The 102,845-nt window shown below is 38.9% G+C and overlaps 4 protein-coding genes, 1 long non-coding RNA gene and 2 pseudogenes across 7 annotated transcripts; 3 read left to right on the forward strand and 4 right to left on the reverse strand.

Moving 5' to 3' along the window:
• Positions 1–6,482: 6,482 nt before the first annotated feature.
• LOC144649281 (uncharacterized) lies at positions 6,483–21,173 on the forward strand. Its single transcript, XM_078508753.1, has 7 exons — positions 6,483–7,036; positions 7,543–7,605; positions 15,869–15,927; positions 16,016–16,105; positions 16,882–17,073; positions 18,946–19,475; positions 20,976–21,173. The coding sequence occupies exons 1-6, from the start codon at positions 6,813–6,815 to the stop codon at positions 19,419–19,421; spliced, it is 1,104 nt and encodes a 367-aa protein (XP_078364879.1). The 5' UTR covers positions 6,483–6,812; the 3' UTR covers positions 19,422–19,475; positions 20,976–21,173.
• A 17,450-nt stretch (positions 21,174–38,623) lies between these two features.
• On the forward strand, positions 38,624–45,118 carry LOC144649285 (uncharacterized). The gene is made up of 5 exons (XM_078508758.1): positions 38,624–38,915; positions 40,584–40,642; positions 41,009–41,080; positions 43,660–43,851; positions 44,352–45,118. The coding sequence occupies exons 1-5, from the start codon at positions 38,692–38,694 to the stop codon at positions 44,825–44,827; spliced, it is 1,023 nt and encodes a 340-aa protein (XP_078364884.1). The 5' UTR covers positions 38,624–38,691; the 3' UTR covers positions 44,828–45,118.
• A 2,027-nt stretch (positions 45,119–47,145) lies between these two features.
• Positions 47,146–51,106, forward strand: LOC144649295 (uncharacterized). The gene is made up of 5 exons (XM_078508770.1): positions 47,146–47,891; positions 48,307–48,365; positions 49,026–49,088; positions 50,035–50,178; positions 50,587–51,106. The coding sequence occupies exons 1-5, from the start codon at positions 47,650–47,652 to the stop codon at positions 51,066–51,068; spliced, it is 990 nt and encodes a 329-aa protein (XP_078364896.1). The 5' UTR covers positions 47,146–47,649; the 3' UTR covers positions 51,069–51,106.
• Positions 51,107–55,056: 3,950 nt separating this feature from the next.
• Positions 55,057–72,239, reverse strand: LOC144649277 (uncharacterized; annotated as a pseudogene). Its single transcript, XR_013569875.1, has 5 exons — positions 71,831–72,239; positions 71,131–71,204; positions 70,886–71,020; positions 69,370–69,576; positions 55,057–55,704 (listed from the first exon to the last, which is right to left on the reverse strand). The product of XR_013569875.1 is annotated as an uncharacterized LOC144649277 (transcript).
• Positions 72,240–75,028: 2,789 nt separating this feature from the next.
• LOC144649279 (uncharacterized) lies at positions 75,029–80,037 on the reverse strand (annotated as a pseudogene). The gene is made up of 5 exons (XR_013569876.1): positions 79,745–80,037; positions 79,072–79,145; positions 78,826–78,960; positions 76,383–76,589; positions 75,029–75,614 (listed from the first exon to the last, which is right to left on the reverse strand). The product of XR_013569876.1 is annotated as an uncharacterized LOC144649279 (transcript).
• Positions 80,038–85,605: 5,568 nt separating this feature from the next.
• Positions 85,606–87,581, reverse strand: LOC144649273 (uncharacterized). Its single transcript, XR_013569872.1, has 2 exons — positions 87,089–87,581; positions 85,606–86,427 (listed from the first exon to the last, which is right to left on the reverse strand). It is a non-coding gene; the product is annotated as an uncharacterized LOC144649273 (long non-coding RNA).
• A 4,956-nt stretch (positions 87,582–92,537) lies between these two features.
• LOC144649278 (uncharacterized) lies at positions 92,538–100,298 on the reverse strand. The gene is made up of 5 exons (XM_078508751.1): positions 99,521–100,298; positions 98,700–98,773; positions 98,487–98,585; positions 93,437–93,643; positions 92,538–93,115 (listed from the first exon to the last, which is right to left on the reverse strand). Exons 1-5 carry the CDS (start codon positions 99,847–99,849, stop codon positions 92,640–92,642), a joined length of 1,185 nt encoding a protein of 394 aa, XP_078364877.1. The 5' UTR covers positions 99,850–100,298; the 3' UTR covers positions 92,538–92,639.
• Positions 100,299–102,845: the final 2,547 nt, after the last annotated feature.

The raw sequence follows: 102,845 nt of genomic DNA on the forward strand, positions 1-102,845 counted from the left end.
CCCCGTACAAAACCACTTCTTTACTTGAAAGAGTTGACCACGCAGCAAGACAATCTTTGTAAAACTCGGGTAAAAATATGGGCAATTTTGGGCAATCAAAATGACACTGCAAAATGAACTTTCCGCCTAGTTTTTTCAAATAGTGGTTTAAGAAGATCTTCCAGGGACTAACATAGTCCTCAATATACTTCTTCACGCACATTATTCTTTGCGCTAGAACCATAGATTCTATATCCAGCATCTTAAGCCCTCCATTTTCAATGCAATTAATCAAAGCTAACCGTTTAACCTTATCCTTTCCTTTCCAAATAAAGCTGTAAAGTTCTTTATTGACTGCCTGTATGAGATCTTTAGACACATGAATAAGCGACGCTTTCGACATAAATTTCGGAATAGCAAAAGATTTAACGATTTGTATCTTTCCTATAAGTGTGAGTCCCCTCCATTTCCACATGCCTAATGTTTTTTTAATAGACTCTATAATTGCCTCGAAATTATCCTTTTTCCTAGAAAGTTGATCATAATCAAAGTGTACGCCTAAAATCTTAATTGAGCGTTTAAATTCATAGGAAGGTGATTTAGACAAATTTTGGACCCCTAAACAAAAAAATTCTGTTTTTTCCTCATTTAATTTTAAACCTGAGAATCTCGAAAACAGATCTAAATTAACAATCAGGTTCTCATACGAAGACTTATTCCTCAAAAAACATGTCATGTCATCCGCGAAAAGAGAGATTTTCACAACTTCATCCTCAATTTTGATCCCTTGAATCTTGTCATTTTGTCGAATACTGCAAGCTAGAACTTCTAAACTAAGAATGAACAAGAGAGGGGATAACGGATCCCCTTGTCTCACACCACGGTCAACATTAAAGTAACTTGTCGCAAATCCATTATTTATTACGCAACTAGACACGTTTGAGTAAAAGGTGCGAATCCACTGAATAAAAGATGGTCCGAAATTGAATGTGCGAAGGACCTTCAATAAGAATCTATGGTCCAAAGAATCGAACGCTTTCTCAAAATCAATTGTTACAAGGATACCCGACTGATCACTACATTTTGTATATTCTAATACATCATCAATGGTCCTGACGGCGTCAAATATTGATCTTCCTTTCACATAAGCGTTTTGGTTGTAATGAATCAAGTCAGGAAGTATATTCTCTAATCGTTTAGCTAGCGCTTTGGAGGCTATTTTGGTGTCCACATTAATTAAGGAAATCGGTTTCCAATTTTTGATCAGCCTTTTATCTTTTCCTTTCTTTTCTAATAAAGTGATCACCGCTTGTTTCTGAGAGTTAGATAACTCTCCGTGATTATGTGCATAATTGAGACAAGCTACCAAATGTTTTCCAAGAATAGGCCAAAAGGCTAAGTAAAATTCCGTTGTAAGGCCGTCGTTACCAGGTGTTTTGTTCTTTTGAAAACCATTCAAGATGTTGAAACATTCACCGATAGTCAATTCTACCTCACACTTCTCTTTCTGTATTTCAGACAGTGTGGGTAAGGATACGCTGTTAAGAAATGCGTCTAATGAGGCTTCACTTTCTCCAGTAGAGTTCACTTGGTAAAGATTTGAGTAGAAACTTCTAAGTTCGGCCATTATTTCTTTGGGATTCGTTGTCAGAGATTGATCCTCCTTAAGAATCTTTCGGATTGTGCTCTTTTTACCCCTAGAGCTCTCCAAGTTCAAAAAATACTTGTTGCTTTTCTCTCCTTGCTCGTACCATCTTGCCCTTGAACGGATTATAGCGCCTTGTGCAATGTATTCATATTGAAGGTCATACTCGGTTTTCAAAATCTCTAGCCTATTCAGATTATCCGTAGATGGATCCTGGTCACAAAGCTCTTGAAGGATTGTCAATTTTTCCTCTAGAGATGTCAATTTCGCCTTCCTTTCCCTCGCTTTGCGTTTACTGTATGAAATTGTCTCCTGTCTAATTTTGAATTTAATGAGATCCCAAAGCAATCTGGGATCTTGTATATCCCTAAATTCGTCAACCCAAACCTGGTATCTATCGTTTATTAGAGCTACATAGTCATTGTCATCTAATAAACTTGCATTGAACTTCCAGAAGGAAGGACCGTGTGATTTTTCTTCTATTCCATTAACTGACAACAGAATGGCTGAGTGATCAGACTTTATGGAAGGAATAATGCTCACCTGATCGATCTCCTCCTGCAAGGCATTATCGGTTAACCAAAAATCAAGCCTCCTTTGGATCACAGGAGTTTTCTGTGTCCAAGTAAAACGTCTTATTCCTGGGTTCCTAAGTCGCCAAATGTCTACTAGATCGTACAGTAAGCAAATATTCTCAATCTGCTTAGCTGATTCCTTTAATTTTGGTTTGCCCCCACAACCATCAAGGTTGGGGTCTAAAATAACATTAAAATCTCCCCCAATGATTATTCTACAGTCGTCATCTATATCAATGTTATCCAATTCCTCCTTGATTTTGTCGAAAAAGTAAGTTTGCTCACTCGTTTTGTTTGGAGCATAGATGTTTACTAATAAAAACTTTTGATCTTGCACCAGCGCCTCGAGAAAAATAAAACGACCCTCTTTGTCCTGCCGCATGGACTTGATTTGGAATTCCAAATTATTTTTAATTAAAACAAGCACGCCTCTGCTATGTACAGAACCATGCGAGAAATACATCTTACCCTTCCACTGCTTTTTCCAAACATTTTCAACTTCCTTAGTACTATAGGTTTCCTGAATAAAGCAAATGTCGACTTGTTGTCTCATTACCCATCCAAATACTGCTTTCCGTTTTTCAAAAGAACGAATCCCACGAGCATTTAAGGATAATAGTTTAAATGCAAAGTTGCTTGCTGTCATGATTTTACCACAACTTTTAGAATTTGTAAAAGGCCACCAATGCAGCTGTCAATGGAATAACAAAAAGCGTTACCTGAATTCATTTCCATACAACAGTTGTGAAGAAAAATATTGCGTAAAGCAGGCGTTTGTTTGCGGAAAAAAAAAATTAACACTCTCCCTTATTGCATTTGCAATTAACACCCTACAAGACACTAACGAATAACGAAAACGACAGAACATAAAAGGTGACCAGAAACACTGTTGTGCCACCGTAGAACGACTCGAGGAAATTGATTGAAACAAAAAACAACATAAAAATAAACACAAACTAAATACGAAAACTAAGCGGAGAGGGGAAATGATGATTACAACGGTTATTTGTTCCCCATAACTTCGTCTATTAAATCATAATAAGGAGAAAGCAAGGCCATTTACGACTGAGGCAAGCTTATCTAGTTACAAATTCGCGTTCAATATAAGTTCAAGCTGTGCCTAAATATAGGCATCAAACAATCCAAACAAAAAAGTAAACGTCAATAATTAAAGTGGGTTTAAGTGTCCATCGATATACAATTTATCAGGTTCAGCGCGGCTGAAATGCGCGATCTTACCCGCTTTTCTTGCATCGACCAGCTTCTTCGACTGGAGCTTCCTTCGGTTAACTATTTCTTTTGGCAGGTCTGCAGCGATCCTATACCCGGAATCTTTCAACGACTTTCCTTTTGAGAAAACTGCTTCTCTGTCGCTATATCTAAGAAACCGAGCGATTATTGCTCTAGGGCTTCCATCATCATGAGGCTTTCCGATCCTGTGGACCCTTTGAAATTCGATACCCATTGTTTGGACACCACATTGCTGTTCCAGGAAAGAATTAAGCACCATGCGACAGTCTCCGCCTTCTTCTTCCTCGCTAATGCCGTAGAAACGCAAATTTTCTCGCCTTTGATATACTTCAGCATACAACAGTTTGTTTTCCAATTCTTTGTACCTGTTCTCACAGAACTCGCTCGCCTTTTCTCGGGCCGCTGTCGCTTCGTTGACTTGCGTATTGAATTCCTGGAGGCCATTTTGTAACTCTTGTACGGCCGTCCTCGTGGTCGAATGAGCATCTTCTAATTTTTCCACTCTGCCTTCTAATGAGTTGAATTTGGTCTCCAGGTTGGACACCTTAGTGTTTATCTCCTCAAGTTTATTGTCCATGATCTCTAATCTTTTTAAGATAAGATCTAATTTCGTCTCCAAGGCGTCCGCCGACATTTCGAAGACCTCAGTAGATCGCTCGGGCGAGGTACCCGAGTTAAACTCTCTTGCTCGTTTTTCCACGGGCGATGCACCAGACGCGCTCGAATTACTGCTTTCTCTAGTTCGCTTGGGATTCATAAGAGTTTAAGGCCTAAAAACATCATTAATTGACGAAGTTACGCGGAGCAGTTTGAAACACGTCTACAGCCTCCGCATGCCTCGACCCAGTCCCCTCAAAATATGGTACTTAGCAAAATTAATATTCAAACGCTGTGTGCACGCGTTACACGTTTCAACCCTTATGGGTTTCTGGTGTAATCATTTTAAGCCAACGGCGGCCTTGTTCGTTATTCCTGGATATCATTTCAGTTCTCTAAACAATAAATTCCAGTTATTTTATATCAATTATATTTAGTCCACACTGCGTCGTAACCTTCGAGGTTAAGAAATGTATCACACAGCAAGCTAAAGGGTGAACAAATTTGTATGAATTTATGGTGTTTATAATCCATGTGGTTAAAATGTTCTTTTATTTATTTTTCTTTATAAACTAAAACTGCTCCAAATTAAGTGTTTTGTCTACCAAAATCAAAACATAAAGGTGATAATTAATATGACAAAGACACGCCACAAATAATTATCGAAACAAAAAACACGGAGTTAGCATCAATAAATTAGCGCTGAAATTCACTAATATTCACTCGCTTTTGAAAACCAAAACGTTTTGGCACTGTAGTTCACTTTTCGTGAATATTACTTTTTGTACATGAATTGATATTCAGGGACGGTTAACAAAAATAAAAATATTCCCATTCACACCAAACGTTTTGTCTACAAATATAATAATTTGGCTAACCGTGATTAAACATTGCTTCGATGAATGTGTCAAAGCCACAACCCATTTTATATTTATAATAATAATAATAATAATTACAAATTTGTTGTGCGCAAATTCCATACATAAATGTTCAAATGCGCATTACAAAAAATGAACGTTACACGCTAGAAGTTAAAATTACAGCTTAAAAACTAAAATTCTTAAAAAACTAAGTTATAGGTTAAAAATTACAAGCGTTTAAGTACAATTTATACCTAACTAAAATCTAAAATTCTAAGAAATTACAATTCTATTCGGATTTTAATAAAAACGCTTTAGAAAACAAATATGTTTTAAGTTTGCCTTTAAAATCGGTAACAGTGTTCACAGATCTGATGGCTAAAGGAAGAGCATTCCAAAGTTTTGGGGCAGCATATGTAAAGGAGCGATCACCCAGTGTTACCTTGGATAACGGCTTCGGATAACTAAGGAGAAGGCTGTCATTAGAGCTTCTAAGGTCATACCGTGAAGTTGATTTGATACTAATTAATGAATCTATATAGGTAGGTGCCAAACCCTTAAGAGCCTTAAATGTAATTAAAAGAATTTTGAACTCAATACGAAACTTCACTGGGAGCCAATGTAAATCAAAAAGGAGCGGTGTAATATGGCAAAATCTGCTTTGCTGGCAGATCAGCCTAGCGGCAGCATTCTGTATTCTTTGTAGCTTGTTTATACGGTAGTCGGGAAGTCCATACAAAAGGCTGTTACAATAATCAATCCTAGCAGTAATAAACGCATGCACAAGAGTCTCAGTACACCGCCTTGAGAGATATTTCCGTATACGCCGAATATTGTAGAGATAATAAAAGGAAGAACTGGACAACTTTGTAATATGAGAAGAGTCATTAATAAACTCAGCAATGGATGATCAAGTCGATTCTCTGAAATGCACTGATATTCTCTGAGTATGGACGCTTTGTATGCATGCATGTGTAATGATATCAAGTCAGTAAAATTTCAGTAAGTAAGTCAAATGTTGTTGATATACAGTCGTTATGTCGCCTGTTTGCAATTTACTGTTCTCAATTAATTATGATCATATACTATGATACCCTCAAAGCGTGCCTATGCATTATGATAATAACTGTAGCGAGTCTCATGTTTTGAGTAATCCTCTCTCAAATTCAAATTTGAGACAACAGTATTTTTAAAACGACCAGGAACGTAGACCCGGGCGTAGACTATACTACGAGAAGTCCGGCCTGCTTTCCCTTTAACTGAGGTTTTCTATCAAGAAATGAATAAAAACAGCACGAAAAAGTAAAGCCGCGCAACCATTTTTCCCTCTCGCTTCCCACTCGCTAGTTTAATTACCAATTTTTTTGCGTGAAAGCGCCTCGCTCTGTTTGATAAATAAAACACGACAGCATGAATAATTCAATTTGCCAATTGTCCTCAGGCGGTTTAATCGATCCTTTTTTGAATAATTATATCTCTTGTCTAATGTAAACCTTAATTACTTCCGCTTCATAACTGAGGGGTTTTTATTGACTGTTGCGTACTCAACTTCGTTTTTTCTTATCCGTAAACTAGCAATTATACTTGCACTTATTTTCTACCAGGACAAAAAGCATACTATGAGCATCGGTGTTTTAAGTTAAATTTAAATAATAGTTACAGTTTATTTTTTATGGTAATTAAAATGGTGCAGCAAACGCGAAAATTTTCTCGCCGATGACTCAATCACTTGATATATTATTCCTAACTCTGATCAGAACTTTTCAAATTTCGGTCATCATTGTACGCAAGAAAGGCTTTTATCTCGATTACTCGATTACAGCTTTCTTGTTGTAGTGAGAAGGTTAATATTTTTCTGCAAGGGATACCGGAATTAATACTTCAAAGTCTATCTGATAGTCCGCAATGAAATTGTCCGCATTTCGCGTCAGCCTGCGTTTTCTGGCTATGATTGTGATATGCTGTGTCGTTCATTTAAGCATCTCTACTTCGGAAGGATTGCATCATGAAGATGAAGTGGCTGAAAAACATCCTCTGCCACCGGGTGTACGAGAGAAGAGATCCAATAAAAATAATGCGACTCCCAACATGCCGGATATTCTTAAACGACTGCAAGCCTTGGAGGAAAAGTAAGAAAAGTTTTGTATTTTTGTAGTTAACCGACTCCGACAAAATCAAAGCCCCAAATAAAACAACATGAAAATTAACAGTTTTATAGAACTAGCTGTTAGAATTACGCGCTTCGGTTTTATCCCGCAGTTATACATGAAGTTATTGAACCGAAAAAGACCATGATTAGCAATGAAACTGATTAATACAGCACTTGGGAAGGGCTAAATAATTATTATAATAAACAAGTTGTGTTGCACTGGAGTCCAAATTACGCGCAACTCGCTACCAGCTAACTAATGAAAGCTAAGGAATCTATTAATACGCCACAATTGATACGACAGCGTGTTTCTTTCAAATCGAGTTTTAAAACTATGTTTCTGAGAAAATGACTCGATAACTAGATTAAACTTTGAATGTATGGTAAATTAACCTTCTATTCCTCAACGAAATTGGAAATATCTGTCTAAGGAACTTATTTGAAATCATTGGAAAAAGTTACAAATTCCAATATTTTTCTTTACAGGCACGACGAAACTTTGAAAAGCGCAAACTTGACGACGCAACGCTTGCAAGAACTGGAGAAAAGGTTCGAAAAAACATTATTATACATTAATTAGGAACCTACTACTTTGTTCGTAAGTACAGTGACTGTTCGTTAAATTTTTGGTCATTTGATTTTCCCTCGTAACTACGTATACCTGTTTGTCGAGAAAACTAAATTTACCAGTCTACCATAAGCGCATTTAAATTTACTTCGTGTTTTCGGTTACTGCTTCTGAAGTAAATTCAATTCAGTTCAAGTAGTTAGGATTATGTCAGTTGTTGTAGCTATATCTTTTGAATTTGCTGTGTTTTGTGTGGCTGCGCTGGATTCTGTAACTGCTGTAGTTGGTGCAGTACCTGTAGTTGGCGTCAGTTACTGCAGTACTTTCTGTATTAAGTGTTGTGTCAGTTGTTGTAGCTAGTTTGTGTACGTAGTTGCTGTACTTTGTGTAATTCGGATCGTTTGTGTAGTTGCTGAAGTTTATGCAGTTCATGTATTGTGTGTAGTTGTAGCTCCGGTGTGGTGATGGCCGATAAACACGCTGATTTAACACGGATTAAACTTTTGAAAAACTCTTTTTAATTCACTGCACAACACGCCATGCTTTCACAACCCGAGTTCCTCTTCCAACCTATAGTACATCACGTATACTATTATGATAACGATATGTCTCAACAGCAATATTAGCTAAACACTACATTCCCTTCCTTTGTAGTAGAATGAAAGTAGAATGTCTTTGTAACGAACAACAACAATACCAAATACTCTTAAACTAATATAATGGTTCGAACTGCAAACTGTTCTTAACAAAATAATGTTCAGTTTAAGTCCGAAAAGTCCAAACAAGCCAGTTCATTTGTCCAGAACAAAGTCTTTAAATCTTCCAGGCAATTTTCTCGGGTTGGTCTGTTTCTTGTCTCTGCTGCACTTGAGCTTGTGCTAGACTCAGGCATTGCTGGAGCTGGGCTTGAGGTTTTTGCTTCTCTGGAGCTTTGTTATGGTGAAGAAGACTCTGGCTCTCCAGGAGTTTTGTACAGTTTGACAAAAGAGCTGTTTCTCCTATACACTGTGCCATTGTCAGCTTTCAAGGTAATTTCTTGTCCTTCCTTGGTCTGGACTGTGCATGGCTGAGGTTCAAAATTTGGAGTCAGCTTATCAGATGATTTAGTGCCTTTAAGCAGGCAATTTTGTTTTAAGCTCTCTTCCAAACATTAGAGATGCTGGGGTTATCACAGTGGTAGAGTGAGGAGTGGTTCGGTATTCCAACAGGAACTTGTTCAATTCATCTTTTCACCTCTTTCCTTCTACTTGGGCTATTTTGAGCACTTTAAGCAAAGTTCGGTTTTGTCGTTCAACCTCACATTGGCTTGGGGCCAAAACGGAGGAGATTTTCGATGTTCAATGTCATTCTTGGACAGAAACTCTTCGAATTCTTCCGATACAAACTGGGCTGCATTGTCACACTTGAGGCGAAATGGATAGCCGCAACGCACAAAGATCGAAGTTAGTGCTTCTATCATATTCTGCGATGTGGTTGACTGCGACTTTGATACTTCAAAGAAACGGCTGTAGTAGTCTACTTCTACGAGTAAGCTCTCTCCAGAAGGAAGTAGACTTAATTCATCAATAGCTACATCTTGCCATGGTCCTGTTAGTGGTTCTACCCTCTGCATTGGTTCAGGTGCACAGAATCCAATGTCCATTTTAGGCCACCAAACTTTGGTTCTGAGCCGGCTTTTCATCTTGACTATGCCTTGATGACCTTCATGAGCTAAATAAGCACACAAAGTTCATTCTTCACACACATGAAATGGGGCATTTTGCACACTGGTTTTTCAGGATCTTCTTCTGATGTACGTACTTCTTTCGCTGTTAACACCATAGGTGTGCTCTCTTCTGCAATCATTTTCACTGCATCTGTTTCCTCTCCACTCCTGTCTTTTTGGGTCAGGAAGCTAAGTCTTGAAAGGGCATCTGCAATGTTTTTCCCGGACGGTACACTACTTGGAAGTTGCAATTGTAGCTTTGCAGGCGGAGCACCCACCGCTCGATTCTTGCAGACGGCTTGGATGATCTCTTGTAAATGCATTCGAAAGGTTAGGGGTCAGTTTGAAGTTCAAAGTCACGACCATAAGCATACAGATTAAATCTTTCATAGGCCTACACTTAACCAAGCGCCTCTTTCACGGTTTGAGAATTAGATTCCTGGATGCATAGGAGATCACTCTCCAGACACCATCTTGGAATTGTGTGGGAACTGCTCCAATCCCAGTAGGACCTGCATCTTGCAACAATAGGGTTTTACAATCATTCTTGAAGTATGCCAGTGTTTCTGCTGGTGTGATGAGGTACTTCAGCTTCTCAAAAGACTGTTTTTGAGCTTCTTCCCATATGAATGGTTTCGTCTTTTCTTGTCAGCTGTCTGATAGGCTCAGACAGCTGACAAGACAGGAATTTGGCACAGTACTGTACAAGACCCAGGAATGATCTGACTTCAGCTACAGTCTTTGAAGGTTTCGCATTCTGAACTGCTGCCACATTTTCTTCGCTGGGTGTAACTCCATTCTTGCTCAGATCATGTCCAAAGAAGGTCAACTTGGGAAGTCTGAACTTGCACTTGCTTGCATTCAGGGTTAGTCCACTCTGTCTGAGGCGATCGAGAACAGCTAGCAAATTCTTGTCATGCTGCTCAATTCCACATCCATGTACAATCACATCATCTGCAAAGTTTGCGACACCTTCACACCCTTGCAGAGCATCACTCACAATCTTCTGATATTTCTCTAGGGCTGACGTAATGCCGAACATTAGTCTCTTGTATCTGTAGAGGCCTCTGCATGCATATGCCTCACAAACTTAGTAATTTGACAGGACTCTTCATTAATTAAGCTCGATTTGGTGAAATCCCCAGGGCAAGTCTAGTTTGCTGAACACAGTTGAACCATATAGGTCATGGAGAACTTCTTCTCTGGTAAGAATAGGATGCCTCTCTCTTTCGATGGCTTCATTTGCTCTTCGTATGTCCACGCAAATACGAATACTCCATCTGGTTTTGGCCCGAACACAAGAGGTGATGTCCACTCTGTAAGACCACATGGTACTTCGTCTATGATGTCTTCTTGCAGCAACTCATCCAATTTCTTGTCTACTTTGCCTCTTAGACCAAAGGGTAGTCATCTTACTGGCTGTGCCACAGGCTCGACATTCTTGTTAAAGTGCAACTTGAATTGGAAGTCTTTGAGTTTTCCAACACCTTGGAATATGTAAGAAAAGTCCTTTAAAACATCTCCACCAAATCATCGCCTTCGCTGGTGATGATAGTACATGCCAGTGGGTTACTAGGAGGTCCGACTCTCAATACATTCAGTATCTCTGTAGTGAATTTTCCAAGCAAAGTTTTTCCAGGACCTTTAACAACAGCTCATCATCTCACCTTCAAATGTTCCTAGTACTTCAATTGGTTCAGTTTGACCATAGGCAAACAGCTTTTTGCTGCACTCTAAAATGTACACTTCACTCCTTTCTGCTTAAAACTTTCCCACGTAGTTTTGTCCACTATGTTGCATGATGCTCCAGAGTCAATTAGTACATCCTTCAACTCTACACCTCCCAGTTGCAAATGTATAATGCCCCTTGCTTTGTTACCATCATTCACGGCAAAGGCATAACCATCTCTTTGATGCGAGTCTTCTTTTACTTGATACACACCATTTGGACTAGGTTTGCCACTTGGAGGGCGTTTAGGATTCTTTATCTTACAACAAACAGTCAGATGACCAGTTAAATCACACTTGTTGCATGTTTTGTTTAGGGCAGGGCAACTGCAGGCAAAATGACCGGACTTCATTGCATCTGTAGCACTTCTGATGCTCCCCTGGCTTTACATCTTTCTTATCAGGTTTTCTCTTCTTTTTCATTTGTTTTCCTCCATTTGGGGTCGACAGGTCGCACTGCATTCACCTGATCGTTACTCGAAGTCTCCAATGACTGCATTTGAAGTTTGACAGATTCATGAACTCATGTAACATCTTGAAGGACAGTAAGGGTTCCATCCTGCGCTTCTTCTGTAAATTTTCGTCGGAGCCAGTTCCGGTTCTTTACACTTCTCACTTCTACACTTCTTCTAGTTGTGCCATTTGTCGGAATCTGTCTCAAAAGGTGCGTTCACTTTTGACGTAAAATAGTTGTCGAGGACGGTTAAACAACTGTCAAAGTTGTTCTGAGCTTCGTCTTCTGGTGCAAGCGTGTAGAACATTTCTTGCAGTTCCATCCCACCTGAGTGCAGTAATACAGCTACTTTTTGCGCTTGATTGGTTACGCCTTTCGATGTCACTTAATTACAAGTGAAAAGCACGTTTCCATCGCTTCCATTGAACGGAAAGAGTAGTCGGTTCTCCCTTGGCGTCGAAGCAAGGAAGACCACGAAACTTGGTTGCGTGTCGCTGGTTGCACTGCTCCCGGTTTCAAGTAGCCTGTGTACAGCCGTCCCGCTCCCCTCAAAAAAATCGGGGAGAGAACGTCTGTGTTATGGCGTCCTTAATCGTGTTCCGCGGCGGGTGGTTTCCCCGGAATGTGTGGGAAATGATCTGATTGGTCTTTACACAAAAACCATTCATAATTGCATTTAATTTATGCGGGTGATGGCTTGTGGCGTTCCAAATTATTTCAGCGTGCGGCGAGCATTCGAACTTTACAACCTTTTGCGTCTCGCGCCGTGTTTCTGAAGGGCACAATATGCAGTATTTGTAAAGACAGGACAAGCTGTAGTCTGAAATGGACGAGAGGACGGCTGACATTTCAGACTTAACAAGTTGGAAAGAGCCGTAGTTCGGTGAAGACCGTGGTCTCGAAAATTTCTGCGCTGAAGTTTGATTTTGAAACCTCTAAAATTTGCCACATTTTTCGTTAGTGCGTTTGTTGTGCCTCACTTCGATTTAAAATGTTTGGTTTGAAAGGACAAGCTTTGGAATTTATGCGTGAAGGCGAATGACTTCTTCGATTTAATAATTGTGATTCCGGGCCCGGCAGTTAACTAATACTCTTGCACAATGTATTGTACGAATAACAGTGTCTGGCTTTGCCGAAAACTGAACATTGTAGCTTTACTTGGAGAACGAAGAAGGTTGGTGATTAGATTTTCTGCTGTAAACGTTATTCTCCTTGCATTTTATTGATCTAGCGCTTTGTTTCTTGAGCTCGATGATGTTTTATTTCCCGTGTTTGTTGTGTTATATTTGGATCCGCATGATTCCAATTTGGTCAACCGGATATCCGATATAATAATTTATGTGAAATTTAAATCGATAACAGCAGGATACTGGAACACGATTAAGGACGCCATAACACAGACGTCCCCTCACCGATTTTTTTGAGGGGAGCGGGACGGCTGTACACAGGCTAGGTTTCAAGCATGTTGCGAAATTCAACTGAAATATCCAGAAGAACCTTTATCCTGGTCGCCAAATGTGGTGATGGCCGATAAACACTCTGATTTAATACGGATTAAAATCTCCAAAAACTATTTTAGTTTGGATAATAGACCATTTTACAGTTGCCTTCTCAGTGACCTAGCCTTTGAATGGAAGCGAGGCGGGAGGTGACCTTGTTTTGATACAGTCCTTTTCATTTACATGATAAAGCAAATAGGTTTGTATCAATGCAAGGTCACCTCCAGCCTCACTACCATTCAAAGGCCAGGTCACCTGGCAGGCAACTGAAAAATGGACTATTCGTTTATGTCGGCATTTTATGCTGAAGCTTGTTTCAGTTAGTAATCACAATATCGGCTTAGCATAAGCAAAATTCGCCATCTCACATTTTCATGTTTGGTAACTCACACATTTTCATGTTTGGTACCTCAAGGTGACTTTAGTAGGACTATTTTACCTTTAAAGTAAACGGAGTTGAATTTGTACCCGATTTGAGTGTGTTGATATAAAGTTGGAAGCTCGTGATATTCTATTTATGAAATAACTACTTTTTATTTTTTCTCACCGCGCGAGCGGGTACGATGAACTGAATCGTGCAATCTGATTGGTTCCGGGAGCGGGCGGAATTTTCCGATCTTGACCGCGGTCAACGGAACGGGCGGGATGCAGTTTTGCCAGAGAGCTTACCGCGCGAGCTTATTCAGTTTTTAGCGGTGAAAGTTTTGCTCTCCAAAAAATCGAAACAGCTGCTCACCAACCGTTGTTAATGTAAGATCTGAAGGCTAGTATTCATGTCCTTTATCGGCAAAATCGAGTGTTAGTTTACCGTTCGTAGTTTGCCGTTGTTTGTGCATTTCGCAATGGTTTTTACGCCACTTCGGTAAACTACGCCAGTTCTCAGACTCCATTTACGAGTTAAACTGCCTTGTTTATCAGTCACTTTTTGCCAAAGCCGCAAAACGCTATTTTCCATTATTCAAGAAAATGAGATTCTTTAATTGAAAACGGTCAAATTAATTATCACAATGTTGTGCCGTACGTAGACGACCGAGCTACGCATTTCATTCAGTTTCACTTTCGCACTGTTTATCAGAATACAATTTCGCTGGGAATCAACGCAGAAATTATGCTTGTTTAACAAACTGTGTGGCTTGAGAAACAGCTTTTGAGAGGAAATAGCTAGGCTTACACCCGGCGAACAGGGAATTTTTATCGGAAAGCCGAAATCGATTTAAAAGCGTTTAAATTTGTGCTACATTTGTGCTATATTTATTAATTCATTTGCTTTTCGTGACCCTCTGCAGTGTAAATTAAATATGTCGAACCTTTTCTGAATACTGTTGATTTTTTTAGCAAACCTATTTTATTCTGAATTAAATAGCAAACAGCATTCTTCACTCTTGCTTACCCGTCGATCGACTCACTAATTGAAAGTTAATGCGCGCGTATACAAACGAAAATTTTGCCACACATTTTTTCTAAATTAACGTAGGAAAAAAATAAAAACGTTATTTGCCGGCCAAGGTCGGTCCGTATAGGGAATTATTTTTTTCTTTGTTCGTGAGCGGGCGGTATTCTACAAATCCTGCGATCTGATTGGTTCCGGGAGCGGGCGGTATTCTCCCATCCGGCCCGCTCACAGCGGGCGGTATCTGTTGCGAGATGAATCGTCGAGTGAATTTTCCGCGCGAAATTATTTTGCAGTCTTGTACGAACGAACACATGAAAGATTTGCTCTACAAAACCGAAATAGCTGCTCACCAACCGTTGTAAATGTGAAAAGACAAAATAGAAGTGGAATTAAAAGCCTCGAAGTTCTTCTAAAGGCGAGTATTCATTTCTTTATCGACAAAATCGAGTTCTAGTTTCGTAGTTTGTTGTTGTTTGTCATTTCGCAATCATTTTCACGCCATTACGGTAAGCTGCACCAGTTTTTAACTTCAATTTTGAGTAAAAACTGCCTTTTTATCAGCCACTTTTTGCCAAAACAAAACTTTAGTTGCTATCATTCAAGAAAATGAGATTCTTAATTACAAAACAGTCAAAATAATTCTCGCAATAATGATATTGTGCCGTACGTCCAAACTACGCATTTCATTCAGTTTCACTTTCGCACTGTTTATCACAAAGAAATTCTGCTGGGAATCAACGCAGAGATTATTAATTCTTTAAAAAAAGTATGTATAGCTGTACCGAAACTGCCTTTCAGTCAGATAATATTTTTAGTTCGAGAATTACTATCCTACGAACACAATTTCTTTCAAAACATTCATCGGAAAGCCGAAATCGATTTAAAAGTGTTCAGTTTTGTCAATGATATAAATGCTTTGGCTCGATTTTACATTTATGCCATATTAACTACTTCAATTTCTTTTATTGAATCTCTTCAGTGTCAATTTAATATGCTAAACCTTTCTGTTAGTTCGGTTCAATTTATTTAAGCGAGGCTATTTAATTCCGAATTAAATAACAAACAGGCAGCATTTTACACTCTTGCTAATCCGTCGATCGACACAACATTGAAATGACGCGCGTATACAAACAAAGATTTTGTGACACAATCTTTCTAGGTTTCTTTTAAAAACAAATAAAGTAGGAAAAAAAATAAAAACGTTATTCACCAGCCTTGGTCGGTCCGTATTGGGAAAAACTGTGCCCGAGGTCTTGGATACCAAGTCTTGGGTTCCAAGACCGAGGGCGGACCTCCCGGCTGGTGAATAACCTATATAAACTGTACCCTCGGCCTACGGCCTCGGGCCGTACTCAAGACCTCGGGTACAGTTCTTCCCTATACGGACCTCCCGGCCGGCAAATAACATATATAAATCTTCATAGGTTAACTGACCCTGAATTTACACTGTTTTTCTCATCTATAGGATTGAAGCACTTCTGAAACCCAAAACAATCGACTCGTGGTTCTTGGGCTACCTTCTAGGTACGTACATAAATACATATCTACTAGCAGACTTTCATCATTTCTAGTGGGTTTTTTTTATTTTACTGAATATATGTATACATTTCAGGGCGGTATGGCCGGAATAACGGAAAAGGTTTTGTCGGACCTCCTGGACCCCCTGGAAAACCTGGGATCCCTGGACAAACCGGGCCAAAAGGTACACAATAGAAGTAGTTAAAACGTAACGTCAGTATAACAACATATAGCAGAATAAACAAACATGGTCTAAATTACCATTTTAACCGGTGCAATGGTAAAACTGTGGTAAACAAAGGAAAAATTCTATACACCATGCCCATGTCGTACCTTTTGGTTCCTCGATAGTTGAACAAGTTCGATTGCGCGTATGTTTTGCAAGCTTTTTAGCTAAGTAAAGGACTGTAATTGATTGAGATAATGACTCGGGATCACAAACTGATCTGATGGAAATTTTTCATAATTAACAATCACATATCCTAAATCGCGCGGAATATCGCCTGATATACTGAGCCGACGAGGCTAAAATGAGACGATATTCTGCAAGATTTAGCAGGATAATTGTTTTTTTATTCAACAAATATAATTTTCAACGAAACAAAAGAAAAGCTGTAATTGTGCAGCGCTTTACAAGATTTCGGACGAATCTTCGCAACCTACGTATATCGCAGGATATCTTTTATGTACGGATGACAAATAACGTTAACATTTTTGCCATATATGGGGAGCGCGCAAGCATGTATGTATCAAACAAGGATGTATGTATCAAGCAAGCATGTATGTATCAAGCATGACTTATCAGGCTTTAACTTCAATGCAAAAATATTAACATGGTTACTCTGATTTCTAGAAAGTTTTGGTCTATTTAGAGAGAAGGTAATGGAAAAACGGAAGAAAAAACACTGTTTAAGTAAATAAATACGGTTAAGCTTTATACAGCTCTTTTATATATTGCAGGAGAGTCAGGAAAGCCTGGTACCAGCATTTCTTCCCCAGGCCCTCCTGGTCCAAAAGGAGATCGTGGAGCTGTTGGGCAGACTGGAACACGGGGAGCTAAAGGTGACAAGGGCCAAGACGGGAAGTCTGGGGTGCAGTATGTTCGCTGGGGAAGAACCACGTGTCCTAGTGGTGCTGACATTGTTTACAAAGGTACATTAGGAATAAGCTAATGAGTAGACTTACAAATACCCCAATCACTCAAGCAAAACATGTTTAGCTAAACCAGTTTAACAAATTTTAAACCAGCAACAAAAAACTATGAGACCGATTTTTTCATAGGAGGATTCATGAAGCTGTAACTTGTACTTTAATTATATTTAAAGTCAACAAAGATTAGTTTGCGCTGCAACTTTAATGGCAAAAAAAGATGTTAAACAGAGTTTTAAAAATAAACAGCATTTAAACGTGTCTTAGGAAAGAGGAATTATCTGTTCAGGGATATATAGGAATAATTCGCGGTGACAATGATGCTCACATTGAAGCTAATAGAGACTCTTGTTCAAACAATCCAAAGTATGACATGTACAGAGATCCGCTGTAGGGGTGTCAGGTTATCTGCGTTTATGAAGTTTAATTAAATTGATTAACAACTGAAAAAAGCTTGGCAACGGTGGAAGTCCAATAAAATCTTCCCGATTATTTACATAAAAGATGGAGCGGATATGAACATGTAAATTAAATTTTGAGATAGGTGATTATCTTGAGCTATTGCCAAGGAAAGCGCTTTAATAAGGCAATTTCAATATGCTTGCTTGCTATTTTTTCAGAAGCTTTGTATATGACCACGCAAAAAGTCAGGGGCGTATCTAGCCTATAGGCCCGTAGGCCCGGGCCTACAAATTTTTTAGCCCACTCGTATTTTTAAAATGTGCTATCAAGAGAATAGTTGTGGCTGAAGCACTTTCAAGATGAAATAGAAAGCAATATGCATTATAAATATCGCAACTACCCTTTCTCGATTGATCAAGTCTCTAGCAAGTAGAAATTCTTGGCTGCGTGACACTTGTACTTTAAAGCATAAAAAGGTAAAAATAAAGTTCTTGTGTTCGAGTATAAAGTGCCAATTTAACAAAATAGCGTTCCAAACGTTTCGGGCTTTTTTTTAATAGTACGACGTCTTAGTTCACACCACCGACAGTAGCCAGTCGGGTCTTTACGTGGGAACTTTTCCATGCACGCACGCTTGGTGCCGCACCTGTGATCAAATTCTCTTGACCCCGCCCTGCAGGATATCAAATGCTTTATCGTTATCAAGGATGCTTTCACCTGCGAAACAATGTATGGCATCTCTCGCCGCCGTTGTTCTGCGATCTACATCGCCGAAACTGGCCGCACACTACAGCAACGTTTCGTTGAGCGCCTCTGCAGCATCGAGAAAAAACCGCCAGGCTTTCCTGTCGCAAAGCATTTCAATACAAATGGCCACACTATTCAAGATGTACAAGTCCGTAGCATCATGTTCTGCGTTAGGAACAAACAACGAAAACGTCAGGAAAAGCGACTCATCTTCAATCTGTGAACAAGTCAGCCACACTGACTGAATGTTAGTCGTCGCGTGCTCATCGCGCGCGCAGCTTGCATTGGAACTTTTGATCTTTTTTCTTGGCCTTAGCAAATTTCTTTACGAAACAGCAACTTGACTTCCACTGATAAAGGGCTAAGCTCGAAACGTATGGAAGGATATATTGTTAAATTGGCACTTTATACTTGAACTTGAGAACTTTATTTTACAAAGTGATAGGTATGTGTCGTTAAAGACAAGTGCGTTTATATATTTAACAATGAGTGAAAATTGCCGAACTATTCTCGGCAATGAAATGTCAAAATTTAGGTGCTTCCGGATTGTACTTTTGAGGGCCTTTATCTGGAGCATAACCCCGAACCCCCCCTCCCCCTCTCCCTCTAGAAGCGGCCAGGCCTACAACTCTTCAGAAAGCTGGCTACGCCCCTGAAAGTGGAACGTTACAATAAAAACTGCTTGCGAAATTTTTGAGGATAACGATTGTTATTTTGTATTGTTAGGAATAATGGGTGGTGATCATTACAATCACCAAGGCGGTGGAGTTAATTATCTGTGTCTACCACACAATCCAAAGTATGACAGATACAAAGACGGACGGCAGAACTCGGGGTACGTGTATGGCACTGAGTATCAGGTCAACGATATCAACATCTTTAAGACGAACCTCCATGACCATGATGCCCCTTGCGCTGTTTGCTTCGCCAAGTCACGTGGTTCAATGCTTATGATGCCCGCACGGAATGACTGTCCATCTGGCTGGACCGAGGAGTATCATGGGTACCTGATGACTGAATACAACGGTCACAACAAACAACGCGACTACATCTGTGTTGACGAGGATGCAGAGTATGTTCCCGGTAGCCATGCCAACAAGGACGGGGCGTTACTGTACCCCGTGCAAGGATATTGTGGCTCACTCCCTTGTCTTCCATATGTCAATTACCGCGAGTTGACATGCGCTGTGTGTACCAAGTAACAGATGACTGCAGTTGCATTGGTTATCAGCAAGCTACAAAGAAAACGTCACTGACTCTCCTGATTTGTATACGTAATTGGACTACATGCTGTCCAATTTGGAAATAATTTGATGAAAAAAATTCCGAGGGATGTAGCATGTAGTCCGGTTACATATTAATTATATAGCTTGTAGTCAGTCAATCCAGGGCATTAAACAATAAACATATTCCAGAACGGGAAAAGCATTCAACATTACAATAGTAGGCATAACACAGCACATGCAACTCAGACTCAAAGCATTGTCTTCACAAATAAAACTTAAACAAAACAGTGCAATTTTATTCACCTGAGTTTGCGAAGCTTGCTACAAAGTGAGTGAAAACACTGCATCAATCAGTGAAAGTCGTAAACAAAGTGTTCGAAGAGCTTTACAACTTCTTGAATCTGACATACTCCTTTCCACTATCTCGTTCGTACTTCATCGCCGTCTTTTCTCTTCGAATTTCAGCAAAAAACGACCAAGAATTGCATCTAGCTCATGGCGATGAATATCTGTGTTCTTGCTTCGCTTCGCTGCACTTACGTTCACCCAAGTTTTGTACTATTAGAGGTGTGTTGCTCTTGGTTTTTGCATCTTAGTGTAGCTAGCTCCTCTTCTGACAACGTAGGAAATTTCTCTTTGTTGTTACTATTGCTGAAAAGCTCAAAAGGAATGGAAAAACGAAGCAAACTTGCCTTATAAAATTCCGCCATTGTCGACTAACAATGCCACAAGTTTACAGGGCTGACGCTACGATTTGTGCTTATTGGCTAATATCCGTCACGTGTTGTTTTTTCTTGGATTTGATTGGCTGAGACAAAACTGTCCAATTTTTCTTAAATTGGACAGTTTGTGCATTTTACCTGAAAGTCCTAATTGAATTTATCCAAATTTAATCTCAAATTGGACAGTTCTCAGAAATTAAGGAAAAATAACTGCGCTGATAATATAGGATTTACTGACAGCTATATAATTAACCCTCGAACGTACAAGCAAACTCACACCCCCACCATCGTACAAGGGGGAGGGGGGTGGATGGAACCCCTCCCCGGAGTTTACGCTATATTAAGGCGTAGCAAAATTATTTTGCACTGAGAAGAAAGCCCTTAGCTTACTCTACAAGATGACATAATTTTAATTGGCTGTGACGTCATTAGAGCCGCCATCTTGGATCCGCCATCTTGGATTTCATCATTTTCTTAGAAAGTCCCAAATTAACGTAAATTGATGCAAAATCAAGCCAGAATGCTTATGGAATGTGAAAATAAACAAATTTTGCACTTCTGTTTCAAAAAACTGGAAAAATAAAAAAAGTTAAAAATTACGATTTTTGGCGAGACCTGCTTGTATTTGTAACGTTGCCATGGCAACGTCAAATATCATGGACACATGGTTGACATATCAAAATTTTCACAAAGGATGAATAAACAGCTACTGAAAGTTTCAGCAGTGTTGAGTAATTGCTTTTTTCAAAATTTGGAAAAAACCTTATGGGGGGGGGGGGGGGTGGGTGGCATCCACCCCCCCTTGTACGTCCGAGGGTTAAAAGTAATATTAAACTAAAAATGAACTAGTTATTTTAGGCAAAGAAGTAAACCATGATGCAGTTCGCTATTTTAATGTACCGAGTAATCGAAATTGCCGAACTGATGATATTCATGGAAATGGTGTAGAGTGGGTAAAAACTAAGACAATAAACTTAAAATAATTTTATGTATCTGTTCCTTTTAAGAATGCCGGTCTCTAAGAATCAGACAATTTCTCAATTTCGCGGCAAGAGGATGGAACTTCGATTTCTTTCATACTTTTATGTTAGATAGGCTAGGGTATAACTTAAATCACAGTATAGTTCTTTCGATTGAATATCCTTTTATTTTAAAGAAAAATGCAAATAACAAAAATCCGTTAAAATCGTCATTTGAGGCGCTAAATTATTCATGATTTTTGCACGAGTTTGAGAGCCTCGCGTGCAAAAACAAATCACTCTACCGTCTTTTAAACACTCAAACCATAGTTAGCAATCTCTAAACATCTACTGAAATGATTTTGGGAAATATTACGTTGTTCTTTGTAGACAAAATAATTTTATTTCGAAGGCATACAATTCACTGCCGTAAAAGTACTTGGTAAATAAAATTAATTTTCACCATGTGCGAAACCTTCAAATCGTTTAAGCTTCTGGTGGTTGAATGTTAGAAGAATGGTGTATATATCCCTGTAAAAATTTCTCCGGGCAAATGATTAAAAGCGACGTGAGATCTTTTCGAATTCGGTTAAATATGCAAATATTTGACCTTCCGCGGTCAACTTTGAAGTTACGGGTCAGAAATAATTTTTGTTCCGTGTTCCAAGTCCTAACCCATTTAAGACCAAATTAAGCATATAAAAAAATATGTCATTTTCTAACCTTTATCTGCTGTAAAAGGTAGGTTCGAAGGCCATTTTAGCATGATTACGGCTCTTAATTATCATTTGTCGCATCTGAGCTTCGTTTTCCTTCCGCGGTCAACTTTGAAGTTACGGGTCAGACATGAATGACATGAATATTTCAATCCGTGCACAAGTCTTTACCCATTTTGGGTCAAAATAATCACACACAAAAACATTATGAAATATTCTAACCTTAATCTGCTGTAAAAAGCAGGTCCGAAGGCCTTTTAAGCACGATTCCGGCTCTAAGCATCCGTAGTAATTTGAGCTTCGTTTGTGTAAGTATGTCGTATTTAGTGGTCGAAATCCAATCTGTGATCAACTTTCGGCGCTTCTTGTCACCACTGCATCTTCTTCGACGGCATACGCCGATTGTTATTATTGCCTCGTTAATAGTACACAAAAAAATAACATCTGATCGCTAAACGGCATGATGTCGGCGCTTACAGTCCCATCTTGCAATGGGCCGTCTGTTCGTCACGCAATACTGTGTCATGGACATTTTTTTAGGGGGTGGTAGGCGGGTGTGGGAAAGGTTGAATATGCGGAAATGCTTGATTTAATACTTTATGACAAGTACGTACTCGAGCCAGCAGCAACAACAACAACAACAACAAGTACAGTGATATCTTTTGGCAGACAAGATAAAGCACACGTACTGTCAGTTGATAAGCGTTTGGTACAGTGTAATGCAATGCAACTGTTCGCGAATTCGGTTGCTCGCGCGGGGTTGGTTGTAATACCGGGAGTGGAAGGAGGATATAAATCTTTACTAAACAAGTAGAGTTTTTAAGTAGTTATTCCCTTTTTTACTGTAGAACCGAAAACGAAGAGAAAAACTCGCGTCTATGTTGTATTTTTATTTTTTTTTTTGGGGGGGGGGGGGGTGAGGGAGTGGGGGCCGGGGGGTTCTTGGTTGGTTGGTTAGCAAAGTTTTTTTTTTTTTCACAAAGATACCTAACCAAATATCGCGTGTCCTGTATAAATGGTTAATGATAGAAGTAACGATAAGTTTTGATTTTTTTTTCGTGATCGAGTGGCAACTTAATAAAAACATTGCATCGCAATCTTTTTTCGCCCTACGGTAAATCTGGGTGACCTGTGGCTTCGGGTGGTCATTCGTCAACCTAAAACTCTTTGCTAAAAAGGATCAGCAAATTGCTATGGCAATTCGGCGTGGGAAAAAATCGCCAAATTTAATTTAGTGGCTTCCTAAGTAAACAAAACCTTGGTCGTGCTAGTTATTGGCACCGTCTGTTTGCTTAAAGGCTGCGCGTGAACAATTTTTTCAAAGTTCAGTTTATTTCACTGGAAATGGAAGGTTGTTGTTCTTTTAAGGCCCTTGTTCGTGGAGTTTGCGGTTTTGATTCTAAAGATCGAAAGCGTCACACTGAAATCGTTCCTCTACTGTCGTGTGAGAAGGACATCAGCAGTCACAAGTCCCAGTATTAATTTAGTTAACTCTAACATGACTCTTTCCCGTGAAAAACCAAACTTCAGAAGCTAGCTATTTGTTTGGTGTTTTCAAGGCAGCTCTTGAAAACTTCGTTAAGGCCCAAAACCGAAAAATAACAATCTATTCAAGGGGAGGAAAAGCGTTCCTTGCCGACACAAATAACGGCTAACCGCACACGGCAAAACACAAATCTTTATAAAATCGCTTTACTAATACTTGAACAAAAAGTTCAGTTTTGAGATACCTTTTTTTCGTTTAGATCGGCGTTTATTTTAGCTGATAGAATTTAGGTACCATATCTAAGGATCACACCCGGAACACATTGCCAAAATGATACCCTACTTATGGATCGAGAACCTCAAGAAATATTCCCTATCCCGGAGTTTTCATAACCTGCGATCAGGAGTTATTTTTCTCGCGGCGGAGAAAGCCTGATCGCAGGTTAGAGTTTTCAGAGCAACTCTCACCCGGACGATCACACTTTACGACCTGATACTGGGTTCAAACCATTTACTTCTTTACTATATTAAGACTGTATAACGAAGTTTTCAAGAGCTGCCTTATAAACTTATGAAGTTTGGTTTTTCACGGGAAGGAGTCATGTTAGAGTTAACTAAATTAATACTGGGACTTGTGACTGCTGATGTCCTTCTCACACGACAGTAGAGGAGCGATTTCAGTGTGACGCTTTCGATCTTTAGAATCAAAACCGCAAACTCCACGAACAAGGGCCTTAAAAGAACAACAACCTTCCATTTCCAGTGAAATAAACTGAACTTTGAAAAAATTGTTCACGCGCAGCCTTTAAGCAAACAGACGGTGCCAATAACTAGCACGACCAAGGTTTTGTTTACTTAGGAAGCCACTAAATTAAATTTGGCGATTTTTTCACACGCCGAATTGCCATAGCAAATTGCTGATCCTTTTTAGCAAAGAGTTTTAGCACTGAGTTTTTTTAACATGTTTTAATTTCGTTTAAACTTCAAATTAGTTATTGTTGAATTTAGACATCATGAATTCGACAGTATGTTCAAAACGGCACCCCAAGAAAGTACTTTGTTACAGGTTGACGAATGACCACCCGAAGCCACAGGTCACCCAGATTTACCGTAGGGCGAAAAGAAATTGCGATGCAATGTTTTTATTAAGTTGCCACTCGATCACGAAAAAAAAAATCAAAACTTATCGTTACTTCTATCATTAACCATTTATACAGGACATGCGATATTTGGTTAGGTATCTTTGTAAAAAAAAAAATAAACTTTGCTAACCAACCAACCAAGAACCCCCCGGCCCCCACTCCCTCACCCCCCAAAAAACATAGACGCGAGCCCGGTTTTCTCTTCGTTTTCGGTTTTACAGTAAAAAAGGGAATAACTACTTAAAAACTCTACTTGTTTAGTAAAGATTTATATCCTCCTTCCACTCCCGGTATTACAACCAACCCCGCGCGAGCAACCGAATTCGCGAACAGTTGCATTGCATTACACTGTACCAAACGCTTATCAACTGACAGTACGTGTGCTTTATCTTGTCTGCCAAAAGATATCACTGTACTTTTTGTTGTTGTTGTTGTTGTTGCTGGCTCGAGTACGTACTTGTCATAAAGTATTAAATCAAGCATTTCCGCATATTCAACCTTTCCCACACCCGCCTACCACCCCCTAAAAAAATGTCCATGACACAGTATTGCGTGACGAACAGACGGCCCATTGCAAGATGGGACTGTAAGCTACTGTAAGCGCCGACATCATGCCGTTTAGCGATCAGATGTTATTTTTTGTGTACTATTAACGAGGCAATAATAACAATCGGCGTATGCCGTCGAAGAAGATGCAGTGGTGACAAGAAGCGCCGAAAGTTGATCACAGATTGGATTTCGACCACTAAATACGACATACTTGCACAAACGAAGCTCAAATTACTACGGATGCTTAGAGCCGAATCGTGCTTAAAAGGCCTTCGGACCTGCTTTTTACAGCAGATTAAGGTTAGAATATTTCATAATGTTTTTGTGTGTGATTATTTTGACCCAAAATGGGTTAAGACTTGTGCACGGATTGAAATATTCATGTCATTCATGTCTGACCCGTAACTTCAAAGTTGACCGCGGAAGGAAAACGAAGCTCAGAAGCGACGAATGATAAGAGCCGTAATCATGCTAAAATGGCCTTCGAACCTACCTTTTACAGCAGATAAAGGTTAGAAAATGACATATTTTTTTCATATGCTTAATTTGGTCTTAAATGGGTTAGGACTTGGAACACGGAACAAAAATTATTTCTGACCCGTAACTTCAAAGTTGACCGCGGAAGGTCAAATATTTGCATATTTGACCGAATTCGAAAAGATCTCACGTCGCTTTTAATCATTTGCCCGGAGAAATTTTTACAGGGATATATACACCATTCTTCTAACATTCAACCACCAGAAGCTTAAACGATTTGAAGGTTTCGCACATGGTGAAAATTAATTTTATTTACCAAGTACTTTTACGGCAGTGAATTGTATGCCTTCGAAATAAAATTATTTTGTCTACAAAGAACAACGTAATATTTCCCAAAATCATTTCAGTAGATGTTTAAAGATTGCTAACTATGGTTTGAGTGTTTAAAAGACGGTAGAGTGATTTGGTTTTGCACGCGAGGCTCTCAAACTCGTGCAAAAGTCATGAATAATTTAGCGCCTCAAATGACGATTTTAACGGATTTTTGTTATTTGTATTTTTCTTTAAAATAAAAGGATATTCAATCGAAAGAACTATACAGTGATTTAAGTTATACCCTAGCCTATCTAACATAAAAGTATGAAAGAAATCGAAGTTCCATCCTCTTGTCACAAAATGTTGGATTCTAAGCGACCGGCATTCTTAAACAAAAAACCGCGCATATAATTATATATAAGAGTGTGTGTGTTGCCTTGGCAGAGCTCTATTTGCAGGGATAATATAAAGCACAAGACTACTATAAACGGCCATGCACAGGTGCCGTTTATTTTTAAATATATATTTTTTTTCAAGGATAGAAAGCTCAAATAAGAAAACTTAAAGTATCATCCCAGCAAAGGTGAGGGAGAACCAGCAAACCAAGGGTAACCACAACAGAAAGGGGGACCGGAGGATGGGGAACCCTACGCCCAGGTACGCCAAAAAGCCTAGATTTTGCTTCAAGTAGTGCTGAATGCTCAGGTCAGTCTTTACGACTTTGCAGGCAGGCTAGATTAAGCGGCCTAACATGACATGCAACTGGCAACAGTCCAAAACGTGAGCTAGGTGGTGTATGTGCGCATTTGGATGGGAGCAGCCGTGCCGGCCGGGGAACACAAATGTGATACATCTTTTTGGGTCAAAATGGGCCTAAAATCGAGTATTTTGCTTGCAATTAGCGCAAACTACGCACTGCATGCTCCGGCCTGTCTTGGTGACCTTGTAGGAAAGCTAGAACACCCAAACTTGATATGCGGTCGTCCGAAGAAGTGGACGAGGTTGTCATACTTCGGGTTTCAGCCATGAGGCCAGGAAAACGTCAATTTCCTACCTCGTTTTGGGCCAATAAAGGGCCAAAATTCCGGAATTTTTTCTTGTTTTAGCGCAAAGTAGGCGTTTTATACTCCGGTTGGTCTTGACGGCCTTGTAGGCAAGCTGGAGCGGCCAAACTTTGCTTGAAGCTGTTTGAAGGAGTGGGAAAGGTGGTGCATTTGCGCATTTGCGGTATATCCCCAAATATTTAGGAAACAGGTTCTCTCGGGATCAAGCAAACACAAACGACCCATTGCATGTAATATAGCCAAGGAATATTACTTAGCTTCACACTAGAGCTCGTAGGTATAATCCAAGTGCACTTGGAACCTAATTTGAGTGTGAAAGGTAAATCGTACTTACTTCAACTTTACTTGGTGACCATGGAAACTTTGAATTCGTTGTTCAAAGAAGCCGATGTGCGCCGCCAAGTATGGCCTACACCACACTTGAGAACGTACATGACCAGTAGGAAATGGAAGCCAAATGAAAGCGGCGTGCTGCGTTGTCACGATTGACTGCTTGACAGTCTGTACCTAAAGTAATATACTTTGTCATCAAGCTAAGTGTGAAGCCAGATTTTGTAAAATGCGACTTAAGTTTTCAAGTGCACTTTAGTCAAGTGCTTACTTGAAACTAACTTGGAAGCAATTGTACATTTTTGATCAGGTTGTTATTTTTTCAACAGCACGAGAAACCCGTTCAGCAATCTGGTGCGCATTCGGAAATTTGAAACAAATTTTTAAATGTCATTAAAGATGTGAATATTGTTCATCGTGATGTAAGATAGGTAATGAACGTTTATTCGTTTGTCTCACGATAGAATCGCTTTGAGATGTTGATCGCGACGTTTCGACTGCAATACTGCTAGTCTTCATCAGGCGATGAGGTCGATTGTTTATGCGTCGCTATTTATGCACGTTGGTTCGCTGTGATTGGTGCATTTCGATCCTCATTATTATTCCGACTAACAGATGATGTTCCCTCAGAGGTCCGCTTTGTAGTTGAACGGCTGTTATGCTTTCAGATCGTAGGTATCCATGCTTCAGGAATTTCAATTCCGCTATCTCTATTGATGTTATTAGAATGAAGTCTTATTTGGATAGCCTCTTTGACCCTGCGTGTCTATCGGTGAGGGTCACGATCGATAAACTTGACTTGATTCCATAAAGGAATATGCCCCGTTTCGTTTGCGTGCTCCGAAACTGCGGAGGTTTGTGTATGAGCAAGCCTTATCTCTCTGTCGTGTTCTTTTATCCTGTCTTGCATCGCTCTCTCTGTTTCCCCTATATATACTTTGCCGCATTCACATGGAATTTTGTATACAACACCATCTTGTTTGCCTGGTTCTAGGGCGTCTTTCGGTCGTACTAAGTAAGACCGAAGATCAATCAATCAATCAATAAAATTTATTTACCCTCGGAGCTGACGGGGACTGGCTAGGCCCCTAGCAAAACATATGCTAATATGCCGAGAAAATAAATTACAAATGTAAAAATATATACAGAACGAAAAATTCATTAATAAATAAGTATTAAATTAATTTTAAAATTAAAAAGGGACTATCTAGCTGCGCACAGCATTACGAAAGGCCTGTAGTGTAGCAATTGTTCTTACTCGGTCTGGCAGTTGATTCCAGGCGTTCGCCGCCCAGTATCTTACAGACTTCAGTCCATACTTGGTCGTATTGACCTTAGGTAAGACAATCTTATTAATGCCTCTCAAGTTCTTGATATTGTCCCTGACACAGAAGAGGTCCTTAAGATACACAGGTGCTAAGTTGTTAAGGCATTTGAATATTATAATAAGTGTATCTTGAATGCGACGTTCACTTAATGTGTAGCCTATGCGGCTGCACAGAGAAGCGGAGCTAGAAGACCTGCCCTTATAGATGTAACGTAGGGCTCTTTCGTGAAGTTTCTCTAGTTTATCGCTGTCTGATTTTGGACAATTATGCCATATCGAAGAGCAATAAGTAAAATAAGACATCACAAAGGAATTATACAGGCATAGCTTGGAAGAGGAAGACAAAACATTTCGTAATCTACAAATAACGTCAAGTTGTTTTCCTGCTTTCTTAATAATTTTAGAAACGTGCGTGCTAAAGTTTAACGCGTCGTCTATAACGACTCCTAACAGCTCAACCTCATACACACGAGGAATAATTTCTCCGTCTGCATATAAAGATATGTGAGCACGATTGTTGCTAGAGAGAACAAGCGCCTTGCACTTCTCAGGGTTGAGAGTCATCTTGTTATCTCTGAACCACTTACAGGCTACGGCAAGTTCTTTGTTAAGGACGTATTCGACCTTAGCTGGGTCAACATCAGAGTAGTAGATCTGGTTATCGTCGGCGTAATTCGATAGTTCTGCCTCCTCGATGAAGTAGAAAAAGTCATTAAGAAAAATGTTAAATAGTAGGGGCCCTAAGACGGACCCCTGTGGAACTCCCCTTGATATTACTGACACATCCGATGTAACATTTCCAATCCGGACACGCTGCCTGCGATCGTGTAAGTAGCTCCTCAGTACGTTTAAGCTGTGAGGAGAAATTCCATAGGCTGCAAGCTTTGCTAATAGTAGATCGTGAGGGATAATATCGAATGCCTTACTCAGATCCATTACTACAGTCCCCACCACGCACTTCTTGTCCAGCGCCCGTCTCCAGTCTTCAACAAGTCGCAGTAATACGCACTCACAACTGTATCCCTTTCTGTAAGCTGAAAGGAATTTTGAAAGGATACCTGAGAAGTGCTGAACTAGCTGTCTATTCAAACATCTCTCAAATACTTTATCGAGTAGCACTAGGATGGACACAGGCCTGTACTTGGACTTATCAAACTCGTCGTCTTTCTTGAAGATTGGCGAAATTTCAGCTAATTTCCATTCCGTAGGAACGCAAGCACTATCAATGATGGAGTTAATAAGAGTAGCTAAAGGTTGCGCTAATGCAGAGGCACAGTCACGCAGGGCTCTTGCAGGGACAGAATCATGGCCGGTGGCCTTGTTTACGTTAAGAGACTTAAGAATGGTCTCCAGCTCAGCGGAGTTAACATGACTGAAGTGAAACTGATCGGTCACAGGGCAGTTAGCCATTATAGCTCTGATGCTGGGGTGGTCACGAAAATCCTCCACTGTTGTAGTTGGGACGTCAGACACGTTCTGAACAAGGGAATAGTAATGATTGAAGATCTCAGCAACCTCTTTGTTATCCCTAACCAAAGACCCGTTTTCTTTAAGTTGAATTGCTTCATTGCTGGTGTTGCGCCTACTGTGCATGAAGGGCTTGATTGTACGCCAGAATTGTTTGGGATCTCCTTGTGCATCGCTTGCTTTTGTTCGTAGATAACTCGATATGAGTTTACGTCGTAAGGAGGAAGTGGCGTTGCGCTGGACTTTATAATTCTCGAGATCACCAGAATCGCGGGTCGCGAAGTAACGCCGCCTCAGTTTATTCCTTTTGCGTATAGCAGCAAGTAGCTCTGGTGTCATAAATGGAACATGTTCGCGCCTGATCTTGGTCGTCTTGATCGGCGCATGCGCATCTAAGACACCTTCCAAAAGTTTTCCCCACGCCCAACTCACGTCTTCCGGGTCATCAAAAAGATGAGCAATGTGAAATAGGACCATGTTGACGTCAGCTGCGAATAATTCCGGGTCATAATGCTTGAAACGTCGAGCGGTGACAATTCTGGGGGACGATCGAGGGGAATAGGTCCTCATTACCGTGTAAATGAGGTGGTGATCGCTGAAGAGTTGTGTCAGATTTAAAGACGGTGCGAACGCCTTGTTCTTGTAGGCAGCGGCGAAGAACCTCTGATACACCTTTGATATAGGGTAAAACCGCAGTAGATTTAAATTCCTGCGTGGGTTCGTTGCTGGCTGTTGGTCTTGTGGTCTTAGTAAGTTTTCGTATGAACGAAGAAGGATAACCGTTAGAAACAAGTACCGACGATAAATGTTTCTTTTCTTGAGAGATAACTGATGGTTTTGTTATGAGGTGTTTGGCTCGGTCATATAGACACTTAACAATACCACGCTTCACTGACTGAGGATGGTGTGAGTCATAGGCTAAGTACTGATCATGATCGGTGTGTGTGGGCTTTCTACGACTAACTCAAAGAGCTAAGGGAGATGCGAAACGAGAAACTGAATCCACTGCCGAGGGAATAACAGCCACCCTTACGGCAAACGAAGCCAGTGAGATACTTGAAAAGATCAGAGTTAATACCCAAAGAGTATTTAATGCCACCAAAGATCGACAACAACGCAAGTTCTTAAAACTTGTACAGGAGAAACAGGCCTCTATTTCACCACATATTGACCCAACACCGCGAGTCGACAAAAACAAATGGGTGATTAACTTATCATCACGGCCTCTTAGTGATGCTCAGAGGTATCATTAATAGAGAAAGGGTTAAATTTCGCAGTAACACCAACCACTATTCCAGCCACTGAAATAGTTGCTAAAGTTGAAACAGCCATAAGAGCGCTTGACTCAGAACAAGCTGACACAATAAGGAGAACCGTTAATAGCGTCCTTCAACAGGCTGAACCACCTAAGCCTAACATCACGAAGGAAATGCATGAAGCCCTTAACAACTTAAAACAAGACGATTCTATTATGATACTACCAGCCGACAAAGGTCGCGCAAGTGTAGTTCTAGACACTTACACCTACCATGATAAAATGAAGACATTAATCGAAACGGGTCCATATCTGAACTTCTTAATAAAGACCCCACGGATCGACTCAGCCGTAAACTCACTGAGAAGCTTCTCAGCTTAAAACGAAGTGGACATCTATCAGAAACTATCTACAACAAGATCAGGCCCAAGCACAAACAGCCGCCTAGGATCTACGGTCAGCCTAAGATATACAAACCAAATACACCATTGAGACCTATTGTATCGTGTATAAACACCTTTGCTTATGACTTATCGGCTCATTTAGCTGACATCCTGTCCCCACTAGCAGGCAAATCAGAGTACGCAGTTACCAACTCTACTCATTTCGTGAATACCATCAACCGTGAAAGAATACAAGAAAAGGAAATCATGGTATCATTTGACGTAGAATCTTTATTTACGAACGTGCCAATCGAAGACGCCGTAAAGGCCGCAGTTCGCAAACTAGAAAACTATCCCGGTCTTGCCGACCGCACAAACCTAACACCTACACAAATTGCCGACCTATTAAGAGGCTGTGTCTGTAATACTGGTCTGCCCGATCTGGCTTGTTAAATAGATTTCGCTCTTTTCTAGTGTGTTGCAAGACTTTCATGTACTTATACTAAAAACACAATTCACATGACCGGATCATTAATTTTTTTCGAGATTTTAAGGATTTTCGGTTCACCCGAACGAGCACTTGTAACGACCACTGTCAAGGATTAAATTTACCACAACTTTGAAAATTAATTAAAAAAGAACTAACAACTTCTGTACCAAACAAACACTACAGCCTGTTAAATTATGTCTTTTTAATTTATCACACCAACTTTCACGAACATTGAGCTCGAATCAAGCTAGCTGCAAAACATTAACGACACCCCTATCATACACCTTGATGAAACACTTGAAAACGGCTCAGATTCAAACTTTATTTTTGAAAAAGTGAGGCGGTCTACTTCAAACCAACGCAGCCGAAAAGAAGATGTAATAGAAAATGTTCCTACAGAAAAAAACCTTCTGGTATCGTCTTAATGAAATATTTACAGCTGTGTAAACTTGCCCAATTTCGAAGATCTTCATGTTTGCAACCATTTTGAGGGACTCGTCAGAAACAGGCGTTTCATCAACTGGCCTCGCAGACATACCTCACACCTTCAGAAATAAACAAAGAATAGATATAAATGCAGTGCAGTTCAACTAAAAGAGAATAAATCTTGTTTAAAAATGGAAGCTCGACTTGCATTTTGACTGTTACGGACGTACGGTTGTTACTATTGGAATTTCGCTCGATGATTCCACTAGAAATAACAATATTTGACATACAAACTTCGACTTAATGTAGCCTATGAATCAGCTCAAGGCAGTAACTTCGTGCTTTTCCTTCCTTACTGGCGTACAACAAAGATTTTCCATCGCAAAACGTTGAACGTCGAAGAAACAGCTGAAGAAACGGCCTGTCGGTCACTACTTCATGTATGAGGCACTATACGGTACACATACGGTACACAACGGTACTCCATACATGAAGTATATAACCGACCAATCGATAAACATGTCAGTTTGGTCTTCTTTACCTGATGCTTGCTGTTTTGTCGTGAAAACAACTTCGCTGTACGCCGGTAAAGAAGGGAAAGCACGAGGTTACTACCTTTAACTGATTCAAACGCTACATTCAGTCAAAGTCTGCGTATCAAATATTGTTATTTGTTGTGAAATCATCAAGCGAAATTCGAACAAGAATAACCTTACGTCCGTAGAAATCGTTGAAATGTAAGTCGAGCTTCCATTTTTAAACAAGATTTATTCTCTTTTAGTTGAACTGCAATGCATTTATATCTAATCTTTGTTTATTTCTGATGGTGTTAGGTATGTCTGCGAGGCAAAAACTCCTCGTCCTGACGAGTCCCTCAAAATGGCTGCAAACATGAAGATCTTCGAAATTGGGCAAGTTTACACAGCTGTAAATATTTCATTAAGACGATACCAGAAGGTTTTTCTCGATAGGAACGTTTTCTATTACATCTACTTTTCGGCTGCGTTGGTTTGATTGAAGTAGACCGCCTCACTTTTTCAAAAACAAAGTTTGAATCTGAGCCGTTTTCAAGTGTTTCATCAAGGTGTGTGATAGGGGTGTCGTTAATGTTTTGCTGCTAGCTTGATTCGAGCTCAATGTTCGTGAAAGTTGGTGTGATAAATTAAACAGACATAATTTAACAGGCTGTGGAGTTTGTTTGGTACAGAAGTTGTTAGTTCTTTTTTAATTAATTTTCAAAGTTGTGGTAAATTTAAGCCTTGACAGTGGTCGTTACAAGTGCTCGTTCGGGTGAACCGAAAATCCTTAAAAACTCGAAAAAAATTAATGATCCGGTCATGTGAATTGTGTTTTTAGTATAAGTACATGAAAGTCTTGCAACACACTAGAAAAAAGCGAAATTTATTTAACAAGCCAGATCGGGCAGACCAGTATTACAGACACAGCCTCTTAAACTTTGTTTTACGATCCACGTATTTCCAATACAATGGATCAATTTACGAACAAAAGGACGGAGCCGCTATGGGGAGCCCTGTCTCCGCGGTTATAGCCAACATCTTCATGGAAGATTTTGAGGAGCGTGCGATAGCAAGTGCGATCTACAAACCTAAGATCTGGAAGCGATATGTAGATGACACTTTCACTATATTAGATCGAGACCAAGTCGACGGCGTTTTACAACATCTTAATAACCAACAGCCCACTATTCGTTTTACCATGGAAACCGAGAAAGATAACAGCATTCCCTTTCTCGACACGTCAGTTATAAGGGACTCAAACGGCCTTCTTACTACCAGTGTATATAGAAAGCCCACACACACCGATCAGTACTTAGCCTATGACTCACACCATCCTCAGTCAGTGAAGCGTGGTATTGTTAAGTGTCTATATGACCGAGCCAAACACCTCATAACAAAACCATCAGTTATCTTCAAGAAAAGAAACATTTATCGTCGGTACTTGTTTCTAACGGTTATCCTTCTTCGTTCATACGAAAACTTACTAAGACCACAAGACCAACAGCCAGCAACGAACCCACGCAGGAATTTAAATCTACTGCGGTTTTACCCTATATCAAAGGTGTATCAGAGGTTCTTCGCCGCTGCCTACAAGAACAAGGCGTTCGCACCGTCTTTAAATCTGACACAACTCTTCGGTCTTACTTAGTACGACCGAAAGACGCCCTAGAACCAGGCAAACAAGATGGTGTTGTATACAAAATTCCATGTGAATGCGGCAAAGTATATATAGGGGAAACAGAGAGAGCGATGCAAGACAGGATAAAAGAACACGACAGAGAGATAAGGCTTGCTCATACACAAACCTCCGCAGTTTCGGAGCACGCAAACGAAACGGGGCATATTCCTTTATGGAATCAAGTCAAGTTTATCGATCGTGACCCTCACCGATAGACACGCAGGGTCAAAGAGGCTATCCAAATAAGACTTCATTCTAATAACATCAATAGAGATAGCGGAATTGAAATTCCTGAAGCATGGATATCTACGATCAGAAAGCATAACAGCCGTTCAACTACAAAGCGGACCTCTGAGGGAACATCATCTGTTAGTCGGAATAATAATGAGGATCGAAATGCACCAATCACAGCGAACCAACGTGCATAAATAGCGACGCAGAAACAATCGACCTCATCGCCTGATGAAGACTAGCAGTATTGCAGTCGAAACGTCGCGATCAACATCTCAAAGCGATTCTATCGTGAGACAAACGAATAAACGTTCATTACCTAAATTTTTAAATGGCACAAGACTGGCTTTGTATATTTTTTCTCTAAGATTTAGGGGGACGATTACTTCGAGCACGCGCCTGCTGCTCTTTAACGCGTTTTGAATATGTCTTCTGCCTCATTTGAAGCTCACTAAAAACGCGATCGAATTCCATCTAAAGAACCACGATGCATGCTAATGTGGGAATTTAAAATTCAACATCCTGTAAGTGTCATCAAAAGTATGCATTGGCCAAATCTAATATACGACAAACAACTTTATCGGTGTATATCGACAGTCGCCACTAAGGCTAGTGATTTGTTCAAAACTAAGAGGACAGGTATAGCAGGAATAAAAATTGCGGGGAAATCCGATGTTAACTGGTGCGAAGATTTGATAAACCATCTAGCAGTCGTCTAAGCAATTTAAGGCTTCGGGCGAGTTCAACGAGTTTGCGAGGCCGAGATTCAGGACGAAGTTTCGTCAGAAAATGAACAAATATAATACCTTACCACTGTTAATTTATATGTGTTGTTGTACTAAAAGTATACAAAGGACCATCTGTAAATATTTTGCGAGACTGTGTGCAGTTCAAGCGCCATTGCCTTCTGTTGTAAAGAGTTCTTTTTAAACAAGTAACTCAGCTCTCCAATACTTGTTCTAGTTCACGTCTCCTTATCATTGCTAAAGATATCTTCTAGAAGTCTCAAGGCTTTGATTAAAGCGTCACCTCATTAAGCTTACAGTTTTTCAAAAAGGTCATTTCAACTCCTTCAAGGAACTCGTTTGTTTTATTTTTTTTTTTAAAAAATAAGATATATTTCAAATGGTGCTCTTATCCTGTCAGCTAGAATCGTATCATGTCCTCCTCAAAAAAATAAACTTACACGCGTGCATCGCACTGAAACTGCGAGAACTGTTTGCACAGTATCTAAAGGTAAATAATCAAAACAAAAGCTGCCTTGTACTTTTATCTGTCTGGAGTGTAGTTTTGCATAAATCCTTAACACCATTAAACAAACATACGTACCCGCATTCATTCCCCCGATAAATGAGCTGATAAATCATCGCCCGTGCATGAACATTATGACGCTTTCAGCAAATTTCCGTTTGACGACCGTGTCTCGATGGAGTTTTGCCACAATACATATTTCTTCTTTTCTTCTGTTTCGTTGGATTTCTACAAGGATTTCTACTTGAAATCGTATTGTTTTAATTGAACGGAAGCCATCGACTAATAGCAAGCTCAAACAAAAGGTCTTCCCTCTACTTATTCAGTACAGCGGCACCTCAAGATTCGCAGGAACATTTGGCAAGAGGCCCGATCCATCGGTTTGGAGCTTAGATAGTGGGAGTATACGGCGTAAAAATTCGAGATTTATGAAGGAAGATTTTTCTTTTGCCTTTATTTATTTTCCTTTCAAAACGACTACTTTATGGCGACGAACAAAATGTATATTCACGCGATCCCGCAACGAGTCATCCTTCCTCAGTCAATGTTATAAATTATGACATACGAAAAAAGCTTTCAGCCCGGGTTAGGTCCTTCTTGCTAGGTAACACTTTTCGAGACTCGGATTGATTCGACTTATAATTAATTGACAATTTCGAATTCTACGTAAAACGTCGACGAGAACACAAATACCCTGCTTGTTTGTTTTCTTCTTTCATTACATTAAGCACCATTGTTTAGTGAGAATAGTGTAAAAAGTGGTGTTTTATGTTTTTATAACGTACCTTATTTGGCAGAATTTGCAAGCGAAAACTTTAATAACGACAAGACAACTCGGGTACAAGTAATTTTTTTGTGAAATACGAGAAAAAACATAATATTTCGAAAAGTAACAGTGTCAACAAATATGGAAATTCTGATATATGTATTCAGCTTGATGAAATAGTAGGACTCATTGAATCACTCTTTTAATTTTACAATTTACAATGTATTTCTTTACATATGATATTTGAATGAACATTCCATTGAATCCAACAAGCGAGGCTTACTAGTTTTGGAGTTTCAACATGAATCAGTGCCAAAATAAGGGTGAAAGTCACTTAAATCTTAGGCGAACATTAGACCGCATTATAATAGCTTATTTATTAAAAAAAAGAGGAAATAAACCAGTAAAAAATTGAACCCAGAAATGCATAAAGCGTTCAGCTTCTGTCCATCACGAATAATTTAATCTTTGTTTTTCTGTTTAATTTCAGATAACGCAAGGACAAGAAATATTAGTAAAGAAATTAATGATTGGTTGGGGGGGTTATAATGGGGGTCAAATCAGATCAAAATTTGTCGCGCCATCAGCTTGCCGCACACTAATCGATTTTTTGTCGCGACCGCCGCCATGTTGAAAAAGATGCTTGCTCGTGTGACTGCAACAACGCTTGCTAATAGCAATAACCGCGCGCACGATTCTATGTAAACGGTAGAACGAAGTATGTCATGGAACATGTATGTTTACGGAAATAATTTTGCCAGCTCAGTCAAAAAGGATTCCGAATACCTGTTCTGTTTTGCTAGAGTCTGTTTCGAAAACGTAACACACGTGTTTCAGTTGTTCGGTAAAAAAAAAAAGGTCATTTTCGACAAAGTCACCGTCACCAGGTGTTTCATGAAGTGAAAAACAACTTCTTACTTACACCCGACCTAAAAATAATAGAATAAAGCACTGACTTACGTACCTTGTTACAGATTTGTTTGCCTTCCATGAATAAACCACTACGCTCTTTTAGAGGTTTTTTCCACTGATACAGCAGTCAACAATCCGGCGTCCCAAATAAGTTTCAGTTTCAAAAAGACAGTTAAATCGCAAATTCCAGCTTGTACTCTGACAGAATCGACTAAGAGCTCACTGATTGACGGAACGGGATAATATCTGCCGCCATCGAAAGTTTGTCTTCCATGGTAATACACAGTGATGTGATATGAAATATTGTCACGCACTACATGTAAATTACGAGAAGCCAATGTTTGATTATTATTAGACAATTTTTACAATTGAGGTCAAAACAGTTTTGAAAAGTGGCGTGACTATTCTTTCCCCTAGTCTCCAATTCTACTTCAAAAATATTACCGATCGATTTTTCAACCGTACCTGACTCGACTACATCTTGCTTCAGCTTATCTTTGAAAAATCGGACATCCCTTTGCTTATTTTCTAATGAAAATAATGACAAATTAATAAGCGTAAGCCTCCCTTGAATCACACGTATCTAAATATTGATAACAGTTTATTTTTTATTGTTATTGTAATGGAGGTAGCAAACGCGAAAATTCTCGCCGATGACTCATATGTAACAAAGACTTAATCCTTACTTTTCATTACAGCTTTCTTAAGCTGAAGAGAAGTTTTATTATTTTTCCTGCAAGAGTTACAAATTGCCCAAACGATTCAAAGCCTATTCATTTCGCTATGAAATTTTCTGCCTCTCGCGTCGGCCTGCTTTTCGCGGCTGTGTTTGTGATGTGCTTTGCCTTTCATAGCATCCATGCCATTTACGAAAACCGTGATGGTTTGCGTCGAGAAGATCAAGTTGCTGTAAAACATCCAGAGTCACGAGAAAAAAGAGCTGTTAAAAATAATGCGACACCCAACCTGCCGGACATTCTTAAACGACTGCAAGCTGTGGAGAAAAAGTAAGTAAATTTTATTTTTCAAATTTGCTCAACGGTAACTTAACGACGTGAACAGTTCCCAAAAAAAAATCCATAAGGCATTTTTAATGATGAGAAGTTCTGATAAAGGTCTTACTGACTGAGCATGATTCGCATTGAAGTTAAAAAGTCGTAAAAGTAAGTATCGGAGAACAATATAACTAGATACATGACGAAAAAATTATTTTACGCGTGGAAAAAATATATTTCACAATTCTGTCACTTAATTACTTTACCATTAAGTCATCCTTTCGAACGTTTTGTGTGATGCATCTTTCAAGGAATCATAAATAGAAAATGTAAGAAACTTTGTATAGACGAACGATAATATAGCTGTGAAATAAACAACGAAATGGGATAAAGATGTATTCCTTTTTCATTTTCATTTGTTATGACTCCTAGACTTTCTGATTTTCATTGTTATGGCCTATATTTTTCAAAGTCACTTTTATTTAACAGTACTTATCATTAAAGCTTAAACCTGATCTGTTCAAAAGTATTAAAAAGTTACCATTCTAAATTTCATGTAAGAGTCATCTAACGTTACGTTAGGGCTAACCGCGCGCATTTAATTTTATACTGTTGAAATTTGAACTGATAGTAAAAACCCGCGAGTAAGAACCTAACATTTAAGTACCTGTAAGGCTAAAATTTGCAAATTATACACCATTTTTATAAGTACTTATTTAGCCTGAAATTTAAAAATAGGTTCTTATTTGCTAAAATTGATTTAAAATATTTACTTCTGGGAAAATGGGTTTGGGCAAGACTTTACTGTACATGTATACAATGTCATGTTCTAAATGATTAGTACTTTATTTTTACATAAACACTTGGGCGGTATGCACATTTTACACAAATAATAGGCCGAATACCACTAAAAGTTATATTAACAACTATGAAACCTATCAAGAACCTAAATAGCCTAAATTTGTGTTAACTACTTTTTATGTAAGAACATGTTCAAAGCATTCTATGAGAGTTTGTATGGATGTACATTGTATACTCGTGACAGACCGTTGAAACTAAAATCGCGCGTATGGCTTGATAAAGCACTAGAAAGACAATAAAGTGAAACCAGGTATGGTTTTAATCTTTATTATAGCTTTCAATGATAGTAATGGGTATTTTTCTCACAGTTTATCTAGAATCCATACAAGCTCTTATAGTACAAATTAACAAAACCTTTCATAGAATTCAGTACACACGACATACAAAGAGCACATTTCACAAAAAGTTTTATTCATTCTTCACTATGTATACTGTTCTTTGTGTAGTTTCTGTAGTTTGTGAAGTGTCTCCATTTTGAGTTTAGCTTCTAAGGATTTTAAAATAGCTGCAGTTTGAGTTGCATCTGTATGAACCAGTTGCTACAGTATCCACAGTTGTTCTCCTATAAGCACGTTCTTTAGTTAGTGTAGTCTTATAATCACGTTGTCAGTTACTGTAGTTTGTGTAGTTGCTGGTAGTTGTTGGCTTTTTAGAGTGTTTAGTTTAGTTTCTGATTGAAGCAATTTTCCTAATTTTCTTTATTTACACGCTGCTGTAATTTTTTCCCTTGTAGTTGCTCCTGTCATTGCTCACGATGTATTTTTTTAGTTGTTGTTTACCAAATCACCAGCTTTTATCATTTTTCTACTGAATCTACAGACTGGAAGCCTTGCTCAAACCCAAATCAAGTGATTCGTGGTTCTTGGCCTATCTTTTAGGTATGTGCACGATAGACAGTGATTGGACTGCCTTTTTGAATTTTGACATTTTGCTCCCACAACAAGAAAAATCTGAAGTTTATCTCAGGACATAGATAAATTATTAAGTTAAGGGTATTTTAAGGCTGAGCCCATTAATATTAAGTCCAATTGTTCCTGGAAAGGTAAGTTAAGAAATGCACGGCCATGATCACCGTACAATTGCCAAAAGTAACATCTAACAAAAGCACCAAATAATTGACGCAAGGGATGAATATATCACGAGAAACTGTTAAATGGCATTTTGTTGGTTTAGAAAATGATGTAAGTCAAAATATCTGCCTTTTATTAATTTTCTTTTCTATTCTTGTTTTGTATATTTTTTAGGGCGGGACGGTGGAAATAACGGGCAAGGCATGAAAGGGCCACCTGGACCACCTGGAAAAATTGGGCCAAAAGGTAATCAATGGCAGTAGCTACACACTAGACAAAAATTTCGCAAAAACTGCAAGAGAAGAAAACACAAGTGTAAAGCAGGGCCCTTGACGAAACTGCAAATTTTACGAAATCAACGAAAATTGCGAAAATTTTAAAAATCACAAAATTTCGCAAAAAAAAAACTGCAAGAGAAGAAAATACACGTGACAAGGAGGGCCCTCGAAGAAACTGCGAATTTTCCCAAATCTGCGAAAATTGCGAAAACTACAAAAATCACGAAATTTTGCAAACATCGCAAGAGAAGAAAACACAAGTGTCAAGGAGGGCCCTCAACGAAACTGTGAATTTTACGAAATCTGTGAAAATTGCGAAAATCGCAAAATTTCGCAAAAACTGCAAGAGAAGAAAACACACGTGTCAAGGAGGGCTCTCGACAAAACTGCGAATTTTACGAAATCTACGAAAATTGCGAAAACTACAAATATCACGAAATTTTGCAAACACCGAAAGAGAAGAAAACACAAGTGTCAAGGAAGCCCTCAACGAAACTGCGAATTTTACGAAATCTGTGAAAATTGCAAAAATTAAGAAAATCGCAAAATTTCGCAAAAACTGCAAGCGAAGAAAACACAAGTGTCAAGGAGGGCCCTCGACAAAACTGCGAATTTTACGAAATCTGTGAAAATTGCGAAAATCGCAAAATTTCGCAAAAACTACAAGAGAAGAAAACACAAGTGTCAAAGAAGGCCCTCTACGAAACTGCTAATTTTACGAAATCTGTGAAAATTGCGAAAATTACGAAAATCACGGAATTTAGCAAAAACTGCAAGAGAAGAAAACACAAGTGTCAAGGAGGGTACTCGACAAAACTGCGAATTCTACGAAATCTGCGAAAATTATAAAAAAAAATTCGAAAATCGCAAAAACCGCAAGAGAAGAAAACAAAAATGGCTCTCGACGAAACTGCTAATTTTACGAAATCCGTGAAAATTGCGAAAATTACGAAAATCACGGAATTTAGCAAAAACTGCATGAGAAGAAAACACAAGTGTCAAGGAGGGCACTCGACAAAACTACGAATTCTACGAAATCTGCGAAAATTGTAAAAAAAAATTCGAAAATCGCAAAAACCGCAAGAGAAGAAGACAAAAAGGGCTCTCGACGAAACTGCTAGTTTTACGAAATCTGCAAAAATTGCGAAAATGACGAAAATCACGAAATTTTGCAAAAACTGCAAGATAAAAAAGCACAAGTGTCAAGGAGGGCCCTCAACGAAACTGCGAATTTTACGAAATCTGTGAAAACTGCGAAAATCGCGAAATTTTGCAAAAACCGCAAGATAAGAAAACACAAGTGTCAAGGAGGGTCTTCGACGAAACGGCGAATTTTACGAAATCTGCGAAAATCGCGAAATTTTGCAAAATCCGCAAGAGAAGAAAACACATGTGTCAAGGAGGGCTCTCTACAAAACTGCGAATTTTAGGAATTTGTGAACATTTTGAAGTTTACGTAAAACTTACCTTATTTTGTATGGGTTTATTACATACAGTGTAACACCGACTGTTCAGATGATCAGCTGTTGATTAGTTCAGTGAACATCCTTAAAATCCACAATAAGCACTGAAAGTAGATTTGGACATTGCATAAGAAAGACAACTTAGAATGCAATTAAGTGTTTTGAGAAAAGATTTTCTATTATAATACACATGTCGATGGTTTATTGTTGTTAAGAAAAATAGTGTGTCACGATATAGCAACTGGATAAATGTTGTCATGAAAGGCAACAATATCATTCCGACTGGCCAAATTTGGTTGTAGGGTTAGGGTTAGGGTTTAGGGTTAGGGTTAGGGTTAGGGTTAGGGTTAGGGTTAGGGTTAGGGTTAGGGTTAGGGTTTAGGGTTAGGGTTAGGGTTAGGGTTAGGGTTGGGCACATTTTAACTCTATCCTATTGTTGTTTAAATTTGGTAGGCAAAACCACACAAGGAGGCTGTAACTGATCGTATAAAAATCGAACTTACCGTTCTGTTTAAGACGTCGTTTGTCACCCAACTGTAGATTTGACGCAAAAGATGCAATAGCCTTGTAGTAAGATGTAGGTTTCGTTTCCTTAACTTGTTGTCCATGGCGAAATAATATCGTAACAGCTCATCTTGTAAATCAGCAAGCACCATGTTTGTATTTGAAGTGCAAGGCGTCATTTGTCGGGTAGAGAAGGAGTGGTACCAAATCGTTCATGCTGAACAAAACAACGGTTTCATAAATAGCGATGAAAACCACTAGTGTCAGCTATTTTTTGTTGTGTCTTGAAGGATTATAGCTGTAGTTGAAAAACTAGTAAATACCCTCAGCAGCAAGTAACATGCACCCAGAGCATATAAAGATTTGCAGTTAAAAGCGCCGTATAGTGGTGACATCCATATCATGACCCGTCATAACCAGTCGTCTATCTTATATCTGATTTTCTAAAGCCTTTTTGTCCCCATCCAAAGAGTAGGATGCGCAAAAGATGAGCAAACGAGTTTACAATCACTCCAGAATGCTATTAGCTAGAACACCGTTAATCTGTTTAAGGTTAGCAGCTAGCTTTGTTATATTGCAGGAGAGGCAGGGAAGCCTGGTAAAAGTGTTTCGGCTCCAGGCCCTCCTGGACCTAAAGGGGAACGGGGAGCTGTTGGGAGAACTGGACCACAGGGAACCAAAGGTGAAAAGGGCCAAGATGGAAAGTCTGGGGTGCAGTATGTTCGCTGGGGAAGAACCACATGTCCTAGTGGTGCTCAGCTTGTTTACAAAGGTAGGAATTGGCTAACGTCAAATATTTCTTTATGTGTTTTTACAATGGGTAAATTTGAAAACAAAGAAGAAAGCTTTTTGTTCTATACATCTGGTATAACTAAAATAATATTATGCAAAAAAAAGGATGATAGTGTATTAGTGTAAAGGACTGAATACACCGCAGATAAATGAAAGGTAGACAATGTTACAACTTAAATAATCATTTACATGGCTAAACAAAATTAAACAAACGTTTTTTACTTAAATTAAGTCATTAGCAGAGTCATTATCATTATCATTGCTGACCATGATGACGACTTTTAATTTAAGTCGAAAACATCAGTTTTTTGGTTTCAAAGTGGTGATCATTTTTAGCCTTGTAGATATATTTTTTAATCTAAACTGAACATTTTCTACAAAAGGAATGCCTGATCCTTAAAAATGCAAAACAAACGTTAAAACGCGTGTTTGGACATTAATTTTCTAAGTATAACGTCCAACTTCTTTCGAAATCATTAGGTATAATGGGTGGTGATCGTTACACTCACCAAGGCGGTGGAGTAAACTATCTGTGTCTCCCAAATAATCCAAAGTATGACAGATACAAAGATGGATGGCAAAACTCGGGATACGTGTATGGCACTGAGTATGAAGTCAGCGATAACAACATATTTAAGAAAAACCTCCATAACCATGATGCACCGTGTGCTGTTTGCTTCGTCAAGTCACGTGGTTCAATGTTGATGATGCCCGCACGGAATGACTGCCCATCTGGCTGGACCGAGGAGTATCATGGGTACCTGATGACTGAGTACTACAACCACAAGAAGCAGCGTGACTACATCTGTGTTGACGAGGACGCAGAGTATGTCCCTGGAAGCCATGCCGACAAGAATGGTGCGTTACTGTATCCCGTGCAAGGAGCCTGTGGTTCACTCCCTTGTCTCCCATATGTCGATGGCCGCGAGTTGACATGCGCTGTGTGTACCAAGTGACCGGAAGACTGAGTGGTTTCCAAAGGCCCACAACAACAAGAAAAAAAAACCTGAACAATGATTTCATAGATTGTCGTAATTTTCATTAAACTATTAGAAACAAGGTAAAATGAATCAATTTACAAATAAACAAAGAGCATAAGGGTTGTTGATTTCTTTTAGTGAGACAAACAAACAAAAAAAGTAACGAGATGATGATATGTATGATTGTAGAGGGAAATAAATACAATAAACATAGAGTTCAATTATTAAAAAAATGTCGTGTTTGCTTCACTTCTTATTTGCTTTTCTTCCCCCCCAAAACCCTCGGTCCTTAATTCCAGTACTAGTAAACAAACTCGAGACTGGTATGATTAGCAGACCCCTAGAACTACGCTGTAATTCCAATAATATTAACTTAAAATTAATTAAGAATTCTGGTTGGTCAAAGACGAGGGCAAAATGCGGATATAGAAGGCCAAATTGAATTATAAAGTGCAATACGAACGAGATTCCAGCTCCCCAGGCCATTCAGATCCTCATAAAGTGAAAAGAAATGATTCCAACAATCCCTTAACGAAATCGTATTGCTATGACGATGCCTTAAAAGTAGTTGGTATTAAATCTTTGAAGTATCGCAGAATCTTTTTATCTCCTAGTCTTGTTGTTTAAATGCCTAAAAAACGACGGCCCTAGATATCAACAAACATGTTTTTAAAATACAGACTTTTGATAAGTATAACTTGCGTGGCTCTGGTACAAAAATAGAACAACAAAGCCTCTCAACATCATGGCTTCAACATTCTTTTAGTGATACGATACGACGAATTTACAATGATTTACCCATTGATGTCCGCCAGGCTGAGGATCTCGCCACTTTTAAGAAGTTACTGTCCAAATCGAACTAATCCATAGAAGACAGATGCAGTTGCTCTTTCTGTTGACTGTAATTTTAAAGACCTTTTTGATTTAATTTTGTGGTGCGTTTCTTTGGGAAAATCCAAAATTGGATCATTGATCTCAGATCACACGGACACTTTGCTCTGGATATCGTGCATTTCATCCTGAAAACTTCTTCAGCAGTTGCAGAGGTAGTAAATAGTGTGCTTTACATCAAGGAGATGGATTTAGTTTGACACAGTTGCACAGCTTAGTATACGATATTGTCCATACAAAATTTGAGGTTTTCACAGAACTTGACTGCCTTCTCTTTCGTTCTCAACTTTTCGCGCAGACTCGAATGGTTTCACGATTCACGTGACACTGATAATGCGAGTTCGGTTACCGTCCACGCGGATCCACGCGAGAACCCGCGTAGTTTTGCGTGTATTCGCGCGGTTTCTGACGTCGAAGATGGCGCAAATTCTTCTAAAAGTGGCAAAATTGCCTCTTATCATAGGGACAACCTCGATCTCGCACTTACGGTCTACTTCCTACATTATGGCTCCTGCTTTGACCAACCCTCTTTTTCTCTTGCTTTGATCACATTTATTTGCAAAATTTTTCTTTGAAGTCGCGCGCTTGGGCACATGGTTATTAATATTCGTCAATTGTTTGAACAATTTTAGCTATGGCGCCTGCGTCCTTGTTTTGGTTAGTAATGGTAACTGGACCGTGTAAAGTACAATTCAGAAAAGCCGAGCATATCATGAGCACGGACAAACCCCACATGCCCAAACGAGCAGAAAAATTTTCCGGGTCAGCTTTCATTTAAACCTCAGTAGTCTTTTCAGTCTTCCATAGAAACTGATTTCGAAGCTTCTGAGTGGTTTTCGTGCTGTGATTGTCTAGAGCAAATGACACTTGATGTTGACTTTTTTGACAACAATTTTTTAAGTATTAGTAAACAATATCACTTTTCTTTTTTTGGGTCACGAATTGTTACCTCGCTTTTTTAGGAAACGCATGCAATTGTGGATACGCGTTTTGTGTTCTATTGTTTGAGGCGGTTATTTAAATGGCCACTGTGTGTTGCGGAATCAGAAGAACGATCTTTAAAGTAAAAGAAAACAATTATAAAATAAATGACTGATCCGTTCCTGTCAAGAGAATGATCTCGTTAGTGTGGTTGCTAAAATTAAGGGACTGTTCTAACACAAATATTTTATCAGCTTTCCTACTTTGCTGATCGTTCACTTTGTGTTGTCATATATTATAACCAGCCTGGCAAAACAAAGACCGAGAACTCATCCATGTATACTCAAAATGAAGTGTTACAATCTTTTTTTATCAGATTTTCCAACTAACTTATTTTTCTCTTTATGTTATTCAGAACCGACCTTTAGAATGCCAAAGTTTATGTCGCATTTAAACCAAAACTTTAGTAATAATATAAAAATAAAACCGTTCGCTATTTTAATGAAAAGTAAACTTTCACTAGGAACAGATGGTATATTTTCTCAAGAATCTGTTGTGTTTTGTCAGTCTGTAAAGTGCATATTTACACAAACAGTTTATTATCGACAAGGAGCACTTAATGACGAGCACAAAGTGCGAAATTTACGTGCGTATCTTCCCGTTCGATTTTGAAAACCACCCAACTTATCATCCTCAAGTTAAATTAATCTTGACCATACCATAAGTGTCTGCGCTGAGGCACATTATATACAATTTGCTTTTAACTTGATTACCGTAACCGGAGGTGTAAAGCTTTAAAAGGGGGGTGGGGCAGACTCGAACCCAGTCGATCGCTATTTACATTTCATATCGCGTGTCATATCTGAGTCGTCATTGTAAGAAAGGCTTTGATCTCCATTGCACCTTTCAATTTTTGTAGTTGCGAGGTGGTAACGTTTTTTTCCTTCAAGCAGCACGAATTAACTAAACGAGCATTTCAGTCTGCTATGAAATTTTCCACATCGCGCGTCGGTCTGCATTTCGTGGCTGTGTTGGTGGCAGTGTTGTTTGCCTTTCAAAACATTCACTGCCTTGAAGGTTTGCGTACAGAAGGAGAGCACAACTCCATCGACGGTAATGGAGGTGCTGAAAAACATCTCATCCCACTACGAGAGAGAAAATCAGTGAAAACTTATGCGTCCCCAAACATCACGGAGATTCTTGAACGATTGAAAGCCATGGAGAAAAAGTACGTATGCAGTAGTTTTAATCAGTACCAATTAATATGTGCGTTAAAGCTAATGATTTTAAACAAAGCGGAACAGAATCAGTTAGTGTAAAACATTTCTCTTCTGGGCATAAGAAGTTGTATTTATATTTTCTACGTATATATGAATAATCTTACTGATGAAAATGAAAATAATTTTGCATTGAAGCTGTTAAAGTTAGGCCTGCGAATTACTGGAATTGATAAAATGAAAACTGAAACAGTGGCTCGATCAATGTTTTACCCCTGATGGACGGCAAGCAAGGTTTTATCATTCCTGCAGTGCAGTTTGTCTATTAGTTGTAGCTGCATTAGATTATTTCAGCTCAGTAGTCGAGGTAGTTACCGGCTAATTCTATTTGAGGCAAATATTTTATTTTTATTTTTACATAAACAGGATTGAGGCGCTTCTGAAACCCAAATCAAGTGGTTCGTGGTTCTTGGCCTATCTTCTGGGTTTGTACATGCTGTCAAGGCATTGAAAAATATGCTTTTGTTTTAATAACGAGATCAGGAGAAATGTTAAAATTACAAGGGGTCAATAAAATATTCAAGTTTAGCTAAGACCGTGAAGTAGCTTAATCTTTCTTCTATTTTCAACAACAAAATTGATTTTGAGTTGGAGAATTTAGTTACCGTATTTATTCGATTAAGCGCCCAGCCTCGAATAAGCTTCCACCTTAAATAAGCGCCCACCCTGTAGGTAGGAAAAGTTTATAAGCGCCAGCCTCGAATAAGCGCCCACCCCCAGCCCCCTAAAAAGAGCATTGGTTAATATTATTGAAAGTGAGATTGAAATTGACTAAGTACTACCTAAGAGACTATCCCGAAGACCGAGTTTTCTTAGTATTTTACAGAAACTTTCAACGAACAGGTAAAATTCAGCTTTGGTACATCTTCACGTTTTGTTATTATATATTGTTTTCTTGCAAAATAAACGTACTACTTGCTACAAATGGTGAAAACTAAATAAGCGCCCAGTCTTGAATAAGAGTTGGAGAATTCTGTTATTTCTAGTTTCAATACCTTTGTATTCTTTCAACGCAAAAATTTTATAAAAAAAACTGTTGTGCATATGAATGTGACGTGTGATTCCCTTTTTTTTTCCTTTTTCAGGGCGGGACAGCCGAAATAATGGACAGGGCTTGATAGGTCCGCCAGGACCGCCTGGACCAAAAGGTAAGCAGAAAAGAAATAGTAAAAAGCTAGAATAAAGCATATGAGCATATGGTTAAATAACCAGGAGAAAGGGGACAATTGTTACCAGATATTACTACAGCTACATCTGATGGAAAGCCTGCTTCTTTGCTCCTTCTGTTTTTTTGTCCTGCTTTTCATGGTTGTTGTTGTTTTTTTTTTTCATGTTTTTTAAGGAAAACTGAATAAGTATTAATGTAATGGAACACTTAGAGCAAATGAAAAAATTGCCATTAACGGCGGGATAAGTGCATGCTGATCACCAAATTATGCTTCGTTAAACTTGCGGAAATTTCGTCATCATTACTGTTTTGGCTAAAGCTTGCAATATAATATGAGAATGAGTCCATTTACAAAGCGAGTAGGCAAGGAACAAGCGAAACGTCCTTCGAAAAATTAATTTAAAAGTGCTAAATGCCAGAACCCCTTAAAAAAAGTTCAACTGTTTTTTACTAAAGGAGACTAGTGAAGAAAGGGGAGAAGAGATTGGAGACAAGAAACATTCCGTCACAGAGGCTACTGTAGAATGTCATTGTAAGAACGTTGACGCGGGTCTGCTCAATAGGCCGAACCGTCATCATTGCTTTTCAATCAATCAATCAATCAATCAATCAATCAATCAATCAGTCAATCAATCAGTCAATCAATCAATCAATCAATCAATCAATCGACCAATCAAACTTTATTTAACCAGGGTGACACGTAATAGTTTTTTTTTTTACTATAAACAATAACTAATTTAAAATCTAGTTAAAACCTAATTAAAAATCGAAATGTAAGTTAAAATCTACAAGCTACAATGTTAATCCAAAAATTATTACTAAAATATCTTAAGCTTGTCATTTGTTGCCAAATGTCAAAGTAAACACTGTTGACAAAGTAAATAAGTAAGATATATCCAAGCTTAAATCGTTATGTTGTATTGCAGGGGAGCCGGGACAAGCTGGTTCTCCTGGGCCTAAAGGAAATCAGGGAATTAAAGGTGAAAAAGGCCAAAATGGGACGTCTGGTGTGAAGTATGTTCGCTGGGGAAGGACCACATGCCCTAGTGGTGCTGAAATTGTTTACAAAGGTAGAGACTGGCTATTGGGTAGTCGTCTTTCATAGGGTTTGAAAATGAGTGAATTAACATAAACTCTGCGCAACGGGGAAGCATGATTACGATACTGACACAGATAGTCCACATACAGAATCATTTGTGTGATAGAATTAAAAGCAAGTTCATCGGGAGAACTTTGTTTAATACAGTTATACGTATAGTAAGCGTAATGAAATATAATATTGCCCTGTCATGTGGTCCGATGTTCTCAAGCCATCTAGGTTTCGTCTCCTTTTTTGGAAAAAAAATAAGCAGTACAAGTACAAAATAACAATTGTAATTTTCACGTAGTTCGTAACAATTTTAATTGTTAAAACTTTTGTACGAATATACTTTTGGCAATTTTGTTGAGAAATGAAGTTTGTTTTGTTTTTTATTTAGGTCTAATAGGCGGCGAGCACTACACTCACACTGGTGGCGGAGTAAACTATCTCTGTCTGCCACACAATCCAAAGTATGACAAGTACAATGACGCCCGGCAATCTTCTGGATACGTTTATAGCACGGAGTATGAGGTCAGTGGTTTCAACCCATTTAAGAAAAACCTCCATAACCATGATGCACCGTGCGCTGTCTGCTTTGCCAAGTCACGTGGCTCAATGCTAATGATGCCCGCACGGAATGACTGTCCATCTGGCTGGACCGAAGAGTATCACGGGTACCTAATGACTGGATACTACGGTCACAAGAAGGGATACGACTTCATCTGTGTTGACGAGGACGCAGAGTATGTCCCCGGTAGCCAAGCCGGCAAAGATGGTGCCTTGCTGTACCCCGTGGAAGGACAATGTCAGCCGGCCGCACTCCCGTGTCGTCCATATGTTCATGGCCGTGAGTTGACATGCGCCGTGTGTACCAAGTAACCGGAAGACTGCCTTACTGAGTGGTTTTCAAAGGCCCAACAAGAAAAGCTTGAACAGTGATTTCATAGATTGTCGTGATTTTCATACAACTGGTACAAAAGAGATAAAATGAGTCAATTTTCAAGTAGACCAATATAGAATGGTGTTTACGATTTTTTAGTAAGAAAAAGAGTCATAAAAAGTGACGAGGTAATGATACATTGTGATTGTAGAGGGAAAAAAATACAATAAACGAACAGTTGAATCATTAAAGAATGTCTTGTTAGCTTTTCTTCCACCTGAACCGTCTGTCTTTTATTTCCGCTCAAACTGGCTCGACCGTTATAATAAGTCGATTACGAGGACTACGCTGTAATTGCAATTATATTTTCTTAAAATTGCTGGATTCTGGTCGGTCAAAGACGAGTGCAAAATGCGGGTAGAGAATGCGCAACTAAATTATAAACTGCAATACAAAAGTTAATTTGGTCGCTGAGGAATTCACAGAAGTTTTAATTTTTTTTTCAGCTTTACCCATAACTTCTTAACTACCCAGGTAAAACCGAAGTTGAGGGGGCATGGTCCATTTACCAGAAGTGACGTCATCACCTTTCACGCGAGAAACTATTTTGAGTAATTAGCTAAAGCAAAGGGTCTGGACGAGGTTTAACCAATAGCTGTATGGCAATTGGTCGAAATTTTAACAAACTGTCACCTGACAAATGGCGCGTTTTTAACTGATAATTGAGATCTGAGGTCTGCAAAATTTACTGATTGCTGAGAAATCGCCGAAAATTTTACTAAGAACCCGCGAGATTCCAGCAGCCCCATCCAGACTCTCGCTAACTAAAAAGATGCCTTTTAGGCAATTCCTAAACGAGTATTATGAAGTTGAATTGATTGTGTCAGAGAGACACGCAATCAAAACCTTCGAATTTCTCCTCTCGATTCAATTTTGACTTGCCCTACCGTGGAAACGTTTAGTTAAAAATGGCATTGGATGAAAATGTTTATTTCCAGTGGAAATTAAGGCAACTGTCAAAAGCCTATAACATGATAAAAGAAAAGGAGAGAAAAAAATGCAGAAAAAATGAAAAAAGTCATAAGTGGAAGAGGTTTTTTCTATCTTTCCATTTTCAAAATAAAGTTTAAAAAGTGGGAATTTGCAGCCGCATTTCCGCACAGTTGCTATTCATCCACTTTTTCCTGATCGAAAAAGGAACTTAGAAGTGTTTTTTTTTGTTATGGAGGAAGGAAAACTGAAGAAGCCAGAGAAAACCCCTCGGAGCAGGGACGAGACCAACCAACAGCAAACTCAATCCACTTATGACCGGGCTGGGGGTTTAGTTTTACTGTGTCCAAACGTCGTAGTAAAAAAGAACGATAGGGGTAGCTGAACAATGTGTGTTAGTCCACTGTATGCATAATAAAGAGTTTCCATTGTTTCAATGGAAAACCAATTTGACGAGCAGTTACCCATTGATCTTCTCACCTATTCAAACACAAAACAGCAACTTGAGAAGGAAAACAGTTTAAGATTTTTTTTAGATTTTCGAGACAAAAATAATTTTTCATGCTTCTTTCAGAACTGTAATGCTGCTTTTCTAGATATTTTGCTTAATAGTTTGATTTTAAGGGTTGTTATAGATTTTTTTAATAAAACAAATAAAACTAATGAAAAGATAAAATTTGAAGATTGCATCTTCCACATAGTGGCTTTTCGTAATCCCACTGATTCTGGTTTTCGTGGAGGGAGGAAAACCGAAGAACCCTGAGAAAAACCCTCGGAGCAAAGACGACAACCAACAACAAACTCAACCATGTCCACATATGACGCCAGGTCCGTGAATCGAACCCGGGTCACATTAAGGTCGCGCAGGACCCTTGCAATCATTAGTATGTATTTATTTAAAGAGTATGCACGAACTGCCGGACGACTGAAGCCGACAACAAACGAAATATTCATGACAATGTTTGTTTTTTAACTCTTTTGTACAAGTAATTACTAGTAATTGTTCTCAGCTTTGTGCTACGTGCGCTGGAACATAGAGAATTATCATAAATAGATTCACAGCTTTGAATATATCACACGTTGTTGTAAACATTGACTCGGAAGGTCAGGCTACTCTACAATTCGAGTTGAAATAAGTCATGTTATGTTAAGTTCATGAAGGTCTTCGGAAGCCTCAAAACCTTCAATTTTGTGTCCAAGTTTTCTCCGCCGATATAGAATTTCAAGAGTTGATTCGCGAGGAACATAAACTTGGTGTACTCTATTATGCTCTGGCTAGAGCGAATTTTTAAATTTCCTTCTCAAAATGAAGATAGCATGTTTCAAAGTTTAGATTTCACATTTTTACTCTCTTAGAAGCCATTAACTTATAGCAGTTTTTGAAATCGAAAATTTCGTTCTAGTGGGAGCACAGAAGAAGTTACGATTTATCACCAGGGTATATAATCATGTAATTTGGTGCGCTGTGCTAGCTGAAAACTTGGACACAAAATCGCATGATCTTCAGTTAAACTTTTAAGGGCTTGTAACATCAACGGTCATCTCTCAGTAAAAGGACAATCATGATGTAATTCCATCATCCCTGAGTATCCTTATTTAATTTTAGAGGAATCGATATTCAAAATGAAGTGAATTAAAGCTTTGCAAGATCGCACTCCAACAAGAAATTTGGCTAATGAATATATTAATGAGCAAGGGTCCTGCGCGACCTTAATGGGACGCGAACGCTCTCGCTACTGCAAATTATATTGCAATGATGTCATCCTAAGCAACAGGTTCACTGTATTCATGTACCGCTATTAAGACAAAGGAACATGCCGACTTGCTTGCATTAACCATTGTTAATACAAGAAGGTGATAAAGCGCGCAAAAACGAGCTCGAGAGGCTGTCCCGTATCCAGACTGTCGTCGTTCAGTTTCGACGAGGAAGCGGGGGATTGGGACGTGCCATGCAAGCATAACCAAGAAGCGACGCCATGGGCACGAGGCAGCTCGCCATTATGTGAAACGTAATTGCTCCAGACATCAGTACGCAAAATTTTGGGATCGCAAATTTATTTTACCGTGACAATGTACATGAAAATGTCCCTTTGCCGAATTGCGGCAGTTATTTGTCAATGCTCACCCCTTGTCACTTTGTTTTTATCACATCGATCAATAAATCGAGAAACATGGTTTGGGTTATTGACTCAGTCCCTGCCGAAAGCCTAAACTCAAATCTTTATTTATATGTACTACTCTAAATTAGGTTTCTTTTCTTACCAAAGGGAAGGAAGGTATTCGTCAAAGTTCCGGCAGAGTTGTAGAAAAATATATTTGACTAGGTTAATGGTTAATTTTAAGAAGGAGCTACTAACGTTTTTCTCACTCTTTTGTTGTCAATCCGTGCTTTACCTTATTGGAAAGAGAGCTAGTGAAAGCAACAACGGATTAGCTTGTGAACAGCTGTCATGGATCAGCGAATCTCAGGTAGGGTTTGGATGGGAATGAAAGCCTGGCCAGTTAGGAGAACGAGTATAGGCTATAAAGGATAATCGCGCCGAAATAAGTTAATGGAAACCCCCACTCTTCTACGACAAGTTGCTGATGAATAATTTGGAATAATGTCTTAGCTCAAAATTTTACGACACAAAGGAGAAATAAAATTAAATGGTAACAAAAGAAGGAAAAGATTTTCGCTTTTAGATCTCCGCGCGCGGCCATTTTGGATTTTATGACGTGTAATGGTTGCCGCTATTGCTTAGAGGCAGAGGATAGAGCAACCATTACGCGTATAAAATCCAAAATGGCGTCGAAGGGAAAGTTAAAAGCCATATCGTTTCCATTTTATTATTACGATAAAATGTTTTATCGCCCTTAACCTCTAAAGTTTTAATTTAGGCATCATTTCAAACAGTTTAACGTCAACAGTTGCGAACAATTGTTAGTTTTCTGTTGCTACCTTTTTTTTAATTGGATAGGAATGAATTATCTTAACAAAGCAAATTCACGACACTGTCATGCTTCCAGACTTTTATTCATTTCTACAGCCAAAATTTTTATTGTTCCTATTTCCCCACAACTACACTTGCACCTCAAACTGAGTACACTCTTCTCGGCAATGAAGATGCTAAAACTAGTGTCTGAAACCGTTTCCAGAGGCTTTGTGTTTGGCCAACTTTGATTCACTTGGTGCACACAGCGCATGTCAACTCTCTGCCAGAAACGTACGGGAGACATGGTAACGAGCCACAATATCCTTCCACGAGGTACAGCATTGCACCGTTTTGGCTGGCTTTGCTGCCGGGAACATACTCTGCTTCCCCATCAATTCAACGCAAATGAAATTGGTAGAATGCTTGTGATTATAGTTCCCTGCCATCAGGTACCCATGGTACTCTTCGGTCCAACCAGAGGGACAGTCATTCCTTGCGGATATCATCAACTGAGTTGCACGTGACTTGACGTAACACACGGCACATGGAACTTCGTGGTCATGGAGATCGTTCTTAAATGGGTTGAACGTGCTGACTTCATATTCAGTGCCATACATGTATGACTTCGACTGCCAGCCGTCCTGGTACTTGTCGTATTTTGGGATTTTTGGCAGGCAGATGTACTCTCCTCCTCCACCAGTGTGAGAGTAGTAGCTACCTCCAACAATACCTGGACATGAACATAACGCATTTAGCATTCTAGGGTCTCTTAGTCATCTTATGTCAAGCAATGGCTCAAATTAATTCTCCTAACAAATTTCAATTCATTTCATTAATTGCCCCCGCAGGGTTTTGGCCCAGAGGCCAAAACCCGAGGAGGCACCCTAGGAGTCCCCGGGTGTATACATACAAGGACAATGAATATTTGTTGAAAAAGTAAGAAATGTGTCTGTAGTGGGCGAAGCACTCTCGATTTGACAAAACTAGGCGCGCACGGTCGTCTCGGGTAATATTTTTGCAAGCGCGCACGGTGGTGTCGGGTACTTGCAACCACGAGGTCGCGTTTGGTCACCTTCGAGCTTCGCCATCTTCTAGCAGCATTTTGTTTTCCGGTTTTGGCCTACGCGTGTTCACAGATTTGTTCGAGCGGTTTCCCTGCTTTGGTTGTGTTAAGTGATATTTGAGGCAGTTGTTAGTAATACGTCGAAAGATTTCGAGCAATTGGTTTCGTGTTCTTGGCTACGTGCCGGCTACCTATGTTCCAAGAGCCGGTCCAAGAGCTGGTTCGAGCGTTGCATTTGTAAGGTTTGCTTTCGGAGGTTTGCTGTATCGTATACATCTTACAACGAGTCATAAACAAAAGCGTGAACTTTGTCATGTAGTACAAGGCACAACGTAATTCGTTTCGCTAACAAACTGTCTGATTACTTGATCCAAAGAGTGTGTTGAATAAGGATCAAAAATTAATTGTTTTCTCGAATCTTTGAATGTGCCATATTTTGTTAATCGTGGAATTTTTTAGGCTTTTTGGCCTGGAAATTATTCTAAGTTAATTTTGAATGTTATAAGCCCGGGAATAAGCTTGTGTGTTGTCATCACGAATAATGTGTTATTTCCGCTAGGTGATTTTTACGCGCGCTAGCTTGTGAATATTTTTAGGACGCAACGGTGTCACAAAATAAAAAAATTCCGCAGCAAACAATGTCGTGACATTCATGACACAGTAAAAAAAGAAGCCTAATTGTGCAGTCCATCGGCATTAATAATTATAGTGAGAACTATTACTAGTTTAAGTTCTGAGAATTTGGTGGTAGACCAGGACAATAACTTTTAGTTGACTATTTTGTTCATTCTCATCGCCTGCCTAAACATCAGAAATTAAGAATCACAAGTGCCAGGAGAGAATACCAACATTTTCTTGTCACTGTTTCCACAAAGCTAGTTTTGCTGTTTGAAGTTTACTGACTTTACAATGCAGTATGCTAATTCATTGTAAGTGTTTAAAGGTTACCCTATTTAACCTCGAATAAGCGCCCACCAGCCTCGATTAAGCGCCCCCCACCCCGGAAAAAATTAACAAAGGACGTGTTTTGTAAATTTCAATCCATATGTTTATTCCTGAAGATTATTTCCTGCCTGCTGTTATTTTGTAAATTTGGAACAAAACAAAAAACGGAAGTGCACAAGAGGAGTATTGGGAGAGTTCGCTAACTGAAGTACCTTCTAAGAGAATTCCCGCCAAAGACCGTGTTTTCTTAGTATTTTACAGAAACTGTCCATGAACAGTTGAATTTCTGCTTTGGTACGTCTTCACGTTTTGTTGGTATTTATTGCTTTGTTGCAAAATGAACTCACTACTTCTTGCTGAAAATGGTGAAATTTACTAAGCGCCCAGCCTCGAATGAGCGCCCACTTTGATGGTCCAAAAATTTAATAAGCGCCCAGGGAGCTTAAACGAAGCAATACGGTATTTCAACTTCTCAAAGATAACCCGAATAGCGATGAACCTTGATTTGTTCACTGACAATTTATCTATAAAAAAGGGAAAAGCTCCCCTCGTAATATGGTTGTACATATTACCTTCATAAACCAATTAAACACCATTAGGACATGTGGTCCTTCCCCAGCGAATATATTTCACCCCAGAGGTCCCAGTTCCGTCTTGTCCTTTATCACCTTTAGGCCCTTGAGGTCCTTTCAACCCAGGACTCCCAGCAGGACCTGTGTCTCCTTTTGGGCCGGGAAGACCTGGAGCGGGCTTGTTAGTACCAGGCTTTCCCGGTTCTCCTAAAATATCACACAAGTTTTGAGCGAGTTCATAAAGTGTCCCAAAGACATGAGAAGTAAAATGTACTTCGCTACCGCATAAGGTAACGGACGCACGAAAAAGGGTTAAAATTGAACGTACAATTGACGGATATGTCACGCCTAAATTACCTTATTATAGAAATATAACGAAGCATTTTAACAACGCGAACAAAATTTACACGTAATAAAATTAACGCAAATTTAAGAAAACTTCTGATTAAATGCTTACAATAAACGTGTTTACATCAATAAAATAAACGCAAATTTTTGAAATTCGCGTTAATAACATGTGTCGTTAATTTCCTATAATAAGGTACTCGATCTGTAGTTAGCAGTAAAATTTTAACTGTACGATTTTCTGGCGATTTGTAATATGGGGCAAGCTATTAGCCTTTTAGGTGTTTTCCTGGTAAATCCAGCGTAAATGAGTTTTACCTACAAGTCCATTTTCATGCAAATCAAACTCATTTTCATTTGAATGGTTTCGCACGTAGACTCGTTTTGAAAAAGAGGCAAAGGGTAACTCGGAAATGGCCTATTGTACAACCAGGATTCAGTTAAAAATAGCTTTCAGTGACGGACACAATTAACAATTTTAGTAGGTGAATAGGGAAGTTTGAAAAGCGTTGCACCAGACGGGTGCACGTATTTTGCCGGAGACAGCTTTTGCTTCATCTTATTAAAAAGTTGTAATTTTTATACGGCAGTACTACATAATATTTATGCTAGTTGGGAAAAAATATATCCTTTATAAGGCGGAGTCGCCAAAACGATTTTTATATCAAGAGATTTACCGCAGAAAAGGTTTTAATTTTTAATCGGTACGTGGTCGTCCCAATTTAGTGCAGCGATATCAGCAAAAGTCCAGCAATTTTAAAAGCAACCAAAGGCTCACAAAACCTCTCAAAACCTCCCTACTCACCCACCCACCCGAACCTCGCCCCCCCCCCCCTGTACGATTGTGGAGGTGTTAGTTACGTCTGAGGGTTTAAATCCTACCTTTAAGCCCTGGGGTACCCGGCTTTCCCGGCGTTCCTGGTGTACACGGCTTTCCAGATGTCCCAGGGGTACCCGGGTTTCCCGGAGGTCCGGGTGGTCCTCTCAAGCCGTCTCGACCATCTCGACCTGAGAATTTTTAAAAGAGAAAACTGTTTATGATTTAAACATAAATCCAATGATAAAGGAATCTGGTACAAGCAAATAAATAAATTTGTACAGACCTCGAAGGAAAGCAAGGAGCCACCAGTCGCTTGTTTTTTGGGGGTACATCACAGATCGATTGTTTAAACTTATCCTGTTATTAGGAGAAGAGATTCAAAGCTCAGTTACCATACAAATATAGCATCCCTCAGTCTCTTAGTCTCAAAAAGGGATAACTAAGAGCTGGTTCGTTAAAAAATTCTTAAAAAATAACTTATTCTGCCCAAAGCATGCAGAGTAGTTATTTCCCCAAAACACTAATTCGAACACTAACTTGTTTAATTTACAGCAAATAAAGTGTTAATTTAAGTTAATATTCTGCCCAGAGAGATCTCTTTAGGGTACAACACGGTCAATATATTTACCGGGTGAGATATATAAGCTATTTAACTGAATAAAGTTGGCAGTGAAGAGGGTTAAACGGCGCGGCCGTAGCGTTTTCATTTCTTTGCTTGAAAAAATGTTTTTTTTAGAATACATATATAAGGCCACTAAACATGAGCATCTTACGCTGTTATTGTTTGACAGGAATTAAGTTAGAGAACGTGGGGAAAATTTAATAAATCGAAACAGTTCAAATTATGCCGTTTTACAAGTTATCGGCTTGAGAAGAAGTTAAGCACGTGTAGTCAACAATTTGGTCCGACCCAGAGTGTTAAACATTCGTAATGCAATGCTTCTGACTTGCTTCACCGATCTCTTTTCTCTAGCGTGCATCACGCGTTTGGCACGGCCATTTTGTTCGTCCAAGGAACTGTTGGGGTTTGGTTTCTCGCTTGTTTTCAAACTTTTCAATCTTTGTTGCATGGCTGCAAGGCGCTGATTTACCAGGAGATAGTTGCAAAACAGAAAGGCAGAGCAAATCACGAACACAGACAAAACCCACAGGCCCATACGAGCAGTAACATTTGCCGAAGCAGGTTTCATTTCAATCTCAAGACGCTTTTCCTCCATATAAACTGACTTCAAAGCTTCTGAGTGGTTTACGCTCAACTGCGATATACAAGAACAGAACCTTTACTATAATGATGACTAACTATTATTTGATTGGAAGCTGTGTTGACACTCAATGTTGACTTATTTAACAATAAATTCCCAGTGTTAATAAACAATCACTTAACTTTTTTGAGTGACGAATTGTTAGCTCGCTGTTTAGGAAACCAAATGTGGATATACGTTTTCTGATACGTTTCTTTAAGGTGGCTCAACTGGATTTTCAAGGGGTAACACCGCTCAAGTTTGATAATTAACTACGTCGACATTAACATTGCTATCGAAAAACGATCAACACAGTTGTATTACATAAAGATGAAATTTTTTTATGATCAGTGTTATATTGACATCGGAGTTGCCATAGCGACGAAATGACGTCATTACGTCTTTTACTTTCGCTCGTATTACTCAGCACCAGGAGATTTTTACGAAAATCGCTCAAGGGAGCTTGTACCACACATAGCTGCCTCGATGTTGGCAAAGTTTGAACAAATTCTGTGAGAGCGTTTTCGAAATATTTGGGGATGAAGTTTTCGGGGCTATAAAAACAGTCAAAAACATACTAACGAGAAAATGGGGTAATATCTGAAGAAAACGACGCGCCTGTGAATTGCAATTTCATCCTATGGTAGTTTGATTTCGTTTAAAATCGTGTGTAAAACAGTGGTGGGGATTGCTTTGGTGGATTGCTAGAAAAAAGAATTTGATGAGCGTGCGTTTAGGTGCTCTTGTTGCCATTTTCGTTTCAGTATTATTTGGTCTATGCCTACAAAAGTGATAATAAATTAAAAACCGCTCGATGAATTTTTTTTAAAATTTGACAAACTCGAGGTTTGTCATCTATTGATAAAGCTTGCAAGTTTCAAGCTCATTGAAAACATTTAAGGCAGTAAAATTGGGCCTCCAATGTAATGATTTTTTCCTCGCAGATTTCATGTTTACAAGCGAGTGTCCTCATTATTCACGGGTATTGTTTTCAAGTTTCATATCTTCGTGCACCACTCCAGTAAAAAAATTCATTTGCATTAAACAGGACGCTCGATTGCTTTCCGAAACATTTTCCGAAGCATGCTAATCTGCCTTGGGGTGAGAATAGCAATGACAATATCTGCAGAATAATAGCTTTCGTTTTCTGGACAGAGGCCCTTGACATCAATAGCCCGACAAATGCTGTTACAATTTTTGAGTCTAATGCTTGCGTGCGCTTTGCGCATGCGCATTAGACTCTTTGTTATATGAAAAAAGCTGTTAGCAATCCCAAGGGAATGGTTCGGGATCGATAATCGTTCGCTGTAATGTAGAAAACAATGATCAGCTGCAAGAACGGACTCCGTACGGACCCGCACGATTAGTTTCAATTAAAAACAGCCAATCAGCGACACGTGTTCCCACGCATAATTAAAAGTTCTTTCTCAAGTCACGATTATTCAACACTTGAACAGGACGAAATAATTTTCCAGTTAAGACATTTGTAAGCTTTTTGTGAAAATACATCTTCGTTTTCAGTTCAGTTAAGCACTTGTGTTTTCGTCTTGCTTAAAAAGCAAGACGTCTTTGAGAAAAAATATTTCGACGGCGACTCGCGTTTATTTACACAATGCGACCAAATATTTATTTTGTTTTAAAAAATAGAAAACTTTACCTCGGTTTTTGTATTTAAGTCATTCGAATTTTGACCAATTTTTTCTTTACAGTGCAAACAAAAACCTTCAAAAATAAAAGATGTACATGGATAAATGTAAATCAAGTTACGCGACTAAATCAAAATGCGTTTGTTTGGCCGCTTTGCAGTATTACACTGTCCCGGCCTTTGCCTACACTGAAATCGAATTTCATGCTTTTACGACTCTCAGAGATCTTAAGTTCTTCTTACAGCTAGAAAAATCATAAAATGGTTACATTGATATGGAAGTGATGATTCGCGAAATTTGTACATCGTGATAAACAGTCTTCGCTCCTGTGTATGGTAGCTCGATAATAATTGCCTAGTTTCCAGCGTTCAAAAGGTCATCATTATATTGACGTGAGCATTTACACCCGTTTTTAGGAAAATCTGTCACTAAGTGCTTACAGTACAATGGAGTAACAGTCACTATTTCAAGTGCTTTTGTTGCAAAATCTGTTTCAAGAGTCATCATCAAAATGGTGAAAAATCTGAAAGAAAACGATGTGAGAGTTCTTCAACCCTTGTTGTAATGAACATGCTTTTTGTAAATCGTCACGCAATCTTGTCCAAATGTTTAATCGTTTCTGCTTTTACGGACAATACGGAAGAAGTAAAATCAACTCCTGTTCATACTTAATTTTGTGAAGCATATAACATTTATGACTGTTTCGTTTTCATCCATAATCATCCACGATGCCCCTAGCTTGCTATAAGCATTTTAAATTAAACTCCCGAACACAAACCTCTGACCAATTTTAACCGGCTTACGAAAACCGCGCAATCTGTATCACTATGCCATACGGCATTAGACTCATGTCACCCTTGGTGACCTATTTTTTAAGCAATGTAAGCATATTTCGGAAAATTGTTCGGAAAGCAGTCGAGCGTCCTATTTAATACAAATGAATTTTTTGCTCAAGTCGTGCACGTGGATATGAAACTTGAAAACAATACCCGTGAATAATGAGGACACTCGCTTGTAAATACGAAATATGCGAGAAAAAATCAGTACATTGGAGGCCCAATTTTACTGCCTTAAATGTTTTCAATGAGCTTAAAACTTGCAAGCTTTATCAATTGATGACAAACCTCGAGTTTGTCAAATTTTAAAAAAAATTCATCGAGCGGTTCTTAATTTATTATCACTATTGAAGGCATAGACCAAATTATAAACAAAAATGGCAACAAGAGCACCTGAACGCACGCTAATCAAATTCTTTTTTCTCGCAATCGACCAAAGCAATCCCCACTACTGTTTTACACACGATTTTAAATGAAATCAGACAACTATAAGATGAAATTGCAATTCACAGGCGCGTCGTTTTCTTTAGATATTACCCCATTTTCTCGTTAGTATGTTTTTGACTGTTTTTATAGCCCCGAAAACTTCATTCCCAAATATTTCGAAAACGCTCTCACAGAATTTGTTCAAACTTTGCCAACATCGAGGCAGCTATGTGTGGTACAAGCTCCTTTGAGCGATTTTCGTAAAAATCTCCTGGTGCCCGAGTAATACGAGCGAAAGTAAAAGACGTAATGACGTCATTTCGTCGCTATGGCAACTCCGATGTCAATATAATACTGATCATAAAAAAATTTCATCTTTATGTAATACAACTGTGGTGATCGTTTTTCGATAGCATTGTTAATGTCGACGTAGTTAATTCTCAAACTTGAGCGGTGTTACCCCTAAAAAATCCAGTTGAGCCACCTTAAGGCGGTTATTTTAATGGCTGTGTGTGTTGAAAACCGAAAAAATTAAAAGAAAAAAGTTCAGAAAGAATTCGTGATTCGTTCCTGTCAAGAACATGATATCGCTAGTCTGGTTGCTCAAAGGATCGTTCAAACACAAATATTTTATCAGCTCTCCTACTTCGCTCATCTCTCACTTTTTATTATCGAATGTGGCAAAAACTGAGAACATCTCAACCCATTGCAACTTTCAGCATTCGTCCGAAAATGAGTTATCTGCTGAAAAGATAAATAAATGAAATTCCAACACCGGAATTTTTACGTACAAAAAGCTTTTTCGCATTATTCCAAAACTTCAGTAATAATATAAAAACAAAACCGTTCGCTATTTTGATGAAAAGTAAACTTTCATTAGGAGCAGATGGTTTATTTTCTCAAGAATCTGTTGTGTAGTGTCAAACTGTAAAGTGCGTATTTACACAAATATTTTATTATCGACAAGGAGCACTTAACGACGAGCACAAAGTGCGAAAGTTACATGCCTATTTTCACGTTGACCAACTCTTCATCCTCAGTTTAAATCTTACTCATACCATAACTGGCTGCGCTGAAGCACATATTAAAGAATTTCCTTTTTAACTCTATTTCTAGAACCAGAAGTATAAAGCTCCAAAATGGGGCGGGAGCAGACTCGTACCCAGTCGCTATTTACGTGTTTTGGGGGCGAAAAAAGATTGGACTCTAAGGTTGTTTGAGGAGCGCGCGTGCTCGGAATGTACCCAATCTTCTTTCGACTCCCAAAACACGTAAATTGCGAAAAATCTTTACAACGCAAAAATCTTTCTTTACCATTTTTTAGCAGCACGGATTGGTCGATTGCCTGCTTGACCTCGTTCTGATGTCAAGATGGCGAGCGTGACAGAGGCGAATTGATACGAGTCTGGGGCGGGGGATGAGAAGTTACTATACTCTCCAGTATATAAACTCACGGGGAGGGGGGAGCAACTTCCCATAAATATGAGCGATATTCGCACAACTTGCAAAAAAGCAATTCGGGTTGGTAGTCAGCGGATACATCTACAAAGGCGCATATGCAGTTCCTCTTATGTTGAACTTGCCAAAAGAGTTCGGAGTTCGGTTTCTTTCCTCCTCGGAGACCCAGGGGCAGTTAGTGGGGCGAGGGAAACGCGAAAATGCGGGTAGAAAATAGCGCGAAACTGCGAGGAAAAAAATCAGCATTTAAAAGTTGTATTGACTGAAAGTGCCCCTGGGGAAAGAGTCTTACCAGACCAGACCAAAAAGCTCTCTGAATACTACCTCCTGATTGGGCAGAAAAGTCTTTTGTATTCTCTTTGTATTATTCTGCCCAATCGGCGACCAGCCTGACAGTCTACAGTCCTTTTGGTGTGTTCTCATACGAAATATGTACACAAAGCCAGTTCGCTCGCCATATCTGTCTTGCTTGTTCGCCAAGAATTTGCTCGGGAAGGAAAAGTTTCGGCTAGTGCCTCCTCAACTTGGATGTGGAGTGTCGGGAAAATTTTGTATTCGGAAAATATGACCGTCATTTGAGTGCTACAATTGGTGCTGCACGCATTGCACGCGCGCGTAGCTAATCGGTCGATCGACGGAAAAATTTACAAAATGTAAGGTCTTGAAAGTTTGTTTGGAAATAGTTTGACTTCCTAAAATCTTTAGCTTAATGTAACTTAAAACACATTGTGGAAAGATTTCCGCACAGCCCCCTACATTAATTATGTATTCAACTATTTCATACTATTACTATACACAAACAGCAATCATGAAAAGAACGAATCAGTCAGAAAATTGTATGCATAATTAATGTAGGGTCCTGTGCGGAAATCTTGCCCACATTGTTATTTTAATTTATTACTATGATCACAGGGGGCCCAGACAAACTGTTTGTGTATGGCCTGTGCACATTTACATTTTTATAGAGAATGTATGGAATTTACCGAATGGTTTGTAGAATTGCGTAAAATGGTGCAAAACATTAACAAATTTGTGCTGAATAAATGTTAAGTTTCCTACCTTTTGTGTAGTGTCGTTCTTTTGGCTCGAAATGGCGAATTTGAGTCGATTGAAGGGTATTTTGCTTTCGCTGTTTACTATACATCTAATTATATGGAAAGGGTGGAAACTCCAACAGCTCCAAAGTAGAACACTTCCAGCGCCGAGCCGATTTTCGACCTGATAATCCCATCGCACAGCTTTCAAACTACGCACCAGAAAAGAGGAAGGCTTGACGAATCTTCTCGTATCATTTGATCGAAAATTTATCCAAACGGTCCGGAACAAGCCCTCAAACGAAAACGGGTATCCAAAATTTTTAAGCCGTCCGAATGCGTAGCACCAATTTGTGGTGCCGAAGGGAAACGCTATTCCCCAGCCTCTTTGTGATTGGATACAATTGAACAATGGTCGTTCAAGATTTTGTTTCGTGGATAGGGAGGCAAAGGCAAAACCAATACTCAATAGTATAGGGAGTGATGTCAATTGTGCGACACAACCTAAGGACCCTCGCGCAAAATATGGCAATATTGACGGCGATGCCGAAAGCGATGCATTATCATTTAAATATGCGTCGTTGTAACTTGTCAGTGCGGCGAAGTAATTATGAAATATTCATACTGACTTAAAAAACGAGTAAGTACCTACATCTAGTCGGTATGAGTTCATTTTTAAAGCTAGCTAGCTTCAAATAAAAGTCAGCGTTCATTTTTCAACGAAAAAAATATTTTACAGCCCTAAAAAATATCAGACTTTAGTCATCTCACCTAGTTGTTTTACAGAGATTGCAAAACTATACACCCACATGTGAAACTCTCGTGCAAAACCGTTGTTGTGATTTGCTATTCTTATGTTAAGGTCCGGCTGATTGGGAAAACCCCGCGAAGTTCCATCACGACTTTCGTAGCTAGCGCAGAAAATGCAGGCGATCGCGAGTTTGCGGAAAAGTGGGATTTTTTTCGGGACATACGAATATGGCAAGGTATTCGTGTTTAAGTTCCTTTATTTTTCTTTCTGTTTTTGATGTTTTAAACATTTATGGCTGCAATCACCGAAATAGTCCTCATTTTATAGGTTCGAAACCTAATTAACTTCTGAACAATCTGAAATCCTACACATAGCCGAAGCTGGGCACAATATTCTCGTAACTGGAGAGGGAGGAACAGGGAAATCTTTTGTGGCGAAGGCTATCAACAGTTGACTGCTAAAGCAAGGGAAAAAGGTTTTCATTGTTTGTGGGAGCGGTGCTTCGGAAAGAGTGTATTTGGAAGTAAATAAACAGACGTCAACGGTGCACTCCTTTTACTTCGACGCATAGAAGTTACAACGACGCATATTTAAATGATAATGCATCGCTTTCGGCATCGCCGTCAATATTGCCATATTTTGCGCGAGGGTCCTTAGGTTGTGTCGCACAATTGACATCACTCCCTATACTATTGAGTATTGGTTTTGCCTTTGCCTCCCTATCCACGAAACAAAATCTTGAACGACCATTGTTCAATTGTATCCAATCACAAAGAGGCTGGGGAATAGCGTTTCCCTTCGGCACCACAAATTGGTGCTACGCATTCGGACGGCTTAAAAATTTTGGATACCCGTTTTCGTTTGAGGGCTTGTTCCGGACCGTTTGGATAAATTTTCGATCAAATGATACGAGAAGATTCGTCAAGCCTTCCTCTTTTCTGGTGCGTAGTTTGAAAGCTGTGCGATGGGATTATCAGGTCGAAAATCGGCTCGGCGCTGGAAGTGTTCTACTTTGGAGCTGTTGGAGTTTCCACCCTTTCCATATAATTAGATGTATAGTAAACAGCGAAAGCAAAATACCCTTCAATCGACTCAAATTCGCCATTTCGAGCCAAAAGAACGACACTACACAAAAGGTAGGAAACTTAACATTTATTCAGCACAAATTTGTTAATGTTTTGCACCATTTTACGCAATTCTACAAACCATTCGGTAAATTCCATACATTCTCTATAAAAATGTAAATGTGCACAGGCCATACACAAACAGTTTGTCTGGGCCCCCTGTGCTATTATCTCACCTATAAAAAACTTAGGAATCGCTGTTGCACGCTTTGCGTAGCTAGACGGCCGCTTGACACATCTGCCGGTCTTGTTCGTAAAAAAAAAAAATACTCTTGTATGGAAAAGTTTCGCGTTAAGCTGTCATTGATCTTCCCAGAAAAAATCTGAAAACAGCAGTGCAACTAGCATATCGCACACAAACTTTTAAAACTCGCAAACAGCATGCAAGTGTTACGATACCTGCGATCGACCACAATCTGAAGAATCCACCGTTTCTCCGCGTGCATGGCCGTCAAACTTTCGACGTTTTCAACCAGGGGAGGCACTAGCCGAAACTTTTCCTTCCCGAGCAAATTCTTGGCGAACAAGCAAGACAGGTATGGCGAGCGAACTGGCTTTGTGTACATATTTCGTATGAGAACACACCAAAAGGACTGTAGTCAGGCTGGTCGCCGATTGGGCAGAATAATACAAAGAGAATACAAAAGATTTTTCTGCCCAATCAGGAGGCAGTATTCAGAGAGCTTTTTGAACTGGTCTGGTAAGACTCTTTCCCCAGGGGCACTTTCAGTCAATACAACTTTTAAATGCTGATTTTTTTCCTCGCAGTTTCGCGCTATTTTCTACCCGCATTTTCGCGTTTCCCTCGCCCCACTAACTGCCCCTGGGTCTCCGAGGATGGGTTTCTTTTTTATTTCTTTTTGTAGGTTTTCTGTTTCTACTTTATTTAATTGGATAGGAATGAATTATCTTAGCAAAGCAAATTCACAACACTGTCATGCTTCCAGACTTTTATTCATTTCTACAACCAAAATTTTTATTGCTGCTAAAATACCCTACAACTACCATTGCACCTAAAACTGAGTAGACGCTTCGCGGCAATAAAAGAGCTAAAGCTAGTGTCTGAAGCATTTTCAGAGGCTCTGAGTTTGGCCTGATTCACTTAGTGCACACAGCGCATGTCAACTCCCGGCCAGAAACGTACGGGAGACATGGTAACGCGCCACACTGGCCTTCCACGAGGTACAGCAGGGCACCATTTTGGCTTGTTTTGCTACCGGGAACATACTCTGCCTCCCCATCAACGCAAATGAAATTGGTAGAATGCTTGTGAGTGTGGTGCCCTGCCATCAGATACCCATGGTACTCTTCGGTCCAACCAGATGGACAGTCATTCCTTGCGGGTATCATCAACTGAGCTGCACGTAAGCTGGCGTAACACACGGCACATGGAACTTCGTGGTCATGGAGGTCGTTCTTAAATGGGTTGTATGTGCTTACTTCATATTCAGTGCCATACATGTATGACCCTGTCTGTGACCCGTCCTTGTACTTGTCGTACTTTGGGGTTTTTGGCAGGCAGGTAAAATCTCCTCCACCACCAATGTGAGTGTAGTAGCTACCTCCAACAATACCTGAACATGAACAAAACCAAAACGCATTGAGCATTTGACCACCTAGCTCTAAGTCCTCTAATGTCAAACAATATACAGCAGCAGGAAAAGTCATGATAAGTACCCAACCTTGAATAAGCTGAAGTGCACGAGAGGAGTATTGGGAGAGTTCCTTATATACTGACCTTGGTGACAATGAGATTGAAATTAACTAAGTAGTACTAAGAGATGTCTAAGACCGAGTTTCCTGAGTATTTTACAGAAACTGTCAATGAACAATTAAAATTCTGCTTTGGTACGTCTTAACGTTTTGTTGGTATTTATTGTTTTGTTGCAAAATAAACTCACTACTTCTTGCTGAAAATGGTGAAAATTTAATAAGCGCCCACGCTTATGGTCCAAAAATTTAATAAGCATCCAGGGCCAGGTATGCCAACTTCTCTACTAAAGATAACTCATTCGGCGAAGAACCTTGATTGTTCTGTGACAATTTATCTTAACTGTAGATCTTTTACCTCGTCTACAGAGCGCTTTTCCATTAAAAGGGAAAAACCGGATTATGATGAAGTTGTACATATTACCTTCATAAACCAACTGAGTATCATTAGGACATGTGGTCCTTCCCCAGCGAACATATTTCACCCCAGAAGTCCCAGTTCCATCTTGTCCTTTATCACCTTTAGGCCCTTGAGGTCCCTTTAACCCAGGACTCCCAGTAGGACCTGTGTCTCCTTTCGGGCCAGGAGGACCTGGAGCCGGCTTGTTGGTACCAGGCTTTCCCGGTTCACCTAAAATGTTGCACGGATTTTAAGCGTGTTCATTAAGTGTCCTTTTACGATCAATGTCACGATATATTAAGTCATTTTTCTTATTCTTTTCAAATTAAGGATAACTCCACAGCACGAAATGGGAAATTTAATCAACTTTCTGACAAACGTAAAGCGTAAAGTTGGAGTTGGAACTTTACGGCGAAGTAATAAAGGCAAGTAAAGCTGTGTAAAGGAAAAACCGCCGTAAAGCTCCGTAAAGCTACTGTTAAGCCAAAGTAGAGATGCCTTTTATGCTGAAGCATTAAAATTGTCATAAAGTTTGAAATTCATGAATGAATTCATGATGAAATTCATGACTCCGAGAATTCACATTTATAATTTGAATGGGAGAGAAATATCTCGCCGGTCTCTTCAGACGTATAAACGACCCCGTCCGCTTTAAGAAAGGACTTTTCAGATACGACGGGAAGTATGATCATATTTGCATGGTTAGCAAAAATATTTTTTATTTGTCCCTTGAATTGCAAAATCCCTCTTTTTTATGCGGGATAAATTGGCTTGTTGTATCAAAGTATTCGAAGTTTATTCTTGTGCGGGTTGGGGTACTATTGATAAGCGAAAAGTCCACAAAAATTAACCAACACTCCAAATTCCAATTACCGGTAGTCTTTCGATGCACGTACCCTTAAACTTAAGAGCTTCAGAGAAAATGCTTGAAAACCCGAGCTAAGAGGGTAGGAAGTTAAAACTAAACCGAATGGCATACCGTTAAGATGCGTAAAGTTCAACTTTACGTCTGGGTAAAGGTGCCGAAAGTTCCGTAAAGAGAAGCTTTATGGCAGCTTTACGGCGGCTTTACGGAATTATAGTAAAGATGCATTTTCGTGCTGTGCTTAAATTAATAGTTTACTACCATAGAAAAACAACAAAGGAGTAACAAAATAAAATAACCAAGAATGGTTTCGACTAGTAAGGATTAGGACAAAATTGAAAAACTTTGCCAACTTTTTTCAAAATGTGTTGTCCGTGACGTAGCGGCTTTAGTTAAAATGTACATTGCTACACAAAAGCATGAAAAGGTCTACAAGATGAAGTCTTGACTTGAATTAAGAACACGGGTGGGAAAAGTCAGATGTCAACATACCGCGAAATATTAATGTGTCTTTAGTCTAGTAAGCAAACTAAGAGGATCGCTTAAATTCATGACTTCAAGGTTTCTTATAAAAAGAAAAAAAATTATCTTATCCTCCCCCCGCTAAAAAAACTTCCCTCAGTACGACTGTGGTCATGTGGTGGTGGGAGTTACGTGAGAGGGTGTGTATCCTACCTTTAAGCCCTGGGGTACCAGGCTTTCCCGGTGTTCCAGGTGTACCCGGCTTTCCAGATGTCCCAGGGGTACCCGGGTTTCCCGGAAGTCCAGGTGGTCCTCTCAAGCCTTCTCTACCGTCACGACCATCTCGACCTGAGAATTTTGAAAAGAGAAAACTGTTTATGTTTTAAACATAAATCCAATGATAAATGAATCTAGTACAAAACACAATCAAATAAAAAAATAAATAAATTTGTACAGACCTCGAAGGAAAGCAAGAAGCCACCAGTCACTTGTTTTTTTGGGCGACATCACAGAGCGATTGTTTAAACTTACCCTGTTTTTTAGATAAGAGATTCAAATCTCAGTGACCATATAATAAAGCATCAATTTAGTCTCAAAAAGGGTTCGATAACTAAGAGCTGGTTCGTTACAAAAAGTCTATTACGAACTTATTCTGCCTAAAGCATGCTAAGTAATTATTTCCCCAAAACACTCATTCGAACACTTACTTGTTTAACAACGAATTAATTGACTGTGAATCTAAATTAAAACTCGATTCTGCCTAAAGAAAGTTCTTTAGGGTGCAACACGGTCAGTTAATTTACCGGGTGTGGAATGTTATCTATTTTATGAAGTTGTCAGTAAAATGGGTTCAAACGGCGGCCGTAGCGTTTTCATTTAATTTTCTTGCCTGTAAGGAAGGGTTAATTTGTGAATATAAGGCCAATAAACATGAGCATCTTACCAAGTTATTGTTTGAAGGGAAATATAGTCAGAGAAATTTTGACAAAATTAAATTTAATCAACCGAAACACTTTATTTAAATTGAACAAGCCCGTTGCACACGTTGTCTGGCGCGAGCAGTAGTTTAGCACATGCACGCAACAGTTTGGTCCAACCCCAGGTCCAACCCAGTGTGTTATATAAATATTCGTAATAACACTAAAAAAAAGAAACTACCTTCTCTCCAAATCTTGGAGTCTTTTTTCGTGATCTACAAAACTTCTGACTTGCTTCACCGATCTCTTTTCTCTAGCGTTCAACACGCGTTTGGCACGGCCATTTTGATCGTTCAAGGAACTGTTGGGATTTGGTTTCTCGCTTGTTTGCAAACTTTCCAATCTCTGTTCCATGGCTGCAAGGCGCTGGTTCACCAGGAGATAGTTGCAAAACAGAAAGGCAGCGCAAATCACGACAACAGACACAATGACCCATAGACCCATACGAGCAGTAAAATTGGCCGGGGCAGGTTTCATTGCAACCTCAAGAGGCTTTTCCTCCATAGAAACTGGCTTCTTATTTTGAGTGGTTTACGCTAAACTGCAATTGTCAAGAACAAAATCTTTATTATAATGATGACTAACTATTATTTGATTGGAAGCTGCGTTGACAATTAATGTCGACGTTTTTGACAAAACATTTTCCAGTGTTAATAAACAATCACTAAACTTTTTTGGGTCACGAATTGTTACCTCGCTGTTTTAGGAAACATATTGAGGATAGACGTTTACTGTCACATACCTTATAGGGATTTATTTAAACGGCTGAGTGTATTGAAAACTGAAGACAGCTCGTTAAAATAAAAGAGAGAAAAAACGATATGAAAGAAATTCCTTCGACTCGTTCCTGTCAAGAACATGATATCGCTAGTATGGATGCTAAAAGGATTGTTCCTACACAAATATTTTATCAGCTTTCCTACTTCGCTTATCTTTCACTTTGTGCTGTTTATATTATAACCAATTTGGTAAAACAAAAACCGAGAACTTATCAACGTATACTTAAAATGATTGATACTCAATTTCGCGGGTACTTAATTTCGCGATTTTGGGAAGACAGTATTTCGCGGGGTTTTATTTTCACGATTTGGCCAAAAAGTAGGATAAACATTAAATTATGTAAAAAAAAACGTTAAAAAATACGTTTCGCGGGTCTTTAATATCGCGATTTTTTGAGAATCGCAAAATTAAGTACCAATAAGGTGGAACTTTTACAAATATTTTATCAGATTTTTATCTAAACTTTTCTTTCTCTTTGTGCTATTCAATGTGGCAAAATCCTGAGAACTTCTAAACCCATTCTCAATATAAAACATTTGTCATTAAGTCGTCAGAATATTAGTCATTTGCTCAAATGATCAAAAAACGTTTTCGCATTAATCCAAAACTTCAGCAATAATATAAAAAATAAAACCGTTCGCTATTTTAATGAGAGTAAACTTTCACTAGGAACAGATGGTCTATTTTCTCAAGAATCTATTGTGTTGTGTCAGACTGCATATTTACACAAACAGTTTATTATCGACAAGGAGCACTTAATGACGAGCACAAAGTGCGAAAGTTACGTGGGTATCTTCCCGTTCAATTTTAAAACCAACGAACTCTTCATCCTCAGGTTCAATCTTAAGACTAACTATAAGTGTCTGTGCTGAGGCACATTTTTTTGAAAAAATTCTTTTTAACTCGATAACCAGACTCGAAAGTGTAAAGCCCCAAAGGGGCCGGGGCAGACTCGTACCCAGTCGCTATTTTCTTGTCACTATTTACTTTTGGTGGCGAAATACTAGGGTTGATTAAGGTGCGCGGGATGTATCCGATCTTCTCTCGCTCCCACTGACACGTAAATTATGAATGGATACAAGCCTAAGGCGGGGGTTGAGGAGTTACTATACTCTCTAATTTATAAGCTAAGCAGGACTGGCGTGTTTCGTCCCAAAATGTATGGTTTTTACTGCCGAATGCACTTTTCTGATGGTTTAGTAGGCTGTCGTCTGTTAACCCACAATAGCGCTAAGCCGCTTTACTGATAATCACAAAAGCTCTTTAATGTGAACTTTTGCAGTCAATTCATTAATTAATTATAATTAATTGCATTCACCTATCTGTGTACTTTGAAAAAGCACGTGGTGACGTCAAATGGTCGCTATAATTATAATGCAAGTGACAGTTTTGCCAAAATATGGCAAAGACTTGTGGGAAATGCTCCAATCGTCCGTGATGCTTAATATAAGGCGCGATTTGAGCTTAAGGGAGCTCGTTATATTTATACCATCAGATCCCTTAATAGGCGCCGTCGAATTTTGTCGAAAAAACAAGAGGCTTGAGCTGGTACCGAGTACCGACTACGACCTTGTAGTAGCTCGTGATAAAAAAGGTAAAACCATTTTAGGGGCAGATCTTAGGGGAAGGTGCAGGGGGTGCGCACCCCCCCCCCCTCCCTGAGATGTCCTGCGGCTTAGCATTCGTCCTGCGGCTTCGCATTTGTTTACGTCACTAGTCAGTTACGCCAGTCCTTAGTGGTGCACCCCTTTCTAAGAAAAGGCCTGGATCCGCCACTGCATTTTATTTATTTATGGTTTGTTTTTAAAGCTTGTGGGGCTGTGAAGTATGAAACAAATGCCAACAAACATAACATTATTCAACAAAACCACTGGCAGGATGCGCGAAGGATTTGAAATTGGGACCAAGAACAGATGTGATGTGACAGGGAGAACGATTTGAAATCAGAACCGCAGGAGTACAAGTCCAGCGCCCTAACCACTAGCTAAGCCACGCATTTCCTACATTTGGGATCACGAATCCCATCTATGATGTAGGCTTTTAATTCATACAAAAGGGCCGAGTTGAAGCCAAAAAAGATATTCGTATCAAGAAATGGTCTATTGTTTTATATGGTCAAGTTTAAGGGCGAGTGACCACTGAAGTGTTCTCTTGTCCTTTTGTTCTTGTGCTGTTTGTTATTGGAGGGACAAGCAGTGAAAGTAACAACGGATTAGCAAAGGTAACTTGCAGCTGGTCGGGTATAGGTTGAAGACAAAGCACGGTCGGCGAAGAGAGGGAGAATTGGAAGGAACGGGTGGGGCTTCGCTGGGCAGCCTTCCGCTCGCGGTCTGTTCAGTTCGCCCCATCCCCGACAAAGCCAGTTTACAGACTAAAAAGGATGACAAATATGCACGTATGATCACGGAAAAGACGGCAACAATTTCGATTATTGACTGTTGCCTGTAGCCACTCGTTTCAATTGAATACCACCAGAAATACATAATCTAGATTATGTACTTCTGATACCACTGCGTTGTGTTAACGAGGCAAATTTACACCACAGTCATGCTTCAAGACTTTTATTCATTTCTACAACCAAAGTGTTTGTTACTGCTAAAATATCCAAGTTCTTGTGCTGATTAAACATTTTCGGCCTAAGATACTAAAACCAGTGTCTGAAGCTGTTTTGGAAGGATTTATTCTTGGCCAGCTTTGACTCACTTAGCTTTACTTAGTGCACACGGCACATGTCAGCTCTCGGCCACCAACGTACGGGAGACATGGTAACGAGCCACACGCGCCTTCCATGAGGTACAGCATAGCACCGTTTTGGCTTGCTTTGCTGCCGGGAACATACTCTGCATCCCTATCAACGCAGATGAAATTGGTAGAATGCTTGTGATTATAGTTCCCTGCCATCAGGTACCCATGGTACTCTTCGGTCCAACCAGAGGGACAGTCATTCCTTGCGGGTATCATCAACTGAGATGCACGTGATTTCACGTAACACACAGCACATGGAACTTCGTGGTCGTGAAGATCGTTCTTAAATGGGTTGAATGTGTTGACTTCATATTCAGTGCCATACATGTATGACCCTGTCTGTGATCCATCCTTGTACTTGACGTACTTTGGCGTTTTAGTCAGGCAGGTAAAATCTCCTCCACCACCAATGTGATTGTAGTAACTACCTCCGACAATACCTGAACGTGAACAAAAAGCATGTACCTGTAAGTCCTCTTATGTCAAGCAATGACTCAAATTAATTCTCCTAAAATATTACAATTCATTTCTTTTAATGTAAGTTATGAGAATCCAGAACAATAATTCTTAGTTGACTTTTTTCTTTGTTCTCATCGCCTGCCTAAAAAAATTAAGAATCACAAGAACCAGGAGAGAATGCCAACACTTTCTTGTCGCTCTTTCCACTAAGCTAGTTTTACCGTTTGAAGTTAACTGACGTTTATCTACCTGCATTTATCTAAATCAAAATGTGCCATTATGCTAATCCATTGCAAGTTTTGTGAGGTTACCGTCAGACAGAACAAACCAAAAAACTGAAGCGCACAAGAGGAGTATTGGGAGAGTTCGCTAATTGAACTACGTGGCAATGAGAATGAAATTGGCTAAGTACTACTAAGAGAATTCCCACCACAGACCAGAAACTGTCGTTAGTTAAAATTCTGCTTTGGTACATCTTTACGTTTTTTTTTTTGTTATTTATTGTTTTGTTGTTGTTGTTGTTTTTTGCAGAATAAACTCACTACTTGCTGAAAATGGTGAAAATTTAATACGCGCCCAGCCTCAAATAAGCGCCCACTCCAATGGCCAAATTTAATTATAACCTGAATAGCGAAGAACCTTGATTTGTTCACTGACAATTTATCTATAATTTAATTCTTTAACCTCGTCTCCAGAGCGCTTTTCTATTCAAAGTAAAAGCTTCCTCATGATGAGGTTGTACATATTACCTTCATATACCAACTGAGTATCATTAGGACATATGGTCCTTCCCCAGCGAACATATTTCACCCCAGAGGTGCTAGTTCCGTCTCGTCCTTTATCGCCTTTTGGCCCTTGAGGTCCCTTCAACCCAGGACTTCCAGCAGGACCTGTGTCTCCTTTTGGGCCGGGAGGACCTGGAACGGGCTTGTTGATACCAGGCTTTCCCGGTTCTCCTAAAATATCAGAGGGTTTTCAGCGAGTTCATAAAGTGTCCCAAAGACATGAAAAGTTAAATGTACTTCGCGATCGCATAATGTAATGGCTGTACGAAAAAGTGTACAAGAGGGAGCGAAGTCTTGGCTCTTCACTAGGGTCTTGACTTGGTACTAGGGTTAAAATTGCACGTACAATTGACAGATTTGTCACGCGTAAATTACTCGATCTGTTAGCAGTTAAATTTTAACTGTAAGTTTTCTGGCGATTAGTAATATGGGGTAAGCTGTTAGCCTTTTAGGTGTGTTTCGGGCAATTCCAGTGTAAACGTTTGATTAACTTGACTTTGACCACCCACATTTTCTCTTGCTTGGATCGCATTTACAGTTGAACCCCGGTAACTCGAACTCTGAAGGGAAACGAAAAACAGTTCGAGTTAACGGGGTTTTCGAGTTAACCGAGTCAAAATGACTGAAAAGTGGGTCCAAGGGAAATAGAAGTTAGTTCGAGTTAGCGGGGTTGTTCGAGTTATCCGAGTTCGAGTTACCGGGGTTAGTTGTAAATCGCGCGCTTGGGCACTCGGTAATATATTCGCCAATTGTGTGAACAATTTTAACTTTAGCGTCCGCGTCCTTGTTTTTGTTAGTAATGGAAATTAGACAGAATTGAGTAAGATTCAGGCCTCAGTTGCTTGTTGAAAAGGTGGACAACGAAGTAGTAAAACACTACGGTGCTTCCCAGCCAGCAGCTCCAATGCTGGATCCAGCTCGGGAAGTCGTCAGGAGGAACCATGGCAGACAGTTTCGGCCCCTACTCCTCGACTGCCTTCTGCCATGGCGCGGGGGGGGGGGGGGGGGGCGCCTCCCTAAGGAGGCTTCACAAGAGCTGGTGCTGGCTGGGACATCATGAGTTTAAAAAAAAAAAATCACTATCCGGTGCATAGCGAAGGTTTTGTATGACAGTTATCCACTGGTTAGCGATTTATCCGGTGGATAGCGTTATCCAGCCTTTGAACAACTGAGCCTAGGGTGTAATCGGGCGAGTAATTTTGCGCGTGGGGCCGATTTCGAAATTACGAACACGATTACTACCTGAATTGTACCACCAATGTCCAATTGCCGATCAATCGTATCGATTAAAAAACTCGAGGTTAAAAACGTATATTCGAAAATATTTTCACAATTAACAATTTTTGTAGGTGAATAAAAAAGATTGAAAAGCGTTATACTAGACTGGTGTTTTGTTGGGGATGGCTTTCCCTGCCTTCGCTTCATCTTATTAAAAAGATGCGATTTTTATACGGCAGTGCTACCTTATATTGGCGGCTAGTTGGGAGAAAGTATATTCCGTATAAGGCGGAGCCGCGTAATCTTTTTTTAAGATTTACCGCTAAACAGTTTTGAATTTAAATTTGTGTGTGAGCAACCCAACTTACTGCAGCGATATCAGCAATTTTAAAAGCAGCTATATAAATGCGGAAAAAGTGAGACGGCAATACCGCGAAATATTGACGCATGAGTTCAAGGTGTCTTATTCTTGGCTTTCACGTGACGTCATCAAAATTCTAAAATCAAGAATCGCAAGACCCCTAAATTTTTATCCTTCACTGGCTATTAGACGTCCTTAATATATATCTTGTTAAAGGTTTTTTGCTCGATAGCAATCGCCGTCTTTAAGATAGAGCATTTTGAATTTTGGAGTTTCACGCCACACGAGATCCAAGATGGCCGCAAGAAGGCTGTCACGTTCTCTTCAAAAAATACTTCATCTTGCGATTTCTAACAATCTGAGCAGTTGAGGTTTTGCGAAAAGTGTCCAAGTGAATGTTAACTTGTTCATGTGGATGATCTGACCGTTTTTTGTAGCAGAATTTAATGCCAGGTGTTTTCATCGATTTTCTGCCGCCATGTTGGAGTCCAAGCAGTTGGGCTCCAACATGGAGTTTCCATACTGTGCTCTCTAAATTTGCTTGAAACATTTTGACGGATAACTCGGGTACGGAATAATGAACTGACCTGAGACTTGGATAAGAAGTTTATATAGTAGCTTTCTACAAACTGTAATATTCTTGATTTTTTTTTACTCAATAGTTTTGGATTTTTTTTTCGCGGCGTGACAGTGGCGTGACAGTGAAAACCACCTATAAAAACAAAAAAACAATTGGGAGGAGTCGGGCAATCACTTCCCCCCCCCCCCCCCACCTCCCCCCTGTACGATTGTGGAAGTGTGAGTTACGTCCAAGGGTTTATATCCTACCTTTAAGCCCTGGGGTACCAGGCTTTCCCGGTGTTCCAGGTGTACCCGGCTTTCCAGATGTCCCAGGGGTACCCGGGTTTCCCGGAGGTCCTGGTGGTCCTCTCAAGCCTTCTCTGCCGTCACGACCATCTCGACCTGAGAATTTTGAAAAGAGAAAAGTTTTTTATGATTTAAGCATAAATCCAATGATAAACGAATCTAGTGCAAAGCACAATCAAATAAAAAAATAAATAAATTTGTACAGACCTCGAAGGAAAGCTAGGAGCCACCAGTCACTTGGTTTTTTGGGCGACATCACAGAGCGATTGTTTAAATTTATCCTGTTATTTAGATAAGAGATTCAAAGCTCAGTGACCATAAAAATAAACCAATCCTAAGTCTTAAAAAGGGAAAACTAAAGGCTGGTTCGTTAAAAAAATCTTTCACGAATTTATCCCGCCCCAAGCATGCTGAGTATTTTTTTCCCAAAACACTCATTCGATCACTTACTTGTTTTACAACAAATTAATTGTTAATAAAAAAACTAAATTATGCCTAAAGCAATCTCTTTAGGTTACAACACGGTCGATATATTTGTCGGGTAAGAAATATAAGCTCTTTTTTTAAGTTGGCAGTAAAGAGGGTTAAATGGCCCGGCCGTAGCGTTTTCAGTTATTTTCTTGCTTGTAAAGAGGGGTTATTTGTGAATAATACGCCAGTAAACATGTGCATCTTATCCTGATATTGTTTGAAGGGAAATAAGTCAGAGAAAATTTGACAAAATCATTAAATTTAATCAACCGAAACACTTAATTCATTTAAATTGAACCATTGAAAACGTTATCTTGCGCGAGTAGTTTAGCACATGCAGGCAACAGTTTGGTCTAACCCAATGTGTTAAATATTGATAATGGCGGCCAGAAAAAATAAAAGAAATTACCTTTTCTCCAAATCTTAGGGACGCTTTTCATGTTCTACAAAACTTCTGAATTGCTCCACCGTTCTTTTTTCTCTAGCGTGCAACACGCGTTTGGCACGGCCACTTTGTTCGTCCAAGGAACGGTTGGGGTTTGGTTTCTCGCTTGTTTGCAAACTTTCCAATCTTCCTTCTATGGAGGCAAGACGCCGATTTACGAGGAGATAGTTGCAAAACAGAAAGACCGAGCAAATCACGAACACAGACAAAACCCACAGGCCCATACGAGCAGTAAAATTGGTCGGGGCATGTTTCATTTCAACCTCAAGAGGCTTTTCCTCCATTGAAACTGACTTCGAAGCTTCTAAGTAGTTTACGCTAAACTGTGATTGTCGGGAACAAAATCTTAACTATAATGATGACTAACTATTATTTGATTGGAGGCTGTGCTGACACTTAACGTTGACATTTTGAAAGGAGCAAAGTCACGGTATTTTAAGTCATTTTTCTGATTACTTTCGCAATGAAGAAAACCTCAAAACAATAGTTTTCTGACATAGAAAAACACCAACGGAGTAAAAACCCCAAAATAACCAAGGATGGTTTCGACTGACGAAAATTAAGACAGTTTACGAACGACAAACTTAAAAAAATGGCCATTTGGTTTTAAGATGCGTTATCAGTTGACATGGATCATTTAACATTTTTAACAAAAAATTTCAGTATTAGTGAACAATCAATATTAGTTTTTTGGGTCACGAATTGGTACGTCGCTGTTTTACGAAACCAATTGCGGATGTGCGTTTGCTTTTACATTACTTCAAGGGAATACTTAAATGGCAGGTGTTTGTTGGAAACTGCCGACTTTTACTGAAGTAAAAGAAAAAGTTTTGAAAGAAAGTCGTGATTCGTTCCTGTCAAAAGCATGATATCGTTAGTCTGCTTGCTAAAAGGATCGTTTCAACACAAATATTTTATCAGCTTTCCTACTTCGCTTATCTTTCCCTTTGTGTTATGGAATGTGGCAAAAACCGAGAACTTAGTCTCAACCAAACTTTAATTTACCTCCAAAAATGAGTTATTTGCTAAAAAGATGGATAAATAACATTTCGAAACCTGAAATTTCACATACAAAAATTATTTTGCATGCATTTATTCCAAAACTTTAGTTATACTATCATAATGATAAAACAGTTCACTATTTTAATGAAAAATAATTTTTCATTAGGAACAGATGGTCTATTTTCTTTAAAAGAAACTATTGAGTTATGTCTAAGTATCTTTATTTCAACACGGTTGAAAACATGAGGCCTTATTTATAATAATTACTTAAAATAATCTATTATACATTATAAAATTAATTACATTGAATATGAAATAAAATAAAATCAATTACAATGAAGAAAAAAATTTGAAAGCTAGAGAGAGTTTGTGTTTGCCGTAGTTTTACTTTACAGGTAAACTGTTCCACGACACTCCACCCCTATAGTCTGGGGCAGTGGAACAGCTAGTTTAATTGCCCTCGGAATCCTTTAGTGAATAATTGGATATTTCACTACGATTAGTGAACATAGATCGCATATATCCAGAGGCAAGACCATTTAATGACTTATAGACCATAGTAGCTGTATTTAATTTTCGTTGGACATCTAGTTTTTTTCCAGCCAAGTCCCAAAAAGAGATCGTCGGTATTGGCATCATAGGAAGAAGAGGTCAGGATACGCGCAGCGCGATTTTGTAGGTTTTGAAGTGTCAGCAGGTAAAGTGTACACTTACACTATCGACAAGGAGCACTTATCGACGAGCACGAATTGCGAACGTTATACGTGCGTATCTTCACGTTCCGTTATAAACACCTGTTAACTCTTTTTCCTCAGGTTAAATCTTAAACCATACCATGTACAGTCACAATTTTTTGACCATCAGAAATAAATTTTAGTTACGTTATTAATAACTCTTGTTTGAGTTTTCTTCTCTCTCACGTGAGAACCCCAGGAACCCCATTATTGACTATCCAATAGCATCGGGCCTTTTGCCAAGCATATTCAATGTTCATATTGTCTTTGTTCAGTTTCAACGCGAGCAACACTGAAGTAGTACATTTTGGTGGAGCACTTTGTCACCCACTTCCCCCATTTCCAGCCACACTTAATTATTGCTGCTGTTGTTTTGTTATATAGTAAATGGTTTGAACCCAGGGATATCAGTAGGTCGTATAGTGTGATCGTCCGGGCGAGAGTAGTTCTGAAAAGGTCTGTTGTTGGTGACTGACGATTCGACAACCTGAGCGGAAGCCATCTTTAGAGTCAAGTGAACAGTTGTTGTCAGTCGATGATGTTATAAGTCTGGTCCGTTGAGGTTGACTGTTATAGCTATGCAATAATCAACCCCTTTGGGCCTTGATTTAATAAGCAGATCTCATTACCTTAAACCCTGGCGAACCGTTAACTGCCATTAAATAAAGTACATGACCTCTTGTCTATAACTTCCCCCAGCCTTACCATAAGAATTATTTGGTGACCAGCTAGGAGAATTTGTTTTTTGATATTCAGGGCTTAAAGGGTTGATTAAAAGCAAGTAACCTTCAGGTGTAACTTCTCCCAACCTTATCAAAAGGAAGGTATGGGACCAGTTGGGAGAATTTGCTTGTTGATATTTTGGGCTTGATGTTGATGTTGATTAATCTGAGATAAGGGGCATTCTTAAGGATTTTCTTTTTAACTCGATTGCTAGAGCCGAAGTATATAGCTCCAAAAGGGGGCAGGAGAGAGAAATTACTCTTCAGTACATAGGCAGATGTAGGACTGATATGTTTCGCCCAAAAGGTATAATGTTTTCGACCTCTTTTCGGGCCTGAAAATAGGACAAAGGCCTTCTCATTTTGGTCCGCATTTGGTTATGCCTTTGTAATTCTTGTCAGAAAAAGCGTATTTTACGTAAGCGTATTTATCTAGCTAATTCATCGTCCAATAAAAAAGTGAAGGTTTTCTACTTCAGTAATCGATATGTATGCAGCCATCAATTATCACTACGTGAGCAGCCAACTCAAGTTTGATTTAAATAATCCATTGTTAGCGGTAATTCCACCAAAGAAACTTCAGTGTCCTAAGAATGTTTCTGAAAAAATAACATATCATTTAGAAGGGGATGATAAACATGAAGGCTTTATACCTACAGTCATTGACAAAATTGGTTGGCCCACCCATCCCCATTCCCCCGTTTCAGTGTTGGATAGCACAATGTGCCCAAACTCCTCGTGCAGTGCGTTTCAGAAAGCAGCAATTGAAGGCATTATTTTTTGCGTGCTACGCAACATCACAAAGGGGGAGAGGGGAAATTATACTTAACGTTTCCATGTTTCAAGTAAAAAAACAGCAATTGCGCCAAGGTTTTGTCAATGATTGTAGATAATGGTCAATGGGAAGTCTAAGCAAACTAAGTTCACGGTGTGTGATCAGCAACAGACGTGTTAATCGTGACGCGCGATTAGAGCAAAAATGATTGCGTGTTATAAGTGAAATAATGTCGAAACTACGATATGACGCTGTGAATGCCTTGGCAAGTTGTGAGATCCCAAATCTTCCTAACATTTCTGACACTCGGTATGATGTCTCAGAAACCGTAAGTGACATATTCTTCTGCAACTAGTATTGACAAGCGGTTCATTCCAAGTGTCTTTATTACATCGATCGAACCTTAAAATCAGGTTTCAGCCAGCGTGTCAAACATTCGCCTCAAATCCCCTCTTATCACCCCCGACGTGGACTTTAAATCAGACCAAGGGGAGAAGGCTGAAAAATATTTTTTTCATGTGGTCACGTTCCGACAGGGAAGAGATTCATTGAATACATGATAAGTAGACTGCAAGCAGCCACCCCCTTTTCCTCAGATCCTACGCGCGAAAGCAAATGCAATAATTGTACAAAGCCACGTCACATTTTGCTTTCTACTACTGCCATGAAAAAAAAACCCCTAAGGAATGAAAGACTTGAACTGGTCACGACATAGTGCAAGTTTAAAAGGGTACTGATCATGAATTTTGGAAAGTCAAGAATCCAAAATATGTTTTGCATAAATGAAAGCCTATAGTTAATCGTCTAGTTTTGTTAAAAAATATCCTGGTGCACTAAGGCTCAAGGTTTTGATGTCAACCGAAAAAGCTGGGCAGCCTTTTTCAAAATCTGCCCTTGTGTATTACCAAGATTGGATAAGGACAATTTTGAAAAAAACTTTGCCAATTTTCCAAATATGTTGTCGGTGACGTTGCTACTTTAACATCGTCCTCATCTTGGTGTTCTGAGCTCATCATGATGATGGCGGCAAAATGATGTTATGCCTTTTTAGTGCTGGTGTTATGTTTTGTTGGAAAATAAGAATCGAAAACTCTGCTGATACCTAAACGACAATTTACCACGGTGTTCATTTTATTTGAACAAGAACATTGAGAAGCTTGAGAAGCTTAAAATCGGGCGCTTTGCCTTGAAAGGCAGGGTTCAGTACAGCAGAAACCACGAAGCAGTTACTTAAGTAGCACTCAGTCCGACTGTGTTTGTGTAAGTCACAGGGCTTGCATGAGCTGTATTAGTGTGTATAATATAATATCTAGAACGTTGTCGAGATTGCATTATTACTTAATGACATGATGGTTTCAATTTATAAATGTATTTCACACAATACAAATAAACGATTGAAGTAGACGACTAGAAAATGTAAAGTTTTAAGACTTAGCAAAGTGCAGTGTATTGGTAATACTGTAAGGTGCGGTTTCACCTGAAGGTCGTGTGCTTTTCGGTATTTTCCAGCCATTGCACTTTGATGGGACAGTACTACAACTGTTTACCGGGGAACTACTATTGTCAAGAAAATGATCACAACTTGTTGATGAATGATTGAACATTTGTTTCATACCATTACTGTAATAGCAATTGATGAAGGCTTTATGAAATCGTAACTTGATCGCATTGCAAGTTTTCCGCGCTTCACGCTCGCCCTCGCACTTCGCGCTCGCTGTATCGCGCTTCACGCGCCCGCAAAATAAACCACCTGTTCTGGCCACAAGTTGTCGGAACATGACTATTCGGTCCCAGACCTCGTCTCTATCTCCCGCCCCCCACCTCTTAATTGTTATGAAACGTGACTCTTTTTAGGCCAGATTCATCCCCTACCTCCATCCCCCACCATGGGCGTCTCAGATTCTAATCGCTGATCCCACGCGCCAAAAATTCCGAGAGATCCCTGAAATACCTCTCACTAATTGCTGCTCAGCTACGAATTTTCATATGCATCTCTGTAGACCTACATGACCGCCGGTTTAACCAAATAACCGGTATGCAATGCATACTAAGGCGAGGACATTCCAGTAAAGCAAGTCAGTATGTTAAAACTTCCAGACAAAGAACTGAGAATAGACCTTTCGGGCTTCGATTTTTTGTTGTCTTTTTCAGACTGTGACATCACTCTTGAGAATCACTCTTCAAATTCAGAAAAATTCTCTTGGCATTCAGATAGTTAAAAACAAGTTCTCTGGGGAGCATCATGTGATTTTGAAATGGGCAATTTACACTGACAAAGCCAAAAATGTCTAGAGTGAAAATGCGAGTCCAAAAGATGTGTGATTTACAGCAAGGAGCCCAATTGTGTGACCACTTTTAAATAATTACATTCTTTCGTGCAAGGAAAATTGTTAGTACATTAAAGGTGGTCACCCTTTTCGGCTCCTCACTGTAAGTCGAAAGTTGAGACACTGAGACATTTGCTATAAAAGGGGGGAAATGGGTTTGTCAGGTAAATAAAATTTTAAAATATAGTACTTTGTTTCCGGTGGTGTTTTTAGTTGTGCATTCCAAGGAAAGGTTAGTTTCTAACCAATGTTACTGTAATTAATAAAAGGCAAATTGTAAGCTGCTTTAATCACAAAATTGACACGATTTAATTCGTACAACTCTAATAAGATGTCTTTTATCACGACTTTTCACAATGGAAGGCAACATATTTTGTAACTTTACTAGACAGCGAGGAAACTTCCACAACTTTGCCAAGAATAAAATGTCTTGAAATAATGTATCTAGATTGCCTCTTGTTTAAATGTGGCTTAAAGTTGTCTGCACTCACTGTACAATCTGTAATGTAAATTTTGTGCAGTAAGTCCAAAAACTTAATATCATTTAGAGGTAAAACACGCAGTGCAAGGAAGTACAAGTTTCCAGGAAGTAAAGTTGATATAGCATCTTGATTTACTCTTGTTAAATTTAAATGGGGCTGAAAGTTGTTTGCACTTTCTGTACAATTTGTGATGCAAGTAAGTCCAACAGTACATGCGGAGTCTAGGAAGTAGAGTTGATACAGTGGTTTGCCAGTAATGAATTTGAATTGAAGGATCTTTCAGTAGCAAATCCAGAGATGTTTTACACAGTTTATTTTTTTTACTTAGGTGTTATTGCTACATGGTTTTCGCTGTGTTTTGTTTAAATATATCTGCCATTCATAGTGAGGATTGGGCTTTCTATATATTGCATAGAGGCAGAATAGAGGCCAATAACCAGTTCCAGTCAAAGCAGTTCCAATGCAATAGCCACATTCACACATTCACGCTGCTTCTTGACAAAGTGCAGATTAAACAGATTGAAGCAATTAGGACAAAACACAGCTGTCAGTGGATTCTTTGAAAACTGTATTTTGGATGTTTTCTGTTGTTTTTTAATTCTGTTCTGTAAACATAATAAAAGAAAAAATCAATTGTTAAAAATTTAATAATTGTTTTATACATATTTGTTTAGACACTAAGACTGATTAACTACAACAATTTATTGCAACATAAGTAGCTACTTAAATTTTTCTTTTTTCTGAAACACATCTTTCTACATGTACACTATGCTTCTTAAATCATTTACTAGTTATTATGGTCTACAAAAATGTATATACTCTTTTTTGGTTGCTATTAAACCACCTACCTTTAAGGTCACTTTAGTGTGTCTTGAGAACACCAGTTTGGACTCTTGATTTATTTAGATTGTATAAATGTGATCAATTGTAGTTCTGTTATCAGTGGTAAAGCCTGAAATAAGTTTGTTTGTATCCATATTTTACAATCACTTATTTATATTTACTGCTGCTTTGCACACCATTATTAAAATCAATGTTGAAATCTGACCTAGTAGTATACGAAAACGTTCTGTTGACAGAAGGGATCGCGAATGAAGCTCTCTCAATGCTTAGTAATCTATAAATTCCAGCAAATTAAATTTAACAACATCTAGCAGATATTTAGCCTTTTAAAATCGTTATTTCGATTCCATAAATACTTTGTCCATTATGTTAGTCAATAAAGTACATGTACAAGCAAACTGATATAAATTTTTGATAGCTCACCTCAGCAGTTGTGGCAATACATTCTTCTGCACTTCTCCTCTTCAGTTAAAGCTCACGTTACAATGTCGCCAGTAGTTCAGATCACAAATATATCAATCCTGATGTTTCATTAGCCGTGCTTATATTGCTTTCAATGCTTCCAGTTCAACTTCAGTCTTGAAAGGCAAAGGTCTGCCGAAACAACACTCGCCAGCTGACTCCCAGCTCGTAAACCACAATTTAGTTCGGTGTGTCGATAAGGTTTTTGTGTACTATGATATCTCAATATGTTTGTAAGTGAGCGTAAAAAAAATTTAAGCTACTAATCTTACTTCGAGTCAAGGCTTCTGGCTGTGAAAAAGTCTCGAATAACCAAGATGGCGGAGGAAAACAAATCTCAAGCCATATTCTTAGTTACCAATCCCCCTCGGTTCGAATCATCACATCGCCCGTTGTAAACCCAACCGATTTATCGCTCCATAACATAAGGCTCGAGACTAACGTCCTCGCCTAAAAAGAATTCAGCCTGCATAGAAAGACTTCGTGTTTTGGGACTTGCAGACGTTTTTGTTTATACTAAAACTCCCCGGCATACTGTATTTCGTGGACTGGACTGGACTGGACTGGACTAGTAAAACGCGGACTAGTAAAACGCGGACTAGTAAAACGCGGACTAGTAAAACGCGGACTTGTAAAACGCCTCTAGACACTTCCTTGGCCACAATCATCTTACGGCTCTCTTCAATACATAATGTCTCAAAAAAATAGTAACCTCAGAAAGAAGTCAGAAGCAAATAAGGTCGAAAGACCGAACTTGAACATATAACGGCAAATGTTCTAATGTCACGAACGTAGGAGTCGTGTAGGCCCGTCACCTTTATTTACCACATACTGCCCCCAAATTAAAACAGTACCCTCAGAAAGAAGTCAGAGGCAAATAAGGTCGAAAGACCGAATTTAAACATTTAACGGCAAATATTCTAATGTCACGAACGTAGGAGTCGTGTAGGCCCGTCACCTTTATTTACCATTGACTGTTGATTTCTGGACGGGCCCCGTTCTACCTCGTGCGAGCAATACAAACGACTGCATTCAACAGACGTCAAGTAGTGGAAAGAAAGAAACATATGCACACAACTCATAGCATCAATCCCGTTGTTTTAGTAGGGGTTTGCAGAACGAACATGTGCTATACTGCAAAAACATCTCCACGCTAAAACAGACCATAGAGTGCTCAAAAAAGCTAGAAATATGCCGTCGAAGAAACACACAAAAGCTTCAAACACAAATTGTTTCGCTCGCTAAACCGTTTAGTTTTATCCGATTTACAAGCGCTTGTTTTACAAGTCCGCGTTCTACAAGTCCGTGCTTAACAAGCCCTCGTTTTACAAGTCCGCGTTTTACAAGTCCGCGTTTTACTAGTCCGCGTTTTACAAGTCCGCGTTTTACTAGTCCGCGTTTTACTAGTCCGCCTTTTACAAGTCCGCGTTTTACAAGTCCGCGTTTTACTAGTCCGCGTTTTACAAGTCCGCGTTTTACTAGTCCGCGTTATACTAGTCCGCGTTTTACAAGTCCGCGTTTTACTAGTCCGCGTTTTACTAGTCCAGTCCAGTCCTCGAAATACAGTATGCCAAAACTCCCCGCCCTCTAAAGATAAGTCCTTGACGGTTCTTGTCGTTTTTCGGTGCCTATTCATCTTCGGCATCTTTCTCATCCACCTCTCGTTCTGTCCTGTGTCTGTCATCACACGAAAGAAAAGCTGATTCTCAAAAAATCTGCCACAAAAGGAAATTGACAAAAACAATATGAAAACCATATATCGAAAGTTTCTTATTCTAAAATTTTATCATACGTCTTAATTCAGAGCTACAAAGAAGTTCCTCCTTTTGAGTTATTGATACTGTTCTTACAGTACCTCTTTCCACTAGCGAAATTTTACAAAATTCCTTCGCGGCGAAAAGGTAGCGCGAATCCAGAACAGACTCCAATCGAGAGTGGGTTAATTCTAGATTACTATTAATTAACTATTACAACATTCATTTTTAAAATAGTTTCCCAAGCCGACTAAGCTAACTAAACGTCGAGTGTATCTTTCAGTAAACAAAACATGCCGTTATGACGCCGGAAATCCAGCTCACGCATACTATACCCCGTGACTCACGCAAACCTCCGACTTACGTGCTACTACAGTCATTCCTTTCTAAACATTTTTTTTTTGACCACCACCGTACCTTTCTACCCAAAAAACTCATGAAACCGCCCGGTTTTAACCTGTTTTAACCTTTCAAAAATTAGAGCGTTCGAAACTAAATAAGATCCGTAATCACAAACAACATACAGCCGTTTACCAGCACTCTTTAAAACTCCTGAAACCCTTCAAAATCAGGCAAAATAAATCTTTGAAATAACCTTTATCAATGTTTCTTATTTTTTATTCAGTTCTATAAAATGCCTTTCATACACTACTGTCAAACAAAAATTTCAATTTCCTCAAGTTTCAAGACAAAAGAGTAACAAATATTTCGTGCACAATGTAATTTGATTAAGCCAATATTATCACGTCTAAAAATACTTCAAGCAATTCAGTGAAAACCCGTTTTTTTTCGTAACAACGAAAACCACTTTCGAATAATCAATACATGAAAATAACAATAAGATCAAAAGGAAGAAAGGAACCTTTCTAATTATTTGAAGACTTTCAAAGCCGTGATATTATGCATCCAATCCGCGATAAAATTTAATTACAACAAAATCCAAGTTCTCATTTTGAAGTCCATTTTTTTCAGTTGATACCTTTATCCAACTTGTGAAAAATTCCATTCAAGTTCCTATTAATACTGTACATTCCCAATGTTTTGCTCAGGTCTTCAGAAGCGTCTTACTAACCAAATCTAAAATAATTCCAAAACATGCTGTACAAACATTCTACTCTTTGTGACAAACGACTTGACGACCAATTGTTCAGAAATGAAAATCGACACAGTTCTTGCTAAATAAAAAAAAAGTTTTACGGCGGAGTCAGGCTCAAAAAATATACCGCAAGATCACACCCCCCATTCATAGTCAGAAACCAGTAAACCATCTAGTTTGCTAAAAAAAACACTGCGTGACATCAATGACGTTACCTTTTTCATTTACAAAAATAACTTTAACTTGTCAAAGTAAGTGCAATTTCACAATGGTGAATATCAGTACAGTATGGGGCCCAGTTCTCGGCCACTTTGTGTTTAACGCGTTTTTTCACACTCCAGTTGAATTAAAAGAAAAAGGTATTTCCTTCAAACGATAGACTGATTCATGTGCTTTAAGTATCTTGAGTTTGATCGTTCAATTCGATATAGAAAGCTCACACGTCGAGTTTACGCGGAGGTAGGTGAATTTGCATTCCCGAAAAATTTGTTTGTTTACGGCTCCTTAAAATTCATGGATGTAGTTAAATTCGTATTTTATCCAAAAGCCCCCACCATACGAGCTAATTTTTGGCGTGTGAAACGTAGAATAATTCAGCTTTCTGCTTTAGTTAACTTTTCGTTGAACCGTTGTATTTTTTGGTCCTAATTTACTTCGAAATTTTTTCTTGCGACGTTTGCGTATTTGCCAGTTCTCGGCCACCCTGCTCGCTATCACAGCTTAGCGCTTGGTTTTTAATATAATTTCATCTGCTGCTGCCAGAATGAAAGAAATAAATGTTTTAAAACTAAAGTTCAATCTTATCTCTAAGTTTTGAGCTGACTCTTGTCTTGTCTATTATTTCTACAACACCTAAATCTTTCAAGACCTTTTCACTGCAAAATAAACCATCTAAATGCACGGGTCACACAATGCGGTTTTGCCAGAACCTGCACATAGGCAACTAGGCGCGTTAAAATCCTTCTTTTCTAAAGTAAAACAAAGCCTCATAAAAATAATTTGGGATCGATATAACATAAATAGGTTTACAGAGTGATTTTATGACTGTGAAAATTAATTGAGCATTTTTTTTACAGATAATTACGCACAAGCTTTTTAGTGGCCGAGAACTGGGCCAAGGTGGCCGAGAACTGGACCCACAAATGGAGCTTTTATTTTTATTATTGCTCGGGCAAATTAATTTTTGACCGGTCGATAGCTTTACACCAAAAAGCTGAATAATGTAGCTTGCTCTGGAAGAAATTTCAAGTTCCTGCGGTTCTTCTGAGGTAAGAAATACAAGTTTACGTCAAAAGTGGCCGAGAACTGGGCCCCATACTGTACTTTGCCCATGGATGTAGTTAAATTCGTATTTTATCCAAAAGCCCCCACCATACGAGCTAATTTTTGGCATGTGAAACGTAGAATAATTCAGCTTTCTGCTTTAGTTAACTTTTCGTTGAACCGTTGTATTTTTTGGTCTTAATTTACTTCGAAATTTTTTCTTGCCACGTTTGCGTATTTGCCAGTTCTCGGCCACCCTGCTCGCTATCACAGCTTAGCGCTTGGTTTTTAATATAATTTCATCTGCTGCTGCCAGAATGAAAGAAATAAATGTTTTAAAACTAAAGTTCAATCTTATCTCTAAGTTTTGAGCTGACTCTTGTCTTGTCTATTATTTCTACAACACCTAAATCTTTCAAGACCTTTTCACTGCAAAATAAACCATCTAAATGCACGGGTCACACAATGCGGTTTTGCCAGAACCTGCACATAGGCAACTAGGCGCGTTAAAATCCTTCTTTTCTAAAGTAAAACAAAGCCTCATAAAAATAATTTGGGATCGATATAACATAAATAGGTTTACAGAGTGATTTTATGACTGTGAAAATTAATTGAGCATTTTTTTTACAGATAATTACGCACAAGCTTTTTAGTGGCCGAGAACTGGGCCAAGGTGGCCGAGAACTGGGCCCACAAATGGAGCTTTTATTTTTATTATTGCTCGGGCAAATTAATTTTTGACCGGTCGATAGCTTTACACCAAAAAGCTGAATAATGTAGCTAGCTCTGGGAGAAATTTCAAGTTCCTGCGGTTCTTCTGAGGTAAGAAATACAAGTTTACGTCAAAAGTGGCCGAGAACTGGGCCCCATACTGTACTTTGCCCAGTAAGCTTTTTTCTCTGTCCTTCCGCCGAAGCAAAAAAACACAACCTGATTACACATTAACCCAAAAGTCGACCAAGTGTGCCTGCAACGATTTCCTGTCAAAACTAAAATGAAAACCATTGCGGTATGCGTCACCCGTAGCGGTTTTGTAGCAACCCCAAGCCATCCCCGTCTTTTTGGCCGCGCCAGGAGACTACGCTCTAGGACGACCAAAGGGTAAACTATAAATCGGCCACGCCCGATTAATGAGCTCATGGGAACATTCCAGAGTTGCTATAATTAGCGTTTCCAATTGATCGATCTTTTTAACATTTTTTAGAAGTCCGAAAAATAAAATATTGGCCCCGATTGCGGAAAGTTTTTAGTTGCTATAACTAAGTTGTCTTAGAATGAAGAAACTTCACCATTTAGTCACGCTTCAAGACTTTTATTCATTTGTTTTACAACAATGAACACTACTTTTAGCTATGGTCTGAAGCTGCTTCTAAATGCTTTCCCTTTGGCCAGCTTTGGCTCACTTGGTGCACACAGCGCATGTCAGCTCTCGGCCATGAACGTACGGGAGGCATGGTAACGAGCCACAGTGTCCTTCCACGAGGTACAGCAGGGCACCATTTTTGTTGGCATGGCTGCCATGAACAAACTCTGCCTCACCGTCAACGCAAATGAAATCACGAGACTTCTTGTGGCCTGAGTTCTCCGACATTAGATACCCATCGTATTCCTCGGTCCAACCAGATGGACAGTCATCCCTTGCAGGTATCATCAGCTGAGTTGCACGTGAGCTGACGTAACACACAGCACATGGGGCGTCGTGATCATGAAGGTTTTGTTTAAATGGGTTGAATCCGCTGACTTCATATTCAGTGCCAAAAATATATGACGCCGACTGAAACCCGTCCTTGTATTTGTCGTATTTTGGGGTTTTTGGCAAGCAAAGGTACTGTCCTCCACCACCGATGTGGTTATATTGGTCGCTTCCAATGATACCTAGCATAAGAGTGAAAAGGTAACAAATTAATTCCGAAATGACAATTCAATAATATTCCTGCCTTTTAACCTGAGTTTGAACTTTAAATGAATTCAGGATTGGAGCGAAGCTAAAGCCAGCTGAATATGTGCGGGTTAAGTGAAATAATTGTTGATAAGTTAAGATCTCAATGAATTATCATGAACATAAGCTGAGCTGAAGTACACTTTTCAGATATATTTATTCTTTACTTTCCAGATATATTTATTCTTTACAATGAAAAGTTAGCATATACTAAAACGCGTTTCAACAAATTTTCAAAGTAAGATAATAATTCTTACCTTTATAAACCATCTGAGCACCATTTGGACATGTGGTTCTTCCCCAGCGAACGTATTTCACCCCAGAGGTCCCAGTTCCGTCTTGTCCTTTATCACCTTTTGGCCCTTGAGGTCCCTTTAACCCAGGACTTCCAGTAGGACCTGTGTCTCCTTTTGGGCCGGGAGGGCCTGGAGCCGGCTTGTTAGTACCAGGTTTTCCCGCTTCACCTAAATCGATAGAAAGATTTTAGTCATTCTCGTCCCCATAGTCCTTTCGTTTCTCTTAGCCGGCTTGGCACGAGAAAACGAAGGGCTCTGGGGACATAGGATTTTTGAATTAATTCGAAGTTTTTGATTGGCTGTTTTGAACGAAGAATTCCTAAACGGAAGTCAAAAACGTAACGACTCTCTCTTACATTCTTTTGAAACATCATGACTGCATACATGAAGTCCGGAAGTCCTAGGATCTAGGACTGGAAATCCTGTGTCCCCGAGCCCTTCGTTTTCTCGTGCCAAGTCCCAGCCGGCTAAGAGAAACGAAAGGGCTATGGGGACAAGAAAAGATTTTAGTCTGATAGTTTTTTTAAGTGACCTGAAACGTGAAAACCCTTTTAGCCCGCTTAGTATGGGGTAATAAATTCCAACTTTATTATTAGTCTTCCTCAAGGAAGCCTTAGTCGTAATGTGACTTGTATGTAGAAAGTCCTTAACATTCTAAGAAAAGCAAAAAGAATGCAGAAATAAAGTTAACACTTATCAGTCCTAGATAGCTAGTCCTTGTTTAAACTGGAAGGAGCCTATCGAAGAAACTTTCTTAATTTGTTTAACTTGCGTCTAACTGTGGACTAAAATATACAATTTTTCATTTCCATGGTTACTGCAGTTTCTGTCGTTGCGGTACTTGTATTAACTTATATCAGTTGTTTTAGGTGTTAAAGTTGCTGCAGTTGTAACGTTTCTTCCCTGTGACGTTGTTGTAGCTAATGCAGTTGAGATGCAGTTTCTAAATGAGCCGCCCTCCCGCGATTGTGGTGGTTCTCAGTCGTAGTTTGAAACCTCTGTTTGTGTAGTTCCGGTTGTCGGTATATCTGTCTAAAACCTGGGGTTTTGTAGTTATTTTGTGTAGTTTGAGTTAATTTAAGTTCTTGTTGTTTGTATAGAACTTTTTCCACGAAGGTTGAAGAAAAATTTAAAACTTGCTCAGTTGAAATTTCTGTAGTTGGTGTTAATGGTGTAGTGCTAGTAGTTCAGAAGTTGCAGTTTAGCTTCTACTGTTTTCCGTATGTTTTTTTTTTTTGTAATTTTTGTTGTTCTTTTTGTGTCTCTTGTTTCTGTTTCTATTGTAGTTTGTGCTACGTTATTTCTCTTATTATCGCTGCTGCTGTTGTTTTTGAGTCTAATGCTTGCGTGCGCTTTGCGCATGCGCATTAGACTCTTTGTTATATGAAAAAAGCTGTTAGCAATCCCAAGGGAATGGTTCGGGATCGATAATCGTTCGCTGTAATGTAGAAAACAATGATCAGCTGCAAGAACGGACTCCGTACGGACACGCACGATTAGTTTCAATTAAAAACAGCCAATCAGCGACACGTGTTCCCACGCATAATTAAAAGTTCTTTCTCAAGTCACGATTATTCAACACTTGAACAGGACGAAATAATTTTCCAGTTAAGACATTTGTAAGCTTTTTGTGAAAATAAATCTTCGTTTTCAGTTCAGTTAAGCACTTGTGTTTTCGTCTTGCTTAAAAAGCAAGACGTCTTTGAGAAAAAATATTTCGACGGCGACTCGCGTTTATTTACACAATGTGACCAAATATTTATTTTGTTTTAAAAAATAGAAAACTTTACCTCGGTTTTTGTATTTAAGTCATTCGAATTTTGACCAATTTTTTCTTTACAGTGCAAACAAAAACCTTCAAAAATAAAAGATGTACATGGATAAATGTAAATCAAGTTACGCGACTAAATCAAAATGCGTTTGTTTGGCCGCTTTGCAGTATTACACTGTCCCGGCCTTTGCCATACACTGAAATCGAATTTCATGCTTTTACGACTCTCAGAGATCTTAAGTTCTTCTTACAGCTAGAAAAATCATAAAATGGTTACATTGATATGGAAGTGATGATTCGCGAAATTTGTACATCATGATAAACAGTCTTCGCTCCTGTGTATGGTAGCTCGATAATAATTGCCTAGTTTCCAGCGTTCAAAAGGTCATCATTATATTGACGTGAGCATTTACACCCGTTTTTAGGAAAATCTGTCACTAAGTGCGTGCAGTACAATGGAGTAACAGTCACTATTTCAAGTGCTTTTATTGCAAAATCTGTTTCAAGAGTCATCATCAAAATGGTGAAAAATCTGAAAGAAAACGATGTGAAGTTCTTCAACCCTTGTTGTAATGAACATGCTTTTTGTAAATCGTCACGCAATCTTGTCCAAATGTTTAATCGTTTCTGCTTTTACGGACAATACGGAAGAAGTAACATCAACTCCTGTTCATACTTTAAATTTTGTGAAGCATATAACATTTATGACTGTTTCGTTTTCATCCATAATCATCCACGATGCCCCTAGCTTGCTATAAGCATTTTAAATTAAACTCCCGAACACAAACCTCTAACCAATTTTAACCCGCTTACGAAAACCGCGCAATCTGTATCACTATGCCATACGGCATTAGACTCATGTCACCCTTGGTGACCTATTTTTGTTGTTTCTGTAGTTTCTGTTTCAGCTGCATCTGCAGCTTTTCTACTTTTAATTAGTTGTTTCTGTTGCTTCTGTTGTGTCTGTACTTTCTGTTATTTCTGCAGTAGTTTCTGTGGTTTTTATCTGTTTCTGTAGCTTTCTGTAGGTTTTGGTTTTTGTTGTAGTTTGTGTTACGTTATTTCTCTTGTTATCGCTGCTGCTGTTGTATCTGAAGTAGTTTCTGTTGTTTTTGATGTTTCTATTGCTTTAATTAGTTGCTTCCGTTTGCTTTTGTTTTTTCTACTGTTTTTGTCTTGTTTGCTGTTTTTTGTTGATTTTGTTGTTTCTATAGTTTTTTTGTTATTTTTGAAGCTTCTGTTGAATCTGCCATATTTTATTTGCTGTTTCTTTTTTTGATGTTTCTGTTCTTTTTGTTGTTTCTGCTGTTTTTGTTGTTTTTTGAAGATTTTTGTTTCAGTTGCATCTGTAGCTTTTCCGTTTTTCTTGTTTCTGCAGCTTCTGTTGTTTCTCCAGTTGTTTCTGCATTTTTGTAGTTTCTGTTGTTCTTTTTTTTCTGTTGTTTTCTGTTGTTTTGTTGCTTCTGTTGTTTCTATTGATTCGATCATGTAGGTTTTTGCTGTTTCTATTGTTTCTTTTGCCTAAGATGTTTTTGCTGTTTCTTTCAATTCTATTGTATTTTGTTTCTGAAGTTTTAGTTTCTTTTGCTGTTTTTGTTGTTCTTGTTGTTTCTGTTGTTTTAGTGCAGTTTAGTTGCTTTTGTTGTTTCTGTTGATTTTGTAGTTTTTGTCGTTTCTTGAGTTTCTGCTGTTTTCATTCTTTGTTTATTTTTGTTTCTCTTATTTCTGAGTAGTTTTTTGTTGCTTCTGTTTTTTCTTTTGCCTTAGATGTTTTTATTGTTTCTTTTAATTCTATTGTATTTTGTTTCTGAAGGTTTAGTTGTTTTTGTTGTTTTAATTTGTTGCCCTTCAGCTGCTTCTGTTTTTTGTTGTTTCTTTTGTATTTGTTGATTACGTCTGTTTTTTCTGCAGTTTTTGCTGTTTTTGTTGTTTCTGTTGTTGTAGTGCAGTTTAGTTGCTTTTGTTGTTTCTGTTGATTTTGTAGTTTTTGTCATTTCTTGAGTTTTTGCTGTTTTCTTTCTTTTGTTGTTTCTCTAGTCATTTTTTGTTTCTCTTGTTTCTGTAGTTTTTTGTTGTTTCTGTTTTTTCTTTTGCCTAAGATGTTTCTGTTGTTTCTTTTAATTCTTTGTATTTATTTCTGAAGTTTCAGTTTTTTTTTCGTGTTTCTGTTGTCCTTCTTGCTTCTGTTGTTTCTGTTTTTTTGTTGTTGTTTCTGTCATTTCTGTTGTTTGTTTCTATGGTTGTTTTTGTTTATTTTTTTGCTGTTGTTGTCGCGTTGGGCGAGTTTTACTTTTGCTTTCCTTAAACACAACATGATGCCAACATGGCGGCTCTAATCCTTTCTTTCTTTTGCACGTGTTCTCGGGAATCCCGAATTACGCAATACACGCGGGACTGTTCAATTTCGTGGAGTAATTTCTCCACGACAGTTGTTTTTTTGCTTGGATTGTTTCTATGGTTTGTGTTTTTTTGGAGTTTCTCTTGCTTCTATTGTTTGTGTTATTTTTTTTAATGAAGTTTCTGTTTGGTAGTTGCTGTTGTTTTAATCCTGGGCTTTTCCCTTGTTTCTGTACTTCTGTTTTCTGCTGTCTCTTTTTGTCTTTGTTGTTGACAGTTGTTGCAGATTTTTCTTAATTTTTTTTTGATTTTTTGGTTGTTGCTTTTCAGTTGTTTCTGTAGTAGTTGTTGTTTTAATCTGTATTTGTATTTGTTTCTGTTTTGTTTCAGCTGTTTCTGTATTTTCCTGTTTTTTGTTTTCTGGATTTTCTGTTTGTTTTCTGTTGTAGGTTTTTGTTTCTGTTGTTTCTGAAGCTTCTGTTATTTGGTGTTGTTTTTGTAGTGCCTGTAGTTTCTGCAATCCCGGAAGTAGTTTCTTATATTTTTGTTGTACTGCTTATATTTTCTATTTACTGCATGCAGTAGGTTTTGTTCTTTCTGCAGTTTCTGTGTTTCTGTACTTTTTTGCTGTTTCTGTAGCTGCTATGTTTTCTGTATAGTTTTTGTTTTTAGTTTCTGTTGCTCATGTAGTTTGCGCTTTATCTGTAGTCTGTTTAGTGCTGTAGGTTTTGTTAGTTTTGTTGTTTCTGTATTTTTTCTTGTTTTTGTGCGTGTTTTTTGCTGTAGTTCCTGAAGTGTGGTTGCTGTAGTTTCTTAAAATTCTGTGGTGTATTAGCTTCTGCTGTTCCTGTTGTTCCTGTTTTGGTAGTTGGTGAAGATCGGTTGTGTGGTGTTATCTCTTACCTTTAGGTCCCTGCTTTCCAGATGTCCCAGGGGTACCCGGTTTTCCCGGAGGCCCTGGAGGTCCCATCAGACCTCCTCTTCCATCACGGCCATCTCGCCCTGCGAAGATTGAAAAGAGTGTACAGAGAATCCGCTTAGTCTTTGGTATCAAAAACAATAAGAAAAACTTAAGCAAGTACTTTGTTTTTAAGGTGTTGAACAATTCATACATACCTCGTAGGTAAGCTAGAAACCACCAATCACTATGTTCCTTCGGGGACATCACAGAACGGTTGTTTGAATTAATCCTGGCAGAAAAAAAAATACGAACAAGCAAGTTTATGAAGTCTTTGACTAATCATCCTCAAATTGCATTCAATCATTTCAGTTCAATATACGCGCAGAATCACATTATCTTTTATTCCCCGATGATAAAGCTGGCAAAATGGAGTGGCTAATATTAATACTTCACTTTAAAACAATTTTGCGAGGTGGTGTACGCACAGAAAGCGTGAGTAAAATACTGAAAACACACAGCAATTATCAAAGAGAAAATAATATAACATAAAGATAATAAAATTTCTTTCACAAAATTGGGTCTATTGTTGAGTTGTGTCCAACAAATAAAAGTTGCGCTTAGCGTTCTTTTTGGATATTTTAACAAAAAATACTTAATTCCTCGTGAAAATAAAGCCATGAGGAAGCAACAGGATGGTGTAAGAACTAAATGACTTGAGATCATGAATCGTCAGTCTGGAATTAAAAGCTGCTCTGAATATCGGGTACTGATATAGGCAGTAATTAAGGTTACTCCTAGTTTAATATGCCCAAAATAATAATAAAAATATATATATAGAAATTTAGGTTGAGGCCGTTTCACAATTCCTGAGACTTAAAAGGTTGAATTATAAAGGACATAAGCTCATCATAAAGTCAGTAATTTGAGGATTTTAGCAATTTTATTCAGCACCGATTCCAATCCAAAGTAAAATTTTTTGTATTACTCAAGACAACGTTAGCTTGACAAAGCTCGCTATATATACATAAGTGGATACCTTTTCTCCAGGGCTTGTAGACGTTTTTCAAAATCTGCAATACTGCTGACTTGAGTTTTTTGCTTCACCGATCTCTTTTCTCGGGCCTGCAAGACCTGCTTTGCGCCTTTTTGGTCATCAAAGGAAATGTTGGGGTTTGGTTTCTCGCCTCCATGCAAACTCTCCAACCTCCCTTCCATGGCGGCAATGCGCTGATTCACCAGGAGATAGTTGCAAAACAGAAAGGCAGAGCAAATCACGACCACAGACACAATGACCCACAGGCCCATACGAGCAGTAAAATTGGCCGGGGCAGGTTTCATCTCAGACTGAATAAGTTTTCCGTCCATAAAAACTGACTTCGAAGCTTTCGAGTGATCCTCGCTGAACTAGGGTTGTCAAGACCAAAGCTTAACTTTATCGATGACTAAACGAAATTTGATTGGAGGCTGTGTAGATACGAAATGTTGACTTTTTGGACGAGAATTTTCCGGCATCTGTAAACAACAAGTTGCCGAAGTCTTTTTACGAGCAAACGTTGGACCGAAATGCGTTTGTTTAAGTTTTTTTCTACTTAAAATTGGCCTGCAATATAAGTTTAATTATTGTCACATTAGTTAACACGGTTGAATATAGATGAAGTTTCATTTGGAAGCTATCTTCGCACTAACGCGCGCTGTTATGATTAAAGTGAGAAAAAACAACTAAACGAAATTATGCGTAGCTGTCAAGAACGTGACCTTTTATCAATATAGAAAATTGTTGATACATAACATAGTTACTTCTAAGACTCCAACATAGATACATTTGATTAGCTTTTAAATTTTTAAATTCTTAAACTTTTACTTGTAGAATTGAAGGTGCTGTTACCCAACATTTTCTAGGATATAGTATCCGAAAAGCTGTCATAACTCGCAAAGATAGAAAGCGAAATTCCTTTACGGAAGTTTATAAAACAAAGTCAACAATGGCGACTGAGTTAAATAGGTCTGTAAATCGAAAGAATAATCAAAACATACATTATCCATTTTATTTCGATAATTTCGATATTTTCGACTAATTGCGGAATTGAAAAATAAATTGCAGTTAAATTGTTAAGCCGATCTAAGCTTAAAAGGCTTCCATTGAATTGTGAAATAAACCGCTTTTACATTTGGGCCAGGAAGTTTATCTTGCAGGGAAATTTATTCAGTTACTGTATCGGGTCAACAGACAAAGTGTAAACAGTTTTTGTGTTTTGCTGCAGCCGCAATGGCTGCAAGCAAAACACATTGAGAGCTGAAGTTTGTGCCGTAAGGTGTAAGGTGTAAGTGCCGTAAGGTGTAAGTGTCGTAACAGAGGAGAAATCTGAACTACCGATGTCAATCAAATCCATGAACAAACAAAATCGAAACCAATGAACCGTAGCGCTGATCGCATTCGAAGTTACGGGCCAAAGTATTCGAACGCAAACCACGTTGGACACGTTGGAAAACAGAAAACCGATTTAAAAGTATATCGCATTGGGAAAGAAAACAAACTGTGGCGCGACCACTCCAGTTTTATGAGAAAATTATTCTGCAGTTTTCATCATTTACGAAAAGAGCGAAGACTTGGAACCTCGCCGAAGGTCATAAATATTTTCTCCAAAGGACCGGTTAGTGCACAGTTTGTAAACTTTCGCTTTGAAAATAAACTTACCCTCACCTTGTCTACACTGTCTACAGCATACTAGTACTGTATTAACTCTGAACTTCATATTTTAAAATAAAATGTATGAACGTGTAACTTGTCACGCAAAGACAGCTGGAAAGGAATATACCATGCTGGTAGGCTGCACCGCTAATTGTAGCTGTATTCGAGCTATATAAAAGACAGCTAGAAACGAATTAATACTAGTAACATCACAATGGGAAAGAAACTTATTCAGTGGTTCACACCGTCGAAAACAAAGAAATATTAAAGGAAGTTCTCATTCACCAGATTCACTGCATCAGATGCAACATTCGTCAGTTCGTGTTTAAATGCGTGGCGACCAGTTTGTTTACTAGTTATTAAAAAATAATACGGTCTTCATTTAATAAACAGTTCATCCTTAAATTTCAGCTTTTCTACGACTGACAGGTAGGTACTATAGTATAAGCCCCGCTAAAATAGCTGGAAAGGGAAAGTTTTTTGAAAAATGAATTTTTGACTGCCAGACGCGCTGGCGCCACATGTTTATTTTGTGAAGATTAATTAAACGCCGTGAAAAATAGAATTTGATGTCCAGCGAGCCACTGCATCTTCGGCTACGCAGTCCTCAGTGAATCCTCCAACTTCACAAATTTCTAAAACTTTAAGAAAACGAACTTTCGCAGAATCAAAAATTGGTCCTTATCGATCTTCCGATCTTGTTGTGAAGACACTGAAATTCGACGAGTGTTCATGCGTGAAGGGATGACTGACGAATGATAATAATTATTTGTAAACTTTCGCTTTCAAAATGAACTTTGCGTTACGTTCAACGCCGTCTTTCCGTTGTTGATTTCAACATAACATTGATCAGTAAAATTATCAGGATTGAATTAACACAAAGTGACTATAATATAGTGCAATTATTAACCTGCACACAAGTGACAGACAATAAAAGACGTTGGATTTCAATCTCGACTCACTTGTCTTTCATCAACATGTTCCCTAAGACTTTGCTCTAGCAGCAAAACACATGGACCCATTGGGGCCCTATTTTTTATCAATTCAGGCGAGCGTGAAGGCAAAAATATGTACTCACAAATCCTCCCGGCGTTCTGATTTTACCTTCCGGGCGCGCGCTCGCTTATTTATACATTAAATAGTTTTCTTTACATTCAAGTTACAAGTTCTGTCGGAAAATCGCAAATCGTTTAGTAAACCGTAATTTCAGCGCGGGTTTGCTCCAAATAGGAAAATGAAGCCTTCCTATATTTGCATGCATTGACCATACGCCCGACCATACGTTAGCTTTTTAGGAGCTTTAATCCCCGCAGTAAACTTTTCCGCGAGGACTATTGACAGTAGAAACAGTAGATAGACTTTAAAGAGTTGCCGGAATTTTCACGATGGGATCGTAGAAATCAAACTACAATCAAATCTACATAAAGAAGGCAAGCAAGTCGAAACAGTGTCAGTAAATGGTTTAGTAAGTCGAGACTATTTCATTATTTTTCGCTTTGATATTGATTTGCTTAGCCATGCTTTTTACAAATTAAATATAATCAAAAAATGGTTTTAAAATCGGTTTCTACTGGTTAACTGTGGCTGACTTAACCTTTCTTCTAGCCCATGATTTTTTACTTCCGTTTGTTTTAAAATGAAGCAAATTGCAAATTATATTATTAGTTTGAAA

The sequence above is a fragment of the Oculina patagonica genome, chromosome 4 (genome assembly GCF_052425735.1).
Source record: "Oculina patagonica isolate OP01 chromosome 4, crgOcupat, whole genome shotgun sequence".
NCBI classification, from domain to species: domain Eukaryota; kingdom Metazoa; phylum Cnidaria; class Anthozoa; order Scleractinia; family Oculinidae; genus Oculina; species Oculina patagonica.

Bases quoted from the DNA above. Each gene is read 5' to 3' on its own strand.
- LOC144649281 (XM_078508753.1), top strand. From the start codon at position 6,813: ATGAAATTGTCCGCATTTCGCGTCAGCCTGCGTTTTCTGGCTATGATT. The intron at 7,606-15,868 runs GTTCGAAAAAAC...TCTCATCTATAG, and splicing joins TTGCAAGAACTGGAGAAAAG to GATTGAAGCACTTCTGAAAC. The intron at 15,928-16,015 runs GTACGTACATAA...TATACATTTCAG, and splicing joins GTTCTTGGGCTACCTTCTAG to GGCGGTATGGCCGGAATAAC.
- LOC144649278 (XM_078508751.1), bottom strand. From the start codon at position 99,849: ATGGACGGAAAACTTATTCAGTCTGAGATGAAACCTGCCCCGGCCAAT. The intron at 98,586-98,699 runs GTATGTATGAAT...CAATCTTCGCAG, and splicing joins GTTTCTAGCTTACCTACGAG to GGCGAGATGGCCGTGATGGA. The intron at 93,644-98,486 runs GTAAGAGATAAC...CTATCGATTTAG, and splicing joins TGGAAAGCAGGGACCTAAAG to GTGAAGCGGGAAAACCTGGT.
- LOC144649295 (XM_078508770.1), top strand. From the start codon at position 47,650: ATGAAATTTTCCACATCGCGCGTCGGTCTGCATTTCGTGGCTGTGTTG. The intron at 47,892-48,306 runs GTACGTATGCAG...TTACATAAACAG, and splicing joins TTGAAAGCCATGGAGAAAAA to GATTGAGGCGCTTCTGAAAC. The intron at 49,089-50,034 runs GTAAGCAGAAAA...GTTGTATTGCAG, and splicing joins AGGACCGCCTGGACCAAAAG to GGGAGCCGGGACAAGCTGGT.
- LOC144649285 (XM_078508758.1), top strand. From the start codon at position 38,692: ATGAAATTTTCTGCCTCTCGCGTCGGCCTGCTTTTCGCGGCTGTGTTT. The intron at 40,643-41,008 runs GTATGTGCACGA...TATATTTTTTAG, and splicing joins GTTCTTGGCCTATCTTTTAG to GGCGGGACGGTGGAAATAAC. The intron at 43,852-44,351 runs GTAGGAATTGGC...CGAAATCATTAG, and splicing joins TGCTCAGCTTGTTTACAAAG to GTATAATGGGTGGTGATCGT.